We start from the raw sequence: 121,896 nt of genomic DNA on the forward strand, positions 1-121,896 counted from the left end.
GCACCCTGGCCCAATAGTAGGCACTGACATGCAGGATCCTACATTGTATCTCTCATCCCCCATGCTCATTTCATCTCTCTGAGCAGTGTTGCTGAGTAAACCTGCCTCTAGTCCAACATGATAGTCTGTTAGAGTGAGCAGATTTGTGGACCAAGCCTTGGTCCAATAGACCATCAGAAAATGTAAGCCACCTGTTGATGGGCAGCCCCCTCCTAGGGATGGGGCACTATCTCACAAGACCACCCCATGACACAGACTTCTGTTTTACTTTGCTGACTTGACTGAGCCTTTGGCACCAGGGTTCTTTAAGCTATTAGCTTCACTGGCATCACCAAAAGATCTAGTCATTCTTCTCTCAGCTGTGCCACCAGACCTATCTATGTGTCCCATGGTGCCCTGCTCCTCATATTCAAATGTTAAGTGCTCCATTTCTACAAATACTTCAAATACAGAAACAAGGGAGCTGCCTCTATGTTTTACATACTTGCACAACTGGCCTAGTTCCCAGGACCCAACTCAGAGCAAAAGGAGACTCCCTTTTGGAAGCCAGACAGACAGAGGTTGCTAACACTAACTTGCAGCAGGGGTTGTTCCAGGGCTTGGCTGATGAAGAGTTCGACCTCTACCCCATCACCAAGATTAAAGTATAGCCCATTCTTTCATTGCTCTTGATCTTTCACATCTGAAGATCACAGGTTTTTATTAAACTATACCTCTAGGATACCCCCAATCTTGCCAGCCTTCAGGAAGGGCTTTTAGCTGTTACTAAAATTGCCTTTAAGGTTTCTTGCGTCCAAGTTTGACCCAGCATGAAGCATTGCTGCTTACTAGTCCAGGCTTCTCTGTGCTTCCAAACAGCCTGTGGCCCCCTTGCGGAGCCATTCTGACCTCTCAGCCACCCTTAACTCCATATGCAACCAGCCTTTCCACACCCTCACTGTTATTCTGCCCAATAGGCTTCTTCTATTCCTAAGGGTCCCCCATTGGTTTTAGGCCCCAAGGGCTATCACAACATGGCCACAGCTGAGCTGAGCCCCCATCCTGAGATAAAAACTACTGGTAGGTTAACGTTACCTGTGGGTGCCTGAAAGAGTAGTCTCCTGTGATGCCTAGAGAGCTTCAAATGGAACTGCAGCCACACAGCGCCCTCACATGGTAAGGAGTAGTCATGCAGCTGGGCAAACCACCACAAAGCAAAGCCTGACTCGGAGCCCCAGGGGTCTCTGGCAACCAAACAGGAAATTCTGCAAAATTCCTAAGTCCAACAAAGTTTATGCACACAGAATGAAACCATCTACCCTTTCACAGACTGGGAAACTGGAAAGAGACATGCACAAGGTAAACACAAAAAGTTAAGAGGCAGAGTCAAGGTCCTTGCAGGCCAAGTCAAGCCCCTAACACCTTAAAGGATAGGATTTAAAGACTTTAGGCTTAATTTTCCTCTATGACTAGTTGCTTAGGTGTTTCAGAATAAAATATCTGAGTTTAACAGGCAGAAGTCACTTGTGCGTAAAAAGTCTGAATCAGTCTTTTAGAGAGATTTAATTAAGAAAAAGAAAAGTAAATTTTCTAGTTTGTTTCCCTCACTTGCAGACCTAAGATGAGAAATAAGGTATAACAGAGATAGAAAACCAAGGGGATTATCAGCTATGAATTTTAACTTTTTAAAATTCACAGGCACAGGACACAAGTGATGTGTGGCCAAGGAAAGACTGGTCTCAAATCAGGCCAGGCTGCTTTTTGTAAGTGCTCTGCGTCACAAGTAAAGTTGTTCTGACAAAGATTAACTCATCTGATTACTGAAGATTCTCATCAGGTTGTCACAAAGACTGAGAAGTTTGTTGAAGAATGCCATTCTCCAAGAGAAATCTCAATCTAGAAGATAGCATAAAGGTCTTTGAATTTCTTCCTTATTCTCAACTGTAAGATTAAGCTGGTTGTACATGGGCAATGGTGGGGGGGGGCTGCTCAAGAGGGGAAAAACTGCTTGCAAAAGACATTTTGGCCAAAATCTTGGCCACAGGCAACTAACAAAACAACCCCAAACAGCCAAAATCAAACAGGCTCAGCTATTGTTCCTTCAGAAAGAGTCTTGCACTGGTGCTTTTTGAGTGAACAATTTTTTCCTAGAAAACCAACCACCCATTGGCCATCTATTTTAGTTCAATCAGCCTTGAACCACCAGAGACAAACCTGTGGTCTGTTAAGAGTTAGGTTGGGTGACTCGCCACAATAAGTAACAGTGGACAACAGAGGAGTCATGGGGCATCTCTCGCCAAAGGAAAATGTAGTTATTGTAGGATTTGGGGGAAGGGAGTAGAATTTAGGTAAATGCTGAGCTCCAGAGGAAAGCAGGGCAGTGTGTAAAGACATCAACATCAAGTCTCCACTACAACATAGTCCCAAGCTCCTGTGTCCTTAGAGATAACAAAATTAACATAGATGTGGAATGTCATGTCCTGAAACCCCTTATCTGCTCTGGGTTGGAAATCCAGACTGCTTCACTCTGTCACAGAGACTCAGACACTCCAAGCAAGAGTGAGGAGTTTCATCTTATCTAATTTCAAAAAGCTAAGTTTCTGATAGTCAATGATTTTAGAGAACAAAGTTTCTCAGTTAAGTAAGAAATTAGTAGTCAGAGAAGGAGGTTTTGGCTGTATTTTTTCAAATGCCCTTTCAGCATATGTTATAATTATAGGATTATTTTTCCTTTAATTTGCTGCTTTAATGGATTAGGTTGATAGATTTCCTGATCCCAAACCACTGTCCCTTAGTCATACTGTATCTTTCTTTTGATATATTGCTGGAGTCTATTTTCAATCATGATATTGTTCTATAGTTTTATTTCTCCTTCCCTGTCTCCCTTCTTTCCTCCTCTTTGTTTCATCATCATCAAGTTTTCATACTAATGGTAGTGTCATAAAATAAACTGGAGTAATTTCCATGTTTTGCTTCAAACAAATAGTAGGTTCTTATGATACTTTACAGTTGTGATGACCCAGAGAGAAATGTCGCTTCCTGATAATTTGCAACTCACTTCGTCTATATCTGTTACCTCAACTTGATGAATAGCAAGGCAGATGTTTACTTTCTCAATCAATGCTAAGTTTTACAGCATCACATCCAAGCAGGGCCTATCCATTGCCCATGATTTGTCTGCCAAGTGTTTCCATGAAATTAAGTCTTTGTCCAACTCTGATTAGGTCTTAAAAGTTCTAATGGTATTAAGAGCAGAAAAAGCTGATGTCATAGTGCTTTGCAAATAAGGAAACCCATGATAAAAAGCTTTCTCTTGAGTCCTAATTGTATTAGAAAGGGAAACTCACATGAAGAAAAGTTAGACCAGGGAGAGTTATCAAGACAACTGATGAGCAAGAGTTTAGAAAACACAAGGTCAGTGATAAGCTGAGGAAGAAGAAAGAGTGGAGTAGAAGGACGCTTGTAGCTCACTCTCTCCCACAAATACACCAAAACTCACATCTATGGACCTACTCAGCCAACCAAAGCACCTGTCTAACTCTGACAGAACATCGCCCTCTTTGAAAGACAAAGACACAAAGACGCCAAAAATCTGGTAGGAGAAAAGGAAAAAAGAATGAAGAAAAAGCAAAACAGTCCGGGACCAGTCCCACGGGGAGGGAGCAGCAAAGGAGGACTAGCGCTCGTTCACTGGGTCTCCCCTCTCCAATGGAGAGGCCAGTGGGACGGAGGGGGAGCCTCCAAGGCTCAGGTCTGCCCTGAGCACCCCTTGACCAACAGAACTGAGTTAAACTGGCACAAAGGGTCCCTGCGACACCCAGCCCAAGACGTGAGCCAGCAGCTGGGGCTGGGACAGGCCACCCAAGCCAGAGGACTGGGGCGGCTGCACTGAGGCAGTCCCAGGGGACTGCAGGGAGCTGCACACCGTGGCTGGGGCGGGATACAGAGCAGAACCACCTCAGTCCCCCATAAATTGCGAAAAAAGCAAAGCAACATGGCTGGTGTGCCCTGGGGGGAGGGGCACCATAGCTTTTGTCTCCTCAGACCCGCGGTGCCATGACTGGCGCTTCTTGAGAGAAGAGAGGCGGGGCTCAGCCACAGCCGCCAATCTCCTCCTGTGCGCAGCACCCGGGCAGGGGCAGGGCCGAGCCCTGAATCTGCACCCAGGGGCTCCGCAACCTCCTAGGCAGGACTGAGACTTGTTTACAGCCCAAGGCAGACAGGATCTTTCTCCCCTGGCACCTCAGAGAACTTGCGCTGCCAAGACAAGAAGCTGAGATTTGGCACGGAGCAGGGGGGGCCGTTTTGCGGTCTTCCCTGAGCCTGCCTTCGGAGCACCGACCTGAGGTGGAGCGGGCAGCTGCACAGAGCAGTGGAGCGACCGGCGCCAGGAGAGGGTGGGCGGCCAACCACCTTCCTAGCAGGAACGCGGCACTTGACCACGGTGCTGGGAGGGGGCGCGATCTGCCCGCCTGCCTCCCCCTACCCCAATGCAGCATCTGACTGTGGCATCGGGAGGGGGAGTGACCTGTCCGCCCAACAGGTAAGAGCTCAGCTCCTGACCCAGTGTTAGGAGGGGGTGCAATCTGCTAGCCAACAGCTACTGGGAGCAGCAGAGATGAGGGCACCAACAGAGGGCCTCTGGAAACAGCAAACTGAGTTCACAAAACAGGGTGAAGACACAAAGACCTCGATAAAATCATTAAAAGCACACCGTCTCCAGGAGAACTAGTTAACTGATACTCCTTAAGCCACAGTGCCAGAGAGATATGAGCAATATGAAGCAGAAGAACCATTCCCAATTAAAAGATCAAGAGAAATCCCCTGAAAGCACTATCAAGGAAATAGACATTGATGGCCTACTAGATCAAGATTTCAAAAAAGGAGTGATCAAAGTACTGAAGGACCTAAAAGAAACAGTGTTTAGAGATATAAAATATGTCAAAAATGAAACAGGAGCGATAAAGAAGAACCAAGTAGAATTAGTAAACTCACTTGCTGAGATGAGAGCTGACCTAGAGGCTGTACAAAGCAGGCTAGATAATGCAGAGGAACGAATAAGTGACCTAGAAGACAGCACAACAGAAAGCACCCAATCAGAGCAGCTGAGAGAAAAACTAATAAAAAACAATGAAAACAATATAAGGGACCTATGGGATAATATAAAGCGTGCCAATCTACGCATAATAGGAGTTCCAGAAGGGGAAGAAAGAGCAAAGGGGATTGAAAAGGTATTTTGAAGAAATCATGACTGAAAACTCCCCAAACCTAAAGGAATCAGACATTCAAGTACAGGAGGCTCAGAGGGTCCCAAACAGGAAGAACCCAAACAGACCCACACCAAGACATATCATAATCAAGATGGCCAGAGTCAAGGATAAAGAAATGATCCTAAAGGCAGCAAGAGAAAAAAAAGAGTGAGTTACAAGGGAACCCCCATAAGGCTCTCAGCTGATTTCTCTACACAAACACTACAGGCCAGAAAGGAGTGGCAAGATATATTCAAAGTCCTGAATGAAAAAAAGATGCAGCCTAGGATACTCTATCCAGCAAGACTATCCTTTAGAATAGAAGGAGAGATAAAGAACTTCACAGACAAGCAAAATCTAAAAGAGTTTAGCAACACTAAACCTATGCTAAAAGAAATATTGACAGGTCTACTCTAAATAGAAAAGAAGTAGGATGCTACAAAAATGAGAAACTCATAATTGGAAAGGAGATAACTGCCATGAATTATAAAAAGAATAAATACAAAATTGTAAAAGGAGACATATAAATCATGAAGAGTGGGAGAGGGAAGCAAGGAAAGCCACTGTGGAAAACAGTATGGAGATTCCTTAGAAGACTAGGAATAGACTTACCATATGACCCCGGAATCCTGCTCCTGGGCATATATCCAGAAGGAACCCTACTTCAGAATGACACCTGCATCCCAATGTTCATAGCAGCACTATTTACAATAGCCAAGACATGGAAGTAGCCTAGATGTCCATCAACAGATGACTGAATAAAGAAGTGGTTATATATTTATACGATGGAATACTATTCTGCCACAAAAACTGACAACATAACACCATTTGCAGCAACATGGATGTCCCTGGACAATGTCATTCTAAGTGAAGTAAGCCAGAAAGAGAAAAAAAAATACCATATGAGATCACTTATATGAGGAATCTAAAAAAAAGAAAATAAATACAAAACAGACACAGTTTCATAGACAGAATACAAACTTGTGGTTGCCAAGGGGGCTGCAGGTGGGAAGAGACAGACTGGGATTTTAAAATGCAGAATAGATAAACAAGGTTATACTGTATAGCACAGGAAAAATGTACAAGATCTTGTGGTAGCTCATAGTGGAAAAAAAATGTGATGAATATACACATGTTCATGTATGACTGAAAAATTGTGCTCTACGCTAGAATTTGACACAACATTGTAAAATAACTATTACTCAATTAAAAAATGTTTAAAAAAAATAAAAATAAAGTTCACCTGAGAATGACTGAAAAAAAAAAAGAAAAAGAAAACACAAGGTCAGTTATACTAGAACAGAACTAGATTTTCCACTTTATTCTATAGCAGCAAAAACTTCCACTGGAAGAGCTAAAGTAATAAAAAGAGACAACCCCTGCCAACAATTTGAGAAAGACCTTTATTATTGCCTCTCTTATGATTTTATTAAACAAAGAAAGCCCCATGTTATTAGATTAGTTTTGGCCAACTGATTTCAGAGCCAAAAACAAACTACATTTGAAAGTCACTGACATTTGAACATTATTGAAACTGGAGGCCGTGTCTACTGTTAGAGACAAGCCAGCCCACACAGACTCCTGGAGCATGGAGGGCAGGGCCGCGGTATCTAAGGTTTGTTTAGAGTTAAGACTAAGAATTTGCTTGGCTAGGAAAAAGGAAGAAGCCTAGAATCTCATCCCAACTCAGTCATTTACTGTATCCTTGGGCAACTACACTTCCAAGGCTTCAGTTGCTTGTGTTATGAACTCTAGATATCACTGAGATGCCTAAAGATGAAATGAGAATGAAAGTAGAAAAGCTTTGTGAGCTACCAAGCACTGAACAGTGTTAAGTTATTATTGCTGATGGGCTAAGACCCTGATTCATTTGAGGGAAGTCTTAATGCCAAGAAGAAAGCCAGGTAGTGCCAATTTCAAAATAAATCCTACTGTGACAGGATAATCCATACCTAGTAACAAATCACTTTTAGAATTTATTGGAGTGTTTTCTGAGAAATCCTCTTGTTTAAACTCACAGCTCCAGCGCTGAAAGTTAATTGTATTCAGAAGAGAATTTACATGTAAGGTAACCAAAAAGAGAGATAAACAAGAAAATCACTGATCTATGGTTGTCCCATGCAGTGATAGTCTCTTAAAAAAAAAAAAAAAAGAATACCTCAAATCAAAAGTGCCTGGATTGCTCCTAGAGAATGTTATTCTAAGTGAAGTAAGCCAGAAAGAGAAAGAAAAATACAGTAAGAGATCGCTCATATGTGGAATCTAAGAAACAAAAACAAAAAAAAAGCACAAATACAAAACAGAAATAGACTCATAGACATAGAATACAAACTTGTGGTTGCCAAGGGGGTGGAGGGTGGGAAGGGACAGATGGGATTTTAAAATTGTAGAATAGATAAACAAAATTATACTGTAAAGCACAGAGAAATATACACAAGATCTTACGGTAACTCACAGAGAAAAAAATGTGACAATGAATATATATGTGTTCATGTATAACTGAAAAATTGTGCTCTACACTGGAATTTGACACAACATTGTAAAATGATTATAAATCAATAAAAAAATGTTTTAAAAAAGTGCCTGGATTAAGTGTTGTCTCTGTTAAATTCTTGCATTACCACTTACTTTCAGTTACTTGCTACAATTCCCGCACACTGGCTACACTTAGAAATTTATGTTTCATCTTAACACAGGATATAGTAAAATTGGCCCCCTGCCTTAATTTATTGTTAACAAACAATTTCATTACTCACCTGGACCACTAACTCCCAAAGACCAGGGACTGACAGGAGAAAACAGCAAAGAAAGTTAACTAGAGAGAGAGCTATGGTGCCTCAACAAAGGACAAACACAATTAAGAAGGGAGAAGTATCTGTCTGGACAACATCCAGAAAACTTAAATGCTGCTCTCTTTATCTAGACTGGCTTCCTGACCTGCTAGCTGAATACTGATATCTGGGACTTATATTTGACCTTATCAAACAGGTACCCCCTTTTATCCTTTTTTTAAAAACCTTTATTTATTTATATTGAATGATTCTTTAGCTTCTATAGTGCTTCACAACTTTCAAGTTTCACACACATGATTTCATATAATCCTGTAATAACCATTTTTATCCCTACCCCAAGGCTGCCCCTCCCCCATTTTATCTTTTGAATCAGAGGTATTCCTCTGAGAAAACCATAGCCATCAATAGCCTATTGTGGGGAAAACTGATGAGATTCTAATAAAGTAATAAAGTCTTTAGTTAACAGTATTATACCAATGTTGATGTCTTAGTTTTGATAACTATACATGGTTATATAAGATGTTAACATTAGGGGTAGCTAGGCAAAGAGAACACAGGAACTCTCTGTAGTATCTTCCCAACTCTTCTAAATCTAAAATTATTTCAAAATAAATTATTAACCAAACAAGCCCACTGTTTGCCAGCACTGTGCTCCACAAGGCAATAGTTGGCCTCCGACAGCTGAGTATGCCCTTCCTCTGTCAACCGTACAGCTTCTACAGCCAACTCAGGACTGTAAGGGAGCATCCAACCCAGACTGCACTGATGCTCTGCAAAATGGCTTCTCTGATGATGAGAAGGAATGTTTCTAGGAGCAGAGTTCTGTCCACGATGGGACAGAACAAAGAGTTCTGAGAGACTTGTCACTGCCTTTCTCACCCCCGCCCCCTGGATTCCGCCACATCAACTGGATTCTGGAGGGAGTCCCTCTAGAGGGTCTCAGGAGGAGCGTGACTGTCAGATAAACCTTTACTACTGGACAGACTGTTAGTACTTTCTCTCCTCTTGCAAAAGCTCCTTTAAGGAAAGCTCGTGTGCTACTCCACTGGCATGTGGACGAATGCTGCCAGTTTGATCTGTAGGCACAGTTAGTTCTCCATTGACACGTGTTGGCAGTCTGTTTTCATGAATGGAGTTTCTGCTTAGGCAAACCTAATGGTGCTTAGAAATATCCTTAGCACCCTTGTATGGAAGCACTCATACTGAGGACTCATAATAATAATCTAATGAGAGGAACCATGTAAAAGACTCTAGTGGGTATTTTCCTAGGTAGGGGTATTGTGCTAGATGATTTTTTAGCGAATCACTTCCTTAAGACAGTAGATTATTTACCTTCTTTGTTGCAGGGTTCCTGCCTCAAGTTTCAGATGTATTAGAGCTAACATTCTCTGCTCCCCTTCCCCAATATATTCTGTAGCCTTTCTTACTATTTAAAGGAGTTTTAAAGCCTTTTGGGTGAGCTTTATTTATTTACAGTCTCCATTACTAAGCTGTCCAGGTGACTCACTGAAAGTTTTTACTGAAAAGGTAAATAACTCAGACTGAATCAATCAATAGTTTGCTCTCAATTTATCAAAAGCTTTATACCATTCTTTATCCATCAGATACAGATGGAAGGAAGGTAATTAGAGATTGTGAATAGTAAAAGGGTGGGGGCAAGCTAATGTTTTGTATCATTCATTGTAAGATGCAAGGAGCACTGGGAAAATGATGATGAATGAGACAAGCACCCCACCTTCATGGAGCCCACATGCTTATAGAGAGACATAAAAGTTAACAAAACACAGACATCAATAAAAAATAATTACAAGTTGTCACAGATACTACACAGGAGAGAAATAAGGGGCTGAGATAGAGAATAAGGTAGAAGGAAAGGGACATGTACTTTGGAATGGGCTGTCAGGGGAGGCTTCTCTGGGAAGATGACATTTGAGCTGAGACCTGGAGCGAGAAGGCAGCAGCTCCACAAAGACTGGAGAGGAAGAGCTTGGCAGCAGCTTACGTAAATGCCCGGAGCGGGAAGGCTGGGCATGTCAGAGCAAGTGAAAACGATTGGGACTGCAGAACACCACGCAGGGGCAAGTGGTCCACGACTGCGTTGGAGAGATAAGCAGGGACAAGAGATGCAGGGGTGACATGATCTCTTTTAGACTTTAAGAAGGTTACTTCTGCTGCTACTTGGAATGATGCACTAAAGCAGACCAAGAGTGGAAGAGGAAAGCCAGTCTGAGGCTGTTGCCATGCTCCATTCCTGGACTGGGATGGTGCAAAGGGTGAGTGACAAAAGAGGGCAGATGCAGGATAGATCTTGGAGAAAGAGAGCACTGGTCTCTCTCACGGATTAGATATATGGGCTGAGGGAAGGAAGTATTATTGATATAATTAATAAAGTAATAATACGTAACTTCAATAAATATGCACTGAGAAATAGGCACCATGAAATATTATGGAGCATGGATGGGTAGAAGGCATGAGTGACGGCTTACAGTGATGAATAGGGGTAGAAAGGAAAGAGTGTCCACCATGTGACAGACTGTTAGTATACATTATTTCACTGAGCCCTTATAAGGCCACTGTGAGACTAAAATCATTGTGATTGTTTCAGAAACAAGGAAACCAAAGCTCAAGGACATTATGTACCATGCCTGAGCATTAGTAGTAGAGTCAGAATTTAAGCCCACATCTGTCTGGTTCAAAAGCCTGTCTGTGCTTTCTTCTTTGCTCCACACAGCCCACAAGTAATTTACAAACCAGTGAGGCTATTACAATTACAAACCAGCTTAGCACTCAAATGTATGTTTATATTTATGCCGCAAGTTTTGTAAGTACTATAAAATGCAGAAACAAATTTCTAAAACAATCCCAATTGTGTGTGTGTACTGGTAGAGAAAAGCAAGGCAGACACTCATCTCTCAAGATTTTCAGCCAACTCTTGATGGAAAAATAGGAGTGTGATAGGGTTGCTGAAAACCAAAATGTTTCTTCCTCCCAACATTTTGGACCATTTCTCAAGTCCACCGGGAAACAACATGACTTTGGCATCACCACCAGATAGGCAGGCCATGGTAACAAGAAGTGCATAAACTCCAGTGTGTCCTGGAGCACAGCTGCTGTAGGACTGCAAATCAGTTTTGCTGCAAGTATTGAATCTTTGAGGTTCCCTGAAGTTTGACTTCAGCATAATATTAAATTAAGCAAACATATTTTTTCCATGGGAAAGGAGGGGGTAGGTTTGGGTTTGGGTATGTTAAATACAACTTTAGGTTAAATACAATTTTGGGGAACAACAATAAGGCATGAAATCCATAGGAGGTTTTTGCCTCTGATGAGGCACTGACTCCTTTGGAGATATCATTCATCAAACACAGAAAGAGCAAAGCAAATTATTCCAAGTTTTTTTAATATCATGAAGGTGGCACAGTCTTATGAAAATAACACAATTTTAAATGCAGAATTTCCTTCAGTTCTTTCCACAAAACCTAGAGATGTTGATTCTTCATTCTCTACAAATTATTCGTTTCCCTGTTCTCTGTGTCACAAGATAAAGTCAAACTTTGGGAAAGAAATGAAAGACGCTTTTCCCATCAATATCGTATGTATGAACCCTTCACCCTCAGCTACCCAACATAGTGGATCATAGCATTAGTTACCTATGGCTGAGTAATAATTTGCCCCAAAACTTCGTGGCCTAAAACAACAAATATTTATATAACACTTCCAGTGGGTCAAAAATTTGAGAGTGGCTTAGTGGGTGGTACGGATTCAAGGTCTGCCATGAGGTCATAATCAAAATGTTGGCTAGGACTGCAGTCATCCTACACTCAAAGAGAAGGAAAGCCTAGGGCTGGAGGATCCAACTCCAAGCTCACTCATGTGGCTGTTGGCCAGAGGCCTTAGTTTCCTCACCAGATGCGTCATACCATAGGACTGCTTGAGAGTCTTCACAACAAAGCAGCTGATTTCCCCAAGAGGAAATGATCCAAGACAGAGGGAAGCAAGGAGGAAGCCACAATGCCATTATGACTTAGTCTTTGAAGTTATATAGCATCACTTCTGCCATATGCTATTCATTAGAAGTGAGTCTCTAAGTCTAGCTCACACACAAAAAGAAGGAAATTAAACTCCACATCTTGAAAGGAGAAACAACAAAGAATCGGTGAACTTATTTTAAAACCACCATAATTATTGAAGTAGAAAACTAATGTACTTCCCCAAGAAACAGAGAAAGTTTCTGTTAAGTATTAGTGCTGCTCTGTTGTGATTGCCAGTTAAGAGTGATGAGTTGCTTAGTAAGAAGACAAAATAATGGTGACCTACTGTATCATGTAGGAAATCATTTTGATGCAACGGTGGCCATCACCAATATCAGGCAAGGTATCCCAGAATCCTAGAGGTTACAGAACAGAAAGGTTCACAGACTACATTATGATGCAAATAATAAACACACAGTTCATTAAAATAATTTAAAACACAATGAGAAACAAAAGGAAAAAGATGGGATAGTTTAATACACTTAGGATAAGACAAGCAGGGTAGAAGAACCACACACCTGAATCTTTAGGATGTTTTCTCTCTCTCTCTCCCCCTCCCCTTTCTGCCACATCAGCCTTCCCCTACTGACGGTATAGTTAAAAACTATGTATTATCGACTCCAGGGACAGGCATCCCTAGACACAGATGTAGCTTGTCAACACGCCTGCTGGACAGCTATGAGATTTATCTGTTTTTCTTGGGAAGAGCACATGTGAAGCCATAATTGTACCCTACAAGATGTCACCAATGGGTGGCCAATTTAGGGATGACATAACTGTCAACCAGAGGTAGTATGATCAGGATTTGGTGCTTAGTTTTTCCATTACTTTCTGTTCACAAGAACACTCTTGTCTATTATATACTTATTTCATCTTTTAACATATCTTTTAGGTAACCTACAGTTACCTAAACCCTACTTACTATCTAAATTTAAAACCTCTTATATATTCTACCTGTCTCACAAGCTACGTGCTTAGTCATTATCTATACTTAACACAGTCTATGAATTTTGCATATATCTTATGAGCTTCTAGCTTTTTACTATTTATGCTTAACACTTCTTATGACTTTCATCTATCCCATTTAATTTTCTTTTCTGTAGCAGAATTGAACTATTGAATTATAGCAGAAATATGAATGGTAACAGTTGTATTATTCTCAAATAATACCAAAAAAAAAGACATTTTATACTGTCTCTGAAAGCAGAGGCAGCCATTTGCTAATTGAGGGAATATTTTTTTCTCAATATGTATTTGGATTACATGATCTCTAAAAGAAATGAATGATAGCATTTAAAAGAAGTGATTAGGTCACTGAGTAATGGAGCTGTGTGGCTGACAGCTCTCTTAGACAACGACAGATTTTCACCCATACACACAGCCTACACTACCCCCACCACTGCCCGATGCGCTACCAGTGACAAACATCAAGGTCTACCCAGCAAAATGCAGGTGGTTTAGTGATGACTTCAGAAACCAGACAGGATCCAGAGAACCTCTTGTGGGCTGAGTTCTCTGGAAGCAGATGCTGCGATAGAGTTTGGGGTGCAAGATCCTTCCTAGAGATCAATATGTTTGAAAGAAAGGGAAGCAGAGGGAGAAGCTGAACCACAGTGCAGGCCCAGTACAGCCTAGTTCAATCCAGTGGGGATCTCTGAAAATAGGACTGCCCATCAGGGTTGTCCCTCATCAGGACAAAATAGGTGGGCCTTTATCCCACTGCCTCCCTTAGTCATTGGATGTGAGCTGCCCCGGAAGGGCATGACCTCCAACAAGGCTGCTTTCTGCAGATGAGGCAAACCCTGAAGGCGTTGACAGCTGGAGGCTTCTTGCTGACTGCACTCCTCATAGCTGGGTAGCAAATCCTTCCCTAAAGAAAGATCTGGATGATGCACTTCTGTGTTGAACAGAGAGCCAGATAAGTCTTTCCCTGTGGGAATGGGATGTGGTTCTCCTGACATGGAGGAGAGAGTATTCAGATCAAAAAATTTGAAAGAAAGGATTCTTGGGAAGCAGAGGCCAAAACTAACGATAGAAAAACCAATTAGGAATTAGGGGAAGCTAGTGAAGGGTGGTCTTCACCAAGGGAAGACCTATGCCTCTGGGTGCATCTCTCAGGAGATGGAAAGAAAACATTTGAAAATATTTTCATTTGAAAACAAGAACTTTAATTTCTATCTCCACTCTCTGTTCCTCGCTCCTAAAAACATTCTATCCCTTTAGGGACATGGCAGCCAGAGGATATCCCGTACATCTGTGAGAGAGTACACAGTGGTGATTTCAGGCCCTGGAAAGCTTCCCACAGTTAAGCCAAAAGTAGCAAAAAGCACCAAGCCCATAAGAGAAATGCTCTGGAGAGAACATATGCAGAAAATAAGAGCAAACCTTTTGGATGTGTTTATAGACAGGCAAATGATACCTCTTAAGAAAGAAGAAAGGAACCCCAGAAAAGTCTTGTTTACTAACAGACTTCCCTCATCATGGAGTACAGTGGCTTTTTCTGAAATGTTTGCCTAGAACCAGAATATAATTCTACTCTAAATACTGAATTTTTCAGTTCAGTTACAGGTTCCTATCAATGGTGGGTAGATTAGTCAGGAAACAGTAACAAATAAACCCTAAAAACATAGTGGTTTAACAATATAAAAGATTATTTCTCACTTATGTTATACAATCAATATAGTCAATGGGAGACTGTGCTACACACTCAGTCACCCAGGTATAGATGCTCTACCATCTTGTGGGGGTGGAGGATTAAGTGGTACAAACCATCAGGTATAAATAAAATAAGCTACAAGGATGTACTGTACAACATGGGGAATATAGCCAATATTTTATAATAACTATAGATGGAGTATAACCTTTAAAAATAATGAATCACTGTATTGTATACCTGTAACATAATATTGTACATTAACTATACTTCAATTTTTAAAATATGATATAAAACAAATACAGAAATTAAAAAAGACTCACAAAAAAAGAAGCTCCACCATCTTGAAGAAGACATGTTTTCCACCCACTTCTACATGCCAATTCATTATCTAGAATCCAATCCCATGACTGCAACCTCAATCCAATGGAATTTGGGGATGGTAACCTCCCTATGTATTGGGATATGAAATGGGATTTGGTGAGCACATAGTATCACTTCTTATACAGTAAGGAACAGATGGCAGTTTGGTTCTGCAGAAAAACCTGGTGAACCTTAAAACCCAGAATCAATAGAGGACTGGTAGTCTGTCAAAACACCAAGGAGCAGGATAAGCATTCTTCTACATTCTTCCTCAAACGGTAAGATAAGGTAGCTCTTTGAGGTTGTTTCTGTAGATTATTTCTTCTAAAAAATATAAATACACAGAATGTTTCCAGAACATTCATACCATCCAAACTCATAAAGATGCCATCTGAATCTTTTATTCATTCCATCTCTTTTTCTTCTCAATAAAACCATGATAGACAGGTAACACAGGTTGCCTCCTTGAAATGAGTAGACGATTTACTTTCACTCTACAAATATGTATTGAGCATGTATTACATGTGAGGCAGTTTCCTCTGAAGATGTAACAGTGATAATACAGAAAAATTCTCTGCCCATTTAAAGCTCACATTCTAATGGGTAAAGACAGACAAATAATTCAGTAAGACAGAGTGTCAAAATATTCTAAGTGCTATAGAGAAAAAGGAAGGAAGCATGGAGACTCGGAGAAGATGGCGGAGTAGAAGGGTGCTAGCAGCTCACCCTCTCCCACAAATACACCAAGACGCACATCTACAGACCCACTCAGCCAACCAGAGCACCTGCAGAACTCCGACAGAACATCGCCCTCTTCAAAAGATAAAGACGCCAAAAATCTGGTAGGAGAAAAGGAAAGAAAGAACAAAACGCAAAGCAGAGCGGGACGGGTCCCGCGGGGAGGGAGCAGCAAAGGAGGACTGGCACTCGCTCGCTGGGTCTCCCCTCTCCAACTGAGAGGCCAGCGGGACGGAGGGGGAGCCTCCGAGGCTTGGATCTGTACAGAGCAGCCCTTGTCTGACAGAACTAAGTCAAACGGGCACAGAGAGTCCCCCCCGACACCCAGCCTGAGACGCGGGCCGGCAGCGGCGGGCAGGGCCAGGCTGCACAAACCGGGCGGAGGATGTGGGCGGCTGCATGGAGGCAGCCCCAGGGGACTACAAGGGGCTGCGCGCCGTGGCTGTGGGTGCACAGGGCAGAACAATCTGGGCCCTCCATAAAACAGCAGGGTTGATGTGCTCTCGGGGGAAGGGTGCACACCCCCATCTCTGAAAACCCGCGGAAACTTTTCAGGGGAAGAGAGGCAGAGCTCAGACACAGTCGCCATATCCTCCGGCGCTTAGTATCCAGGTGGTAGTGGGGGCGAACCCTGCATCCACACCAAAGGGCTTAGCAGCCTCAAAGGCCAGACTGAGACTGGCCTACAGCCTGGGGCAGATAGGATCCTTCCATCCTGGTCCCTCAGAGAACTTGCTCCACAAAGATAAACAAGGAGCTGGGTTTTGGCCCGGAGCAGGGACAAGGCTGTCCCTCGGTCTTCCCCGAGCCCACCTGCGGAGCGCCGACCAGGGCGGAGCGCGCAGCCGCACAGAGCAGCGGAGCTACCGGCAGCGCAGGTAGAGGGAGAGCGGCCCCCCGCCTTTCGGGCAGGAACACAGCCCCTGACCGAGGTGCTGGGAGGGGGCACGACCCGCCCTCCTACCTGGCCAATCTGCAACATCTGACTGCGGCATCGGGAGGGGCAGTGACCCGCCCGCCCACAGCAGAGGAGAGCTGCACCTGACCCAGTGTTAGGAGGAGGCAGGACCTGCTTGCTGACAGGTACTGGGAGCAGCACAGAAGAGGGCGCCAACGGAGGGCCTCTGAAAACAGCAAGCTGAGCTTCCAAAACAGGATGAAGACAGAAAGACTTCACATCAAAAGCACACAGACTCCAGGAGAACACTGACAAACCACCCCCCCTTTTTTTTTTTAATCTGTTTTTACCTGTTCTATTTTCTATTACCCTCTTAATTTTTACTTCTTAATTCATTTCTATTCCTCTTGGGTTTTGATGTCCTGTTATTGATTAGACACAGGTTTCAAATACATCTATTCATCTCCCGCCCCCTTTTTTTTTAAAGGTTTTAAAAGGACATCTCAACCAGATTAATACTCTGCTTCAACTCACTCTTCTATTATTCATTATACACTGTTTTCAAATCCTCTTTCTACTTTCTTTTAAAATTCTTTCTCTCTCTTATCTTTTTTCTTTTTTTCCTAAGTTCTATTCCTAAATAGGCATTAGATAGATAAAATCCTTAAGGACCAAAATAGACAACTGATACTCCATAAACCACAGTGCCAGAGAGGTATGAGCAAGATGAAGAAGCAGAGAAACCTTTCCCAATTAAAAGAACAAGAGAAATCCCCTGAAAGAAAGATCAACGAAATAGATGTCAATAGCCTACTAGATCAAGATTTCAAAAAAGGAGTGATCAAATTGCTGAAGGAATTAAAAGAGATAGTGTTTAGAGATATAAAGCATGTCAAAAATGAAATTGAAGCTATGAAGAAGAGCCAAGTAGAATGGGTAAACTCATTGACAGAGATGAGGAATGATCTAATAGCTGTGCAAAGCCGACTAGATAATGCAGAGGAACGAATTAGTGATCTAGAAAACAGGGCAATAGAAAGCACCCATTCAGAAGAACTACAAGGTAAGCAAACAAAAAATAATGAAAATAGCATAAGGGACCTATGGGATAATACAAAGCATCCCAATCTTCGCATAATAGGGGTCCCAGAAGGGGAAGAAAGATCAAAGGGGATTGAAAAGGTTTTTGAAGAAATCATGACTGAAAACTTCCCAAACCTAAAGAAGGAATCAGATACCCAAGTACAGGAAGCTCAGAGGGTCCCAAACAGGAAGAACCCAAATAGACCCACACCAAGACATATCATAATCAAGATGGCCAGAGTCAAGGATAAAGAAATGATTCTAAAGGCAGGAAGAGAAAAGCAAAGAGTAAGTTACAAAGGAACCCCCATAAGGCTCTCTGCTGATTTCTCTACACAAACACTACAGGCCAGAAGGGAGTGGCAAGATATATTCAAAGCCCTGAATGAAAAAAAGATGTAGCCTAGGATACTTTATCCAGCAAGGCTATCCTTTAGGATAGAAGGAGAAATAAAGAGTTTCACAGACAAAAAAAAGCTGCAGGAGTTTAGCAACACTAAGCCCATGCTAATAGAAATATTGAAAGGGCTATTCTAAATAGAAAAGCAGCAGGATGCTACAGAAATGAGAAACTCACAACTGGAAAGGTGATAACTCGTGCATTACAAATAAAGTAAACACGAAATTATAAAAGAAGACATAGAAATCACTGAGAGTGGGAGAGGGAGGCAGGGAAATATAGAATATTTTTTTCTTTCTTTTTTAAATTTTTTTAACAGTAGGATGGGTTTGAGATCATGTTACTATCAGTTTAATAAAAACAGTTATAGTAATGGGCTAATAGATTTACAAAAAAGGGTAACCACAAGCCAAAAACGTACAAGGGAGTCACAAAAATTAAATAAAATCCATGATAATACAAAGGAAAATTACCAAACCACAAAAGGAAGAAGAAAGGAACAAAGAGGATATACCAATTCAACTGCAAAGATAAGTTCAAAATGGCAATAAACACACATCTATCAATTACTGTAAATGTTAATGGACTAAATGCTCCAGTCAAAAGACACAGAGTGGCAGACTGGATAATAAAGCAAGAACCTTCAATATGCTGCATACAAGAGACCCACTTTAGGGAGAAGGACACATACAGATTGAGAGTGAAAGGATGGAAAAGGATATTCCATGCAAATGGAAAAGCCAAAAAAGCAGGTGTTGCAGTACTGATTTCAGACAAAACAGACTTTAAAACAAAGGCCATAAAGAAAGATAAAGAAGGACATTTTATAATGATTAAAGGAGTGATACAAGATGAGGATATTACACTCATTAATATATATGCACCCAATATAGGAGCACCTAAGTAAATACAAAAATTACTAACAGAGATAAAGGGGGATATTGATGGGAATACAATCATAGTTGGAGATTTTAACACTCTATTAACATCACTAGACAGATCTTCCAGACAGAAAATAAACAAGGCAACAGAGAAATTAAATACTACAATAGAAAAACTAGATTTGGTGGATATTTTCAGAGCATTACACCCCCAAAAAATAGGATATACATTCTTTTCAAGTGCACATAGAACATTTTCCAGGATTGATCATGTACTTGGGCACAAAAGAAACCTCAACAATTTTAAGAAGATAGAAATTATCTCAAGCATCTTTACTGACCACAATGCCATGAAACTGGAAATCAACAACAGAGAAACAAAGGAGAAAAAAAGGAAAGCATGGAGATTAAACAATATGTTATTGAAAAAACAATTGGTCAATGAGGAAATCAAAGCTGAAATTAAAAAATACCTTGAGGCAAATGATAATGAAAGCACAACCACTCAAAACCTATGGGACACAGCAAAGGCAGTGCTAAGAGGGAAGTTTATAGCGATACAGGCCTTCCTCAAAAAAGAAGAACAATCTCAAATAAACAATTTAACCCACCACCTGAATGAATTAGAAAAAGAAGAACAAAAAGCCCCAAAAAGCAGCAGAAGGAAGGAAATAATAAAGATCAGAGAGGAATTAAATACAATAGAGATTAACAAGACCATAGAAAAAATCAACCAAACCAAAAGCTGGTTTTTTGAAAAAGTAAATAAAATCGACAAACCTCTGGCCAAACTCACAAAGAAGAAAAAAGAGAGAGCACAAATTAGCAAAATAAGAAAGGAGAATGGAGAAATTACAACAAACAAAATAGAAATACAGAATATCATACGAGAATATTAGGAAAAACTATATGGAACCAAACTGGATAACCTAGAGGAGATGGACAAGTTTCTGGAAACATACTGTCCACCAAAACTGAATCAAGAAGAATCTGAACACTTGAACAATCCAATCACTAGAAAGGAAATAGAAATAGCAATTAAAAACCTCCCTACAAATAAAAGTCCAGGACCAGACGGCTTCACCGGGGAATTCTACCAAACATACAAAGAAGAACTCATACCAGTCCTTCTCAAACTCTTCCAGACGATTGAAAAGGAGGGAATACACCCAAACACATTCTATGAAGCCACCATCACCCTGATACCAAAACCAGGCAAAGACACTACCAAAAAAGAGAATTACAGGCCAATATCACTGGTGAACATAGACGCCAAAATCCTCACCAAAATTTTAGCAAATAGAACCCAACAACACATAAAAAAGATTATACATCATGACCAAGTGGGGTTCATCCCAGGGACACAAGGCTGGTTCAACATACGCAAATCAATCAATGTAATACATCACATCAACAAGAGAAAGGACAAAAACCACATGATCATCTCAATCGATGCAGAAAAAGCATTTGATAAAATTCAACACCCATTTATGATAAAAACTCTCGCCAAAGTGGGTATAGAGGGAACATATCTCAACATCATAAAAGCTATATATGACAAACCTACAGCCAGCATAGTACTCAATGGTGAAAAACTCAAAAGCTTCCCACTAAAATCTGGGACAAGGATGCCCACTATCACCACTCCTATTCAACATAGTCCTGGAAGTCCTAGCCACAGCAGTCAGGCAAGAGAAAGAAATAAAAGGGATCCAAATTGGAAAAGAAGAGGTAAAAGTGTCATTATATGCTGATGACATGTTACTATATATAGAAAACCCTAAAAGGCCCACACAAAAGCTACTAGAGCTAATTGAAGAATTCAGCAAGGTAGCAGGTTACAAAATTAACGTTCAAAAGTCAGTTGCATTTCTTTACACTAACGATAAATCAACAAAGAAAGTAAAGAAACAATCCCCTTTAAAATAGCACCCAAAGTAATAAAATATCCGGGAATAAATCTAACCAAGGAGGTGAAAGAATTATACACAGAAAACTATAAACCATTGATGAAGGAAATTAAAGGAGACTTTAAAAAATGGAAAGATATTCCATGCTCTTGGATTGGAAGATTCAATAATGTTAAAATGGTCACACTGCCCAAGGCAATCTACAGATTTAATGCAATCCCTATCCAATTACCCAGGACATATTTCACAGAACTAGAACAAATCATAATAAAATTTATATGGAACCATCAAAGACCTAGAATTGCCAAAGCATTACTGAAGAGAAAGAAAGAGGCTGGAGGAATAACTCTCCCAGACTTCAGACAATACTATAGAGCTACAGTCATCAAGACAGCATGGTATTGGTACCAAAACAGACATATAGACCAATGGAACAGAATAGAGAGCCCAGAAATGAACCCACAAACTTTTGGTCAACTCATCTTCGACAAAGGAGGCAAAAATATACAATGGAATAAAGACAGTCTCTTCAGCAAATGGTGATGGGAAAACTGGACAGCAGCATGTAAAGCAATGAAGCTAGAACACTCCCTTACACCATATACAAAAATCAACTCAAAATGGATTAAAGACTTAAACATAAGACAAGATACAATAAACCTCCTAGAGGAAAACATAGGCAAAACATTATCTGACGTACATTTCAAAAATTTTCTCCTAGAAGAAATAAAAGCAAGAATAAACAAATGGGACCTAATGAAACTTACAAGCTTCTGCACAGCAAAGGAAACCAGAAGTAAAACAAGAAGAAAACCTACGGAATGGGGGAAAATTTTTGCAAGTGAAACCGACAAAGGCTTGATCTCCAGAATATATAAGCAGCTCATACGACTCAATAAGAAAAAAATAAACAACCCAATCCAAAAGTGGGCAGAAGACCTAAACAAGCAATTCTCCAAGGAAGACATACACATGATCAAAAAGCACATGAAAAAATGCTCAATATCACTAATTATCAGAGAAATGCAAATCAAAACTACAATGAGGTATCAACTCACACCAGTCAGAATGGCCGTCATTCAAAAATCCACAAATGACAAATGCTGGAGAGGCTGTGGAGAAAGGGGAACCCTCCTACACTGCTGGTGGGAATGCAGTTTGGTGCAGCCACTATGGAAAACAGTGTGGAGATTCCTCAAAAGACTAGGAATAGACTTACCATATGACCCAGGAATCCCACTCCTGGGCTTGTATCCAGAAGGAAATCTACTTCAGGATGACACATGCACCCTAATGTTCATAGCAGCACTATTTACAATAGCCAAAACATGGAAACAGCCTAAATGTCCATCAACAGGTGACTGGATAAAGAAGAGGTGGTATATTTATACAATAGAATACTACTCAGCCATAAAAACCAACAACATAATGCCATTTGCAGCAACAAGGATGCTCCTGGAGAATGTCATTCTAAGTGAAGTAAGCCAGAAAGAGAAAGAAAAATACCATATGAGATCACTCATATGTGGAATCTAAAAAACAAAAACAAAAACAAACAAACAAAAACAAAGCGTAAATACAGGACAGAAATAGACTCACAGACAGAGAATACAGACTTGTGGTTGCCAGGGGGGTGGAGGGTGGGAATGGATAGACTGGGATTTCAAAATTGTAGAACAGATAAACAAGATTACACTGTATAGCACAGGGAAATATACACAAAATGTTATGATAACTCACAGAGAAAAAAATGTGACAATGAGTGTGTATATGTCCATGAATGACTGAAAAATTGTGAACACTGGAATTTGACACAACATTGTAAAATGATTATAAATCAATAAAAAATGTTAAAAAAAAAAAAAAAAAAAGGAAGCATGGAAGACAAATGGGGAGTTGAGATGGTAGTTGTCATGGGCTTCAGGTCATGTGAGATTACTCCTGAGGCTCTCAAGGCAAATAGTTATGGTCCAGCTGTGATGCAGGAACAGGTGTCAGATACGGAGGTTTTACCAGAAACATGCAGAGCTCTGGTCTCCTTTTCATTTCTGCCAAGGTGATATGGAGACTGAGGAATAGATTACTGTAACCAGAGAATGTAGAGTTCTGGAACTCCCTCTGGACTCCTGCTCTCCATTGATTTTTTTTTTTTCTGCTTTTCCCATTAAACTGTGAATTTCCTGAAGACAGGGACTGTACCTAGCACCTATTGGGATTCAATAAATGTTGGATGAATAAATCTCTATGGGATGGATTTTTTTAAGTGCTGTGGTATTATTGATTAGCTAGCAATCTACAGGAGTGGTTTGGTAATTGTGGTGGCTTTATAATGTGTCAACTTGGCTAGGCTGAACTACATTTTCCAGAATTCCCTTTCGTGTATGTTTCCAGTTAGGGTCAGCCACAGGGGAGATTTTGGGGAAATCTGGAGCACGGAAGGGAAGCAGGAGGCATTCTGTAGCTCACATAAGTTGTTGCTCATCTGCTGACTCACTCATTGGTGTGAGGCGGTGGCTGGACCTTCAACTGTTGTATCTTTCCCTGGATTCTCCTGCAGCTCCAACTCCTGAGGCAGGTGTGTGCGCGTGTTTAACTCCTTGACAAAGCATAATAGCCACACCCACTAAGGTCAGGGGCTACAAAAACTGACATGCATTTTAGTCTGTCCTTGTGCATGCTAGCCTGTTTTCTCTTCCCCACTTTACAGTCATCTTTCCTTCCTGATTGCCTGCCCTGTGGACTTTCCGTTCTAGCATCAGACACAAAAATTTATACACACACACACACACAAACACACATCCTCATGGCTCTGCCTCTCTATGTGAACCATCATGGATACAAATATTTTAATTGTTAATGTCTTCAGGGAGTTAAGAGAAAATATTGCATCTGTGAAAAAAGACTAGGATACTATAACAAAAGGAACATTCAGAAAATACAACCAAAAGAAGTTATTAGAATTCAAAAACAAGATAGCAAAAATTTAAAAACTCAATAGAAGGTTTGGAAAATATGGATGAGGAAGACTCCCAGAAATGAGAGCAAAAAGATTGTGACTTCTGCCTCGCCCACACTTTGGCTCTTCTCACCTGCCCTGATGCAGCCAGCTGCCCTGTTGTGAGCTGCCCTATGGAGACACCCACATGACAGGAAACTGAGAATGGCTTCCAGCCAGCAGCCAGGGAGGAACTGAGGCCCCCAGCCCAATAGCCCGGAAGGAAGTGAATCCTGCCAATAACCACAGGAATGAGCTGGGAAGTGGGTCTTCGTCCAATTGGACATTGATGGCTGTGGCCCCAGTGAATGCCTTCACTGGAGCCTCGTGAGAGGCCCTGAGCCAGAGGACTCAGCTAAGCTGCACCTACATTCCTAACCCACAGAAACTGTAAGATAATAAAGGTTTGTTGCTTTAAGCTGCTAAGTTTTGGGGTGATTTGTAATGCAGCATTACATAACTAATATACTAATGGTAGATATCATTTATTTAAAATTAGTTGATCTGTATTCAGAAGTTATAAGTAAAGCATAAGCACTTATTACAGACATCTCCTAATGCAATCATGTGCGGGTAAGACGGAAAGCATTTTTAGAGTATAATACACAGTGTACACTTTGTTCTATTCTTTGTCCCTTCCTAAAAGTACTATGGAGTAAACTTGGCAGTGAACAAGACATTCTCAGAAGAGGAAGACAGGTTTCCATGGGTCTAGGACTAACCCCAGAATTTGGCAAATCTAAGAATCCTGATGTCTGAGGAAAACAAAAGACGCATTTGTTGGTCAGTGGTTAGGCTTTCTTGGGAAGTTTTCAGAAGTGAATAACTCATCTCGTGATACACCAAGATACCTAACCCTAGGTGCAGTGTGTAATTATTAAGTTGTGCTATATATGTGTGTGTGTGCAGGACTGCTTTGCTGTAAGTTACAAATCACAGAGAAAGGCCAAGATTATACAATTTCAAGATTAGTCTTAATTCTTTTTTTTTTCTGATGTATAATTTTAGGGAAATTTGTCAATGTGCCAAGTTGTGTCGTATTTATAATGTCAAATATGTATGTTGGTCTCATACATTTTCTATACATTTGCACAGTATGTGTACCCATCATGTGACTAATAATTGCCCTATATTTAGGAGATCTAGTCCATGAAAGCAGTGATAGCTGTAGTATTATTTAGATAATGGTTCAAGGATTTCTGTATGAAAAAATGCATGTCACATAGAGCGGCTTTTGTAGTTTTTAAACAGAGATTTCATATTGCAATGACTCTTTCATATATGTTTAAAGATTTTGAAAATATAGAAAATACCAAAAATAAAGAGGATAAAATGGAATCTACATTGTTGAGCTCTAAAGGAATTAGTAGTCTTAGATTACAAAGCCTCCCATGTAATATTCCACCAATATTATGCAATGCTCACTTAGCATTTTTTTTTTTTAGTGTTTATTTTCTCACTTCAACTGTATGGCTTGCCAAGTGAGTAGGAAAAACTCACTTGTCCTGTGTGTGTTTTCTTTATTACTCAAACAGAACACTTCAGTTCTGACACTTCTGGCCACCAAATGTGTGGTGGATTTTCCCCCACCAAGCAATTCTCTGTGACACTAGCTGGGTGTCCTATAATTCAATTCAATTTAATTATGACACTATCTATCCGGAGTTAGCATCAAATCCTTCAAGTTAAGAGTTCAATCCCACAAGACTGCCACATCCCCACTTCAGATGCCAAACCCAAGCCCCAGGTTGTCAACTGTATTTCTGACCAACCTGCTATAAATTGAATTCCCACGACCCCCTCCTTGGGTTAGATAATTTGCTAGAATGACTCACAGAACTCAGGGAAATGCTTACTATTTACCAGTTTATCATAAAAGGGTAAGATAAAGGATAAAGATGAAAGTCCAGAAAGAAGAAATGCACAGGGCGAGGTATGTGGGCAGGGGCACAGAGCTTCCATGCCCTCTCCAGGAGCACCACTCTCCCAGCACCTCCATATGTTCAGCAATCTAGAAGCTCCCTGAACCCCACGCCTTTGGAATTTTTATGGAGGCTTCATCACTTAGGCAGAATCCATCATTAATTCAATTGCCAGCCCCTCTCCCTTTCCTGGAGTATGATAGGGGGTGGGACTGAAAGTTCTAAGCTTCTAGTCATAGCTTGGTCTTTCTGGTGACCAGTCCCCATCCAGGAGCCCATCAAGCATTGCTTCATCAGAACAAAAAATGTCCTAGTGCTCTTATCACTTATGAAATTACAACAGCTTTAGGAACTCTGTGCCAGGAATCAAGAGCAGAGACCAATATATATTTTTTCTACTATTTCACACTAAGAGATAGAAGCAAATCAGCAAATAAAAATGCATATGAACAATTATAGGAAAATATCATAATAAAAATTGACTTTAATCATTTAAAACTCTAAACACAGGAGCACTGTCAAATTTATTTTTGAGTATGATACTAGACTTTAAAAATGGAAGAACTGGCTAGAACAATTAGCAGAATGGCTTATTAAAAGAACAGCGTATTTTCCCCTGAAATTTAGGTTATCTATTTAATTTTTAACTATTTTGCAGGCAGTGATGGTTTAAATCAGGAAAGCAGTTACCTAACTTCAGGTCTGGAACTTTTTTTCCCCATAAATATGAGAGGAAGAGTGCTAAGGAAATGTCTAACACCACACAGGAAACATCTATGCATTTTCCCCACCTTCTCTTAATAGCTTAAAAGAAAGTCCATGCACTAAGTCCCATGTGAGTTATTCATACTAGAGAGCCCGAAACTGTCACTCTGAGTTTATTCACAATTCTAACAGACTTCATTCATTCATTAAACAAATAACACCACTATAGGTAAACTCCTTAGGCTAGTTGTTGGGATTATGACAACGAAATAGAAATAGTTCCTGCCCTCGAGGATCTTGCATTGTATGAGGGGGTGTAGATAATGGAACAAATGACTGTAATAAAATATGTAGTTCTATAAAATAAATTTTTAAATGTAGTGCCATCATTGGAGGGAAATTATGGGAACACATGGCAGGGAGAATTCAACCAGAGAAGGCAATGAGGGAAGGCTGATTATCCAGCCAGGTAAGAGATGATGTCATTCATTAAGGTAATAGAGGAGGGGGAGCAGTTATGGCAAGGGGAATGAAGAATTTTATTCTAGACCTGTTGAGTGAGCTTATGGTGCCTACACACAAGTTACAACATTTTGGTGGCAGTCAGATGTATCTTATCTGGAGCTCACAAGAGACATCTGACTTGGGAGTCTTCACCCTGTGGCTGGTAAAGGAAGCCAGCGGAGTAAATGAGCTCTCCTGATCAGAGGACGTGGAATGGAAGAGAGGATGCCGAGGGCAATATAGTGACAGACAAAAACATCCAGAAACAGGCAGAAGAAAAAGAGTCAGAGAGAGAGCTGACAGAAAAATAAATAGAAATCCAAGAGTGTGGTGTTCCAGAAGGGAAGGGAGAAGATGGCCTCGGGACAGAGGGAACACTGAGTGCTGTTGAAAGCCAACTGAAATGACAACTGAGGAATGTTGATTAGATCAGTGACAAAAACCATACTGATAAACTTGGCAACACCAGTTTGAGCAGAGTGGTAGAGACAGACAGACTACAGATTGCTAACAGGTGGGAGCTGAATCAGGAGAAACATCGAGGACAGACAACTCACTCTAGGAGTTTGGTTGCGAAAGGGAGTTGAGCAAAGTGGAGAGTGAGAGCAAGAAAATGAGAATGAAGTGAATAAGTGATACGTGAAGCAGCATGGGACAAAAAGAGACTGTTTTCCTTAGTCTTTTGAACGGGAGAAATGAGCACACTTACATTTTGATGGGGAAGACAGCTTAGAAAAGAAGGGTTAAAAGTAAAAGCGGGAGGGAGGGGAGGAGGAAAGTGGAGATGAAGAGGGAGGGAGAGGGAATGAAAATAGCCAGAAATAACACGAATACTAAAGGAGATAGGATTCAAAGCACAGTTTCTACTGGGGAAGGAATGAGGAAAAGACTGGTGCGAATGCTGATAAAAGTTTAGAGATTTAATTGCAGAAAGTTGAGAGGATTTTGTTAGCTGGTTTCCCATAAGATTAAAAACAAGAAACTAGAAAGGTGTGGACTTATTAGGAACAAGCATATTGACAATTATAAAAGGAACAGTTGATCTGAGAGGATATTCAGTTCATTTATTTAACAAACATTTACCTAGCACTATAATAGATTTTATGAGAAGACTTTGATGAAAAAGATATTGTCATTAATTTTATGAATGGGTAAAAAAAAGCTTTCCCCTTTCAGTAAATGGTGACTTTTCATCTAGCTGCTCTGAGGACACACCCAAGAGTCAACATTTAAACTCCTTTCTTTCCCTCACGTACCCTCTGCTACCTCCCTCTCCCCACCCCAACACACACACACACACACACACACACACACACACACGCGCGCGCACACACACACACACACACACACACACACACACACACACTATCCAACTCACTGGGTAGCCCTGTCAATCCTATTTTCAAAACAGGTCTGGAATTTGACTGCTATTTCCATCTCTACTGCCTCAACCTTGATTCAAATCACTAGCTCTTTTTGTCTATACTACTGCTAGGTGAAAATGTGCTCTGTTAAAGAATAAAACTGCAACTGAGTAAATTTTAAAGATCTTATTAGCTTCATTCAGTGATTCATGAATTGGGCAGCATCCAATCTACCAGGATAGAAAAAAGCTCGGAGGAGCTATACAAGGCAAGAGATTTTATGGGTGGAAGGAAGCAGAAACCAGGAAGTTGGACTCAGCAAAAAAGCAGATTGATTATTCCAAGATTACTTTCCTTTAGGGGATGACAGGGGCTTATCAGGCAGGTTACCTAACTAGTGCTAATCAGGTGATTCCTGATTGGCTGGTTTAAGATTCCAGTTCTGGGAGTGCCGAAATTGTAATTAAGTCTCGGTTTGGTGACCTGGGGCTTAGCATAAGCAACTCCATTTTGAGCCTGTTGTCTAGTCTTTAACACCTCCTAACTTGTCTCCTCCCTGTATCCCCTCTTATCCCCTTTCATCCATTCTCCTCACAGCAGCTGGAACATAGATCAGATCAATATACTCACCTACGTAAAACCTTCCAATGGCTTCCAATTGCTCAGAAAATAAAATCCAAAATCCCCATCATGCCCTGAAAGACCCTACATGAATGTTCTCCTGTACACCTTTCCAAATTCATCCTTAACATACTTCCCTCATTCAAAACATCTCCTCCACATGGGCCCCATCTTAGTTCCTAGAATATGCTAAACTCTTCATCAACTCACAGGCTTTGAACGTGCTGTTTCTCTGCCCCTGGCTTTTTGCATTTCTGGCTCTTACTCAACTTAGATGTCACTCCTGAAAAAGACCTTCTTTGACAATTTCACCAAAGGTATTTGACTTTATTCCCTGTCATAGCACTTTAATGATTCCCATCATAACAGTAAAGACAATCTGTATTAATTTTATGTGGTTTTTTTTCTGTTTGTATTCCCCACTGGAATGTAAATGCCACGAGGGCAGGGACTATGTGTGTCTTGTCCCCAATTCCTAGAACGCTGCCTGACATATAGCACATATCCAGAAATGTAGCTTGAATAAATGAACTGATCAAAAACAGCTAACCAATTAAACGAGACAGAATGAAAGTATACTGAGTTACACATAACATAAAAGTTGTGAACATACAAGAAGAGGTGATAAATTCTCCTTGTTAAAGAAATATAATTACAATTAGACAGTGTTTAAGGCAAAACTAATCTGTGCTGGTAGAAGCCAGAGTGATGGTTTCTCTCAGAGGGGTGCAAGTTTTCTCTATTTGAGTGCTGATTTCCCAGTTGTGTTCTGTTTGTGCACTTTTCTGGATATATACTGTGTTTCAATAAAAAGTTAAAATTGAGGAAAAACATAGTTTATATGGACCATATGACGTCATGGTATGATAACTGATGTTCATAATGGTGGCCAGAGTCAGCAAAAGATTATGTTTACTGTGAACTATTTTCAAAAATGTCAAGTGTATAATGTAGTTTTTAAAGATTTCCACTAAAAATAGTTAACATTATGCCACCTAGTCAGGTCTATCGATCTGAAAAAACTGACTTGCACAGAACACCTTCCATGATGCTCATGAAATAAAGTATTAATATTTTAATGCCATTAAAACAACCAGGCCAGGACTACTGCTCCCATCTTACAGAAGAGAACACCGAGGCTCAGGGAAATTACTCAATTTCTTTATGGTTGCACATGGAGAAAGCCTAGAGTCAAGTTCCTCTGACTCCAGGAGCAGTACAGTATGCTTCTTACTACGGTCCACGTGGTCCTTTACACGGTCCATATAAACTCTGTATGAGTGCATGGCAATCTGGATGAGAAGAAGCAGAGCCAATGGGGTTGCACCATCCCAGGGAGAAGGGTGGGATAAGATGTTCCATAAGTGGCTCCAATCTTCAAGACTCCCCTTAACGTCTCCCATGACTCCTCCTCATCTGCTTTGAGTGGCACTTGGCATTTTTTTGAGCAATGAAACTATGATTCTTTATTAGGCATTTACCCAGTCTTAATATAGATATAGCTGGGCTCTGAATACAGCCATCTTTTATTTCTAGGGACCTCTGTACATCTGTTCCCTGGTTGTACATAGTAATATATATAAACAGAAACGACCCTGCAAAATGACTATCCTCTGTTGGGGCCTAGAAATTTCACCTCAAAGCTGAGAAGCATTTAAGCCAATGCCTGGATAGCCACTCCTTTAATATCCAAGTTCAAGACTGACTGATTTATGACTCAAGCAAGGGCTACCGGGTCCAGAGTGAGTGAGAATGTGGGATCTCAGAGGAAAAGAAGGGACCTTTACTGTGTCTGCAGCATAGTTCACCCACACCAGGTCCTGCTTCCTTTCGCTTCTCCACAGACGTTGATGCTGAGAATGATGCTGAATTCACTTCCCATATAATAAGCTATACGCTAAGCTCTGGCTCACAGTCAGCTTTCTGGGAATAGGGAACTTGACCTCAAACCCTTATAACATATAAAAGGTATTACAAGTGTGGGAAACAGAAAGGCCAAGAACGCAAATAGCTAAAATATGAACGCAGACGAAAATAGCTTCCTTAGAATATTGTTTCAGGAGAAGTACGTAAATGGAAACACTTGGAAAGGAGATCGCGACGAAACTCACCAGCCATGCCCATTAACAATTCCCGGGGAATACAAATAGAAACTGGGTAATAAAATAAAGTCTAACCTTTTTCTCTTCCTTTGTGCTTAGCCGCGTGCAGAGGCCTTGTACCGGGTACTTCAGACCGGAGTTCCTAGGGCGAGCGGCTGTGGTGACACCTCAATTCAAGATGGTGTCAGCAGCAGCGGCGGCGGCGGCGGCGGCGGCTTTAGCGGGCGGTGTGCAGAGACCGGGCACTGCGCCTGCGCACACTGAGGAGAACCCGCCTGCGCCTGCGCACACCGAGGAGAACCCCGTCCCTTCACCGCCCTCCCCCCACACTAGATCCCTATACAGGAGCCCCGCCCACAGCCTGTGGGGAGAGCCCAAGCTCTAGAGCTGGAACTCCCGCCTCTGCATCCTTTCATCGAACAGTAAAACTTCCTTGTGCTTCTGAACTGAACTGAGTCTACAAGTTCGAATGACATCCAGCAGAAGGACTCTTGTTGGGGACTGACTCGGAAGGTAACAAAACCGCGATTAAAGAAAAGATTCAGGTGAAACTTAGTTTTAGGGATGTTTCAGTCTGTGGCTATTTTTGACCTGGAGACCCAGGCACAAGTGCTGAGGTCTTCATTTGTAGTAAATTGTGTGTAGATAGACCAAGAGTTGATATTTTTAATGTCTAAGAAGCTCATCTACATCAGTAAATAAAAGCATGGATACTTCAAAGGATATAAATGTTTAATGATATGAGTAGGTAACTCAAATGCAAGCAAATATTAAGAACAATCTCTAGCAATTTAAAATGCAATTAAAACAAAGGAATATTTTCCCTATTAAATTAGCATACATTAAAAAATTATAAAATGCCTAACTCTGGTAAGGTTTCATGAAACACCTTCTTACTGCCAGTAGGGTGCAAATTGGCACCGTCTTTTTGGGAAGTGCTTTAATGTTTGATATTAAAACTGAGAGGTTAATATCCTTTGTTAAAGTAATTCCATTTCTTGGAATCTATTTTCAAGAAACAATTCCAAATATGGGGAAAGCTTTGTTCTACATATTTTTTCCATCACAGCATTAATTCAATTTGCAAAAACATGAAAACAAATAAATGTGAGACATTAAATAAGATTATATATGCATTTGATGGGCTATTATGCAAACACAAAAAGTCATCACATTAACACAATATTGTAAACTGACTATACTTCAATAAAAAAGTGATCACAAAGAGTTCATAAAAATTGGGGAAATGCTCATAACTTAATGCTAAGTGAAAGAAAAAAGATACATATATTCTGTATTTCCTCTCTATTGTTGAACGGAAAATTTTTCTTCCAGCTGATACTGTTTTCAAACAATTATATCCTGCACTTAAAGTATTTTTCCTCTCAACAATTTTATACTGAAAATATATTATCTCTCTCAGTCTTGTTTAATTTTAAGGTGGTTCCTATTGTGTTGGACGTGCTTCATTCACATCAGTTGTCTCTAGCAATTGGACAGAATGGCTCATCGAAACTGATTGGAACACAATGCAGTAGCAGGTTAAAACATTGTCCCATTATGGGATGGCTTTCAAGAATTTTAGGGTTTTTAAATAGTCCAAAGCCCTGAATCATTGCCTAACTCTGTTTTCTCTAACAAATGCAGTAAAAAGACTTTATTTACTGAACTACCGAAGGGATTTTGCCTCAAGGCGACTCTCTACCCTTAAAGCCCTCAACAGTTAAAGCCCAAGGACTTTCTGGCTGGGAGACTTCATCCTGCTGGTGTTAGCTCCGGCGGGAAGAGCTGCTTCATCATTAACCAGTTAGTTCCCATGTTATTTCAGTGGTGTGCAGCCAGAAGTGAAGGTAATGGCTTTATGTTTCATACAAATGTTCTAGAGTAAAATCTACAGTGAGGTACTAGAAACACAGACAAGCTTCTACTGCATTTCTCTGCATTTTTCAAACAATAATTCTTGAGAGGAGAAATGCTAATCAGATAGCTTGATCTGTGACTTACTTCCTTAGCCTCATTGCCCTGGATGAGTTTGATACATATAAAAATCTCTTCCTTTACCAGAGCAGTACTTGGAAAATCACTTACATATTCCCCCCAAAATGCGTTCATCATCGAACACACTGAATGTTTAATTTTACATTTCAAACCAAAAACAAATGTGGTGAGAAATGTATTATCTATCTTTTTGTCATATAAATTTGCAAAAACTATTCCTAATATGTGTTAAAGTACCTTGGCTATTGAAATATGAAGTCAATGGTTCTCTTATATTATATACTCGAATTTATTGCCTTATTTCTTCTCAGTGGGATATGTTTTTCTATAAGAAGGTAATAGGAACCTGAATTTTAAAACCAGGTAACATTTGTTCTAATAATATGATTATTTATGTCTACCATAGATTTACAGGCACTCCTATACCAAAAAGAAAAACAAAGAAAAAAAACCTTTTTCTTTAAGTGCAATTAGAGCAAGTCCATGTTGTCAAGATAACACTCTTAATATTCAACAGAATATAGCAAAGATATGGAGGAACTGGAACTCATATGTTGTTGGTAGGGATGTAAAATAGTACAACCTCTTAAAACAGTTTGGCAGCTTCTTAAAAGTTTAAACATACTCCTGCTGTATGATCTAGCCATTCCACTTGAAGGTATTATCCAAGAGAAATGAAAGCATAAGTCTATACAAAAACCTGCATGTAAATATTCATAGCAGCTTCATTTGGAATAATCAAAAACTGGCATTAACCCAAATGTCCATCATGAAGTGAGTGGATTAACAAATTGTGGTATATCTACGATCGTCCATTATCTACATATACCACACATCAGCAATAAAGAATGAACTGTTGGTACACATAACAACATGGATGAATTTCAAAATCATATGCTGAATGAAGCCAAAATGTTCTGTTTTGAGTCCATGTATACAACATTCTAGAAAAGGCAAACTAATCTACAGTAACAGAAAGCAGATCAGTGGCTGCCTGGGTGTTAGTAGTAGGCAGGGGCAGGAGAGAAGGATGAAAAAGTGGCTCAATCTTTGGGGGCTGATGGACATGTTCATTTTCTTAAGTGTAATGACAGTTTCAGTTGTATATATAGATATACAGTAAAATGTATGAAATTATACTCTTCAGATATGTGCAGTTTGTTTTATGTCAATTATACGTCAATAAAGCCCTTAAAAATAAATATAAATAAGATAGAAGGAATAATATTCAACAGAACAAAGTTTGTAAAAATTAATATATGATGACTGAATTTCTTTAAGAAGGGATATAAAATTTACACATCCTGTTTTTTAAAGAATTACTTGGGAAGCTACATAAGGACTAGCCGTAGAGGTGGAAGAATCCTGTGGAAGGGACAATTACTTAGTGACTTTCTATTGACCAGGTCATCAGCTATGTAATAATACCCCTGGGAGAGATAGATATTCTGTTAAAATATCCACAATAACACAATCTCACCCTCAAAGATTTGGTGACAGCCAAGTGGAAGACTGAGCAAATAAACTCCTGGCTCAAATATAATCTCAATTCCTCCATCCAAGAGAGAGGGATGTAAAAATTTTAAAGGAGCCTGGAATACACAGCAGGCACTCACTTTACAAATTGCAGCCTATTAAGTAGGCAAGGAAAGGCAGTTTAAGAAGTGCCTGTGAGGACACACAGCATCCTGCAGAATCTCTTCTTTTAATAAAACTCCACCCATAGCCAGTTTCCCCAAGCATCCATTATTATTTAAAACAAATGCAATTGAACGATTTTACATTTCACTTAGGTAAGAGCCAAGTAGAAAGAAGAAAGAATGAGAGAGAGTCATAGCAAAGAAAGGCCAGAAGCCTGGGGGTCTGCTGTCCCTGATTTGATGTGCCAGCCACGGAAGCAGATATCCTAAACAGTTTAGGAATATTGGATCTGTCTTCTTTCTCGAAGCAAAGGATTAATACTACTGAATATATCTTCCCTCTGAGGCTGCTTTGGAACTGCTGTTTCACCCTAAATCTTCTCTGGATCCTTTCGGCGAATGACTGAGAAAACATGATGAGAATGGGCTTTGGATCTTGTTTTTAATGGCTTTCATGTAAACAGAGAGAATAGGTTCTCATCTAAACGTTCTGATATGGGCAGTGGCGAGCGTGGGGGTAACACAAGTGTGAAACAGGCAAGAAGATGAGGGAGAAGACAAAGAACACAAAAAGAGATGAGAGAAGGGAAGAAAAACCCTAAGTTTGATTATTTGAGGGGAGGGGGAAAGAAAGGATATTGGGCTGCCTAGAAAGGCAGACCTTTGAAACAACTGGGACTCCACAACATTTACTAATAGATAACAGCTTCATAAGAAGATAATGATTAATTTAGCCTAGAAGAACAAATAGACATCATCCAGGCAGAAATTCATAAAGAGGGAGAATGAAGCCCAGGATGCAGCACAGATAAAGGTGTGACATTATAAGACACTGTGCTGCTCTTGCTGGTACCTAGAATGTATGTGTAGGAGGCCGGGAAGTTGGGCAGGAGAGTACGGGGCCAAACAGGAAATTGACATCAGCAATACAATTAACTAGACTACCAACCTTGCTTGGATTTTACCAAATAACAATATTATTAAAACTGAAGTACTAGCATTTCAATAGTGATATGAATATAAGTCAAGGATGCTTGCTAAAGGTTTATTTGGACTATCAACTTCAGTGATGATGGTGAGCATGTACCAACCTATGCAAGTATATTTCCTGTATGAAATGCAGACAGCCATTGCAACCAGATGCAGACAGTGGAAGCAGTCCAGTTGGAACAACTAGAAACTTGCCTGCAGTGATGACTCCATAAAGCCCAAAGATAATTGGGCAGAAAATATTTTAGCCTAAGTGTTCAAAGGGCTGTTTGCTGTTTCTGCTTAGACAGCAGGTATTTATAAGCAAACCATGACTTTGACCTATTAAACTTGGCAGCTTTGTCCTTTGCTCCTCAATTGTGGGCAAGGGAGGTTTCCAAAATGGTGTAGGGGAGGAAAAGACTCTTTTTTCCTCTCCCATCTTGGATTCTTCAGATGGAGCCCTATAAATTAGACTAATGAAAGACAGATTAACAAGGAAAAAAACAAGCAGAAGTTTATTAAAATGTGCATCATGCATACACATGGGAGCACTCAGTGATGAGTAACTCAAAGGAATGGTTAGAACTTGGGCTTATATAGTATCTTAACAACAGAAGAATAGATTTGCAGAGATTCAATAAGACAAAAAGGGTTTTAGGCTTCCAAGGGTAGCAAATGTAGGAAGGTAAATATAGGGCAGAAACTAATGGAAGGGAAGGGTTATTTGTGTAAGTCTTCTTCGGTACTGACTTTCCATCTTCTTCATGGGCATAAAACTTGCCTGGGAGAGGGGATTTATGGTAGTCCTCATTTCTCAGAAGTGTCTGCTTTCATTTAGATAAGGAAAGCTCTGGAAGGCTTCATTTTGCTTCTGTTGATTCTCATTTGCCTCCAGTTCAAAATAATCTTTATGCCAAAGTGACATTTTGTTGTGGCATGTTCTGTTTCCCTTCAATGGTAACAGGCAAAGTAACAGAGAATGGATTTCTCTGATCCTAGGGACAGTATTTCTGGGAACATTATCTATGGATGTTACTCCCTCCTAGACTCAAAAGAAGTCAAACATCTGTTCTGATCATTCAAAAGTTAATGACTGAAGTGGTCATTGGGATCTAAAAATCAATAGAGACTAGAAAACTTTTAAAGATTTCTAAGTTAGAGCTGGTTGACTAGGGCTGATGATTTTAGAGGTTTTTGTGCCATGGGCCTTTTTGGCAGTCTGGGTAATAATGTTTCTAAATTAATAAAGTAAGAGATCTAAGATTACAAAGGAAACCAATTACATCAAAACACAGTTGTCAAAGTATTAAAAATTTTCTAATAGAATAATATGTATGATTCTTTATTAGTGCATTAAATAGCAAGGTCTAGCAGTGGGTTTTGTGACTACTTTTGAAGTATTGCAATGAATATAAAGGATTTTCAAGATAGCTGCAAGAACTACTATATGATATAACAATACTTGTGATTCCTGTTGGTGACAAAGTCACAGGCTCTGCTAATACCACTATGGTTTGCTACCTACATTGATAATGGAAAGAAATGCTAATTTCAGTTAGAGGTTAGTGAAAGTAAAGATGTAAGATTTTCCCTTTTCAAGATTACAGATCCCCTGAATCCTATTAGTAGACCCTCAATTAAGAACCCCTATTCTAAAAATCTGTGGCCTTATTGTACACCGCCCCCCGCCCTGGGTCTGCTAGTGTGTTCTGAGAAAAATCCGCATTATATACCAAACTGCATGTGCAGAGAAATATTCAAGGCTTTCCAGACCCCTTGCCTTTTCAAATCATAGAGAAGTGGTCGGGAGTCTGAGCAGTGTCTGGAAATTCTGCTATTTGCATTGTATCTGTTTATGACTTTTTATCCATAACTCTCTTGGCTTCACCTGTCTCTGATATCCCTATGTGATTCTCATCTTTTTAAAGAATTTTATTATAATAATCATGATTTCAGATTTTAGTTCCCTCAGGAAATTTTTAAAAAATTTATCTTAATATATCACAGATGTAAACTGGAAGGATTTCCACAGACACAGGTGCTCTGTACTTGTAGCAAGAACTGTCAGCTCCAATTTGTTTTTAATTTGGAACGTGAAGCAACTGAAAATAATGAGGCTAACTCATGCTCACACTTATCAATTCAAACTGTTCTAAAGAACTTTCACCCTCATGCAAAGGATCGTGGTAACTGATAACAGCTGTCAGGTCACATGCTCTCTTTTTAAACTTTCCATTCCTTTCCAGCTCAGCAAATTTCAAATGGCATATTCACCATGTATATACACTGTGACTACAAGCTCATTTTTGAAATATTTTTAAGAGATTCCTTCAAAACTAGAACATACCAACTACTATATGTAATAGATAGACAAGCCTCTACTGTATAGCACAGGGAACTATATTCAATATCTTGCAGTAACCTATAATGAAAAGGAATATGAAAAGGAATATATGCATGTTCATGTATGACTGAAACATTATGCTGTACACCAGAAATTGACACAACATTGTAAACCGACTATACTTCAATTAAAAAAAATAGAACATAGAAAGTAAACATAGCTCTGAAGTCTTGCCTATCAAAGGGTCATATTGATGCAGTTGACGATTATTCAAGATCCTGATCAGAAACACAAGACAAATTCAGCTGGGATTTTTTGAATGGACATGTTAAGAAGGGGATATTTACAAAGGTATGAGCTGCGTTAAGGGAACCAACAAGGGATGCTGAGACACACAGGGGCTAGCAATGGTGGAGAGCCATTACTTGATCTGACTGGATATGGGGAAGAAGTGATGTTAAGGGGTCCAGGCTGGAGCTGGAGCTGTGAAAAACAGCAGGACAGGAGTTAAAGGGAGGCAACCATGGCCATGACCTCATATGTGTAGGGGGGGTGGTGAGAGATGTTGATGGCAATGCAATAAACACCCTGACCTTTCTCTCCTGCCCTTCAGTCTCTCAGCAACCCCCACCACATGGACCAACCCAACCAGAAGCTAAAAGGCAGGGGTGCCAGACTGTGTATTTCATGGGTGTCAAAGCAGGGCAGAGAAGGGTAGAAAAATGTGAAGGGAGAAATGGAGAATAACCAGCACCTGCCCTCAGTTTTTTTTAACAGTATTTATACAAAAACAAGTTGAGGAAATTGAAAGCAGTTATCTGGTTTTATAATTCAAGTTCCTCTTAAGATGATGCTTTTAAGGAAGGTCTTGTTTACCTGTCCTTCCAGTTCCACATTGATCCAATTGTGTAGATAATTGTTTGTTTACCTTACCATTTTACATTGCCCTCCTGGTCCCAGTCAGTGGGGATGCCTGGAGCTGCATCTCTTAAGTGAAGCTGATTTGAGCTTAATTGTTTATCCCCTCAAAGGAGAGCACTGCCTGTCTTTTTTTTTTTTTTAATCATTCTTCTTGTTCAAATTCTGTCTTGAAATATTGAAAGTTAAAGGGATGATTTAAAGAGCCTGAACTTCAAATTGCCTAGAGCTACATGACTCAGAGAGTTATCCGACTCTTGTCTATTTAGGTGAAGGGAAGAGTAAACACGTTTATAAATGTCAGACACCCTCCAGGGGCTATTGATGCAGACAGCCAGAGACCACATTAAAAAAATTATCCAAAGACCTTGATTCAATATCATTGCTGACCAGAAGTCTGGGAAAGAACTGATGTTGATGTGCTTGGAAAGCCTTACCTTTCTCTGATCCTGTCACTGCACAAAAGAACCTCTCTAAAGGGGCCAGCAGCTCTTTTGGTCTGAGTATAGAAACTTAACTTCAGTCATTGACCAGTTGAGATTATGTAGTTCCTACTTCATTGATCTACATTCAGTGCCTCACGCTGAACTTGTCACCTGTTGTTTATTAAGGAATTCAACCACCAACATTTCTATTTCTTCTTGTATGTGGGACAGTCTTCTGAGAATTTAATTCGGTCCACATATGTCATATCTCAATGATACCATCACTGGTTATCACCATGATACTCAGTGTGGTTCCTTCCTACAATAGGTCTGCATCTCAAAGTATTATTCTGGTTGTGTTCTATGATTTCCCCTGCCCTTTCTGCTCTCACTGATACACTGAGGGCCAATTTCACTCCTCCCGTCCACACTGAGGATGAAATAAAGATACATAAAAAAAAATTCGAAGAAACTTCTAACTTTTGTGTCAAATGAAGAGTCTCAGAAATGTGTGTGTGCCAGTTTTCCCTCTCCCAGAGAGTTAATGAGACAGAGTTTAGGCAAAGTGAAGAGATGGCAATGTAGAGACTCAAATGGAAGAACAAGGGGTGAAGAATGGGAGGAATGAATTTTCTGTCACAATAACCAGACTGCTGAGTAAAAGGAATTCCATCCTCCCCCTTCCCTTGCCTACTGACAACCTCAGGATAACCTTGTAAGTCTCATTCCCCATCCCACTCTTGATCAGAAGTTGGGGATAGGAGGCAAGAAAGGAGAATCTTAGCCCCTGGTAAGGTGGAACTGAACAGGAACAGTTGGGAGTATCCTTCTTGTGCAGGGCAACAGTAGATATGTCTTGACTGTTCCACTTTCATTTAAAGAACTAGATCAGAAGGATTAAGTTCAACTGCTTGTGACTGAAAACCCCAAATAATAATGGCTTAAACAAAAAGAAGTGTATCTCTCGTGTAAAAGAAGTCTAGAAATGCACAGATTCCTTCCAACTTATTACTCTGCCAGCCGCCTTTTATCTCATGCTTCCAGACAGCAACATGAATTCCAGCCTTCACATCTATATTCCAGGTAATAGGAAGGAAAGATAAGGGGACAATCACTTCCTTTAAGAAAACTTCCTGGGAGTTTCACGTGATATTTCCAATGACATCTATTTGCCACAAGTTAGTCACACTCGGCTACAAGGGAGGCTGGGAAATGATAGCCTTTATTCTGAGCAGCAAAAACCGTGGGTTCTATTTCTAAGCAAGAAAGGAAAACAATATTGGGGGATAACTGTCTCTTTTACAAAGATAATCACAGTAATCTATTTTCATTTTGTTAAAAATAACAGGCCCAAAATGGGATCACCTATGCTAAGCCCCACGTCATCATATTAGACTTAATCACAATTTCAGCTCTCCTAGAAATGGAATCTTAAACTAGTCAATTAGGAATTGCCTGATAAGCACTAGTTGGGTTACTTAGCTAGAGCCCTGTTATCCCCTGAGGGAAAGTAACCTTGCAATCACCAATATGCTTTTTTTGCCTATATAATTTTCTTTTTCCTGCTCCCTTCTGCCTATAAAAGTCATTCATTTTGTACAGAGCCTTGGTGTTCCTTGCCAGATTGGATGCTTCCTGATTCATGAATCAATGAATAAAGCCAATAAGATCTTAACAATTTACTGAATTTTCTTTTTTAACAATTTACAATGGAGTATGAGATGGGTAGAAAGTTAGAGGGAGAAAGTCAGATAAAAGAACAGAAACAATGTATAAATTCTTGGAATTTATGCTTTTTAAGAGTAGAGAATACTAAAAAAAAAATTAGTACTCCATAATGTGGCAACAGATACATGAACAGGCAATTTTAATATATTTATACTATATGCAGTAGAAGATGTAATATTCACAGTAGGGTAGGATCAGAGGATAGACATTTATTCAGGATTGGAGCCTGGTGAAGGAGGGCTATTGTCAGGGCTAGATTCATAATTTGCATGGCCCAGTGCAAAATGAGAATGCAAAACCCCTTGTTCAAAAAAGGCATCACTAATGCTACATGCAAATGAGGTGATAAAGAATAGAGTACATGAATTTTGTGCTTATCTCCTCAGTTCACGAGTATGTGCCACTGTCTCATTGGGCTTCGCTCACAAAACACAAGTTCAAAGACAAAATGATTAAGAGTTTCAAGACAGTGATGGCAGGGCATTGAAACAATGGCAGGAAAATAGATGAACATCAACTTTCTTCTGTACAGCACAAGGAACTAGATTCAATATCTTGTAGTAACCTATAATGAAAAAGAATATGAAAAGGAATATATGTATATATATGTATGACTGAAGAATTATGCTGTACACCAGAAATTGATACAACATTGTAAACTGATTATACTTCAATACAAAACAAACAAACAAAAACAATGGCAGGGCCTTTCTGAATGTGGGACCCTGGGAGACTGCACAGGTCACATGCCCAGGAAGCGGCCAGGTGCTGTGACAGGCATGTGCCAATCATTTTCCCCTTCAAGAGAGGACTCTGCTCAGAAGTGAGGCGTGTGGTTAACTGCTAGTTTCTAGGTGTGATTTTCTTCAGGATCTGCCTCAGCTTTGGAGCCTACTTCACAATATTCTTGGAGAAGGAAGTGCAAGTCAGTGATTAAGCAAAAGCAGTCTTCTTAAGGCAACTCGCAGTGAATGACAGCCAGGCGTTTGTACTCTGGACTGGCCATTCCCACCCAATGCGGGGCTCCTCTAAAGGGCATCCTTTGCTTGGAGCTCCCGCTGAGCCGACAGAGGCTGTTAGATCTACATAGCTATCTGCCAGCTCCTGGCCAATCCTGCTAGTGCCCATTTCCTTTCACAGATGTTACTCCTAACAAACCCTTTGCATCCTTAGTTCCAACTCAGTATCTGCTTCCCAGAGAACCCGATCTGCAGCAGCCTCATTTGGAGATTTGGTCTAGAAGAACGAATAGAGAATATCCAGGCAAAAATTCACATAGAGGGAGAATGAAGCCCAAGAATGAGCACAGTAAAAAAAAAACAAAAAAAAAACCAACATAATGAAACATTGTACTCTTGCTGGTGGTTCACAGAATGTGTGTATTGGGAGCGGTGGGTGGGGGGAGGCAAAGAGGAGAGGAGAGTGGAGGGCCAAACCAGGAAATTGATATTGACAATACAACTAACTAGGCTACCGCCCTTACTCAGATTTTACCAAATAACAATATTTAAAAAAACTAAAGTGTTAACATTTCAATAGTGATATGTATATAAGTCAAGGATGACTGCTAAGGACTTAATACGGACTATCATTCAGAAATAACTACAGTGTTCCTGGTGAGCATGTACCGACCTATGTAAATACATTTCCTGGTTTTAATAAAGAACTATGGTTGCATAAGATGTTATCGTTGGAGGAACCTGAGTAAATGGTACACTGAACCTGTACCAACCTATGTAAGTACATTTCCTGGTTTTGATAAAGTACTATGATTACATAAGATGTTACCGTTGGGGGAAGCTGAGTAAAGGCTACACTGGATCTCTCTCTACTATTTTTTGCAACTTGCTGTGAGTCTATAATTATTTCAAAATCAAACTAAAATTTTTAGCTTAATGTTTCAGTGATTCTCCATCCTACACATTTTAGTTTATACAATTGAGACCACCTGCCATTTACATTTTTATCATGCTTTTTGTTGCTCAATCTTATAATAGTTTTCTCATGTCATGAAGAAATTCTGTGTAAACATAAGTTTTGAGGACTGCATGATCTCCAGTGGCATATTTGTGACATATTACTAAGCAATTCTTTATTGTTGCATGTTTAGTTGTTCTGAGTACCAATCCACTCTCCCAAAAGTTAAGCATGAGATGCCAAATGTAGCCCATGGTAGTTTTGTGAGTCTGGAGGTTTAGTTGAACTCATGAAGACCCCTAATGGAAATGGCACTATTTAAAAAAGAATACTCAGAGAAATCTTACTCCCATCCCTACCCCTCCATTGCATTCTGATACATTTCTCCATTTATGATTTATACTGTTTCTTTTTGCAAATACATTTTTTACACAAAGGTACAAAAACACACATAAAGATATATTATGTACTTTTTTCATACCTTGATTTTATCGCATATTCTTAAAATCAGTCACATCAGTTCCTAGAAACCATCTTCCTTCTTTTCTTTAATGGCTGCATAGTGTTTCATCATGTAGGCTTATCAATGTATGCAACCAGTTTCATACATATGGGCATACATGATTTTGTTAGATATTACTGAATTCCTCTCCACAGGAGTGGTACCATCCTGCACTTCAACTAGCAATGTACGGGAGTGCAATACATACCTGCAGACAGAGAAGAGCGTTCTCAAAAACAGCGGATGCTGTCCCCAGAAAATGCATAAAACTAGGTCTCTGAGAAAGAAAATCAGTAAGTCAAAAGGAAAAAAATATACTGAGAGATACATGGCATAAATAAAAAATGAGTTGGATGAAATGAGAATTTAAAGTTTTTAAAAAACCTAACTGAAATGGCATAGTCAAAACCTACAGTACAAGCAGTAAAGAACAGAATTAGTTAACTGCAGAAAATTAGATGAGTAATATAAAGGGTACAGGTGACTGGCTCTCTCAGAATTCAGAGAAAAAGGACAAAGAGATGACAATAATGATAAAGACATAGAAAGATGCCCTCATAACATAAACTGTAGGTGTTTCTCAGGGAAAAAACCCACATAAAACAGATGCAGTAGTCCAAGTAAGAATAGAAGAAAAACTGTCCTAGCATGGGGATTAAAAAAAAACCCAAAATGAAAAAATCCACAGATTGAAACCACACACAAACACACACTCAACACTCATTCTCACAAAATTATTTTATTTTGGAGATAAATAAAACAGTTTCCTATAAGTACCTTGAAAAATAAGACATCTTAAAAAAAAGATGTTAAATGAGACTGCCACATATATTGTATTATTTATTTATTTTATTTGGGGGGGTAATTAGGTTTATTTATTTTTAGAGGAGGTACAGGGGATTGAACCCAGGACCTCATGCATGCTAAGCATGTGCTCTACCGCTTGAGCTATGCCCTCCCCCCTGAGACTGCCACATATGAATGTCCTAGATTCATGTTTAGGAATAACCATCATCCTGATTCAATTAACCAAAAAGAGTTTTTAATGGATGGAATGATACTAAAATTTATTTAAATATATAAGAACATATTAATGGAAATAATATGCAAGAATATAATAACTTGTAAAGAAGAGTATTGGGGAGGCATTAATCCTTCTTTCTGGTAAAACCTACTATAAAGCAACAGTAAGAAAATCAATGTGGCATTGATGGCAACATGGCAAAAATAAGCAATTCAACATGGCAGAAGAAAGTTCAAAACCATATCTCAGTATTTATGTTATATGAGGTAAAACAAATCAGTGGAGAATGGAAGGATTTTTCAACAGATAGTTTTGTTTTGATTGTTTAACTATTTGTGTGCGTGTTGGAGGTGGGTGCGGATTGTCTATTTAGTTCCATAGCACATAACAAAATACATATCAGTAGATTAGGATTAAATAAACCAGTTTTAAAATATCAAACCATCAAATAACAAAAGAGAACATAGATTTTTATCCTTCTGGTCTCTAAGTTTAAAAGCAGTGGAAGAAGTCATTGAAGAATAGATACAATCACATGCAACTAAAATTTCTGCATAAATAAAATGCCATAAGCAATACAAAAATATAAGTCGTAAAAACTATCTGCCGTGAAAACACCAAACAAATGGTTAATATCTTGTTATATAAAGTACTCACAGAAATCAACTCCAGGAAGGCAGGCGGTGATCATTCACAACAGGAGAAATTGAAATGGCTATTAAATATATGAAAAAAGTGCTTCATTAATAATCAAAGAAATGCTGATTAGAATAGCAATGCCATGCTGACTTTTCAAGTTAAAGGTTAAAAATTTAACTTGCTTAATGTTGGCGTTGGGGCAGCAAGAAGACAGCCCTTCTTAGACGTTGCTGATGAGGTATAAATCTGGACAATCTCTTTAGCAAGAAATTTGGTAATTTCAATCAAAGAGCTTTAAAAATGGCACTACTCTCTTATCCCGGAATTTTACTTTTAGGGTTCTAGCCGAAGGATATTCTAAGAATTTACAATGTACAATATATTCAATATATTATGTACAAAAATGTTCAGCCCCTATGTTATATATATATATATATATATATATATATATATATAAACAAATGGAAAGTACTAAATGCTTGATGTTAGACGATAAAGGTTAAGTAAATTACAGTCCATGACATGAATATAATGGAGTTTTTAGAAATTAAAATGTGGGCAAGTATTGAGTAGCTATCTAAGTATTTTATATTCATTTGCACATTGAACCCTCACTACAACAGTACTGGATATCTTCTCTTGGCTCTTTCAGGTGTATTTACCACTTTTCTCTAGCTTGTTATGTCCCCTGATCTGTATGGACAGCATCACCAGGTTCTCCTACCTCCTAGCTTCTGGCTGGGTTAGGTCAATGGAGAGGACCAGCAGGAGATTGAAGGGAGGGAGGAGGGGGAGGTTGGGTATTTATATGTTCTGGCTCCCCCTGTGGGTTTTCTGTGGGCTGACTGCCTCCCTGAACTAAAAACCACAGCTTGTGTCAGGTAGCCCTTTCCAAACACATCTGTCATCAGGTCTGATTACTGTTCTGCTCCTCACCCCTCTATAGTGATCCCTTCCTGTTATCACCAGCCTGGGGGCATGCATTATTCCTTGGGATTTCTCTCCATCTTCCTACATCTTTTAAAATACTTCCTTTATGATACTCTCTTTAAACCATCTAATCGAAGTTTGCTGTTTTCTTCTTGAACCTTGACCAATACAACAACTTAAGAGATTTTAAGGTTGAGGAGACAGGCACGGAGAAGTAATTTGATCGCAGTCAGAAAGGGAGGAAATAATACTTGTAGGGTAGATCACAATCATTTATCTTAAAAGTAATTTTATTGTTTTTATTACAAAAGATTAACAAAATATACAATACAAACAAGTAAAATGAAGAGAGAAAATACTCATATTTCTGCTCATCTATTCCACCCATTATTTATTTAATATGACTCCCACATTTTTACCTGCAGCCAAACTCCTGCTTTGAGTCTCAGGCTTTATGCTCAATTGCCTACTCTATAACCTTCATCTGGATGTCTCAAAGGCACTTGAAACTCAACATGTCCAAAAACATGCTCATGATCTTCCAAATCCTAGCCACAACCAAGTCCTGTAATGTCCTGGTTAATTTTACCTGTAAATGTCTCTAATACATCCACATCGCTCCAGTTCCACTGCCACCACCGACCTTAGCCCAAGCCATCATCACCTCTTTCTTTGAAGAATTCCAAACTTTTGTCTCCCTGTATCTATCTACTCTTGTCCCCTTCAGACCATCATTCACATGGCAGATAGATCTTTTCAAAGTTCAATCTAGTCATATTGCCCCTTTCTTAAAGTCTTGCAGTGGCTTCTACTGGTTTAGAATACAGACCAAGGATCTTACTTTGGCCCAGTTTACCTCTGCAGCTTTGTCTCCTGCACTGCTCCTCCTCTTGCCAAAGCTCCACCCGCTGGCTTTCAGCTATTCCAAAGACCCATGCTTCTTTCTATCACAGGACCTTTATCTACATTGTTCTCTCTTTCTAGGACATTTTTACATACTCCCTCCCAAAGTTAACCCCCAGAATGGTCAGGACACCCTAACACCTTGTCACTATGGGCCTTTCTAAAATAGTATTTATCAGAATTTGAATTGACACACCAAGCATGTGGTTTATTCTTTCCATAGCTCCTCTAGTAGACTGTATGTTCAAGGAAAGTCTCCAACTGTCTCATGTCCCCTGTGTATCCCAAATACCTTGCCCTGTACCTAGTACATAATATGAAATCAAATATTTGAATGACCAGAAACTAATACAACATTGTAAACCAACTATACTTCAATTAAAAAAATTAAAGCAATGAGACTAAGGGGAAAGTTGGACAGAATCACATTAGAAAGCGCTGAATTTTTTATATCCGTTACTTTCTCTTTATTTGCTTCAAAGTCTAAGATAAAAATGATACCAATTTAGTCATGTCTCAACTCCTTTGCTAGACAGTAAAAGCTCTTAAAACTGGATAAAGAAAAAACTAAATCTGTATTTCTTTACAGTTTCTTCAAGATATTATTTGATACAGATGGGAGTTGGGAGGAGGCGGGCAAGACACATGTTTACACTTGGGTACGGATACTAGTTAACTTCCTAGAGTTCTCATCATTTACTCTGAATGCATGTCAAAATTACATCTTTTTGAGGGTTCTAGTGATGACGTATTCAGCTCTAGGAGGATAAGATGTAAATTTAAGGAAGGGATAAAACTATCAAGACAAGGGGCTGATGCACAATAAAATATACACAGTAAATATTCCTCTTTTCAGTAGGATGGGGAAACATCTTTTTTAATTTGGTTCTGCAACTTAGCCATCCTTTGACCCTCGCTTTTAAATTGCAGGTCCCACTTAATTTGTGATAGCTGAGTTCTTAATTTTCTCGCCTACTTGCTTCGATTTTAAGAACTTCAGCTTGAAAAACCCTATAGAAAACCAATAACTGCCAAGCCTCCCCTTAGGGACATTTCTCACTTCACCCCTCCCCCCACAAGGAGGGCGCGCGACTGCGCAGACCTCACCGGCCCCTTGTGACGTCACAAAGGGGCCAGACCGGGGGGGGGGGGCGCCCTGCGACCTCGCGGTCCGGGTCCGCTTCCTTCAGTACCGGCTTCCCTAAACCCACCCCCGACGCCCTCCGCCCAGTCCTATTTTAGTTAAAGTGTAAGAATAAAAGCACCAGGTTGAAACCCCCACGTGGCCCCGCCCACACCTTCATCCAGCCACACCCCCACTTCGGTGGCGTCGTCCGGCCTTACCGGGCGGGAGTGCTCCCCCAACGCGCGCGCGCGCCGCGTACAGGCGGGAAGGGCGGGGCCAGGCCGTTTCAGCGCCGCGTCTCCCCCCCAAAGTGGGCGGGGCTCCCGAGGCAGGCCTCCGAGAGTGCGGATCGGGAACAGCTTGGGCGGGAGAGGCGAGCGCCTGTGAGAGGGAGGGCCTGAGGAGAGCTGAAAGTTGCCCCCAGCACCGCCGCCCGCGCGCGCTCCGGAACAATGAGCGCCCACAACTCAAAGGCCTCCCTCAGCAACAACAGCGGCGAGAGACGGCACGAGGCCGAGCGTCCACCCAGAGCCGGGGACACTACTGCCCAGATCCCGGACCCGGCCTCCACCTTGGGCACGGCCTTGCCCTCCACGTCCGAGTGGAGCATGCAATCTGAGTGGCGGACCGTCTCCGGACTGTTTTCCAGCTCCCTGTCGAACGCGTCCACACCAGACGTGACATACTCCCAAAGCGCCAGCGCGTCCGCCCAAACAAGCACGGATTTTGACCTGACAACTGACTCGGACACCAAGGTTGGCCTCTGGGACTTTGGCGCCCTCCGCCTTAGCGACCAGATCCCCATGTCTGCCACCCGTTCTCCCAACTCTGAGGGGGCCGTCCCAGCCTCTAACCGGCACACAACCATCCCCCGGGTATCCGAACAGGGATCTGTCTCGCCCTCAGGCTCCTCCAGGTTGCCCCTCCATGAGTCCGGCCCATCCTCAGTACCTGGGTTCCCCCGGGTAGCAGGGACTCCTATACCCAGGAAGTTCCTCAGAGCGGCGGTACCAGAATCCATCTCACCCTCGATGCCTGGCTCCAGCAGAATATTGTCACCTCCTCTACCCCGTAATATTCCGCAAATGTCACTACTTGGGGTCATCCCGTTCTCAGTATCCTCCTCCTCCCAGAGTTCGGTAGAAGTACCTCCTACCCTCAACAACCCCCCGCGACTGCCAGTACAAGAGTCCAGCCAGTTCTCAATACCCGACTTCCCCCGGCTCTTGGACTCCTCCCTAGAGTCGATACAAGGGTCCTACCCGCCCTCAGACCTCAGCCTCCCTGGGAGTTCAGGACAAGAATCTATCGTGCTGTCGGACTCCTCCCAAGCGTCGATACAAGGCCCTCCCCCGCCCCTAGTGCTCAGCAGCCCCCGGAGTTTGGTACATGGACCTCGTACACCCATGAACTCCCCAGTGTCGACTCAAGTGTCCACCGAGCTCTCCGAGTTAGGTAATCCCCGAACATCGGTAGAAGGATCGGCTCCACCCCCGGGTTCCCCCAGAGTACCAGTCCAAGGGTCCGCTCCGCCCTCAGCGCCCGGCTCCGCCCGGGTATCGGTGGAAGAATCGGCTCCGCCCTCGGACTCCCCCCGAGAGTCGGTAGAAAAGTCCGCTCCGCCCTTGGCCAGCCCCACTCCTGTACCCACGCCCCGGGAGAGTCTCAACCAGAGCATGGAGAATCAGGAGAAGGCGGACAACGCGGGCCAGATGTTCGACGTAGTCGTGATAGGAGGCGGCATCTCAGGTCAGTGTGGACGGTAGCGGTAGCCTGAGGGACCCTGGCAGGCCCGGGGGGCGGGGGAGGGACTTGCAGTAGCTAGGTGGCGTTTCGGGGTGGGGGGTCTCCCTTGTGCATGACAGAGCGCAACAGCGGTCGGGCCCCTGATCCCGCGAGGAGAGAGTGGGGTTGAGCGGGTTTTGCTGGTGGTGTGAACTGCAGGAGGCAGGAACAATCATTTTACTCCTACTATTAAATACTAACATTTAAGGAGCTCTTGCCGTACGGTTATATTTAGCACTTTACGTGGATTTTCTCAGTCCTCAGCGGTCCCGTGAGGTGGGCAGTATATTTGTCCCTGTTTTACAAAACCAAGAAACTGAGGTAACAATCCAGAGGTCAGACCGCCTGGCCGGGAAGTGACAGTGATTTTCTCCCATTTAAGACCCTCACTCCTAATTCCCAAGGTGGCTGGTTTGCCTCACTGGTTTCACATCCTTTGCCCTAAACAGAACAACAGTATATGGATTTTTGTAATATTGAGGTAGTAATCGTGTTATTCAGGTCCTGCTCTTCTTAAAGCGCTTTTCCTTAGAAAATTTAGTAACTGAACAGGAAGGAGGAAGAATCATTTAGGAAAAGGTTTTTAAAATAGGCGGGGAGGAGAGAGCTCTTAGTTTTAACCTACTCTAGCGTTTTTGGTTGTTTTTTTTTTTTTCTTTTTTAAGAACTTGCAGGAAAGTGCAGGGCATTTATTGCTCAAATGGAATCCCTCTGTGAGAAGCAGGGGCAGAGGAATGGTATGTTTGTGTCCTTCCCCAAGGGCCTGAATCTTGTCCTGTGATGAGCAGCTGGCAATCCTGGGTTCCCCTGGTCCTGGTTTGAGTTTGTAGCTGACCAACTGAGTGGTGCATGAGATTTTTCTGAATCTTCCTGGAAACCTCATCCTGACTGATGTATTAAATTGTTACTTATGTTGTCATCATTGGTAAAATGTTTGAAATTTAGCTGATTGTTTTTCAGCTCTAGCTAGAGTCCCACACTAATCTGTCCAAGACATGGGAGGAGGTTAATTTCTGAAATAAACCTGAAGGATCTGATTTAGTAAGAGGGAGAAATAAGGTGGGAGGGAGTAAATAGGGTGTCCCAAAGTAGCCATTTTTATGTACAATCCTTTTGAGAAACTGCTTACAAATTAATTTTGCGTGGAGATAGCTTTTGACTTGGCCTGTTTAGGATAACAGTCTTAATCACCAGAGAAGAGATTGGCATGAACTGTTGCTTTGACAACTCCAGCCAGTGCCAGCAAAAACATGCATGTATTTTGGAGCATCAGGAAAGCAGATCCTGGTGGAGAGTACGAAAAAAGAAGTGTCTCCCTTGTTTCCTCTTCATTCATTCGTTAACTTCGATTCATTCACTCAACAAACACTTGTTAAGTGCTTGCAATAAAGTGGACTGGTGTTTCTAAAAACCTGTTTCTTCTATGTAAGCCTCCTAGAAGCAACATGATTATTGATCATGGGAAAATAAATATGGTGATGACGTGTAAATTGATTGGGAGTTCTGTCCCCATTCCCACCTCCATACCATCCATATTTCACAATTCAGGGTTCTTTCTGGGATTTTTATTCTTGTCTTTTTTTGTTCTGTGCTCCAGTTTTCCTTAAGGGGCATTTTGTCTTTCATTTTTCCCTCTGCCTGATTACTGGCTCTTTTTCTCCTTTTCTACACTTTACTCCAAGTAGTTGGTCGTGAGCAGAGTTGGATTTACAGTGTAGCTGATGATCCTTATGCTTTATGACCTTACAACTGCAGGTCCTTCTGGGTTCTCATTCTAAATAACCAGTTTCATAATGAATCTTGTCTTTGTAATTTTGCCTTCTTTTTTTTTCCTAGAGAGGGCACCCCAATTATATAAGCTTCAGGCTCCTCAACCTGAATCTTTCCATGGTCACTACCAATGACTAATTTGTTCATTTCCATTTGGGGGAAGAAGAGGGCATTTCTTGCACAGTAGTTCACACTTCTATTCCAGAACCCAGCTTCCATTTCATCAGTGACAGTGGAAGACACTGGGCTTCCTTTAATATCATTTCTTATCAGTCAGATTTGATCTGAACACCAAAACTGACCAGAAACCTTGCTTTCTGGCTGTGATGTCTTGCCAGATGGTTCACAACTAAAATAAAAGTAGATGCAAGTCTGGCTCAGGATAAACCCAGCACACAGACTAGTGTTTCATGAGCAGGTGAGAGGTATTACTTCCTAAGGGTTCTTGAGAACTCAGAAACACATCATCTTTGTGTGTGCTTAGCAGTATCCCATGAGTTACTTAATGGCCCCTATATCAGTTTTAAACGCTTCTGGATATTTCTTATAACTTTTGTCAGGACTTGTACATTTTAATATGATACCCACATACTTAAAATATATGGCCAATACTTAGTAGATGCAGGATTATTCCTATTGTATAACAAAAGAGCTCCCAGAAGAGTACAAATTCTGACTAAATGTTCCTCAAAAGCAATCCAAATTAACTTTTTATAACTTTCTCTGTCTGCACAAAGAATAGCAGCATCTTAATTAAAAATCATAAAACAGAGCATGTATTTCAGCCACAAAATCCCTTTTTCTGCCCACTCACCAATTAAATAATCTTAGACACTCGGTAGTTGAGAAAGGGAAAAGCCCTACTCATTTGTAAGTAGTACAGTGGTATCTTCAACATGCTTTGGCTCTTATCCATCATCCATCATCTGTCATCAAGTCCTTTTTGAAACTTCTTTCATGCTTTCTGCGACCCTATTGGATCCTGAATTTTTATCCCACACCAATTGCTCCTTTTTCTGTTCCTGTCATTGTGCCCATATTCTTGTGCCGATTCTTCTAGTTTTGAAATGGCCTCGAGGTTCAGCTCTTCATCACTTTGGGGCTCATATGCACTCTCTCCCTCTCTTCTTCCAAGATGTTAACTTTTCCTCATCTATAGAAAGCTCTCAAATCTTTAGTTTGAGTCCTTCACTTTCTCTGGACTCCTGTCCTATAGCTTATCTGCTTTTGCATATTTCACGCTTGAAAGTCTTGTTCTTACTTCATATTCAACAAGTCCAAAAGCCTCCTTGCCCTCCAACCCAGCTTCTCTTCCTCATTTCATTGACTCTGTTCTTGGCACCACCATCCTTTCCATCATTTTGGACACATCCTTTTGTTTTATCTTCTACACCCAGTCAGCAGATCCTTCTAACTCCTTCTTTGGGCTGTTCCTCTCTTTCTTTCCCAGTAACTCTTCCCCCATCCCCAGGACAGACTCTTAGCCCCTTCAGCTCACCAGGTTATGACCATCTTCCCAGTGGCCACCCTTCACTTTGGGCTCTCCCTTCATGTCCATCCTGCAGTGTTCTCCCAGATTTGATTTTTTTAAATACTTCTTTTATCACCTTGTTCTGTTCAGGATGTTCAATGATTTATTGTCCGCTTCTTAAGCTCCCCTCTCCACACCCCACTTATCTAGCACCCCCTTTGTTGGACAAGCAGCATTTCCTACCATCCCCAACATGGCTGTAGTCACACTGCTCTCTTGTCCTCAGTGCTACACCATGTTTATTTTGTCCCTCCATTCCTTCCCTGTTTTAGTTTTTTCCTTAACATGGAAGTGCTTCTCTGAACATTTCCAGCCTATCCTTTCTTCAATACCTGATTAACTCTCTTCTCCTTGATCATTCTGGCTCTCCTTGATTTTTCTCTCCTGTAGAGCTTATAATCTATATCTGACAATTTGAACTTATCTTCTGTCTCTGTTTCTTGATGTTATTTTAAGTATGGCAGTTCAGTTGCTGACTTGACATGTTAGTTCTTACTCATGACCTGACACAGACAACAAATGACAGAAACCCAGTGGTGGAAGATTTTAAAATCTGCCCCTGAGAATTTCTGAATTGACTCTCTTTAGGGAGAGAGAAAAAGGAAAACAGGATAAAAAAGCCCAACTCCAGGGGACAATGCATCCTTCAGAGTCTTTGGGCCAAAGAACTTTTTGAATGGCAGTCTAGTCCAATCACCTAAGACTTTAATCTTCTTGACAGCATCTCCTGAGTAATTATCTGGTTGTAGCTTTGAACACATCTAGGGAAAAGGAATGCTGTACCCCTCAAAGCATCTCATTATGTGCAGAGGTGGCTCTGGTGCCTGGACTCATTCAAGCATTTTGGGAGCTTCTACCATATGCCAGGCAGTAGCCAGATCACCAGGAAAGAGGTATATGAAGAGGAGGAAGTAGTGTCCCTGCCCACAAGGTGCCCCATCCTCTTGCAAGAAGTAATCAAGGGAGAAAATAATTGACATTCATACAATGGAGAAATGTTAATATCATGAATCTGAATGAAATTCTGGGACCTTGAGAGATAAGTAGGATTTTAACAGGAAGATAAGAAGATGGAAAAAAGACAAACAAAGCAGGAGAGACTGGAGAAGCACAGGTATGGAGTCAGGAGGCCCTAAGCCTTACATGAGCAGTGTTGAATTTAAACCCATGACAAGAGTTCCAGGGAAGGGAAATAGCTGCCTCGTGTACCTCTGTCGATGTGATCCTGGTTGTTACTGGGATAACCCAGTGTGTCACTTCTGCCCAACAGTTAGCCAGGGCACAATGACAATACTTTTATCAGAACACTGGGCGGTTAGAGTTTTTCCATGTGTTTTGAGATTAAATTCCAAGTATCAAGTAGAAAGAGATATTTCCAAATAATATTCCCCCTGTGTTTTTATCCACAAGTTGAGCTCCACTAAAAGAACTGAGAGCCCTAGCCGCCCAGAAGAACGCTATGCTGTGTGAGAATAGAAGGGACTGAATCTTCCTCATCATCCGAGACAGAAAAGCCATTTTGCAAGAAGACTAATATTCAGAATTCTGCCAGTTGAGTCCACAGCATGCCACAATTTCCCTTTTTGCTGAAATACATCACCCTGAAGAATCATTTCTGCTAGAAGCGTTGTAGGCATTTTAACCCAGAACTTGGCAGCACATACTGTTATGGTTTTGTAGCGATAAAGAAAAGCTTACATTAAAAAATATGCCACTTAGTTTCAGTGCCTTGGTTATTTAGATACTCTGAGGTTCACTGCAGGCTGAACATTAATTTTCTGCCTTTCAGGACACTTCTTTGCCCCTATTTCTTTCTCAAAAATAAGCTAGGACTCATTTATTAACTTTTTTGGGTGAACGAAGAATACAAAAGTTGCATTTATTTGGGTTCTGATGTTTTGATATCTTCGTGGTTGAATGAGCTTTGGGGTTTATCTAATACTTGGTGGTCAGTTTTAGCATTTGGTCAACGCTAATTGACATGAATCTATACATGATCCTCAGCTAATGTGAAAAATATATTTAACACTCACTCTAAGTATAGTATAATTATACAAGTATAGTATAACTATAGTATAATTAGATCACAGAGATCAATAATTGAGAAAAAGAAATGTGGAAGCCTGTTATTGATGAATATTGGGTCATACAATCTTTGTGCAGGTGTGACATATACGTAGTTTACCTATGACAAATCTTACCAGTATTTGGATGCAGGTGTACCCAAAAAGACTGAGGAAATATTGTAGTTTCATATCACATACAGGGGCTTGCAAGAGTGTGGACATCCAATCAGCACTGGTTTGATGACTACGTTTGCGTGTATGAGATAGATTTCATGACAGGTACTTCTCATTTAAAATATGACTGATTAGAACTGCACAGAGTGAATCAGAAGAAGTCTAGTTACATTTTTAAATGTTGGAAGCATTTGAGACAAAGGTGATTATTAGGACTGCTGTATCCTTTTATTTGAAAAATATTTTACAGTTTGACCAGCAATTTGTATTTTCCTTTGGATGTTCTATTCTTGATTATGTTATGGACTAGGGCAGCTGAAGATCTTTGAATCACAGTTCTGTCATCTGTAAAATCAGAGGTTGGATTAAGATATACGTGATAATCTTCGAGTATCTTTTTCAGTAATCGGCTTCCTAAAGGTCTGACTCTTCAGCTTTTTCTTTTGGACCCCCTCCTCAACACTTTTTTTCCTTCCATGTAGTATTCTGGAAGTGGCTTGCATCACCTCGCATACTGACATCCTATACTAACTTAAATCAGAATCTGTCTCTCTCTTACAAGTGCTCATTTGCACCTTGTCTATGATTCAGAGGAGCCTTAGTTTAAAAGCCCTGTTCTAGTAGGTGCTAGGCCAAAGTAAACAAACCCCACTTTATAGCAATATTTAATTGATTTATTAGGTAACAATGTCAATAAGAATTTTAAAACCAGATGATAAGCTTTGAGAGTTGAGTTAATTACATATTCACCATGTTCAAGGGTCACAGAATTGCAACCTGGTAGAGCTCAAAGGGACCAAAACAGAGGCTCAGGAGGGTCAAGTGAATAACCTAACGCTACAAAATTCTCAGTGGCATAACTTGACCTTGGATCGTACCCCGCCCCCCAGTAGACTTGCTTAATAGGCTTGTTCAGAGAACTGTAGTAAACTTTATTATTGCTTTACTTTAAGGTTAATACTCTAAAACCTAGTGATTGTTGTTTCACAGTAATTTATATTTTAGAATATATTACATGGCATGTTACTGCTTCGTGAACATTTAAATTTAAAAATCTTAAGCATCTTATTAGGTCGGATGCCTTTCATATGAAGAATTTATTTCCTTTTTGAATTTATTTCCTTGTTTAAATAGTTTAGATCAGTGGTTCTTAACCTTTTGGAGCAAGTCACCCTTTGAATATCTGATGAAAGGTGTTGGAGCTTTCCACCAAAAAAAAAAAAGGAATGTTTTTGCACATAGACTTTTTTTTTCCCTGCAGCAGGCCAGCAACTAATGTTATGGAAACCTCTTCATTGTCACTGTGAAGACTTGGGGCTGATACTGAGATTTCACAGAAGTACTGAAAAATAAGAATTCAGAGGATTCCTTAGGTCATTAGACAGTTGCCAGTAATGAATATGTAAATAGACAATAATAGAAACAGTTAAGACATCTACGCTTAAAAATAAGGGACCAGAGTTTCCTACACTAAGGCCATGATAAATAGAACAGTGAACCCGCCATGTTTTGAAAAGAGAAAATTTGGGGAGACAACATTGATGAAGAAAATGGAAGGCTGTGGGGGTCAATGTGATTTTTAAATTGTTTTCTAAGATTGGTGTTTACAGATTTTACATATTGGAGTGAAGCCATTTATGATAAATATACAGTTCTGATTTAATATGCATTTGTAATAACTTATAAAGGTCACTGAAGGCATCTGACAAAATTCAGGCCCAAATGGAAGAGTTAAGTTCTCCAGTTTATCTGTTAGTCCATTTGTCTCTCCAGTGACTGTGTGAGGCGTAGGGCCCCCTATGTAGTGGGGGTTATGAACCTGACCTGCTCTTGGTGTTTGAAGTTGGTTCAGGGTTCAGTGGTGGCACAGAGAAGGAAAAAGGAAATGACAGACAGGAAAGATTTCATAGAGGAAATAATGCTGGACAGAAATACTATGGATTTTGGATAAATTCCAATGTGTAACAAAGATGACCTTTAAGGTGACTTTTTTACAGATTAAATGAGTTGGCTGTGAGCTGTGGCTTAAGTTAAAGATCTTTTTCTTGCATGTCTACACATATTCTTCATTCATTCATTTATTTATTCATTCAATAAATACTTGGTGATTGGGTGCTCACCATGTGCTTTGAGCAAAATTTATGGTTTTTGTTGTTTTCCTGATTTGGGAACATTGCTTCTAAAACTTCAGTATGAATTGATGTTTGACTGTACTTTTTATTTTCCTCAAAGTATTCAGTCCAAGAGTCCAAGTGTGCAGTTATGTAAGAATTCTGTCAGCCAGAGATCACTTCACTGAATAATAGAAAATTAACTTAGAATATTTAATCTGTGATGTACACTATACACATTCATAGGTGGTGTTGAATTGATGTCAAAGTTGAAAAAAAATGCCACTTTAAGAAATAAACAGGAAGAACTAGGAGAGCCAGCAGAGTATAAGCCATAGCTACACTAAAGCTTTGCTTCAACACTTACCTTGTCCTCTGGGTATTGTTCACTTGGGACCCTGCCCTGGTGAGTTTATTACTGTAAATATTTGAACAGTCTTTTAAGAGATGAAACCAGTTTTCCCAAAGTGTATTTTCTGAGATACAGTTTTTTTTAAAAGGTAAAAGGTGGAGAAATGCTAAGTTCAACAACACTCTTCACTGCAGGACTTATCAGAGCCTTTAACATGCCAATGTACACCATACATTTCCCAGAAGGAGAAACAGCATATGCCTCAACTTTCATGAGCATTGATACTTCCCTCAAGAGCATCTTGAGGACTAGGGTTGCATAAAATATTTTGGAAATTACTTCCTAACCACAGTGCATCCTAGTGTGCAGAATCCGAGGACAGCAATGTGGAGTGCCCTTGGTATGTTTTCATTTTCAGTGAAAGAATGGGGCAAATAATGAATTAAGGGGTAATTGCATTCCCTGACTTGGGTGAGATCCATTTATCTAAAGTGAAGATGAATGCTGAACAATAATCAAATAAATTGGGACTGTCTAGACAACCAGTCTGTCGAATTCAGGGCAAATTGAAGTTAATTGTTAGCTTTCATCTATTTATCATTTGAGACAGTACTGTCTTTTTAGCTTATCAGAGGGACTTGAAGATTTGGCATTTTGAAAAGCAGTTATTTGTCTGAAAGGAAGCACAAAATACAGGTATGTAAATAGATAGATAGGTAGGTAGGTAGATAGATAGGTAGACAGACAGGTAGCTAGCTAGGAATGGTTATATTGTATGTATCTATGCATCAGGAACAAGTTTGTGTGCACATTGATATTCTCTGTTCTCTTTTGCTAAAAAAAGCACAGTACTGATTCAAAGACCAGAAAAGGTACTAATAGTATTTATAATCTGCTAACTTACTTGGGCATAAAGGTTTAAATGACTAGATACCCTATCCTTCCAAATCTTTCTTAGTTGTTTGAAATAGATATAATCTAAGTAGCATAGAAACTTACCCATTGCCCTCACCCAGGTGAGCATGGTTTTGTTTTCTTAGTTGTAGTTCCTCTGTTCATTGCAACAGGCATTTGAGCACCTGTAACATGGAAGGCCCTCTTCTAGGGTTGCAAAGATGTATATAACACACCTCTGTTTTCAAGAAGGTCCTAACACATGAAGAGGCAGATCTCTGGGCAAGAGAGCATGTTGCCTTGGACAAAGGCAAAAGGCCACAATAGTTTTGACAAGAGTGGCTATGGTAACAGTGGCGGGAAGCAGCGGATACATAGAGAGTGCCACGTGGTGATGTGTTCTAAGAAGGAAAATACAGCAGGGTGACAGACACACTGTGAAAGATGATTATATATCACTTTTCATATTGACAGTGGGATCACTGGACATTTTTTGTGAGGAATACACTACATTTCAAGGTTTGTTCTAATAAGGAAGTGGAGACACCAAATCATTTGTTGTAGAAGGAGAATCAGAAATTGAACTGGAAAGGGTAGCAAGAGTCAAATGGACAAATTTCTATATTTTCCTAAAACAGAGTAATGTGAACATACTTGAAGAAGTAAGATAAAGGAAAGGGCCCTTGGCAGGGTAGAGAAGGCAGGGGTAAGTGTGAAGCTAGGTCCTATGGTAACAAATTTGTAGCCCAGGAAGCGAAGGACCATTTCCTCAAGGGCTTCATTGCAGATATTAATTCCTTTTCCAGGTGCTCTATGTGGCTTAAATCATTTCCTTTCCTATTTCTATGGGGATGTATCCATCTCAGGACATTGAAAACACTGCAATCTGTGGAAATACAGTTTCCATGGGCAGTGGCTTTAAGAAGCTGGAGCTTGGTTTGCAGTTGCCATGGCAACACTGATGCTAGCTGCATACATCATCTCACCCAGGCTCTCCTGATCTAATAACCAGAATTAACAATTGTCTGAACTCTCATATGAGGTGTGCTTTTAGCAGACTTGCTTTTTTTTTAAAGGCCTCTCTAATAAAGCCATTAACCTATTTTATTTTGGTTTCTATAAAACCCAAATGACTGAAGAGAGAGAAAAACCAGAAGAAGGATTATATTGTTTTAAACTCATCATGCCTATTTAAAATACTTAATTGCAAAGTGATTAAAGATTTGCTTGTGCCATGATCTGCTTTTTTCCGTTTTTCAGGTTTTTGCATTTTGAAAGTGACCAGATACTTGTTTACACAATAGAGCTTAACAAACTCTTTGTGAATGTAGCTTCTCTGTCCTACTGGCTCTCTACTGTCACAGAAAACCATAGGACATTTGGGAGTCCTGGGCTCTTTTCCTCCGAATGAGCCATGATTTGGGAGAGAAAGAGCTCTTGGTCAGAGCAGGGGCAGGGAGATTTTGTCAGTGCCCTCTTAGACCTCTTCCTCCCAAATGCCCTTGGGAGATTCAAAGACTAGACACTAGGACAGTTGAGAGTCTAGGACACCTTTCCAAGATGGCCTTTCATCCCCTACAACCAATGAATCTCAAACACTTGCTGATTTCATAGGCTCTCTCTCTCCCAGACTTGTTTATCCTTCCCCTCTCTGACCTGAGGCCAAGGGTCTCTGGGTCTAACAGTGTTGGAGCCAGCTTCTACTATTTTAAAAGAACTGATCCTGATTGAGCACATCTCTTCCCAGTTTTAGGTTCAGTGATATCACATTGGTAGCTTGTAATCACACTGATAGTTTAAATCAGCCGTGATGAGAGTGTATGTATATACACCATGGAAATCCAAACACTGCAAATCTGATGTCTTCTCCATTCCCCAAGGCCAGGGATGGTTGTTAACCATTACCGTCATACCACTATGTTAAACCCTTTCCCTATCTTGGGGGTGGGGTGGGGTGCCAAGAGAGGTAGGTGGGAGCTCTAGATTCTTCTATTGCCCTAGATTTCATGAGGCCATTAAATGAATGACAGCAAGAGCTATAATGCACAATGCTCTTAGCTTTGGCTAATCTATATTTCTTTGGAACAAGATGAAAGAGGTTTAATGTGAGATTTTCTCTTTTCATAAATATGTAAAGAAAAAATATTTGATTATAAAATCTGTTGTTTAGTAGCTACATTGTATTTGGTGACTTACCTTCAGACTTAAAAAGCTTTTCTAACAATTTTATCCCATTTACCAAGAAAAAAAGTCTTTTATTTATTTATTTTGAAATATATGTCAACAACCCTTAAACTAATCTGTGGAGTTGATGTTTGAGATAAGGTTCTTTTTTCCATAAGCGATTATTGGATTTTGTAGTAGGAGGGGAGGGTAGAATGCATAATGGTACATAGAATTAGAATAAATAGAATTAAGAAGTATAATTCAAGACTTCCATCTTGATGCAGGCATTATCTTTTTTTTTTTTCCATTCGAACCAACCGACAGCCACCGTTGATATATTAGAAAAGCTTTTCTGGACCGCACATGTTTTCTTGTGCTTTGATTATGACTTACTGAGTTATTTATTCAAAATTAGTTATTAATTATTATCCAAAAATAACTTTTCTAATGACATCTTGATTGCGTTTCCATGTTCTGCATTTTCTAACTTTAAATTACCATGGAAGTTCCTTATCAGAGTCTTCTTCACAATAAACACGCAAACTAAAACATTATCCGCCCCCCCCCCCATTTATTCAGCATCTTAGGAGAAGTAGTTTTCTAAATGCCTTAAATCTTCCCCCTTCAAATTCCAAGACCTTTTTGAAACCATTTTTCTCAAACCCCCTTTTGAATGTTTTAAACATCTTCCTTATTTCTCAAAGAGCTTAAACTTGCTTTGCTGAGATAGGGTCAGTCATTTTCCTGTAATGCAGAAACAACCATTTTTGTCAGCTTTTTAATTTTGTTTATATCCTTAAATGCCAAAGTGCAAAATGACCTTTGTCATCGGTGTGGTCATTTGTCCTGGCTCAGCTAGCCTACCTCCCCCCTCCTTTAGCCTCCAGACTAGTGTTTATTTACTATTGGCACTGAACCCCACTCACCAAACTTGTTTAGAATTACACATTACATTCGATTTGATTAAGGCTGCAGCCTTATAAATGAGGGTGTCAGAAGTAAAATTTTTCACTTTTTGGGAGACTCTGTTGTGGTCATGTCGGGCTCTTGATTTTCTTATCTGGAATATGGGGATAGTGAAATCTATCCCGCAGGATGGTTGTGAGAGGCAACAGGAAAGGCATCTGAAGTTGATCTGCAGGATGTGAAGCCCTAAACAAACTGTGAGGCGTCCTCTGGGGGCAGGATCGCTGCAGGACCCACTGCTGCTGGAATTCAAAGCCACTTCTGCTTCTACTTCGGCAGAGGGCAAGTTTCTCCTCCCTTGGAAGAGGAGCCACCTGAGTAACTCCAGTAAAAACCAAGGGTGTTTCTATCTATCTAATTGGTTTATGGTTAGATTGATTAAGAGTAACTGGGAAGGAATTAAACTTTTTGCATCTGCGTTTCTCTGCTTTTAAATATAGAGTGGTACTTTGAGCCTAAAAGACATTCATATCTTTTGACCAAATAATCTCCCTTCTAGGACTTGATCCTACGGAAATAGTCAGACATGAGAACAGAGATTTATGTACAAATATGTTTTTCATCACACCTTCATCCTTTTTTAAAAATGATGGTCAGCATAAGAAGCCTTTGGCCCTGGCCCAGAAAACACATTGCGCCAAGGTTTGCAGACACTGGTTTGCATTTATTTAAACTGTCATGGGATGCCTTTCTTTGTGAGCAGATTGCAAAGATTTGTTGCATAGCTAAATCTTGGATGGATATCATCAATATAAGGGAACACTGTACTTGAAGGAGTCAAAAGTGCATTACAAACATTAGCGGATAGCAGTGCTGGCTATTATGGTTTAGCCTCCCTGTGTTTTCAATCTGATAGACACAAACTCATTTTTGATTCTGGCTACATATATTTCATGCCATTCTGTATATGAACAAAATACTGTGTCAGTCTGTGTCCTCTGAGAGCAGACATCAAGACAGAACTAGTGGTGTAAGCGGTTTATTATAGGAAAAGCTGGTGAAGGATAAAGAGGAGAGAGCAGGAGTAGGCAAGTTGTTTGAAGAAAAAAAACCCAGAGTACTCTTGTATAATTTCTTACAATCTGGGTTTTATTGATTGCATCCCAGTGGTATTAACATGTTCCTCTGGCCCCTAAGTATCAGATCTAGAGGCTTGATCACATTAGCATTTAGTTTATTTGCTCCTTCCCTTTCTCCCCTTTCTTCCTTCCTTGCTACTTCATACATGGTGGTATCTGCTTTCATTAGGAGGCATGTAACATCTGGTTATCTCTTTCTCTTTTTTTCCCGTCATGTTAGCAGCTGTTGACAGTCATTGCACTGGATCTGTTAATTCATTAGGGGTTGTAAAATGCTGATATTCTATTCTGTCTTCATTTATTAGCTAGCATGCTTTTATACAGGGAAACCTCCCTTTGTTAGCTATTTGGTTGCTTCGAGGTTTGGTGCAAATAGGGAAGGGAGGATGAATGCCAAATTCTTTTTTTTTTTAATGATAAGTTGGTTCCTTAGCATTCTCCAAAGGTGACCAATAAGAGTTTTTATTTGTTTGTTTAGTATTATTATGAATGGATTTAAGCCACTGCAGTTGTTATTTTTATCTGATACTCAAATTGTTCCATCTTTGGCCAGTGGGAGTTTATGTAGGTAGGTTCCTGAGCCTTTTTGTAACCATCCTAGTAGCTTTCTGGTATGACTTGATGTTCCAGACCCATCTTGTACATTTCCTGTCCCAGATTTCTACTTCTGAATTTCCTTATCCTCATGCCAAAAATCTTAGATCTCAGTGATACCACCCTGATTACTCATTTGCTTTATTCCACACTACATACATTTCCTCAAAATAACAGTACTGATACTAGCACTAACAAAATGATTACTGAACATAATGTTTCTAGTTCCTTTTTGCATTTAGGATCTATGTCATTATAAGTGAACCGTCAAGTTACTGGGTTTTAAAGTCACTTACAATAGTTCCTCTTCTCAACCACTTGTATACATATTTGGGTATCATTTGTATCATTTTACTAATCTTATCCCTGGTGTCAGTCTTATTTGTCTTTCACCCTAATATTCTCTTTTTTATTTCTCCTCGAAGTATATTTATCTCTGTAGTCCGCTTCATATTTTTTGTAATAGTGTAAAGGTAACTAGGTATAAGATAGCAATTTAAGTTAAAAAGTGTAGATTTAAAAATAAGTGTGTATCTTCATCCATTTTCTTACTCTGTGAGCTGAGAAATCGTAGAATCAATGATACCTCAAAATGGGCACACCTAGAGCCCAGATCTTGGTTGCTAATACTGTTCTCCAATAAAATAACCAAGGCTCCCTAGAGAAATAGCTGATTCTAGGGCTGGGCAGAGAAAGACAAGATAAGCCTGGAACATCTTATAATACCAGAAAGTAAGGAAGTGCTCAAACACACACACACACACACACACACACACACACAAACAAAATGATGAAAGCATGTCAAAGGGACATGGAAGCCAACTGAAAGAGCTTCCATTGACCAAAGGTGTAATAATTCAAACAACAGAATGAATAACATGGTATTGGATTATAACCCGAAGTATAAAACAACTATCTATCTGTCCATATAATATAAATAAATGATTGACTAAAAAAATTAATGGGAGAGAAGAGACAAATCTGGGCAGAAGAATTTCAAATAATTTATGTCAATCCTCCACCCTCAGGGAAGTAGGACATAACTCCCTACTCTTTAAGTGCAGGCTGTGCACAGACTTCCTTCCAAAGAGTGTAGCATGGAAGGGGGAAGAAAAGAGTAACTTTACAGTGGAGAGACCTGCCAAAGACTACCTCTACCAGGTGATCAAGATTAACATCAGTGATAAGTCATGCTGACAGCATGCGCCCTTGATAAAATGTTAATCCACAACATTTTCCTCTACTTTCTGGTGTTACTATACTGGGTTTAACTTTTATGAAAGTTTTTATTCATGGGTGAAAGCCAGTACTCAGCTATGAGCCAATAAATAAAGTATGAAATATGGTTTTTGTCTTTGATAACTTTGAATCTAGTGGGGAAAACAAGATCTAGCAAGCATGTAATCCAGATATAAATAATAGGCAATTATGATGGCGGGGGGTTTAAATTAAGAAAAGGACAGGTGTACTGGGAGCTGGAGTAGCTGGGAGAAGATTCCAAGAAAACATACTTCTGTTCATACAATCAGGATTTCTAGAAGATGGGCATAATAAGGACTGATTAGGGGTTCAACAAATTCTCTTAAATATGATTTGATTATCAGTAAACCAAAAATCTATATTTTAATAATTATCACTTTTTTTTTCAGCCAACCTTATGACAGAAAATAAAATTATGATAGACAATGTAATATATGATAGACTATACAGTTGGTGGCTCAGTGAATCACAGTGTGGTCAGAATTTTCTAGATAGACAGCAAAATCAATGAATTGTATATGATGCCCTGCATTTATATTATATGCAGGCTTTGGTTAAATCTTGGCTGTTTCACATTTAGATATTAATATGTTCCTCGATTTTGTTCTCCTATTTTTTCCTTTTAGGATTGTCTGCTGCCAAACTCTTAAATGAACATGGAGTTAATGTTTTGGTTTTAGAAGCTCGGGACAGAGTTGGAGGAAGAACATATACAGTGAGGGTAAATAATTTTAATACTTGCGTATAAAATCTCACATGAACTAGAAGTGGGGTCATTGGAGGTCACAGAGCTAGAGGGAATCTCAAGAGTTCATGCAGTTAAACCATTTGTCCCCCATAGCCCTAAACTCCTGCATTAAATGGCTATTCTTTTCAACAAACACCCACCAAAGAGTGACAGCCTCTGACCTTCGTAGCTTACATTCTAGTGAAGGAAAAAAACATGAACAGATAACTGCAACACGGTGTCATAATTTCCATAGTAAAGACCTAAATAAGAGTACGTAGTGTCTCAGTTGGGGTTACAGTTTGGCTGGACTTGAAGTGACTATATACTGACAACACACACACACATTTAATTCACACATGCTTAGTACACATTCGTTGTTTATTTATCCAAGGATACACAACTTAAAAGAAGTGTGACTACAGTAAGCAGAAGCAAATGTAACATATTTCTGGGTAACTTTTTCCTTATTCCTTGTTCCCTAAGAGGTGTGCTGCTGCCAGAGAGCCTCTTTGCTCACATAAGGTCGACGAGACATGAGAAGGAAGCCCAGTTCTTGCTCCATCACTGCCTTTTCATACTAAGGCTTACATCACCATTCTGGAAAAATACAGGCTAACTAGTACTTTACTGCTACTTAAAGAAATGGGTGCAGGTTGTTGAATCTGTGGGAACTGATGAGAGTACACAGGGAGTTATAGGGTGGGAAGGAAATAGGGACAAAGATGGAAGTTTGGGGAACATGCAAATTTAGGGGGAGGGGCAGGCAGAGGCAGAGGAGCCAGAGAGAAGCAGTGGAGGCAGAGGAAGAAGACCAGATTAGAGCAGTGCCATGAGAATCAGCAGAGGAAAGAGGAAGGGAGTCTAAATAAAATCAAATGCCAGGGGCATCTGACAGGATGAAGGCTGAGAAGAGGCCCTTGTGTTTGGCAGTTAGAAGGTCACTAATGAGACCCTTTGCTGGAGCACACAAATAGAGTGTCAGAGGCTGGGGACTGGCAGTAAGGACAAAACCAGACTGTTGAAGTGACTGGAGGGAGAGGAAGCATCTGTCTAATTAGGAGATGCATCAGACTTAGAACAGAATGCCTTATGCGGTGACAATAACAATGGCTTAAGCAGTACAAACACTTAATTATTTTACATAAGAAGCAGCCTGGGGGAGGTAGTTTAAGTTGGTGCAAGGGTTCAGCTTTGTCATCAAGGCTTTAGGCTCTTTCTGTCTCTCTGCTCCACCATTCTTAGCCTGTTGGCTTATTGCCTAGTGGTAACCAGATGGTTGCAGCATCTCTCAGCATCAAGTTCTCATTCATGGCAGGAAAGAGCGTGAAGAGGCTGCCCCAGTCTAACCTGCAACAAAGCTTTTCCTTTACCAGAAGACCCCAGCAGACATTTGCTTTAGTCTCCTTGGCCAGAACTGGGGCACATAGCTACCCTTGGCTCCTTGGGAGCCTGAGAAAGCAAGTATTTAACATCTCCAGGCGACATAAAAGAAGCAGGCATGGGAAAGGGAACACAAATGGATACGAAATAGCCATCCAGCAACATCTGAACTAGGATATTGCACCTGCTCTTTCAGTCACACCAAACCAGGCTCCCCTTCTGTCATTCACTTCCTGCCTTTTTAGTTAATACAGGGTTGTATCATAGGCCTGTTGTCACTTTGCTCAGCTCTAAGTGTCCAGTGGGCCAGCAGCCTCAGAATCACCCTGGAGCTTGATAGAAATGCAGAATCTCAGGCCCTGTCCCAGACCTGCTGAATCTGATGCTGCATTTTTGTTTTGTTTGGGGGAGATGTAATTAGGTGTATTTATTTATTTCATTTTTTATTGGCGGTACTGAGGATTGAACCCAGGACTTCGTGCATGCTAAGCACATACTCTTCCACTGAGCTGTCCTCTCCCCGCCACCCCCCAACCCCCACCATACTGCATTTTGACACGATCCCTTGGGGACACTACATAAGCGCTGCTCTTTGGTGTATGTTTGCTTGCTTGCTTTAAATTAATCTAAATCCAGATTAATGCATTTGGAGGATTCCTAAGCATTGCCTCAGATGTTGTCCGCTGGGAGGCTGTTGGTTTGGGAATAAGGAGACTGGGATTCGGGCCCCTTTTCTGGCTTGCCACACTTTCTTACCCTGGGTAAGTACTTTTAGTGCTTTACATCTCAGTTTTCTCATCTGGGTGGTGAGATATAATCTAAATGTACTTGAAGCTCCCTCCCTTCAAGTTCTAACTGAAAGCAGTGTGTTATAGTGCAAAAGAAGGATTGCATATTCTTCTTGTTTGACCTTATTAGATATAATTCTCCTGTCAGTTTCTGAAAAATATTCCTTCATTTTGGAGATAGTTATTAAGTTGTCCCTTAGCCCTCCTTTTCTTATCTCTCAAACCTTTTGATTATTAAATAGGAGCATCAGTCATGTTACAGATTTTTCAGTTAAGAACATTTCTTTGTATAAGGGAAATGAGAATTCCAACATGCTTACCCCCATCTATGTTCTTACCCCAGGCTGCTTGTTCATGCTGCATCGTTTATATATATCAGCACCATACAGGAAGTATTGTGTATTAAGCATAATATTAAAATTTCCTCTAGGTATGTGAGAAAGGAACTCTGAAATGCTTAGAAACTAGGACTTGACATCTGTAAGATTTCAAATGAATAGGAGAAAAAGGGGGGGGGACTCTACAAAGCAGGGCCAGAAATTGTATTTAATCAGAAACTGAATTGAATATTGTTACAGTCCTTTCACTGGCATAATCAATTAGGATAATTTGGGGAGGAGATGCCATAAAAATCACTCTGGATCTTTAAGTACGAAAATGACAAATTTGATATTGTTGCCTGGCAGCTGTTAAGACAGACCTTCTACTGGTTCAGAACTTCCCAATTTTTCCTAGTATGATTCCTCCATAATTCTTCCGGACCAAAGTAATGAAGTTGAAATGCCTGCAAGGCTACCAAAGGGATGGTGTATATTTTTTTCCTAATATAGTTGCGTGTTTGTGGCCTCTTCCAAGGCTGAGTCATGAGATCAAAATCAAGATCCTAAAGACTGAGGGGCAACATAGCAAAATGTGATGTTACAGTTCCTAGTATCTTCATGGTGAACCTTGGGCACTTCCTTTCGAATGTTTCGACTTTGTAAAGAAACATTCTGTAAAATGCCTCGGGCTTTTTACTACTTCACTCAGGATTATTTACTTTTATGTCAGTGTTCTAAAGGCATCACGTTTGGAAACTCCCAAGAGTTCTCTTGTCATCTTAGTTGAATTTGTTGGAGTACTGACTCCAGCCTTGTTCTTCATATCTTAAAAAGGATGTTGGAGACTAGAGAAGTTTTGGAGGACAGCACCAGTAATTTGTCAAAGGGAACGTTAAGATTATATGAGGGACAGAGTAAAAAAGTCAAAGGAACATTTCATTTCTGGTATTGTGGCAGAATGGAAACCCTGATAGACTCTCCCTCTTGAAATAAGTAAAATGCTGAATAAAACATACTGTGCTGCCCTGTCGTGGAAGTTGAAATGTGCAGATCTCCTGGGTGTTGAACAGACATCTCAAACTGAACACATCCAAACCAAATTTCTTTTTCTTTCTTTCTTTTCTTTTTATTGAAGCATAGCCAGTCTACAATGTTGTGTCAATTTCTGGTGTACAGAATAATGCTTCAGTCATACATGTACATACACATATTCTTTTCATATTTTTCATTATAGGTTACTGTAAGATATTGAATATAGTTCCCTGTGCTGTACAGCAGGACCTTGTTGTTTATCTATTTTATAAATAGTAGTTAGTATCTGCAAATCTCGAACTCCCAATTTATTCCTTCCTACCTCCTTTCCCCCTGGTAACCATACATTTGTTCTCTGTCTGTGAGTCTGTTTCTGTTTTGTAGATAAGTTCATTTGTGTTCTTTTTCTAATACTGTCTTTTGAATAGCAGAAGTCAAAATTTTTTTTATTGAGGTATAGTCAGTTTACAATGTTGTGTCAGTTTCTGGTGTACAACATAATGTTTCAGTCATACATGCACATACATATATTCCTTTTCATATTCTTTTCATTATAGGTTATTACAAGATGTTGAATATAGTTCCCTGTGCTCTACAGTAGAAACTTGTTCACTCAAACTGAATTTCTTATCTTCTTCATCAGGAATGCCATTCCACCAGCCTTCCCCATAAGAGAGGACGGCAACTCCCAAAAAATCTCAGAGTCATGTCCAACACTGTGAGGCACCACATGCATTTTGTCAGGAAATTCTTTTGGCTCTGCCTTCAAAATATATCCAGAATTGAACCCTTCCCTCCACTTCCACGGCTACCACCTGGTGGGAGCCACCATCATCCCTAGGGCAGATTATTGCAATAGCCTCTTAACTAATTTTTCTGCTATCACCCTTGCCCCCTATAATCTAGTCTAGTGCAGCAGCCAGAATGAGCCTTTCAAATTCAATCAGATCTTGGCACTTCTCTGCTCAAAACCTTCCAAAGGCTCCCCTTCTCACTCAGGGTAAAAGCCAGTTTCCTTACAATGCTTTGTGAGACTTTCCATGATCTGCACCCCACCCCCCAACCTCGTGACTTCTCTAACCTCATCTCCAATTCTCTTTTCCTTGCTTACTCAGTTCTAGCCACTCTGGCCCGTGTTTCTTGAACACACCAGGCACACTTCTGCCTTAGAATCTTTGCACTGGTTCTTCTTTCTGCCAGGAATGCTCTTGTCTCAGATACGCATATGGATAACTCCCTCACCTCCTTCAAGTCTTGACGTAAATACCACCTTTTCAAGGAGGCCTGCATGTCCCTTGTCTTTTAAGTTGAAATCTTTCCTTCTCTCCTCTGCAGTCTGCCTTGTCCCACTCTAGTTTTTTTCTTTTTCATTGTTATCAACTTCTAAGATATTTATTATGTTTGTGATTCATTTTCTGTCGCTTCCTGTTGCATGAAAGCTCCTTGAGAGCAGGGCTCTCTGTTTTGTCCACTGATATAGCAGAAGCTCCTTGAACAGTACCTGGTACCTTGTAGCAGCTCAAAATATAGATGTTGAATGAACAAATGAGTCCCCAAAGCAAAGTAACAACAGGAAGCCTAGGAATTAAATGAACTCAAAATTTGACTTTCGCCTTGAATGCCTGCTGAACCCCAAAGACTTTGCCATGCCAATGTAATGGCTGTATGGCATGCAAGGAATAGGAGATAAAATCCAGAACCTGTTGAAGGTAGGGAATTTTAATAAGAAGTACTTCAAATTGGAATCCCTAGTGCTATACCCTGTACATTACAGTGAAAGAGAAATAAACCTTACCATTCAGAAAGAGAGAAAAATAAAGTTTGTCTTCATCCATGGCTTCTGTCTAAATTTACACTACCTATATGTATGAAAAACCTTAGGCAGAATATTTAGTTTACAGTGCCAAGGTGGCTGGCAGAAACAGACTCAAATATTTTCCACCCAGGCCTCAAATAACTTACACAGAGAAAGTTCTAAGGGAAATAAACAACTCACAGTCAAAAATGATAGCATACAAAGAAACAAGGCACCAAAAGAGGATAAGCAGAAAAAAAATGACCCAGGAAGATTTTCTAACAGTTGAATTATACATGGAATAAAAAATAACTGTTTCGCATGTTCTAAAGAAAAGTAGTGCTTGAAACTCGGAGCAGGGAAACGAAACTAAAGAAATAATCATATAGTTTGAAAACTAATTTCTAGAAATGAAAATGTACTAGTTAAAATGAAAAAACTCAGGGGTGGGTTAAACAGTATCTTTGACACAGATGAAGTGAGTGAGTGAACTAGATGTGAAGAAAGTATGTAGAACGCTGTTCAGAGATAAAGATTGGAAAATAACGTTGTAGGGGGCAAGGGCAGGGGCAGCTAAGACATAGAAGGTAGTGTTATGATGGTATAAAGAAAATAATGGCTGAGGATTTTCTGGCATTGTTGGAAGACACCAGGAAGTCTAACAGGTCCACAGCATGATAAATGAAAAGAAATTCTCACCCAGACACAGAGAAGCTGCAGTTTACCAAAGAAAAGAGATCTCAAAAGCAAATTTTTTTTAGAAATAAAAAAAGCAAATCATAAATACTCAGAAAAAAATCAACAATTAGACTTATGAGTGACTCTTCAACAGTAAAAAATAGATGCCAGAAGCTAGGGAAATAAATAATATCACTGTTCTGCGAGAGAGAAAGTAACTAGAATTTGTTACTTGCTAGAACTATCTTTTTATCAGACTGACAAAAATAAAGAGTTTAGGACTCAGATTGGAGGAAATTACAAAGGATGTGTTTTAAGAAGAAGGAAAGTGATAACAAATAAAAGTCTGAGATTCAAGAGAGGACAGTGAGCAAAGATATTGGTAAATATTTAAATAAAATTCAACCTCAACAGAATAAAACAAAATAATGTCAAATTCGTAGGGAGACAAATGAACCTAAAACAAAGTACTTTTATGGTTTACAGATTAGAAGGATGATCACAGTTGATGCATGAAGGTTTTTGTATTTTTCAGTAGAAAGATAAGATATTGATAAACTTTAGACTGTACTAAGTATGCATGTTAAGACAGCTAAGAAAATGTCTAAAAATATAGGTATGACTGTATGACTTCCAAACAAGTGGAAGAAAAAACTTAATTAAAAAGAAAAAGAAGAAAACCTTAATCCAAAAGAAGGAAAGAAATCAGAGAGGAAACTGTTAAAGTGGGGCAAATGGAAAGCCACAATAAAATAAGTAAAGTTAAGACATTTTAAATGAAATAATAAATATAAGTGGGCTAAACTTGTCAACTAAAAGAGGGGAAAGTGTCAGAATAAAGAAAATTCTAACTGAAAGATAGAATACAAATAATAACCTAAGCTGTCTTAATTATATTAATATCAGACAAAATAAACTTTAAATAAAAAAATGTTTCATTGAAGTAAGTATTAATACACAATGATAAAGGACCCAGAAACTGGGTCAACTCTGGTTTAGAATTGTACAATTCTAAAATTGTTTAGAACAATTCTAAACTTGTATGTACTAAATAATGTAGCCTCAAAATACAAAGCAAAAATTGATGGGAATCAAAGATAAGTGCCCAGTAGAATAGGGAGTTTTTAACATACTTTACTAAGTTAATAATAAATGAAGCAAACAAAAAGGCTGAGCACAAATGATCTTTTTCTGATAGACATGTATAAAACATGCATATTACTTAACATAAGACTACATGTTCTTTTCAAGCAGAAATGGAAAATCTTTGAAAAATCAACCATGTACTAGGTCATAAGTGACCCTCAAGGATTCATATCATATAATCCATATTCTTTGACCACAATGCAGTTATCAGAAAGATAACTTTTAAAAAGTCCAGTTGTAGAAATTAAAACACAACAAAACTTTTAGAAACATGGGATTTAGACAGAAATTGTAATGGAAATTTGAAAATACTTAAAACTGCTCAATAATGGAAGTACTAAAATAAAGTCATGGATGTAGCTAAAATCATATTAGAGGAAGATTTATAGCCTAAATTTTTCTATTAGAAAAGAACAAAAAGGCTTAATATGGATAAGCTAAGCATGCAAGGAACTAGAAAATTGAGTTTAATAAATCCAAAGAGAAGAAAAAAAGATCGTAAATCAATGATACAGAGAATAAATGCTCAATAAAGGAGATCAATGAAACAATGATTCTTTGAAGAGACTTTTAAAAATAAACAAGTTTCTGATAAGATTTTTCAAGAAAAAAAGACATCTCAAACAATAAAAAATAAACAATATAAGGGATGAAAATGGAGATATAACTACTGATGCAATAAAGAATAAGTAAATGAAAAGATGTCGTGAACTTTAAAACAATAGTTTTGAAACATGAAATGTGTGTATTACAAAAAAATAATTTACCAATTAACACTGATTTAAGAAGAAGTAGAAAATATGAGTAGCACTTTAGCCTTTAAAGAAATTGAATCTGTACTTTAAAATCTTCCCACAATGATAGTACTAAGCCTAGATGGCTCTACAGGTGTTTTCTACGTAATGCTCAAAGAATAGATCATGTTGTTAATACATGAACCCTTCTAGAGAATAGAGGAAACTGATCACTAAGTCATGAGATTAGCAATACTTTAGTATTAAAAAAACAGACAAGGGCTGTAGAAGAAAGGAGAATCACAGTCCAATCTCAGTCTCACTTATGAACACAGATACAAAAATCCTAAACAAAATGTTAGCAAGGCATATCCTGCAGTAGAAAAATAATATCAGGTTAGATTACCCCACAAAGTCAAGGCTGTATAATTCTAGACAATCAACCTTCACACACACGCACACACACACAAACACACGCACTCCCCTCCAAAGCATCTGAGAGCTCATAAGTGAAGTAGTGAAGAATCAAGACTGAGGCAACATCCAGAAAAGACTGACCTGCTTTTCCTCCGGGGGTGGGGAGGTGGGAGTTTGCTGACCACTGAAGCAAGTGAGAGGCTGAGTAGTACTTTCAAAAGTCTTAACAAAGCTTGGGCAACTAAAGGTCAAGTCCAGAGCTCACCAAAGTGTGTGGATATGGAGGGAGGTGGTGGTAAACTCCTTGTGCTTTGAGTGTTTTGTACCATGTCCTAGCACTAGGGGTGAACAGCGAAAGGTCGAGGCCACGTTTGCATGTCAACCCAGCCTCAAATTATCTCAGGCACAGAAAATGCAATAAAGTTATCTAGTATTGTTAGCGTCCCCAGGTGCTGGGCAGAAGCAGACATAAATCCTCTCTGAGAAAGATATAATCCTCCCAGGATTCAGATTATTTCTATACTTTCTCAAATTCAATGAGTGGCACACAATAGAAAATAATCAGTCAAACAAGGAGAAAAGGCAACATAAGTTAGAACTGGTATAAACAGCAAAATAGAAACAGACCCATAAGAAATTATTACATACACAGAGAAGAGTCACCAGTATTCAATTTATTGATTAAATCATGGGAAATGTGTTGCTGAAAAAGCCGGGGGAAATGTAAACTGTATTTAAGAAGGGGAAAGTCAATTTCAGTTTATGAAAGGTTTGCATATGTATAATTTTTTTTAGGTATATGAATCTTTTTAGACCTTTTTGTACTCTTTTCCTTTGATGTATTCTTCCCTGCAAGTGTTTTTAAAATAGCATCAGTATGAAAATGAATATATGTACATTCATGTATGACAAGCATTGTGCTGTACACCAGAAATTGACACAACATTGTAAACTGACTATACTTCAATAAAAAAATAATGAAATAGCATCGGGAGCCCACCAGTGTGGGCTGATTGAAGATGTCATCTGCTGGAAATCAGAGTTAGGCTTAATAAATCTCGGGTGGCTCCTCCAGTAACAACTCCAAAGAAAAGCATAGATAATAACCTAAATGCTTTGAAAAGGATCTAGACAAGTGATACAGGGTTGTGCCCAGTTCTTGAGTGGAGGAGAAAGGATTGCTATTTTCAGTTGTACTGTATGTAAGAGAGAAGGCACATTTAAATTGTGAAAAAAAAAATAAAGTTATTTTTAATAAGACATAGAAACATTTTTTTCAAGTTCTAACTTAAGTCTTCCGGCTACCTTTTCTCTTTCTACAGAATGAAAACGTTGATTACGTAGATGTTGGCGGGGCTTATGTGGGACCAACCCAGAACAGAATCTTACGGTTATCTAAGGAACTGGGTTTAGAAACTTACAAGATTAATGTAAATGAGCGTCTTGTTCAATATGTCAAGGTAAGCCTGAGGTTTTACTCAAGTGACTAGTGGGAGAGCATTTTATTTGGGAAAACATTTGCTTTTGTTTTTAGTTGGGTTTTTTTTTTTTTCAAAGCAATCAGAAAAGCAGACTCTGCTTTCAGGTGGTATTCTACCTTTCTTGTCTTTTTTTTTTTTTTCCTTCTTCTTTTAAAAAAAATTCCCTGTGGACTCCTGGAATCAGTGCAAATGGTCATGTTTCTGCTTGGTCCTCCTTTATGTCACCTGCTGCGGTCCGTGAAGGCTATACCCTCACCCCTAGTCTAAGTGGAGTCTAAGTGGAGTAGAACTCTTAGCTTCCCACCCCTACTCCCTCTGAGGGCAGGAGGCACCTGTGATGCACACTCACAGACACACACACACACAGCCCAGGCAGGAGGCACCTGTGATGCACACTCACAGACACACACACACGCACACAGCCCAGGCAGGAGGCATCTGTGATGCACACTCACAGACACACACACACACACACACACACAGCCCAGGCAGTCCCTGAGGCACCTATAAGGCCATTCCAAGGCCCCGAGGACCACAGTAGTTTGAGGTCACTTCTTAAGACTCGGAATGGGTTTTTCATCCCCATTCTTAACTGACATTTCTTTGCACACTTTGGTAATTTCCTCTGTAACCTAGCCATGACTCTTGGGAAGTCTAGCTCGGTGATGCAGTTTCCTACTGTTTAAACAAGAGATTGTTTAAACTCTGAGTGCTGATACCCACTCAAAAAAACAGCAGCTGTTGCCAGTGTTATTCTTTCTTACTGAAGCCAAACATGGAGCAGCTGGAATCTGGAAATGGGCCTTGAGAAATCAGGTTTCTGATCTGACCCTGCAGCCCACTTCCTGGAACTAGCGTCGATAGAGCAGGGCTCCTTTACTCATTCTAATGCCAGGATTCCCATCCCAGTAACCACATCACTTCTCAACAGACATCTCACCCTGCACTCTACCCCAGCAATCATATGGCTCTGGCATCGTCAGGGCCTTTCAGAGATGGGAATTAAGGATATTTGAGGCATATGCACACCAGTGCCCAATCAGGGAGATCAGGATTCTTGGGAAAGTCTGATAGACAGTTTGGGATGGTTTGGGATGCTTGGGACAGTCTGGCAGTGAGATACATGAAAAAACAAACCAGTAAGAAGCCTTTAGAAAAACTGGGTTCAGAGATCAAGGGAGGAATGAAGAAAGTATACAAAAGTATACAGTGTTTATGAATGCTGGCTTCAATAGGCCATGATCAAAAGGGAAAAACTCCTTTGCCTCCCCACTTTCTCTTCTCTGCACGGCGTGGTGTTTACCTGGACTAGTAAGTAATAACAACGGTAAGAATAATAGCAACTATCATTTGTTGAGTACTTTTACAGATATTAGCATATTTAATGTAGGGAGAGATACCAAATCCTTTGCACTCAACTGCTAATTAAATAGTCGTGTAAATTCACTCCCTAGTCCCTCTGGGAAACAAATGAGTCTGATGATTATCCTGGATTCTGAGCTGACTTATGCTTATAATCTCCTCCTTCCTAACATTCAGGTTCTGAGATATTTTTATTTTCCCTGCAGGCTCACAATATACAACTAAGTACTTTTTATGCATGAACTCATTAAATCCTTATACCTACCTTGCTAGGCAGGCACGATTATTCCCATTTTATAGATGAGGAAACTGAGGTTGAGAGGTAAAGTGATTTAACAAAGCTGTAACGGTCTGCCTAACCCCACATGCATGCTCTTCGTGAACTTTCGGACTTACTTTCAAATAAACAATATATTTAAGATGCTAGACACTGTTCTTTTCATTTAAGACAATCTCATCTAAAGAAAAGATGGAGACTAGAAATACCATTAAATCATCCTCTCACATACTTTAACCTGCCAAAGAACACATATTTTCACCCAAGGTAGATAGCAATGTTAAGGTAAAAAAGTAGTGAGTCAGTTAGAGGTTAATTTACTTTATCTGAGTGAATGCCTTTCTGCTAGTGTTTCTAATAAATCATGTCATTTCTGCAAAGAGAAATACTCAGTGTAGTGGATGTTTTTATAATGAGCAGGAAACTATAAAATGAGGAGGCCAGATTAGGGGAAAAGCAGGAAGATGTTCATTTAACTATTCCAGGTAAGATTAGTAATAAACTGTATAGCAACAAATAATTCCGCTTATTTAAGAATATCTTGGGGGTAGGAGTATAGCTCAGTGGTAGAGCATGTGCTTAGCATTCACGAGGTCCTAGGTTCAATCCCCAGTACCTCCATTAAAAAAGTTGAAACTTAAAAAAAGAAAAGATCCCAACTCTCACTGTTCTGTTCACTTCTGGGGAAAAAATGGACTTTTTCCCAGCATGATAGTGTATTGGGTTAATAATACAAATTGTCTTTGTGACACTCTGCATCAGCTCTCATGACAGCCCCAGCTTCGACAATCTAATGCAGTGTATTCTCTTTGGTAAATAACACTGAAATGAAGTGGAAGTGAAATGAGTCACTGGAAGATTGCCACGTCTAGTTACACCAAGCCGTATTCTCTATGATCCAGACTGTTTCAGCTCTTACATTTTCCCAATGTGCAGCCTTAAAGAACGCCTCAATTGTTTTTTCTGTCCAGCTTCAACCTACTCTAGGGTGGTTTTTCAGTATTCACCAAAGACCTATTCTTGACCTTCACTAGATTGTGTTTACAGGGCAAATTTTGACGTGAAAATGTGAAGTTCTAAGCCTGAGCCTCCAAGCTGAGCACTGGGTTCAGTGGTGTTTTCTACCCCTTTTCTTCCCCAAGAGACTAAGTCTATCTGCTTCACTTTTAGAAGGTTCCCATGGTTATGCCAAACTTATTTATTGGTTCAGTAAGTAAATACTAGGCTGTCTACTCTGTACCAGATATTGTTCTTGGATGGAAATGCAGTGGTGGCTACATGATCTGCTCACATGGAGACTGCCGTCTAAAGGGAAGAGATAAGTAAGCAATAACGGTAAATAAATAACACTAGTGAACATTTCTGCCTGTGTCCTTCATGGCTCTTGTGAATAGCATCTCTATTCTAATTCTGGTTTGGTAGATCCTGATTCTCATATAATAGGTTCCTATAGTGAACAGGTTTTATGAATGTTGTGAATTTGATACAACTTTATTTGGGAGATCATATCTGATTTGTGAAATTAATATAAATTAATCATGTTGTCTTTAACCTGAAAGGTGGCTTTGAAGTGGTGTCAGCTAGGTATGTTTAAAACGTTCTCTGTATCGATTCTTTTCTTTTGGAGGGTATAAAGGAAGCAGGTGGATTTGAATGTTTCTGGGGTTGATTGATTACTTGCATTTGTCAAGAAGACACACTGTCATTACGATTGTTTTATGAATTAATTTCAATGAGTTGTGGAGGCTTTTCTGTTAAATTTTGCAATGCCAGGTCTTAGAGATGAAGGAAGAAGTGCTTGATTCTTTTTTTTTTTTTTTTTTTTTTTTTGCCTTCCCTGGGTTCCTCCAGATCACAATAATGCAGGTAGGGTGTCAAGAGGGAGAACGAGCCCAGAGATGGAGCAAGGCATTTTGCGTTCTGCTTTAAAGCAGAAATTGACATTTTCATGCATTCTCACTTTCTCCCTGCTTTTCACATTCTCTCTAAATAAAAACAGAGACTATAAATATATACCACACATTTGTTTTTAGAGAATAGTGTGATAAAGAGTTATTTAAAACAACGTAGGCTTTCCTGATAGTAACAGCTTCGCAAGCAATTTTTCCTGGTATTGGTTCTGTTCTTCCCACAGCCACTTACTCCAGGTTTCTATGCCAATGACTGAAATCAAAGGCTTTTCAGAACGTGTGTGTTCTGGAATACTAAGTAATTTTTTTGTTGTTACTGCTAAGAGGTGAACTTTGTTTTAGCCGGTAGGCTGTGTTGAAAGCACAGGAGGTATTTTTGTTAGTTGGTCTTAATACTTGCCAGATAAAACTGTGTCTTTGACCCTGTGCTCATAATAGGGTGTTTCTTTTGGATTAGGGACATATATTTTTAAGCTGCTTCTAATACTTTTCCATACCAGCTCACAGGAGTATTTTCTTTTGTCTTCAAAGGAAGTTACTTTCACTTTCAACCCTTGTCAGGAAACTCGGGAAGCCAGAGGCGTTCGGCTCTTGGCTCTTGTAGATATGTTGATTGTCCTGTCTTTGCCTCCTTTCTTTTAATCACCAAAGTTCATCCCTCCTGACTCCAGGCATCAGTGTTGCCTTCCATCTGTAATGTATCAGTACCTGTGTTACCTCATTTGTGCTTCTCAATGATCCTGTGAGGTAATGTGCATTATTTTCCCAGCTTACAGATGAGAAAACTGAGGCTCAGAGAGTTTAGGAGCCAAAGTGAGGCTTTCCAGCTCTTGAGCCCAGGTTCTGTGGGTTACATCACATGTTTCCTTATTCCATGGGCAGAGAGTTAACTTGTGAACCCCGTTAATAAGCTGCTTCAAGATAGACAAAAATCACCTTACCCTAACAGGCTTTGGAGTCCTAAGATGCCAGTTTGGTAGTAAGGGCTCCTGTGGACTCCAAGGGTTGGTGGGGAGTGGGTGTGCCTAGTAGTCATATGTGGCACTGTTCACAAAGGTGGCCTCTTCTCTTGTACCCTGAGCTATAGATCTGGTCCCCCTCTGGCCTTCAGTGACACCTGACTCCTAAGAAACCCCCAGGTCCCCCAAGTTAGGCTCAGCAGGATAAAGAAGATGGATTCTATTATTGTGTTAAAATACGAAGGCTAGAGGTCTGGGGCATGGTTTGGTAATTGTTGGTTCTATGTTCTTTTTCAAAAGTGACTTATGTAGACTTATTAGTCAACGTATGATTGAGATAAGAGTATTTTATTTTATACCATTATACTCTACCTGATTTAAAAAAGATGAAAAGAGGATTGAAAGTAATTTGTATAAATCAAAGTAGATGAAAAAAAGACGGTCAGCAGGCAAGTGATAATGGGTGTGTGTTCATGATAAGAAATTCTGTCTTGGTCATAGAAATGAAGTAAGGCAGAAGGATTATTTACTTTCTTCTCTAAGTTACAATTATACATAGGATTTTAAAAGTAGAGAGACTAAAAATGTTTACATATTTTCACTTGGATCTATCCAGTGTTCAGTATAAAGATACATGGACATAAATTGTAAAAAATAGTTGTTAGTAACTTCCATTCTCTTTCATCCTCTCCAGGTGTAAAAGACTGCATTTACTTCTTGTGGGTGTAAGGAAAGCTTAATGACAGAAATTACTCTTCAAACCTTGTACTGCTTAGAAAGCTAGGTCAGAATTAGCCTTTTTCTCTCAAAGGCTCCTTTTTTCTCCCTGTAAACTTTTAGGGCTATATCTCAGATTTAAGTTTTAGAGATTAAAGTTTCTAGTCAGTTGAAGTGGCAGCCCAGTATATAACAAAGTCAGGTTAATTATTAGATTTTTTTCCTTTCACTTATTTTTTTTTTGAATTGTGGTAAAATACACATAACATAAAATTTACCCTCTTAACCAGACTTAGGTGTACAGTTCAGTGACATTAAGTACATTCACATTGTCCCATGGTACATCCACGGAACTCCTTTCATCTTCCTTTCTTTCATTTTTAATAGAAAGCAATTCACGATAGAAATCATTTTCTGGCCATTCATTGAGAAGTACTCTAGAGATGCCTCCTGTCTTGGACTGGCCTTCCCTGGCAACACAGAAAAGGGGTTAGATCAGACACAAAGGATTTCTATCACTAAGGCTGTGAAGCTTTTCTGTCACTTCCTCAAGTGGGGCCTTGGCCTTTTGGTTAATGGCAAAAAGAACCTTGTGAATTGAGTGAAACATTACAGTAAGCAGCTTCCTCAAGAAAAAGTGCTCTGGTCTCTGTGATAACCCAACTCCTGGAGGTTCAGAACTTTCAGGTTAGAATGTAGTTGCCAGTTTGAGGGTCATAGCTCCCCTTCCCTCCCCTCTCCTTGCTTTCTATTTCCTCCCCATTGCCCCACTCTTATAGCCCCTGCTGCCACCCCAGAGTACACACCCAAATACCCCAACCCAAAGGCTTAATCACTGCTCCTGAATTTTGAAACTTTTGCAGAGTGGTCTTCTAATAGTTGAAATCTTAAAAACCCTCTGATGTTCTATGAATCTGTTACTGAACTCAAGTTCATGTGCCTGAGGCACAGTGAGGCCAAACAAACCGAAACATTAGAGTTTGGAGCAGAGAAAGGTTTATTACAGGGCCAAGCAAGGAGAACAGGTGGGTGGCTCGTGCTCAGAAAAAACACTTGAATTCTCTGATGGTTTTCTGGGAGAAGTTTTTCAAGGCAAAATTTGGGGTGAGGCCAGCAGGGTGGTGATTTTCTTCTGACTGGTTGGTGGGGAGGTCACAGGGCGGTTCTCCAGGAATCTTGGGCTCAGCCTGAAGTTACCATCCTCCACCTGGGTGGAGCCATAGTTCCTGAGCAGAACTCAAAGATATTGTTGTGTATAGTCCTGGAGGAGGAACCAGGACCTGGCTTTAACTGCTGCACTATTGTTTCTTGACTGCTCCTCCCTTGTTTCTGCGTTCCCTCCCCTCCCTGGTTAGCAACTGTTTGAATCTGCCCTTTGGAACTCGGGGAAGGTCTAGGAGGCTGAATGAAGCCCATTTCCTACAAACAAGAAACAGGGGGGCATGGAAAGGATTTGTACCCTGGAGGGCCCCACAGGGTCCTGTTGGGTTTCAGTGCCCATATCTTGTCCATTCTGAATCTCCTGAAGAAGGGAAGTTCTACTGTCCCACTGACCCACTGAGTCTTTTCTGTCATTGCCTTGTTCTGCTACTTAACAGGATTGATGCTGCTTATAGCCCTCTGTCTCAAGTGTGGACTCAAGCGGTTTCACTTGTGAAAACTCAGTGAATGAATACCTTTTGAAAACTAGTGGGTTTTAGAGTTTTAGTAAGTGACACGTATCCTCACTTTAGAGACAGGAGAAAGTTGTAAGAATGCAAGTATTTGGTTCAAGGTCCTACGGAAATGAGAGAGAGACAGACCTGTGAAAGCCTAGTTGATAATTAACCTGAGCAAACAGAACTTGGAACTGAAAAGAGACAAATAATGGTAATAATGTTGCCACTTTATATTTGAACAGCCCAGTATTGTTTTCGTAGCACTTCATTTTGTTTTTTGCCTCCTGCTTGGGTTTAGTGCAACTAGAAGAAGAAAATTCTAGGTGGAATCACAGAAAATTTGAGTGTTAATTATAGTTAAATGTAATGAACAGTTCGATCCCAAAAGCTGCTGAACTGAGTCCTTTTCATTTAAAAGACTTTTCTCATCTCAGGTTTTTCAAACAAAGAAAACAATGACCAAACTTTTAGTCCATTTCCTTTCATTCCCATGGCTCTCCTGTAATTTGTCAGACTCGAATGATACACAGAGAACCTCAGGCTGAGATTTAATTTTGTGTGTTTGCCAAAGTACCCAGTGGCCTAGTTTCCAGCAGATAAACGTCTCTGAAAAAAAAAATCAGGCTTTAGAGACATGGGAAGAAATCACTATTGGCTTACACTGGCTGACCAGCAGCAGGTGATAAATGTAGACCCTGGGCACAGATGTGGGTGCAGTCACTAACTCATTTACATAATTATTTGGACACCCACCAAAGAAGTCCTAAGTTTCTGTGACGTTCCTCTAATCTGTAGATTAAAAAAAATACTTTTCTGATGTCCAAATGTTGGGAAGATTGTGCTAAGAATCTGATGGCTCCTGGTCCGCCTTCCCTCCCACTGAAAGCCCTCATCACATCTCTCCCATCATGCTCGCTGGAGCCATCACTGAGGTCACTCCATCCAGTAGAGGGGCAGGACTGCATCTACTTGGTCACTGGGATATACAAAGTGAACGCTCTCAGTTAACAGCCTGTCTGGCAAGAAGCTCTGCTTTGCCCTTGACCCTCTCAACCTGCTCTGATGTACTTTCTCTCTATACTGCTATCTTCCAAGGGGCAGAGGCCCAGACCCAAGACTCAGCACAGAGCACTTGCAGTTTTAACTAGATGTACAAGTGGTTTCCCTTTATTTCTCCTATTTGACTCAGTGTTGTGGGATGCTGTCCCCTTTTGTGCAGGAGAGGTATGCATGCGAATATATTCCCATCTGTAGCATTTGGAAAATAAATATTCTGGTAATTGTAGGTCTTCTTTGTAGCCTGTGTTTTCCTGTGTTCTCTCAGGGCCCTACCAGTGCCAGCCAGAATACGAAGAAAGCATGCCTAAGGGAATATTTTCCAAGCAATATTAATCCCCACAGTGCTTTGCAAAATAGGTGATTTGTTGCTTAGATAAATTTTGGAAGTGCTCCATATTCTATCTTTGAGAGCCAAGATGTCCATTAGCAAATTAGGAGTCTTATGAGGACAGGCAGTTAAAAAAAAAGTTGTTTAACTGTAAGTCAGGATTCCCCAGATTTATGACCATGGACTTTGTTTTCGTATTATATCCATAAAGATCAGCATGAGAAATGCTAACATAGGAAATGTTTTTAGGGATTTAGGTTCCCTAAGAAAGTGAGTCTCCCATCTTTCTCTTCCCTTCAGCACCTTATACTAAGTCAGTTCTAGTAAATTTGATGGTAAGATTGATTGTGGCTATTTTAGACAGGGTATGCATTTGGAATTGATAATTAAAAATCAGTGCAAAATTGACATTCACTAGAAGGTCTTGTCTGAGGTGGAAAAAGAGGGAGTCACTTGTGTGGAAAGAGACTGGACACTTTCTGGGGCCTGGGAGAGCTAGATGTGATAGGAGATGGGCTTTAAGAAAGCAAGAATTCCACTCCCCCCTTTATTCCTTCATTTAACAAACATTTCTTAGAACCTTGCTATTTACAAGGCAGTGTAGGAGATATAAACACGTGTGAGGTATAGTCCTTCTTCTCAGGTGCATTGAGACTAGTCCGGAAGGTAAGACATGTACTTAATTCAGTCTAATACATCGTGGAAAATGGAAAAGTGCCAAAAGCAATGAACAAAGTGCTCTAGTCTGTCAGGGCAAGCTGAAGTGCTTTCCAGCCTAGGCAGCGGGGTGAGATCTTTGTGTCCATGTGTCTCTCAGATCAGTGTTCACTCATGCCTACAGCCTCCGGGCCGAGAAGCACATTCTAATAGACTCTCAATGGAGGCCCCAGCTCAGTGGCACTGCGGGTCCAATCTTTCTGACAGGGAGACTGAGGCACAGAGGAAGGGGCCAGGGGAGTCTGAATCAAAAGCATGGAGACATGAACTCTGGTTCTGTCTCTGCCAGCTACCAGATGGATTTAAACAAATTTGATATGCACACACATACGCACGCACACACATACACAGACGTACCTCGGAGATATTGTGGGTTCGGTTCTAGACCACTGCCATAAAGCGAGTATCACAATAAAGAGAATCACACGAGTTTGTTTCCCAGTGCACATAAAAGTTATGGTTACACTATGTTGTAGTCTTAAATGTGCAAGAGCATTATGTCTTAAAAAAAACAACGTATATACCTTAATTTAGAAATACTTTTTTTTGCCTAAAATGCTAACTATCATCTGACAACCCAGGTTTGCCACAAACCTTCTGTTTGTGAAAAAAAAAACAACACAGTATCTGTGATGTGCAGTAAAGTGAAGCACAATAAAACAAGGTCTGCATATATGTTAGAAATTTAATTACACATGTAATGTGGACCTCTGAATATCTTCAGAGACATAGTGAACTTGCTAAATTTATCAAAAGCAGCCCAGATTTATTACCTTACAATGCATCTCACTTACGATCACAAGATTTTTACCTTAGAGCAGTGAAAAGCAAGAGAAATCAGACATGGAATCCAGGCATCATAAAACCAAAGATATAAGGAAGGAGACTAAAACGACTAAATGATTTTTTAAGAAAAAAGTTTAAGAGGAAATAAATCTTAATGAAGTAAATGGACAACCATAACAGAAATCATCATTTCCTTTAGTATTTTTTAAGTTTAATAAAAATAAGGATTGAAAAGAAATGGTTTATGAGATTAGGTATTTTAAAATTATTTTTACTTCATTCATATAATTTGACAACATGCATAGCTAAATTAATTAGAAATTTTACACAAACACTGTAATGGGATAATACCCAAGCTTTAGTGAACATTAGAATTACCCAAGATTTGTTAAAAATATAGATAGCCTGGCCACACCGCCTGATTTAGTAGGTCTAATGGCGGGATCCCTATACACTACACCCTGAGTCATTCCGAGGCAACTCTGCTACAAATCCAGGAATCTTGCAAATGGAAAGTGTTGGGTTCCAGAAAAGTTGATGATATTCACTCACATTTGTGTATTACTCTACAGCAAGGTTTCTCAACCCAGGCACTACTGACTTTTAGAACTGAATAATTCTTTGTTGTCAGGGGCTGTCCTGCACATTGTGGGATATCTACCAGCAGCCCCCACCCAGTTGTGACATCCAAAACTGTCTCCAGACATGGCTAAATATAACCTGTAGAGCAAAATCACTCTTGGATGAGAACCCCTACTCTACAGAAACCAAAGCCCCTTCAGTCTGTCTAGAGATAGTGATACTGATGTTTCTAGATCAAATCTGTTAACAGTACCTTTCCCTAAAAACTCTAGGTCCCCAAAGAAAAAGTTCTTAAAAGGGTCTGTCCACCTATCCTCTAATGTCTCAGCTATTCCACTCATGTATTAGACACATTAGACACCAATATCAACATATATAGACTTTGGTATAAGGCATATTTTCCTCCAAACTCTCTATAGGAGTTTGTATCGCTCAAAATATCTGAGGGATCTCAATATAGCACTTTACTAGCCTCCAGATGTAGAACCTGAAGACCCCTGGTGCATTTTGAGTCTCTATGTTTTGATAAGAGCATACCAATTTTGGTAACAAATCTTAAAGTTAAGATACTAATAATAAGCATATAAATGAGAATTGATAGAGTCTAGGCAGCCAATATGATGGATTCAGAGCAAAATGAAGTGAATTGCTAGTTTTCATCTTTGTGTCATTTAAGACAGCAGTGTGTTTTTAGTCTTCGAACTGGCACCTTCAGATCCACTCTCCATTCTTTTCCACCCTACTCTCTACCCAGGGAAGTTGACCTGGGTAGATGGAAGCAACAGGCTCACATGTTCAGTGGCTTTGGGTTGGTTTTGGACATGGAGCACTGGTAGTAGTGTAAGGTTGGAATGTCTATTCTCTTGCCTCTGTCCATGTAATGTACCACCGTCTACCTATGTCCCTCAACTGAAGGTCACTGGGTAGCCCTTTCCCCATAACTTTTTTTGTCTACAGGTTTAATAATCTTATCTCCTGTCTTGCCTCCTCTCCCCTTGAGGCCTAGATGTAGCAGCCCCATTGTTAGTGGTTCTGGAGTCCTGCACTGTCATTTGTGGTCCTCCTGTACCTTGCCTATATTTTTGAAAGTGGTCCCTTTATTAAATAGCTCTTAGATTACCAATTTGAATGTGCCATCTATTTCTTGCTAGAATCCTAACTGATACGGTAATTAGTACCAGAGTAGTCCCAGAAAACCCAGGAATTCTGTGATTGGGTTGCTCACCTATTTGAGGAACACAAGGACAACTTCCTTTCTAGGAGGAAATGGGGCATGGGCAAGGCATGGTATATGGTTGCTTTATAATGTCATAAATTATCATTGTCAATGACGTAGGTTGAAGTATATGGGTAGGGCAAAGCATTGGAAAATCAAGGAGCTTTGACATTTGGTTGCTATGGCAAAAATAGTCATTATAAGGATTATTGAATCGCTTGATGTCTACTGATGGTCCTAGGGAGCATAAACAGAGAAAAAGAGAAATTGAAAATTGTGACTATCCCATTAAGAACACTGGTAGTAGTGTAAGGTTGGAATGTCTACACTCTTCCCTCCCGGAAAATCAGAGTGCCTCCGTGGCAGCTTGAATGGGTCAAGGAATAGAAATGGTTGAGGATTCAAACCAAGGACCTGAGTGTAAAGGTTGCAGAGTTGGAATACCAATTAAATGTTCTCCCCTGCTAGGTTTCTTACGCTAAATCAGAGGCAATGGAACAGAAACTTGAAACCTGGAATTTAGGACATTTGAGTAGGTACAAATAAGACTGAGAACTTTGAGTCCCTAAATCCCCCCTTTAGAAGACAGAACCAGCCATTTCCTGCATACAAGCCTTTCATTGTCTGTACCTGGGGTAGTTACCTCCCAAGATAAGGCTGATTCGCTCACAGAATCTACTTGTACCACTCCTCACCATCTTCAGACTCATGGGAATTAGATCCCAACATAAGTTAGATGGAGATGGGTAAGACCTGGTTCAAAGTACAGGCCAGCTGCTAGAAAGAGTCACAAAGGACAGTCGACTTCTTTGGATTTCAGAAGCAATGGGACCATACCAAGGCCCACTGCTCCAATACATTTGCCTATTAATTCATAAAGCTACCAGTTTTGAATGAGGCTTAGAGTAAGAAGAGTATACAGCAGGTTATGGTTCCAGTGTAAGCTGCTTTGCCATTTGGCCCTGATGATCCAGGAGAGTCAGTGATATTGGAAATATGGCAGACTGAGATGGTGTCTGCAGCTTTTGGTAACTTCAAGTAGGAGAATTGGAGCAGCAACCTCTTAGGATTTGAGTGAAGCCATGCATGTCCTTTTCTACTGACAATCACTCTTCATTTGGAAAGCAGTTCCTGACCTGTAGTTGTGTCCTGGTAGGAACTGAATAACTGACCATGGAACACCAAGTGGTCATAGATTCAAACCACACATCATGAATGGAGGTAATATCTGCTTCGCCAAAGTATCGAATTAGACATGCATGGCATTATGAAATTGATGAGCCCAGACCTGAGCAGGTCCAGCAGGCAAAAATAAACTGCATGAACAAGAGATAGTTCAGGCTCCAAAGATAACTGCTTCTACTGCTTTGGTTCCTGTCCCTCAACTCATACATACAACTCAAGGACAGTACCCTCTAAGTAGTTAGTGGGAGAGGATGAAAACACAGGCCTGGTTTACAGAAGGATATATACCTTCTGCAGTTGTCAACTGGAAGTGGATGGCTACTGCATTTCAGTACCCCTCCGTGGGACCCCCACAGACAGTGATGAAGGCATATCGTCCCAGAGACAGTACTTCAGGCAGCACATCTAGCTGTCCTTGTCGTGCAGAAGGAAAGATGGATTGCTGTCTTGTTTTGTCCCCAAAACAGACTTGAGAATGTTGATTGTGCCCCCAAAGTAGACCTGACATCACTTCCCAAATAAACTACCTCCAGGGAAGGGAATAAATGCTAATAAAGGGTATATTAATGAGTTGTCACAGCTGTGGGCAACTGAAGCTCAATTACTCTGAGTTTTCCCTGAGAAACTGTGTGGAATGTGCCAAAGAATCGCCCTCCAAGAACAGAGAAGCTGAGATAATTTATCCATGTCCCTTATTGGCTGGAGTTGCCCCTGGGTCCCCTGTGAATGCTGACCATTGGGCATCTGCTGCAGAGAAGCTTTAATAATCAGGTACAAGTTGATCCATCCTTTGGATTATCAGCCTATATCAGTCAAGGTTCAGTGAGATAAGCAAAACTGCTAAAGGATTTATTATAAGGATTTGGCCTTACTAATTGTGGGAGTTGTTGTAAGGCTCTTGTCTTTGCATCTGATGCTGGAGCTTGAAGTGCAGGCAGTCAGGAAGGGAAGATAGATGTAAGATGGGGGAAAGCAAGAACAAGCTGGAACCCACAAGCATGAGCTGGAGCCCATGTCAGTCATTGTTGCCTCTGATCTTGACACTGTGAGTGTCTTGCAGAAGCCAGGACCCTTCATCACAGAGCTGAATACATACACCTGGCCTAGGAGTTGAAGAGGCTAGAGGATTCCAGAGGGTGGAGGTAGTTGCAGGCCCAGCCCCTATCTTGTGTAATGAGAATCAGCAACAATGTGTGTGAACTACAAAATGAGTGCTGCTTCACTTTTACTCTCTAAATTTCCCTTAAGAATTCCTCTTGTGAAGTGCCCTAACAAGAAATACATAGGAAAGAAAACTCTGGGAAATCCAGTTCAGCCTGAACAAGTTGACACAGTACAGAGCCATCACACCATCTCTTTCCACTAGCACTTGCTCAGTGGGCCCACATACAAAGTGGCCATGGCACCAAGGATGGAGACAATGTATGGGCTCAACAATCTGACCTTCCACTCACCAAGCCTGATTTGACTTAGGCTGTCATTAGTCATGAGGGAAATGCAAGTCCAAACCACAATGGGAGACCACTTTGCATCCACCAGGATGACTATACTCAAAAAGACAGACAATAGCGAGTGTTAGCAAGGATGTGGAGATACTGGAACCCTCATATGTTGCAGGTGGGAATGTAAAATGGTGACAGCTGCTTTGAAAAATAGTTTGGCAGTTCTTCAAAATGGGGTGGGAGAGAATGGAGAGTGACTTTTTTTATACATTTGATTTTTTAATTTTATTTTTTGGGGGGAGAGGTAGTTAGGTTTGTTTGTTTGTTTGTTTGTTTATTTATTTATTTATTTATTTTTGGGGGCGGTACTGGGGATTGAACCCAGGACTTTGTGTATGCTATGCATGAGCTGTACCACTTGAGCTATACCACTTGAGCTATACCCTCCACCCTGAGAGTGACTATTAATGAGTGAAGAGTTTCTTCTCGGGGTAATGAAAATGTTCGAAAATTAGCTGTAGTGATGGTTTCACAACTCTGTAAATATACCAGAAAGCATTGAATTGTACACTTCAAATGGATGGATTATAGAATATGTGAATGATGTCTTATTAAAGCTGTTAAGGAAAAGCAGCCACTCATCCTCACAGTATAATATTTTCATCTTTTTTTTCTAACTGCCTATTTCTCCTGAGTTAATGGCATTTGTGAAAGAGGAAAAATATTTTTTTCAATGCCCTGTCCTTCATCTGTACTTACCCAAGAGCCTCCTGAAGAACTCATATTGTTTCTATCTTAATTACTTTGTTTGTAACTTCTGTACATAACTAGAGTCCCTGGGAAAGATGATGTAATTATTCATTTGAAACCTTTCATTCTTGTTTTTATGGCATCGTTTATACCTGAGTTTAATGGTTCTTTTTCCAGAGGAGAGGGGGGACCGAGAATAAGATGAAATACCAGGTCATGAACTTGAATGTGCTGCCAGCTCTTGAAGTTGTATGAGAGGTAGAGGGAGCAGAGGCATGAAAAATGCAAAGCATGACACTGTGCAAATATAATAATAACAAATCCAGATGATGGATGAGTTCCCCAGGGAAATGGGTGGGCAGCGGAAGGCTGAAGATCGGACCCTGTGGGAGTCAGTAGGTGAGAGAAGGGAGGGTCTTTCAAAGAACAGAGGAACTAGGTGGACACTTGGGAGAACCAATACATTAAGATAGGATAGATGTCTCCACGTTGATTATGATAGCTTTTTCTAAGTAGAGTAGCAGTACGTATAATGCTTGGCACATGGAAAGAAGAAGAAAATGATTTTTTTAAATTACTAATACGACACGATCCTATTTAATGGATCTCTTTTTAGATAATTTCTTTATTTAAAGCACTATTATGAACTATAGAAAATAAACCACCAAAAGATTTCTTTTAGAGGCCTGTTACAAAACAATGGGACTAGAAGGGTGCCAAGGAATTCGTATGGGTTGGGCAGACATATTTCTAAATCAATCCAGAACATATCTGTTTATTTTCAAGATGATTAAAGAAAAATGTTTGGCAGCTTTCCTCGATGGCTTATGATACTCTTTAATAAACACTCATTTCCTTTTGTTTAACTAAAATATAAAAGTACAGGGAGGTGAAAGTCTCCAACATCCCAAACAGTAAGTGCTACTTGCTGGCTTATCTTATAGGACCAACAATAAGGAATGATGTGGGCGCTGTAAACTGTCCTCTCCGATTTCCAAGCTTTATATAAATGGACTCATACTCTGTGTATTTTTTGACTTGCTTTCTTCACCAACACATTTTAAAAATACATCCATGTTGATTGGTGGTGTTCATGGTTTATTTGTTTCCACTGCTTCAGAATGGACACTAGGGTGTGTTTTAGTCTGTTTATATAAGGCTCAGAAATAGGAAGAACAAAACAATGTGTGTTTAGGTATGTATACGTGGGTGATGGAAGAAAAGGAAAGGAATGGTAAACACAAAATTCATTAGTGGCTCCCTCTCGTGCAAAGGGAGGAGCGGGACATGCTCGGGGAGAAGCACATGGCATACTTCTAAATTTATGATGATATCACCCTTCTCAACCTGGATAGTGTGCACATGGTTGTTCATTTCTATTATTCCTCTTTGAACTATACATATATTTTTTATCATAAATGATATATTTCATAACAAAATTTTAATAAAATAAACTAGCTTGTTCAGTAACATCAGTGTGTTGAGAACACCCTCTCCCTGCCCTAATTGGGCAGGCATCCAAGGAAATTTAAAAATTAAAAAATATATATAAATTAAAAAAGAAAACTGTCCTCTCCTGGCGATAATTTCCCTTTATTATGAACACTGGTAGATGGAGGATGTGGTTTCTCAATTCTTAAGTATTCTGGGCCCAATTCCAGGGACATTGTGTTCTACTCAACATCAACAACTTCTGTGTCAAACACGCTCTCCTTTAGAGATTAAAGGCCAGTTTGGAAGGGTAGGAAGGTTTCACAGTATAGGCACAAAATGAACTTGACCTTTACTCCAGATTTATTTTTATTTTTATTTTCAAAGAGAAACAGCCATTTAGAAGTATTCCCAGAGATCCTGCCTCACACCCTTAGGTCATAAAAGTATTTCTTGCTGAGAAGTGGTTCCGGATTGAGAAGGAGCTGACACTTTTGTGAGAAAACTATAGAATCACATTTAAGAGACTGAAAAGGTCCGCTGGCAAGCACTTCTCAGTCAGCCAAGAACCAGCTCCAGGCCCTCCCACTGCCCTGCTTTAGGATTCACACGTTGAGTTGTCTAGTTGAGATACAGGCCATGGAGGAAATAAGCCTTCTGGGGGCTTGTGGGAATGGAGGAGATAGGTGCCTGTTCCCACATATATGCATTTCTTTAGCAAATTTAGATTTTCTGTGCAATAAGAGCAGAGAATCCCCAAACTGCTAAGAGTGAAACTAATGAAATCCCTTTATTCCTGGGTGCCTCTGTCAACAGGATAAAAATTTAGGTCATGGTGGGCCTTTGTGATTGTCTTTTAAAATATTCCATGGTTCCCACTCCTAGAAAAGATTGCCAGGCTAGACACGTCTCTCTCCCTGAACTCGTCACCTCTCCTGCCAGTTCTGTGTGTTTATCAAGACTCAGACCATGGCGTCTTTAGGACGCTGTGTGAAATCATACTCTGGTTGGCATCATCCTATAAAGAACTTCGTTAGGAATCTGGGACGTATTTTGTTGAATTATATTTATAATATTTCATGTCCCCAGATCATTGGGCATATTTAAGTTTTTTTAAATAAATTTTTTCAAAGAAAAGAACAGTTTTGTATGAGACTATTACTTGAGTATAAGTGCATCCTACAGAGGAAAATGGAGATTTTTTTTTTCCTGATTTCAATTAAGGGAAGGATTATAACAAGAGCCAGCTGTTCTGAAGGCTGCCTGTGAGCTATTACTTGACCCCAGTCTCTCTCCTCTTGATAGCTTATTTTTGTGTCCATAGCAATTTCTCTTAGAACATGCTTCAGCATTTTCCAAAGTTGACCCTATTTCCTCAGCAATCATCATACATACCCCAGAGCTTCTTAGTCTCCGTGTTTATTCCTTAGAAACATAGAAGATGTGTGGAAGATTTAGAAGTTTCACATTTCAAAATTCTCTTTTAGTTGGGAAGTTTAAGATGTCTCTAGAATGAAACTATCTCAACACTCCCTCAACCGTATAGGAGGCCTGAAAGCTTAATGTTTATGAACAAAGGCTTCAGGAACAGGAAATTTCTGGTCTGCTGTTTTCTGGCTCATACCCTTAGGCTTTAGTTTCCTTGTTTATAAAATGGGAATATTAATAGTCTTGCCTCCACAGGGTTGGGGGGAGCATTACATGAGCTAATGCATATGAAGAGTTTAGGCCAGTGCCAGCATGGAAAGAGATATTAATAAATGTTAGTAACAATGGTGGTGACGGTGGTGGTGATGATAAAGGATTTGGAGTCTCAGAAAGTTGTATTGCAGCATTACAACATAGCCATTTCAGGTAAGAAATCAGATCACATAATCTGCCAAGGTTATTTGAATTTGCTACTATGGAAGGGAAAATTACTTCATTGTCACTTAATCGCTGCCATATATTCTTTCTCAGTTGGAGTTTGTAAGTGTGCGCACATGAATGCAAATGCTATGTCTTGTGTCCCTGCCTTGATGGTCAGGAGTTTTGCTTTAGCCCTTTAAAAAAAATCAACACAGCTCTTGAATATCATTCAGTGCACACAGTAGGCTTTCTACAAATCTTGAGTAGTTTCTCTTCGATAAAATCAAAATCTCATGCAAAATTGTATTAACAGACAGTGTTTTGACCTTATGGAGATTTACAAGATGTTTTAAAGAAAAAGGAATTAAATCAGGAAATAAGACCTTAGAAGCTAATCTAGAGCCACTCTCTTTTCCTCAGGATTTCCCTCCCCTTACAGTAGCACAGTGCCTGTCACACCATTGAAATGAAGTAAATAGTGGCTAGTAATTAGCTGTCTTTGTTAGAGGTCTTAGTACCAAGCAATAGAAACCAACTCGGCTAATAAGAGGGGATTTACTGAAAGGATATCAGAGGGCCCACAAAATCAGTGGGAGGATAAAAGGGCCTCACTTGAGAATGGGCAAAGATCAGAGGAACTCTGGCAGTGTAGGGGCAGGAACCACCACCATGGTCTTTATAGCAGGAAGCATCTGCTTGGTGTGCTACCACGGCAAAGGAGATCCCAGAGTCAACTTTCTTCTGTCCTTGGGTGACCCATTCCAGGGTCAGAGTGTGTGATTGGCTAAACTCATATCACAGGCTCACAGCCTGGCCGAGGGTGGTGGATGGGCTCTAACCCATTGCCTTCTGTAATGGGAGATGGTACCCAGGACACATATCCACAGAGGAGAAGCCACTGTTTCCCCTAGAAGAAACCAAAGTGCCCCTAGGAAAGGGGAAAGGATGCTAGAAAACCAAAAATGGCTAATGCCTACTCTTCCAAGTTTCTAATATTTTGATTCTTGACTTTGGGCATGATCTGTAGTCTAGCCAGTCTTTATTTAGCTTGTGTGAACCTTAATACATAGTTTGAGATATTCCACTTTGTTATTCCAGTCCTGTATGTAGTCCAAAGACAGTCTTCCATGTCATCATCCTGCTCTCATCTTAGTGGGAACATCCTTCCAAAGAGATTAGATAGGAAGTCAAGAGCTAAGAATATTGTAGCATCAACATTAGATACTGGGATGAGCTACCTTTATTTATTTATTTATTCTCTATAAGTAGAAATATATTCAAGGCTATTATTTCCTATAAGTTAAAAATGACTAATATGACACCCTGCAAATTTTGCTAATCTAATTGAAATTTGGGGCCTCTATAGGTAAAATATATTTACTGTCCATCCAAGGTGATGCTTTTGACACAGTGGAGGATCCTGTTTCTTTGAAACTGGTTTTGGACTTTTAGAATGTCATCCTAATTTGAGGTATTGTCCTTTGCTTTTATGTTATAGGGGAGAACTTATCCATTTCGGGGTGCCTTCCCTCCAGTATGGAATCCCATTGCATATCTGGATTACAACAATCTGTGGCGGACAATGGATAATATGGGAAAGGAGGTAAAGTGTGTGTGCAACTTGCACACGACCTGTTACTGAAATGTCAATCGCAAATGGTTAGTATCCTTCCACAGTGCGGGGAACATCGCTCTGGACATTGGTGCATATCATTTCTAATGCCCCCAACAACTCTGCCAGGTTGCTAGTATTTCTACTTTACGAAGGAAGAAAATCAGTGCCAAGGGGTTACATAATTTCCCCAACACCACACAATAAAGGAACCAGGATTCAAACCCACATGTCTCTGATACTAATGTGTGTGCCTGTGTGTTTTCAACTCTATGCCACTGGGAATTTATGTGACATATTTTTTGCCGGATATCCTACTTATAGTTATCTTATGCATATGTAAAGGATATGATAGTAAAGGAGAGAAGGATTTGTTTCCCCAAAGTTTTTCTTTTTACTTAGTATCAGGCTTTGTAACATCACTCTCTCAAACTTAAGTTGAGGACTTAAAATGGCTATTAGCTTTCAATAATAAATACAATGGCAAGCATCATAATTACATATTAATTTACACATATGTGTATTGTTATTATTTTGTTTTTTTCAGAATTATATTTTTTAACATTTTTTAATTGAGTTATAGTCGTTTTACAATGTTGTGTCAAATTCCAGTGTAGAGCACAATTTTTCAGTTATACATGAACATATATATATTCATTGTCACATTTTTTTTCACTGTGAGCTACCATAAGATCTTGTATATATTTCCCTGTGCTATACAGTATAATCTTTTTTATCTATTCTACATTTTGAAATCCCATTCTGTTCCTTCCCACTCCCCGCCCGCTTGGCAACCACAAGTTTGTATTCTATGTCTGAGTCTGTTTCTGTTTTGTATTTATGTTTTGTTTTTTTTAGATTCCACATATGAGCGATCTCATATGGTATTTTTCTTTCTCTTTCTGGCTTACTTCACTTAGAATGACATTCTCCAGGAGCATCCATGTTGCTGCAAATGGCGTTATGTTGTTGGTTTTTATGGCTGAATGATATTCCATTGTATAAATACAGTATCACATCTTCTTTATCCAGTCATCTGTTGATGGACATTTAGGCTGTTTCTATGTCTTGGCTATTGTAAATAGTGCTGCTATGAACATTGGGGTGCAAGTGTCTTTTTGAAGTAGGGTACCTTCTGGATATGTACCCAGAAGCAGGATTCCTGGGTCATACGGTAAGTCTATTCCTAGTCTTTTGAGCAATCTCCATACTGTTTTCCACAGTGGCAGCACCAAACTGCATTCCCACCAGCAGTGTAGGAGGGTTCATACTAATTTACACATATGTGTATTATTATTATTATTATTATTATTATTATTATTATTATTATTATTATTATTATTTTGGCAGCAGCATTAAGGCATAGAATCCAAAGAGCTATCCATCCCAACTCTACCACTATCTGTACATAGGATTCTATGCCAATCACACATTCCAACATAGACAGAGAAACCAGTTTTCAGAGTTCTCCTGAGGACATCTTGTCAGGGAAGTGGGCAGTAACCATCATACCTGAATATGGGCCCTTCTCATCTCTGCAGATCCCAGCTGATGCCCCATGGGAGGCTCCACATGCGGAGGAATGGGATAAGATGACCATGAAAGATCTTATTGATAAAATCTGCTGGACAAAGTAATCTTGACTGTTTAAAATGTATTTTTTATCTTCCCTTCAGATCTGCCCTATCCTATCTTGAACTGCAATGTTTTTCTTAATAAGTTATAGGAAAAAAGTTAAGAGGAAACTTATTGACCTTTCCATCAGTAGCAACTCTGAGGGCACTTTAGACACTAAAAGCAGAAGTGAACATAAAATGAATCTAAAACGTAAGAAGAAAAGTAGGTGAATGAAGTTGAACATTTTTTAATGAAAAGGTTGTGTGATTTGCAAGAAAGATGGGTGGGGTGTGTAGATGGTATCTGCCAAAAATGAGCCATTTGATGGGGGAGGAAGGAAGATTGGATGGTGTGAGGCGATGGTATCTTCAGGAATTAGCCACAGTGGATGGGGAGTCAGGAAGGTGGATAGGTGAGATGGTATTTTCCAGGAATGAGCTACAGTGCACGAGAGGGGACACAAAGGATATATGGTGTGGTGGGATGGTAACTTCCAGGAGTGAGCCATAAACCATGGATCAGGTGTGTGGGGTTGGTATGTTCAGGAGTAAACCATATGTATGTGGGGGACAGGAATAGTGGATGGTGTGGCCGAATGGTATCTTCCTGGAATGAGCCACTATTGACAGGGGAAACAGGAAAGGTGACGGTGTGGGAGGATAGTATGTGCCAGGAATGAGCCATAGTGCACAGGTAGAGACAGGAAGCATGGGTGATGTGGTGGAATGGTGTCTTCCAGGATAAGCCACAGTGGATGAGGGGAGGTGGGGAGGATGTGTGATGTGGGGATAGTATCTTTAAGAAATGTGCCAGTTGATGGAGGATATAAGAGTAGTGTAGTGAAATGATGGGGAGTGAGTCACAGTGGATGGGGAGAGAGAGGAAAGAGGGATGGTATGTGTATAAGTTATCTTCTAAGAATGAGTCAGTTGATGGAGAAGACAGGAAGAGTGGATGATGTGGAGAGATGGTATCTTCCAAGAATAAGTCAATTGATGGGGAAACAGGATGAGTATGGTATGAGGGGTGGTATCTTCCAGGAATGAGCCACAATGGATGGGGATAGATGGGGAATGGTAATGATGGAATATCTTCCAGGAAAGAGTCACAGTACAAAAGAGAGACAGGAAGGATGGATCATGATGTTATGTTTTAGGTATGGGCCATAGTAGATGAAGGAGAGGGTGGAAGTTGTGAAGGGATGATATCTTCCAAGAATGAGCCACAGTGCATGAAAGGTGTATGGTGTGGGGGGATGGTATGTTCAAGGGTTAACTCATAGCTGATGATGGGGGACATGAAGAGTGTATGGTATCTACCAGGAACCAGCCACTGTGGATGAGGGAGACAGGAAAGATAGATAGTTGTTCTAGAGTCAGACAGAGTCGATGGGGTGGGAGAGATAGGGTGCCTGGTGTGCAGAAATGGTATATTCCAGGAATGAGCCACAGTGGATGGGGGAAATAGGAATGATGGATGATGTAGGGGGATTTATGTTCCTGGAATGAGATGCAGTTAATAGGGGCAGACAGCAAGGATGGGTGGTGTGAAGGGATGTTATCTTCCAGTAATGAGTCAGTTTTGGGAACAGACTAGAAGTTTGAATGGAATCTTCTAGCAATAAAGGAGAGTGACTGGTAGGGAGGGGCCAACAGGAAAGATGGATGGTTTGAGAGGAGGATATCTTCTAGGAATGAGCTACAGAGACTATAGGGGGAGACAGGAAAGGTGGATGATGTGGGTGCAAGGTATCTTCTAGGAATGAGACAAGTGTTTGGGGGAGACAGGAATGATGCATGGTGTGAGAGATACTATCTTCCATGAATGAGCCGTAGTGGATGGTGGTGTATGGGAAAATGGATGGTGTCGGAGGATGATATCTTCCAGGGATGAACCACAGTGTGTAGGGGGAGACAGTGAGGATGGATGTTTTCCTGGATTGATATCTACCTGGAATGAACCACAGTGCCCTGGGGGAGACAGGATATGTGTGGTGGGATGGTATCCTTAAGCAATGAACCACAGTAGATCAGGGGATGCAAGAAGAGTAAATGGTGTGAGGAGATGGTATATTTCAGGATTAAACCATAGTGGATGGTAGGTGACAGGAAGGATGGATGTTGTGGGAGGATGGTATTTACCAGGAATGTCCCACTGTGGTTGTGGGAGACAGGAAGATGGATGGTGTGGGAGGAGAGTATGTTCCAGGAGTTAGCCATAGTCGATGGGGAGGAGACAAAAAGGATGGATGGTGTGGGAATACGGTGTCTTCCACATATGAGCCATTGTGAATGGGAAAGACAGGAAGAGTGGATGCTGTAAGGGAATGGTATCATCCAGGAATGAGCCATAGTGACTGGGGAGGGGGTGGAGAGGAAGGGTGGATGATGTAGGGGCATGGTATTTTCCAGACAGGAGTGATAGATGATATGAGATGCCATCTTCCAGGAATGAGTCACAGTGGATGGTGGTAGATAGGGGAAAATGGATGTTGTGGGAATATGGTATCTTCCAGGTATGAACCATTGTGGATGGGGGAAAGCAGAAAAATGAACTGTGGCAGGAGGTGGTATCTAGCAGGAATACTGCAGTTGATGGGGGATATAGGAATAGTAAATATAATAAGGAATGATATCTCCCAGGAATGAGCCAAATGAGTATCTTCCACCCTGCTTATCTCCCCTCACAGTCACTGTAGCTCATTCCTGGATGATACCGTTTCCTCATACTCTTTCTGTCTCCCCACCTTCCCCCCCCCCGTGCACTACATACCATCCTCCAACATCTTCTATCTTTCCACCTATCTTGTCTCCTCCCCATCACTGTGGCTTATTCCTGGAAGATACCCCTCACCACATCCTCCAGGAATAAGCCACAGTGGATGGGGGAAATAGGAAGGATGGGTGTTATGGTGGGATGATATTTTCTAGGAATGGGGAAGACAGAAAGGATGGATGATGTGAGGGAATGGTATGTGCCAGGAATGAGCCATAGTATGTAGGGGAGACAGGAAGAGTGATGATGTGAGGAGATGGTGTGGCCCAGGAATGAACCATAGTAAAAAGTGGGGAGATGAAGGTTTGATTGTATGTTAAGATGATATCTTCTGAGGATGAGCCACTTGTTGAGAGAGACAGAAATAGTGGATGGTATGAGGATATGGTATCTTCCAGGAATTAGCCACAGTGGGTAGGGGAGACAGGAAGGGGTGGGTGGTATCTTCCATGAATGAGCCACAGTGATGGGGGTATAGCAGTATACAGTGAGGGAATGGTAGCTTCCAGGATGAGATACTGTGGTTAGGAGGAGACAGGAAGCCATTGGTGTGATGATATCTTCCAGGAAGGAACTATAGTCCTTGGAGAGGGGAAATTACAGGAAGAATGGATGGTGTGAAGGGGTGGTATCATCAGGAATGAACTACAGTGATTGTGAGAGGAGACAGATAGGGTGAATGATGTGGGTGCAAGGTATCATGAAGAAATGAGCCATATCTGATGGGCTGTATGCACGGGATAGATGAGTGATTTGGGGGGTGGTGTCTTGAAGGAATAAGCCACAGGAGGGATTGGGGGGCGGTTGTTATCATCCAAGGATGAACTGGTTGTTGGGAGAGACAAGAAGAGTGGATGGTATCTTAAAGGAATGAGCCAGTTGATGGGAGATACAGGACTGATGGATGGTATTGAAGGATGATATATCTTCCACAAATGAGCACAGTGGATGAGTGGAGGTCAGACATGTGGATATGGGGAGGATATATGTCCCAGGAATGAATCACAATGAATTGTATAAAACAGGACAAATGGATGGTATGGGATTGGTTGGTATCTTACAGGAATGAGCCACAGTGTTGAAGTCAGGGGAGACAGGAAGGATGGATGATTTGGTGAATGGTATCTTTCAGGAATGAGCCATAGTGTATGGAGGAGATAGGAGATATGGTTGGTGAGGACGGTGATACGTTCCAGTAATGAGCCACAGTAGATGGGGGGAAAGGATGAAGGGGGAGGATGTGGGGAGTGGTTTCTTTCAAGAATGAGTTACAGTGGATGGGGACAGACTGGAAGGATGAATAGTTTTTTTTTTTTTTTTACTTTTTTTTTAAACATTTTTTATTGATTTATAATCATTTTACAATGTTGTGTGGAATTCCAGGGTAGAGCACAATTTTTCAGTTATACATGAACATATATATATTCATTGTCACATTTTTTTTCTCTGTGAGCTACCATAAGATCTTATATATATTTCCCTGTGCTATGCAGTATAATCTTGTTTATCTATTCTACAATTTTGAAATCCCAGTCTATCCCTTCCCACCCTCCACCTCCTTGGCAACCACAAGTTTGTATTCTATGTCTATGAGTCTATTTCTGTTTTGTATTTATGCTTTGTTTGTGTTTTTTTTTTAAGATTCCACATATGAGTGATCTCATATGGTATTTTTCTTTCTCTTTCTGGCTTACTTCACTTAGAATAACATTCTCCAGGAGCATCCATGTTGCTGCAAATGGCATTATGTTGTTGGTTTTTATGGCTGAGTAGTATTCCATTGTATAAATATACCACAGCTTCTTTATCCAGTCATCTGTTGATGGACATTTAGGCTGTTTCCATGGAAGGATGAATAGTTGAGGCATGATATCTTCCAGTAATTAGCCACAAATAATGTTAGAGGATGTGAAGGTTGGATAGTGTGGGTGGGAAATATCTTTTTTTTCTAGTATGGATAACAGGGAACAGCTTATGAAGACTCTGAGATGGGGAGATTGGCATATTTTAGCAAAGAGTGGACAGTATGCCTGATCCATAAAGATGCCATGAGGAAGTGATGCAATGGGAATTTGGAGAATTTGTTGCGAGTCTGATGGTGCAATATATATTTGTTGTATTCAGGATTTTTGCCTTTTGCCATAAACACCATTGAAGGATTTTAAGCAGAGTGTTTGGGTTTTTTTTTTTTTCATTTTGCACTGTTAAAAGACTTAATTGATTGTAACGTAGAGAAGGATCATAAGGGGATATAGTCAATATGAGAGGTAGGGATGACCAGGAGCAGCCACCATTGTTTTAACCTGAGTAAGGGACAGTGGTGGCCTGGACCAGGATGGGAGCAGTGGAGGTGGAAAGGAGAGGAAGTTTGTTCAAATAAATGAAAACAATATCCTTAATATCCCTGACAAGCATATTTACCCTTTAGACTGCACTGGGATTAGCATGTTTGGAGCTAACCCATCATTTCCTAAAAGCAAAGGAAAAGTTTATTTTCCCCAAGAGTTAAAATGTGCATTCCTTCTGAAATTGAGTCCATGAGTGTTTTTTTTTCCCAAAAGCAATAGAAATGCTTTCTAACCATACGAAATTATGTTTTAAAAAGATAATGTGCTGTGAAGCATATGTGTCTTTACTCCTAACTGTTGCTCTTGTTCTGTGACCAGGACCGCTAGGCAGTTTGCATCTCTGTTTGTGAATATCAATGTGACCTCGGAGCCCCACGAGGTGTCTGCCCTGTGGTTCTTGTGGTACGTGAAGCAGTGTGGAGGCACCACTCGGATATTCTCGGTTACCAATGGAGGCCAGGTATGGAGTGTCCATTCTCATACTCATCTTCATTTGTGATTTCGCCCTCACCCAATACAGTGTCTTAGTAATTGCTTCTGTATTTTGCAACATAAGTGAATTTGCAACATGAATTTTTGAAATGATCACAAAAAACTTTGCTGAAAACCAAATTTCTCCTTTCCTTTTGTCATTCCTGAAAGTAAGTTCACAGCTAAAGAATGTTTCATTTTAAATTAATTGGGTTTGGAGAATTCAGTTCCTTCCTGTTGGAGGTACATAAAATTAGACTATGTAGGAGGAGCTAAATTACTAAAATCAACTAATTTCCAAAAAATTCTAGTACTTGTAAAATTATTGTACTTAAAATCATCTCTGTTCCAGGTGTGAGACTTTTTTTGGTCCTGTTCCGTGTCTCAGAGTTATTATTTTATGTTAACCATTATAGAATGGAAGTGACTTCTTTTTTCTAATTCAAGTGATTGTCACTTTTTCAATAGTAAATTCTACACTTTGGCTTCTAAATTTCTGCTGCCCATTAGCATTTGCCCAGCTTCTATACCACCTCCATTACTGCTGAATGAACTCATTTGGCTCATTGGTTGGACACACAGCAAACTAGTGATGAAGCCAGAATCCTTAATTCCCTGAATTTCCAGACTCTGAGATTCTTTGTTTCAAGGTTTTCCCTTATCAAAAGATAATGGGTGTCTCTTTTCTGGTAATGGTATACCTTGATGGGATGAGGCTTAATTAGGAGCAGTTTACTTCTAACTTACCCTCTGTTTCATGTTTCATAGTATGAGGTGTAGAATCTTTGTCCACAAAGTGAATTATTCTTCTTGGGAGATCTCCAGAAGTCCCCAAGTTGTTCCTGTGGTCCCAAGAGCTATTGTCCATTTGACCCTTAACTTTAGCAAATGCAAGGCAGTTGCATTTTTAAGTGTCTTTACACTTAGAAATCCCACATTACTCCTTTTAACCTCTGTTTTACTTTTCGAGATATCTTGACTCATATTTTATATTTATATCTCTCATTCAGAGGAGCCAAGATACTTGTAGGCAAACTCCACATGACCTTTTGGAGGGCACAGTTCAGATTATGAATCTCAACCATTATCACAATATTTTTATAAAGAACTTAGATGTATCCTTTAGTTGTTTAGTTCAACAAATATTAGACATGAAGGAGTGGACAGTGAACAAGATGGAAATAGTTCATGGTCTTTCCACTATACTGAAATTCAAAATGACTCTTGGAAGACAGGTCAAATGATTAAATGATCCCAGTTTCAGGAGGAAGGACAGATCATGAATTAAGGTCTAAATTACTATGGGAATATTTTTATAAAGAACTTTGGTGGTACCATTTGAATAATAACCTGTTATTAAAGTGCAAAAATCACTATGTGGCTGTTGATGCAGGTTTTCCAGAGGAATGTGAGTGAGGTACCTAAATGTCAAATGTTGGCTGTGCCTCAGTCTACCTACATGTATTTCTAACCATTCAAAGAATCTTCTACAACAGGCTAAAAATATTCCCCTTGGTTCTTACAAAATGCACTGTATTAAGGCCTGATGTCAGATTAAGCTGGACCCATTTCCATGGTGAGTGTAGCAGATCGCAGTAGGGCCAAGCACTCATGGTCTTAGAGGGCTGCTCAAGGGAACTGTTTACAATGTCCGCAGGGACAGGCAGGCGCTCAGCCTTCACCCTTCTGCCCTCACAGTGAAACTTCCAGACATTTTTGCAAAATGTTCTCAACATCTGAGATTTAGATTCTTAGAACATCATTTGGTGATGACCAGATGAGCCTTAAGGACATCATGAGCCTGTTCTGCCTAGACAACCCTTGGCTGGGGCTTTAAGAAGCCAAGAGAACGCTGTGGCGGTGGGGAGGGTGTAGCTCAGGTGGTAGAGTGCTTTCTTAGCATCCACAAGGTCATGGGTTCAATCCCCAGTACCTCCTCTAAAAAAATAAGTAAATAAATAAGTAAACCTAATTACCTTCCCCCACAAAAAAAAAAAAAAAAAAAAGAAAAAGAAAGAAAGAAACCAAGAGGACTCTGTCAGGACTTCTAAAACGACAAATGTGTCTGGAAAGCTGTGCTCCAAGGCCATTTTTACTGGCTATAAGCAGGATCTACAGAACCAGAGGGAGCACACAGCTCTTCTTAAAATTGTAGGTGTTTATGCCCGAGATGAAAATGAATTCTGTCTAGGCAAGAGATGTGCTTATGTGTACAAGGCAAAGAACAATACAGTAACTCCTGGCAGAAAACCAAACAAAACCAGAGTAACTGGGGACAGGTTAACTCTCGCTCATGGAAACAGTGGCATGGTTCTTGCCAAATTCCGAAGCAACCTTTGTACTAAGGCCACTGGACATAGAATCTGTGTGATGCCGTACCCCTTAAGGATTTTAAACTTACTGAAAAATAAATAAATAAAAGTGTGGACTTGTTCTCTTGTTAAAAAGAAAAGAAGAAAAGAAACCAAGAAGAGTTAGAAACATCTCAGTAAAACTAGAAAAGGTAATTTTAAAAAATCCCCTGGGAGAAGTACAGCACCTTCCCTGTCCCGGGGCTCTCTTGATGCACTGCGTTCTTGGGCATTTGAAACCCATGGACTTGCTGATGTTTTCATTCAGTCAGGGTGCCATGGGTACAGGAGAACCTTTATTCTGATTCTGTGATTTTATGAACTAGTAACAGCTCGTCGTCACCAGAAGCTGTGCAGAACAAGATGCTCGAGGTGTCTTGGTAGTCTTTGCCTCTGATGAGTTCTTCCAGCATTTAAGGGTGCGGAGGGTGGAGGGATAGCCTGTGACTTTCTGGAGGTTTTCTAATCAGTGGCAAATATAATTTTCTTTCCTTGAGCTTTTATAACATTTCCTTTCCCGCCTGCCTTTTCTGGTAGGAACGGAAGTTTGTAGGTGGATCTGGTCAAGTAAGCGAACGGATAATGCAACTGCTCGGGGACAGAGTGAAGCTGAGGTGTCCTGTCACCTTTGTTGACCAGTCAGGTGACAATATCACCATACGGACGCTGAATCATGAACTTTATGAGGTAATTCAGTTTAGTCCAAAGGAGCATATATTAAATAGGTCTTGTGTCTTCTGCAGCTTCTAACCAAATATAATCTAAGCAGTGGTGTAATGAATGCTGCCATGTTTCTGACTCAGTCTTCCAAATTTCAGCCTTGATTGATCTCCCTTGTTCTGTTTGGTTGCCTCACGGTGGCCTCATTTTGTACATTGTTCCTGCTCAGTGTCATTGAAAATGATGTGATGTTTCATGCCGTCTGTAAAGATTGTGACTCACATTTGAGATGGTATTTTGTGTCTGTGTGTTTTAGTGCCGATACGTAATTAGTGCCATCCCTCCAACTTTGACTGCCAAGATACACTTCAGACCACAACTTCCATCAGAGAGAAACCAGTTAATTCAGCGCCTTCCAATGGGAGCTATCATTAAGTGCATGATGTATTACAAGGAAGCCTTTTGGAAGAAGAAGGGTAGGTTGCACACACTCATGTTTAAATTGTGTTAAGTGACAGGACCACACTCTTTTAAGAACATTATCTACTCCATCCTGAACAGGAAAAAAAGATAAGTGTTTCAAATTGGTAGAGAAAGGATCAGAAGTCTCAATTTGTCCATCTCCTGATACCCCCTAGCCACACAAAATGACACCAAGAGCACGTGCTAGCAGTGAGAGAGAAGGAAGAGGTCCCTCCAGTTGAGGGGCCACTATGGCCCTGGCTCCTGCACGAGCAGAGTGAGGCAAAGGAGCACTATGGAAAGAGCGCTGCTTCCAAGTCACATGTGCCTGGGCTTCACTTGCTTACTAGCTGTGTGGCCTCAGGTGTGACACTTCACTTCTCTCAGCATCAGCCTCTGTGTAAAATGGGAACAATGAGACCTACTGTCGGGGAGTTGTGAGGATTCAGTGAGGCAGGGTCTGGTCGGAGAGGGTGGCTGTGGTTGACATGCCTTCTGCTCATACTCAAAGGACCACTTCCCATCAATTCTTCCAGGTTTCACAGGGGTGATTCCCTCTAACACACCTCTCTCTTTCCCCATGGATTCCAGGACTCCAGAGCCATCTTACAATTTTAGTTATGCATTGATCATACCTGACCTTTATGCAGAAGGTCATTTTTTAATGTGTCTGGGTGAATAGACATCCTTATATTGTCAGTGTGTATATTTAATAGAAAATAACTTCTAGGGCTGTGGCAAAGACCAATAGTCTAAAATTTGCCTTTCTCTTAGCAAAATAGTTTCCTATATACATAAAAATGTCTCTCCTAAATCTCTGATGAGGTCAGCCTCACTTTTCTGTTGATTTTCTTCTGGTTAAGATTATTGTGGGTGTATGATCATTGAAGATGAGGAAGCTCCAATTTCAATAACCCTAGATGACACCAAGCCAGATGGATCGCTGCCTGCCATCATGGGGTAAGTTAGAACCAGGTGTTCTGCATTTTCCAAACTCTGCTGGTGTGTTGGTGTGCTTGCTGGCAGAGCATGTTGTTTTGGAGTTGAGCTCAAGCAATAAGTAACCCTACAGACAATCTATCATGTTTCCATGTGTTGAACACTGGGGAACCTTACTAAGTTCACACCACTTTGAACTCATGCTCATACATTTCTTTCCCCCATAAAACTTACATGTTGAGGACAGAGTGAAAAAAGCAGCAAGACAGGCAGTGTGGTGGACAACCCCCCCTAGGGCAGAAGGTTGATAGCCATTCTGGAATGAGAATGGTTTTATCCTGTAAAACCTTCCAAAGTTAGGGTTTCTGGGCTTTATTCTTTTCTCCATTCAAGACATCACCACATAGCAAATGTTAATATGTTCATTGTTACCCTGGGATGTAAGATGGATGACCATTGGGAAGTGCAGTTCAAAGTGGAGCCAGGCCTTGAGTGTGGGGCCCTTTTTCCAATAGGTCACTCCAAGCTAGCCTTCACCAAGGATGGCCCGGGGCATGGTTCTGTGTCTGGAAGAGAAGAGCTCTTTCCTTCTCCTCCCATCCCCTCACACAGCTGCTCTGCTGTCTGGGGACAAGGAGTCCAGAGAGGGGAGCAGGGCTCCCATGAAGGAATTGCCAAGGAGTGCCGTAGCCTCCCAGTTGCCATGCCTTTTAGTCTTCTTCAAAGCTGTACAAACAAAAGAGATATTTATTCTACCACATTTGCAATAAAAGAGCACAGGGTCCATAGCAGTTGAGTGACTTTTGGAGACCAGTGCTTTTCCCCTTCACCCATAGGAGAGTTGAGCTCATGTGCATTGCACCACTGAAGGGAAATGACAAAATCAGAAGGAGCAGACCCATGGCCCTAGGGACTTAGAAAGCAGGCTGTGCTACTGGCCTGCCAAGAGGACATTTTGTAACCAGTCCTCTGGCTGAAAAATATAAGAAATAACACCAGCCTCACAGGAAAGGGCAGGGGTTCATGACGTAATTACTACAGGAACATGGCGCCCTCTTCACCTCTAACCCCACTGGGCAAGAAGAGACAGAGATTGTTTGGGCAGTTTGTCATCACTTTCTATGTGCCAAAGAAAAGCAAGAGGTTGAGGTTGAGGTTTCAGGAGACTGTCAGTCAAGACCAATCCAACTGCAGATGAAAGAACATTGACATTCTTCTTACCCTGGGAGTTCAATTTTGTGGCATCTGCTCTTCTGGGCTTTTCCCAGCTTTATTAACAAGGACATGTATCACTGAAGCCTCCTAGATGGTAATGGAGTTATTTAGCTAGTTCCTAAAAAGTGATATTCTAATCTGTTTTATCTGGACAATTGCTTCCGCCCTGTTCTTGCCTTGCAGCTATATTGCCTTCACCCTGCTCTTTGCTCTGGGCAATGAACATCTTGAAGATAGGGGTGGTATAATTGCCCAGCACTGTTTGTTTATAACTAGTGCCTTTTGGAAACTAGAAAGGACCTTGTACTTTAAAGCTGCGAAATGTTCCCAGCCCAAAACAGGGTGCTTGATTTCCTCAATAAAACACCAAAGGAAGTTAAAAGAGAGTTGTCCATAGTTAGAATTAGATCAAAGAGGTTATTTCATTCTCAACTTGAGATTTGACAGAAATAGCCAAGAGCAACTGCCCTTTAGAAAAGGAACTGTAGAAAGCACAGATCTGAAAAGCTTTTCAGATAAATGATTGTCGTTCATCGCATATTGGTGATTTTCATTGAAATACTGCAAAAGTCTAAAATAATTGATTCTTGCATAAACCCCCCAATTTTTTTGATTTTTATTTTTTATTGAAGTAAATCGATTTACGGTGTTTCAGATGTACAAACCTAAAATTTAACTGAAATCATTATTAGCAAGCCACAACATAAAGTGTTAGTTAAATCAAGCAAAATTATGACTCTATCCCGTAAAGTTCAGTAGTTCAAATTTCTTGAATAGTCCACAACTTCCTCTGAAATACTATTCTCTGGGTTAACACAGATACAGTTTGTATCTTTGCTTCCCAGAATGATCTCGAATAACAATTCTAAAGGAATTGCCAATCAAAGTGAGGGACAGTTTAATTGGGGGGACTGAGGGAGAGGACGAAATATCTGTTTTCAGCCCTTGCATTTTCAGTCCTGATCTACTTGTCTTTTTGATCTAGAGCAACAACAACAAAATACACTTTTAAAACTTCTTTTAGATGGAGAAATAATTTCATTGTCCTTTATCTCATTTGGATTTTTGAAAGCTTCCTAATAATAGCTTAACTAAGGATTTCTTGTCACAATTCAGTTCTTTAAAATATACATGCAATTCGTAATATCAACATAATAAATAGAATCTATTTGATTAAAGGGAAGCAGACAGATTATAACTGAGTTTGACTGAGTCACTGAATTTGAGGGCTGTGCTAGGCCAGTTTCCTGGGAAGCCACCTTGGAGATGGAGATGCGGGTGCAGGAAGTTCATCGTGCAGTGCTCTAGGGAGCACTACCCATGGGGAAGGGAAAGAATCAGGGTTGGGCAGAGAGGGAGGCCTCAGCCATCCCATGGGAAGCTCTGGAGCTGGAATGGCCCTTCAGAGGGATCCTGCACTGAGGCCAGGGGGTGGGTCTCGGTACCCACTGCCCTCTGGAGCCAGCCATTCTGGGAAGGGGTGGGACCTTGAGCCAGGAGGTTCTCTGCAACAGAGTGCACTTGCTAGGGAAGGGTTCAGCTGTGAGCTGAGGGTAATGAGTGTTTGGTCCTGAAGAGGGATCTGGATGGCTCAGCATGGCATCCACTACAGGCATGGACTGATATTTGTTTTTCCAACTTTTAGCAAGTACTTGGCCGAAGGCAACAGTCATTACCAGGATAATCAGTTAATGCAACATTAATTCATCTAACACTCGATTTCCTACTGGATGCCAAGAACTGGGCTAAACGTTGGGGGTAAAATATTGAGTAGGAGGTGACCTGTCATTTAGGAGCCCACAGCCTAGCAGGGCTTTTGGACATAGGGGCAGCTGAAGACAGCATGGCATTTGCTCTGCTAGAGGGGAATAGTGGGCAAGTATGGGAGCGTTTATTAATGCCGAGTAGGTGGAGGCAAGAATGCTTGAAAAAGAAGAGGCAACTCTTCAGATAAACCATTGTCACATAATCATTCAAATGTCACCTCTCTCTCCAGCTTCATACTTGCTCGAAAAGCTGACCGCCTTGCTAAAGTCCATAAAGAAATACGGTAAGAATTTACATCTGAAACGTAAAGGGTTAGCTTTGTACTGAACTTGTTGCCCTAACAACTGTATAATAGCGTTATGAAAAACGCAGTAATTAATTAATATCCTCAAAATCCCAACAGATCATCTTTTTTGTATTCTTCTATGCCCCCTTGACTCAGTCCTTGCTCATATGCTTATAGGAATTTAGTTTTACGTATTTGTGTTCATTTTACAGTAGTTGAGAGGCAGGGTTTCCCAGTGAGATGGATGGAGAAAAATCATACAAAACGTTAGCTGTGAGAAGAAGCTTTAGAGGCCAAGTCCCAATCACTTTGCGAGACCATTATCCCTTTTCCAGGGTTCTCTGATGTACTTTTTCTAAAAAGCAAATCTATACATAAGTGTTCCAACTTGATTGTCTAGGACACAGCTCTGATGTTTGCTTCTCCCAAGAGCTTCCTAGTATAAAACAATTATCTCAGGACAATGGCTTTCTTCGTTCTCCCTTTTCTCTTTCTGTCTTGTTGTATTTGTTTTGCCTTGGATTCCTTGGTTCAAATAAACTCTTATCTGGAAACACTCATTAGGCTATTGGGGAACTGCCTCTGGAGATTTCTGGGCTTCCCTTCTTTCAGGTGGCCCTAAATCCTTTGTCAGCTTTTGAAGAGGGCCAACACACACACAAATGTATATTTCCATCTGCATTTAATTTAAAAATTAAGCAGCAAATCCACTAGCAGCTCTTTCTTTGAAAGTTACTTTGATGACTTTGCAAGTCAGGGAAGTGCCGCAGAAATTCCCACATTTGCACACGGATTTATTTATTCAAGCAAGCATGAAATTTGATGTCAGGAAGGGAACTACTTTAGTGTCCACCCATTCCCTCAACAGAGGAAGAATTTGGGGTCCAGTGATGAGAAATGATTTGTCCAAGGCTCCACAACCAGCTTGTCACAATGTCAAGAATAGCGTCTAATGGGTCCTTTTTTTCATTATGCCACCCTAAGCTTGACATTTTCTTTTGGATTTCCTGCTTTCCCTCCTTATTAATAGCAAAATAAATACCAGCATGGATGTAGATATTTGGGTTATGATTCCACATAGTGGCTGAACTCAAAAATTTTTATAAGTCAAAACCCTTAGAACTCTGAATGTCATTGACTGAAGCAATGGTTCCCAGAACCAACTGCATCAAAATCAAAAGAATGTTTGGAAAATATATTTTTCCAAGGCTGAACTACATTGTAGGTTGATAAGATTTTAAGTTTCACTCTATATTAATAAAGATTTTATTACATGTACCAAAAATAAGTTAAGCATTTAATAATGATTAGGCTCTTCAGAAGATGATGTCAATACTTTTGTTTTCTAAGTGACTCCAAATGTCAGAATTATTTCTTGTAACACTCATGTGAAGTAGGTGAGACTCAGTCATCTAACTCATCATAGAGTAGGAAAGAGGGTACCATACTAGATTGAGGATGGATTTTGATTCAATCAATTGTGTTGAGCACTTAGTACAGGCAGGATGCTCAGGAGAACAAGCCCTCAGCCGTGCCATTAATTAGCTGAGTGATGTTGAACCAGTCTCTTCAGTGCTCTGAGTCTCAGCCTCCTCATGTCTGGAATGAGGAGCTTGGACTAGACACAGAGAGACAGACAGGTGGACAATAGTCTTGAGACTTCTAGTTCTGTCTTTCCTTTATCTTTATTGATCTGTAGTATGAACAGCTCCTTGAAGGAAACCAAACTTTGCCTGTCTGTACTGGAACTTAAATAGCCACCTAATGCTGTGTGACATCTCCTCAGGAGTGGCACTTTTCTGTCCCTTAAAACCTTCCATGGTAAAATGGTGTCAGTAGGCAACGTTTATAATCCCTCCTGCTCCTCTTGACTTCACGCTATATAGCCACGAGATAGAAATTCTGCGAGGTATAAAAATATTGTAAGCGTGAACATTTGGATTAATTTATAGTTATATTTTGTCCCACATTATTCAGAGAAATTGGAGACATGTTTTAAAAATATTTTCTAATATAATTGGCAACATTAAATTGTCATTCGTTTAAAATCTGTTTATTGCTAGGAAGTATAACCTTCCTTTCTTTCCCTCCTCCCTGCCAAAATTTTTTTTTTGGCCATTTCTCTCTTTAGCTTTTCATGCTTATCTTACAGATTTGAATTTAACGCTTTGCCACATTTTTAAGCACATTTTTTCCAATTGCTTGTTAGCCTGTAACAAATAGTTTGGAGCACTTTCAATATTTAAACTATATAAAGACTAAAGAAGGTAAATACCTAAAGTATATAACTGGATCAGTGTGATGAACCTGTTCAAACAAATCCTGAAAGAAAACCATTCATTTCTAAAATGGGGGATTTTAGTAAATTAGAACTTTTTAGTTTCACCATGAGTGGTTGTGAGTGTAAAATGTATCTGTTTCAAGAAGTGCTTAGATCAATTAAGCTATTGATTTTTAAGATATAATATGTGCCACGTTCTGTGCTAGTCATTTACATAATGAATTATAAGGGTAACCAAAGACTGTTTGAGGTAACATCTCAGGGCACATCGTGCCCACTCCTCCAGATACCCTTTGGAGTACTGTGTCCACAGGCCGTCCTGTCAAGGGACAGATTACTAGCCTGGAATGACCATAGGCCTCTCCTGGTAGAGCATATTTTATGTTATGTTTAAAGGATTAAATGAGCTTTATGTGTTTGTAGATGTTTAAGTATAGGATAGTTAAAAGACAGCATCATACTTACTATATAAAAGGGGTTATTTTAGAATTCTAGAAAAGTGGCTTAGAATCAGTTCCTAAAACTGAATTTAATTTAATTTCATTCTCCCCATTTGAATCTTGAATTGATACAGTTTTGGGTAGTGAAAGAGGTAAAAAGTAAAAGAGAAGAAAAATTCTGTTGAATCCTCAAATCAAATGACTGTATTGAGAAAAAGAGGGTTAATTTAAGTGCAAAGATTGCTGGGACTGTTTATTTTGTGGAGTTATAGAAGGCCATTGATTTTAATTTTTCCCTTAATAAATCTGGTTCATTGGCAAGAGCCCTGAAACTCATTGTCTTTATTCTATACTCATCAGTTATTGCTTCTTTAACCTGTTTTTGTTCTTTTCTATAGGAAAAGGAAAATCTGTGAACTGTACGCCAAAGTGCTAGGATCCCAAGAAGCATTACAAGTAAGAAATCCCCGACTTTAATCCCCAACAGGTTCTGCTCTGTTTGCTCTAAGTGGTAAAGCAAAGAAGATTCTGGTTTCCTGACAGTCTTATGAAGAGAGCATAAAGGGATATGCTTACTGGAGGATTACCTTCAGCAGTCACAAAAGACCATTAAAAGCTGCTGTCAGTGCTTGCAACTTCTGATGCAGCAGTTCCTTGGGCTGTTTAAATGTTCACTGGGTAACGGGCAGCCAGTTGTAACGAGAGCCTGGAGCTGCAGATATCTCCAGGGTGGGTGAGATCAGTTCCCCGAACGGAGGGCCTGCCCTCTTGTCAATGTCAACTGACTGCTGCAAAGTAGAATCGCAGCTACATCATCATTTGTTGGCGAAGGCACAGTAGTATATACTTGATAAGATAGACCGAATCTCGACTCTCTGCCCAGGTTAAAGTCATACTAATTTGTTTTTCCATCTGCAGACTCAATTCACAGTTCATTTAGGAATTTCAGTGCTTTCAATCCACCAGTGAAAGCAATTATGAGAATGAAATTCTTTTTGAAGACCCTACCGGATAGCTGGGGGCTCTTTCAGGGGATTATCTCTGAACTGTTCAAAGAAGAAACTTGCAGAGTGTGTTAGGGAAATCGGAGAAGGTTCTCTCATGTCCCTTGGGAAACTTTTTTTTATCTTTGTGTACCCTTTTTAGCACTATTCCCATCATTCACATTTTCAGCTTAGAGAAGTGGTTCTGAAAAAAAGCCTTTCTTAGATACTATGCTTTTCTCCTACCTCCTCCCTTCTACCCTTTTTTTTCCAGCAGTAATGCCTTGGTAGATGGGGAAGTAAAGTCTATTATTTAGAAAATGCAGAGATTCGAGCAGACCTTTCCAGAACCTGATTGTTGATGGGGTCTTAAAATGAAAGACTTCAGAATCTGTGTGGAGATGCCCTATCTTCCAGATATTGGAATACTTCGTGTCTCTCTTAGGCAAGAGGTTGAGAAAGTCAAAGTAGACACATTTTGTCAGTTGGTACCCAGCAAAAAGCCATTTACTTGCTACTGTCGTGTTTCCCCTTAAGTTGGAAAAAGAGGGCTGCTTTTTTTTTTAAGTAAACTTTTTGTTAAAAAATGATAGAGCCTTTATTGTTGACTGGCAGCATTTCAGTTTTGTCTTCCCTTTGAAATATCCTCCCCACTGAACTGCAGCCGGTGCACTATGAAGAGAAGAACTGGTGTGAGGAGCAGTACTCCGGAGGCTGTTACACCGCCTACTTCCCCCCGGGGATCATGACTCAGTACGGAAGGTACTATCTAGACCCTCTACCGACTGATGCAAGATGTGCCCCGAACTTAACAAAGAAAGAAAGTAGATAAGCAAAGCTCAATGGGAATTTTAGAAAGAAGAATCAGCATTCCTATTTCTAATGTCCCAGGTAGTCAGTTTGTAGATTTCTGGATGTCCATAGGAAAATAAGTCCATCTGTACATAGAACAAACAGGAGCTGACATCACACAGAACAATCGCAGAACACTGGTGAGGACTTCAGATGTCAACAGTACATGTGAGAATTCTGCAAGCTGCAGTGTCCTCCTGGGGGCCTCCTGGGGTCAACTGAACATTTAGTCTCACAACTATCCTAGGCTCTTGGGCACCATTCTGCATAGAAGGACATGGGCTAAACGTGTCTTGCCAGCAGAGCAGTATCAGACATTCCTCTTCACGGAGAAGCACCCTCTCTGTATACGGCTCAGGTGTGAGGAGGTGATATACACACAGAGTGGGAGAATTCACCTAAGCCTAGAGCCCCATGCCTCATAGGAGCCACTGTCTCTTATAACGGCCTCATAGGTAGCGTCCAGGGTCCCCGCAAAGGCCATGCCCAGTTACAAGGGGCACCACATGCAAGAAAGCCCAAAGTTATAGACTCCTACCAGAAATTTACAATTCATGACAGTTTTCCCAGCCCAGGTACAATTTACCAATGTGAGTGTGGAAGGGAGCCATTTTTACCACAAGCAGTGTTGCCTGGTAAGATACATGATGTTATACCTTCATCAGGTTTCTAGAGAAATAGAACTAGAAAGTTAACTCAAGGCCATGTTTGTCCACAGAGAAGGAAGAAGGGTTTGTTAACCTTTTTCTTACAAGAGCTTTTTGTTGGTTTTTTCTTAATTAAGCAATGATTTTAGATCAGTTTTAGGTTTCTGCAAGAATCAATCATTTTAGACTTGTGCAGTATTTCAGTGAAAGTCATTAATATCTGATGATTAAATATTTCATGGGAAAACCTATTTAGGTCTTGGGTGCTTTTTACAACTCCTTTTCCTAAGGGAAGTTAGTGTTGGCTATTTCTGTTACATGTCAAGTTGAGAATGAATAGCCTTTGTTAGTGATAACAGTATTGATTAAATGGAGTTGTTCTGGAGTCAAAGGAGAAGTCTGGAAGATGGGACTAGGAGCAGGAACAGATGAAGTCAAAGATTCCTGAGTTGGAAAAAGGCATGACAGTGGGTTGAGGTGAAGGCCTTCAGGGTGGAGGTATGCAGTTTAGGAGATTTCATGGAAGTGGCTGCAGATGTGGCAGGGGTCAAAGCCAACAGGGTAGGAGGGGACAGTTGCTCATTGAGCCCAGCCCTTCCATGGTTCTCCCCACCAAGACCTCTTCATATGAAAGGCCCATTCCACTACCCTCCATCAGTCTCCAGATAAACCCAGGGAAGCTAACTGTACAGAGGTTGTTTTTTAAGGAGACAGATGATCAATCTCTCAAATTTCTCCTTTGCTGGAAATCAGTTACTCTCTCTGTCTTCCCATTCACCACCACGGTTCCTCCCAACACCCTGGGGGTACGTGCATGGCTGGGGTCTTCAGTTAGATGTGATCTCATGAAGAAGTCGGCCCTAAGAAAGACCTTGGGTAGCAGAACAGACTGCAAACAGGAAACACACAGCAAATAAATCTAAGTGTGGATTTAATGCATGTTCTTAGAGTCTATTTCCGGCCGGCTAGAAAAAGGTTAACATCATCTTTAGTGACTGATGATCTGGCAGCCTGACTCTGTGACTTGAAAGTTCAGATCCTTGGGTGCAGGCCCAGGAAACAGGGAGGAGCATTTCACCTTTGGCTGAGTGGCATGGGAGTTTTGGAAACAATTTGAGTTTCTTTTGCGGGGTAAGTGAGGGCAGCGATTGGCTCATTTATCCTCAGCACCTTCCTAGTTAACTCTGTGTGACCTCTCTGTTTCCTTGAAGGGTGATTCGCCAGCCAGTAGGCAGAATTTACTTTGCTGGCACGGAGACTGCCACACAATGGAGCGGTTACATGGAAGGAGCAGTAGAGGCCGGGGAACGGGCAGCTAGAGAGGTAAGAGGAGAAGCCGAGTCCCCCTCCCTCCCGAGTCCAGCACCATATTGGGCATCTGGTCTTTCTAGATCTTGACACTGATCATCTATATGTCCACTTCTCTGCCCCTCACTCCACTCCTGAGGCTTATCTGTGGCCAGCAGAGCCTTGAATCTGTTCAAACTACAGAACCTCACTTCATAATACCATGGCCACTTTCTTTCAGATCTTGAATGCTCTGGGGAAGGTGTCAAAGCAAGACATATGGGTCAAAGAACCAGAATCATCGGTGAGTTCGGTGGCTCCCTCTCCATAGACCAGTAATTGCATGTAGAAATCTCTCATCTTCTAGCCTCTAATGTAATTGTAGTTGCCACCTCCAGGGCAGAGCCATGTCCTGATTTTACAGATATGTTTTGTCCCACCTTGTCTGTGCAAGAGTTTTCTGCTACTGAGCTCTGTTCTTTCATCCAGGATGTTCCAGCTGTAGAAATCACCCACACCTTCTGGGAGAGAAACCTGCCGTCCGTGTCAGGCCTGCTGAAGATCATCGGGTTTTCCACATCCATAACCGCTCTGTGCTTTTTGGCGTACAGATTCAGGCCGCTGAGCCGATCCTGAAGTTTCGGCTTCGTGCTGTCTGCTTACTCTTTCCCAGCACCATCAAAAGCAAAACCTTGACAAGTGTAATGGCTGTGTCATCGGATCATCTTTAAATGCGCTGATTTAACCCTTTAGTTTAATCTCCATCAGTGGATCACTTCATTAATTTCAGTAAGATCAAGTTCCATCAAGTGATTTGTCTGTAGACCACCTCGTGTTGATTGGTAGAAAATAACCTTGTGATCAGTTCCTTAACTTCAAAAAGTTAAAGTTGACGTGCTCATAAGAAACAGTTTCTGTGTCCTGTTTTTCTCCCCTTTAACACAAAACACCAGACAATCGCAGAAATGCAGCATTTAACTTTCTCTCTGTGGAGGTTGAGTTGGTTGAGGCCCAGCCTGTGTGACTGGCCCTTTAAGTCCTTAGCAAAGGGTGAAGTGTAGGCCCAGAGCTCGGGGGCTCACAGTTTCCTGGGGTGAGCAACTCCCACTTAGGATGAGCGAATAGCAAAGGAAAGGATTAGACGTAGGATTCAGGCCCTCAGACCAGTGAGGGGACCATATCTTGTGGGCTGCTGTGTCAGGCCTCTCCTGACCACTTCTAATTCCTGTGACGTTTCCAGACATCTAGTCTTCATGCTAGTTTCTTTGTCTTTTTCCTCTTTTTCTTCTTAAAGAGGACAGCGTTTACCAAGGTCCAATGTTTAAATTGACTCGCTGTGACTTTTGTGTAGCTCCTCAGGTGAGCAGAGTAAAATAGTGGCAAGACTGTCCCCCAGGAGGCCTCCCTGATTAGCTCCAAATGAGACCAAAGGCAGTCGGCTTCTTCTCATTCTCCTAGAAGGTGGCTAGACATCACTTCATTCATTGTTGATGATAACATTCTCTGCCAGTTTCCGGAAAGTGGTATTTTCCTTTTTTCAAGTAGACTCTGGCTGAAGGCCCCAAGTGGCATATATTTTTTTCTCTTTCCCTATGGCCATTGTAAAGCAGATTTGTTAACTTAAATATGTCTTCAATGTGGTTACCTTAGAGTGAATATCGTCATGCCAGTTTCTCTCTAATAAGTGCTAAAATACACATGACAAATTTCTAATTGTTCTTTCTTAAGACTATCAAATACAGAAAGGAAATTAGGCCTCTTATTATAACCTCACTTGCTTTAGTTATTTTATAAAAGACATGAAATTGAGTGATCTTATATGTGAAAACTAAATTCTCTGTCTTAGGAGAAATGTGGGCTCAGAATAGTGCTCACCTCTTGTCTTTCCCCTTTTAAAACCTGTCAGATTTTTTAAAGCCCCTTTCAGAGGTTTCAGCCATGAAGTACTTGTTTTTTTTTCATACAGTTAATCTGGGAAAAATCAACACAAATGTGATCAAATAAAGCAGTTGAGAAGATTCCATGGCCTCAGTTACCCAGGTGGTAGATACCCAGTAATACCTTATCCCACAACATGGATGAATGAGGCATTTCATTTTAAATGCGGCTTCCAGATAGCTGAAGCTTTTTATTTTATGTGCCCCAATTTTTAGATAAATAAAAATGTTGATGGGCCTGTTTCCACATGGTATTACATAAGAAGCTAGATTCAAATTCACTTTTTTATTAATCAAGTCAATCATTATGCACCTTGATTATCTTATACTTTTATAATAGAGCATACCATTTATAACAGTGATACCATTGTCTTTGCTCCTGGACTGAATGTCACACGATTGTTTTATAGCTGGTGAGCCTACTGCTGCTTCCTTCTCCCATGTTCAGTATTTTATTTCATAGCCTTGTTATCTCCATTATCTCCCAATAACAACTTAATCTGCTATTTTTTTATTCAATGGGAATTAAAGATTGCCAGAGGAACCAACCCCAGTTTATTACATAATTAACCTTAATCTTATCTTAAATCCAAAATGAAGTCCTAAGAGCAAAGAGCGGGATCTTTCTGCCACTCTTCACCTTGCAGTTGAAAAGCATTCTAGCTGACTTAGGCATTTGGGTGTTATCTTGGACATGCTCCGGTACATAAGAAGTTGCTGTATTTTATACCAAACTGCTTTGAGAAATCACATCCCTGATCTGTTTCAGTTGTTTCTGTTTGCTTAGTGATTAACTCAGTTCTGACACACCTTTTGGGAAATGCTGACTTAAACTTACTTGGCAACAGTTTTAACAGTCTATTAAGCTACAGATTGAGTATCCAAAATGAATACTAGCCCAAATGTGCCTAGACATGAACTTGGAGCTGAGAACTCTACATGAGGTGGTCCAACACCAAGATGCCCTAGGTCTTCCCTTCCACCCAGAAAAACACGAGTTAGTTTATGCTGCTGATAGAGCCTGGCCCTACAAGGACATCTGCTTCACAGTTTTGAAGGCTGAAGTGCCCTTGGTCCATAGCAAGGTTGAAAATGAGATTTAAAAAGTTAATCTCTTTGTCACCACTGTTAAATAAGGACTTATACTTGCCTGGAGAAAGAAAATATCGAAGGACCGTGAACTATGTTTAGTTTATGAACTTGGTGCCTAATGTTCTGTCTGAAACGTGCCCCAGTGCTACATGTGTGCATATGTGTTGCCACTGAAGTACGATTTTGCCTGTGTGGTACTGTTTTGTTTATTAATAAAGTGCACTGTCACCCCTGATTCAGACCTGGCTCCTCTATTGAGGTGATGGTTCGAAGATTAAATGGCTTCTTGCAGCAGGAGGTCACAGTGAGGCATTGTCCATGGAGGATGGGCTTAAAAAGCCACTTGGTATTGACTCGAAATTCTCAAAGTTCTGTTTGACATGTTTTTTCAAGTTTTCCTGGGTGCTGATTAAAGGCTAGAATATTGTCTGCCTGACTGGGCCACAGAAGATGTGAAATTTGATCAAAGCTTTCTCACCAAATTAGCTTATGAGTCCTTGAACAGATCACTTTGGTTCTCTGCCTCAGTCTCCCCATCTGGAAAAGGGCAGATGCACTTGATGACTCCTAAGGATTCTATTTACGGCAGCATGATGTGATTTATGCATTTGTGGCCAGCACTCTATCTGTGTTTGCTTGTCAGTAAGGCAGGGGCGAGTCACTCCACCTTTCTGTATCTTGGTTCGCTCCTTGTCTTAGGTTGGGTTTCCTGGAAACAGACTTAGATGCAGGGTCAAGGCAGAAAATTTATCAGGGATGGCTCTTAAGAAACACGCATAAGGGGGTGAGGCGGGCAGGCTTGGGCAGGAGTGGACCTACAAAGCAGTTGCAGCCGAGGCCTCAGCAGATACTAAGGGGGAGCTGGGAAGGCCCTTCAGAATTGTCCCCCATGGAGGCCAGGGGGTCTGGCCTCTATATCCCTTCATGAGATGCCCTCTGGGAAGGAGTGTTACCTTGGGTGAGGAACTGCAGCTGTGAACTGAGATCAGTCTGAATTCCCAGCAGCTGGGGAGTCCAGGGAGGGGCCCCTATACTATCCACTTCACACCCTCCAAAAATACAGAGTTGCACTTTGTCATGTAAAAGATGTCATGGACTTGAGCTTTGGTTTTACAGATAAAATGGAGCTATCTCTAAACCTATCCCTGTTAGATAAGGAAACTGCTTTTAGAAGGTTGTATTTCTGCACTATTCTTTATGTGGAAGAAAAAAAAGTCCACATTGGAAGCTACTCTGGAAATGGAAATCATTTCTCTGTCTCATGAAGGAACCCTCTCTACAGGTTACTAATAAGAAGATTAAAGGAGGTGAGGGGAAATGTGCATTTACAAACAGGAGTCCCAGATCCAATTTCTTCATGAATCAGGCAACTAAAAATGAACAGCAGAAGGCATGAGACATTAGGGAGTAGCAGGGACTGTGGCTGACCTGGGAAGTATCTGCCCCTCAGAAGAACATTTATATTCAGATTCCTTTAAGAGATTCCTAATCAAGCAAAACACATATGAAGGCTTTGCTCACGTGTCCAAATTGTTCTCAAGTCTCTAATAAATAAATGCAAGTTTTGGTTTTACATCACATAAATGACAAATTCTTTTGGATGCCTTTGATTTTCTGAGAAAGGAGTACCAAAACCAGCAACCATTTTGTAAAACTACCAGGAGCAGATAAGAAAGGCCTGGTTAAGGGCAAAAAAACAGGGTGGGTGGGAGGCAGAAAAAAGCCTTCTTAGACCAGAAATCTCTCTCACGAAAGAGCCATTCCAGCAGCCCTTCCCCAGGCAATGCTTATCTCCGGCTGTGTCAGCATCATGATTGATAGGAGCAGTGCCAAACTTTATTGGAAAGCCTGCACCCTCGCTCGAAGATAGAAATCGTTGCTCTTTTGTTAGCATTTCATCTCAGCAGCACGTCAACATTGAATGGATTAACTTTTTAAAGCCATATTGCCCCCCTTTACACAGAGGTGATGTTAAAAATGCAAGCCACGTCCCTTAACCTGGAGAAGCTGGCTGAGACACTGGAGGAACAGGATGGAAACAAAGGAAGGTGTTGGGTAATATTAACAATACCTCTTCTGCTATTGGAATGTAGGGTTCTGTTCCCTTCCTTGACCAAGGCCATTATCTTCTGAGTTTGAAGG

General features: G+C 40.4%; 1 protein-coding gene, 1 long non-coding RNA gene and 1 pseudogene across 2 annotated transcripts; 2 read left to right on the plus strand and 1 right to left on the minus strand.

The window, feature by feature from the left end:
• Window positions 1-40,288: 40,288 nt before the first annotated feature.
• Window positions 40,289-48,551, minus strand: LOC123612174 (uncharacterized). Its single transcript, XR_006719387.2, has 4 exons — window positions 48,475-48,551; window positions 45,316-45,373; window positions 43,843-43,911; window positions 40,289-41,780 (listed from the first exon to the last, which is right to left on the minus strand). It is a non-coding gene; the product is annotated as an uncharacterized LOC123612174 (long non-coding RNA).
• A 60-nt stretch (window positions 48,552-48,611) lies between these two features.
• Window positions 48,612-119,989, plus strand: LOC105079347 (amine oxidase [flavin-containing] A). Its single transcript, XM_010968051.3, has 15 exons — window positions 48,612-50,005; window positions 65,631-65,725; window positions 75,347-75,484; window positions 95,231-95,335; window positions 96,886-96,977; window positions 102,403-102,544; window positions 105,444-105,593; window positions 105,883-106,042; window positions 106,892-106,988; window positions 110,179-110,232; window positions 113,355-113,412; window positions 114,604-114,701; window positions 116,650-116,761; window positions 116,967-117,029; window positions 117,215-119,989. The coding sequence occupies exons 1-15, from the start codon at window positions 48,709-48,711 to the stop codon at window positions 117,359-117,361; spliced, it is 2,808 nt and encodes a 935-aa protein (XP_010966353.1). The 5' UTR covers window positions 48,612-48,708; the 3' UTR covers window positions 117,362-119,989.
• On the plus strand, window positions 103,931-105,436 carry LOC123612165 (large ribosomal subunit protein eL33 pseudogene; annotated as a pseudogene).
• Window positions 119,990-121,896: the final 1,907 nt, after the last annotated feature.

This window comes from Camelus bactrianus, chromosome X, assembly GCF_048773025.1.
Source record: "Camelus bactrianus isolate YW-2024 breed Bactrian camel chromosome X, ASM4877302v1, whole genome shotgun sequence".
Lineage (NCBI taxonomy): Eukaryota > Metazoa > Chordata > Mammalia > Artiodactyla > Camelidae > Camelus > Camelus bactrianus.

Excerpts from the sequence above, each read along its gene's own strand:
- LOC105079347 (XM_010968051.3), top strand. The coding sequence starts at position 48,709 with ATGAGCGCCCACAACTCAAAGGCCTCCCTCAGCAACAACAGCGGCGAG. Across the intron at positions 105,594-105,882 it reads TGAATCATGAACTTTATGAG|TGCCGATACGTAATTAGTGC; the intron begins GTAATTCAGTTT and ends TGTGTGTTTTAG. Across the intron at positions 114,702-116,649 it reads ATCATGACTCAGTACGGAAG|GGTGATTCGCCAGCCAGTAG; the intron begins GTACTATCTAGA and ends GTTTCCTTGAAG.